Here is a 141,213-nt window from a genome sequence, read left to right as displayed (position 1 = left end):
GTGGCTCAGCTATGAGACACTTCAGGCCTAATCCATTCTGAGGTAAAACCTCGAAAAAACACCCATTTTCTCCTCTTTCTCAGTTTTTTTACCACATTTTTAACCGCAGGGAATGGCTCTGCCACACGAAATCCCTCCCAGAAAGAAAAGGCACAGCGTGAGCAGAAATGGCTCAGCTGTGAGACACTTCAGGCCTAGTCCATTCTGAGGTAAAAACACTAAAACACACCCATGTCCTTCCTTCATGTCTTTACCATGGTTTAATCCCAAGGAATGGCTCTACCAGCCAAAAACCCTCCGAAAAAAACGGCACAGCAGGAGCAGAAGTGGCTCAGTTATGAAGCACTTCAGGCCTAATCCATTCTGAGGTAAAAACTTGAAAAAACACCCATTTTCTCCTCTTTCTCAGTTTTTTTACCACATTTTTAACCGCAAGGAAGGGCTCTGCCACCCAAAATCCATCCCAAGAAGAAAAGGCACAGCATGAGCAGAAGTGGCTCAGTTATGAGACACCTCAGGCCTACTACATTTTGAGGTAAAAACCCTGAAACACACCAGTTATTTTCTCTTGCTCAATGTTTTTATCCCATTTTAACACCCGAGTAATGGCTCTGACACCGGAAATCCCTTCCGAGAAGAAAAGGCACAGCAGGAGCAGAAATGGCTCAGTTGTGAGACACTTCAGGCCTAATCCATTCGAAGGCAAAAACCCTAAACCACACCCATTTTCTGCTCTTTATCATTATTTTTACCACATTTTAACCCCCAGGAATGGCTCTGCCACCCAAAATCCCTCTGAGAAAACGGCACAGCATGAGCAGAAGTGGTTCAGTTATGAGACACTTCGTGTCTGATCCATTCTGAGTTAAAAACTCTAAAAAAACCACCCATTTTCTCTCTTTTTTCAGGTCTTTACCAAGTTTTAACCCCAAGGAATGGCTCTGGCAACCAAAATCCCTCTGGGAAAATGGCACAGCACAAGCAGAAGTGGCTCAGTTATGAGACACTTCAGGCCTAATCCATTCTGAGGTAAAAACTCGAAAAACCACCAATTTTCTGCTCTTTATCATTATTTTTACCATATTTTAACCCCAAGGAATGGCTCTGGCACCCAAAATCCATCCCAAGAAGAAAATGCACAGCAGGAGCAGAAGTGGCTCAGTTATGAGGCACCTCAGGCCTAATCCATTCTGAGCTAAAAACCCTAAAACACACCCGTTTTCTGCTCTTTATCATTATTTTTACCACATTTTAACCCCTAGGAATGGCTCTGCCACCCAAAATCCCTCTGAGAAAACGGCACAGCACGAGCACAAGTGGCTGAGTTAAGAGACACTTTTGGTCTAATCCATTCTGAGCTAAAAATTTTAAAAACATACCCTTTTTCTCCTCTTCCTCAGTATTTTTACCACATTTTAACCCCCAAGGAATGACTCTGCCACCCAAAAACCCTCCCAAAAAGAAAAGGCACAGCAGAAGTGGCTGAGTTAAGACACACTTCAGGCCTAATCCATTCTGAGCTAAAAACCCTAAAACACACCCGTTTTCTGCTCTTTCTCAGTATTTTTACCACATTTTAACCCCCAGGAACGGCTCTGCCACCCAAAATCCATCTGGGAAAACGGCACAGCAGGAGCAGAAATGGCTCAGCTATGAGACACTTTAGGCCTAATCCACGGAGAGATAAAAACTCGAAAGCCCACCCATTTTCTGCTCTTTATCATTATTTTTACCACATTTTAGCTCCAAGGAAGGGCTCTGCCACCCAAAATCCATCCCAAGAAGAAAATGCACAGCACGAGCAGCAGTGGCTCAGTTAAGAGACACTTCAGGCCTAATCCATTCTGAGCTAAAAACCCTAAAACACACCCGTTTTCTGCTCTTTCTCAGTATTTTTACCACATTTTAACCCCCAGGAACGGCTCTGCCACCCAAAATCCCTCTGAGAAAACGGCCCAGCACGAGCACAAGTGGCTGAGCTAAGAGACACTTCAGGCCTAATCCAAGCAGGACTGTTTGCATGGACTAATTAACCGCCTGGCTGTAACGAGGAGCAGGAACGGAGGCTGCCAGAGAGGGAAGAGAGGTTCGGTTTATTTTTATTTCCCTCACAGCTTCCATCAAGGACCTCAGGGCAAGGTCTGGAGGGATCCTGCCACTCCTGACAAGCGGGCCGGAGCCGCGCTCCGCTCCCGCCACGCTGGCCCGATAAATGCGTAATTATCCCAAAAGCCATAATCACTGCCTGCTCTCAGAGACATCCAAGCAGGTCCTGAAAGCTCTGTCTTAGCTCAGGAAGCAAAACAAAACGCACACACACGAAAAAAAAAAAGGACATCGAACAGAAAAACCCTGACAAGACCTTCGCACGCCGCTGGGTTTTTCGAGCCTGCGGTGTTTTCTGAGCTCCCATCCATCAAGTTCACGGCAACGGCAATTCAAAGAACTTTCTTTTTTTTTTTTTTCTTTTTTTTTCTTTTTTTTCAGCAACAAATTATCAGCCAGCTGTAACTGCAAGCACCAGGATGAATTAACATATGCTGGAGTGAAATATTTCCAGCAAGGAAAACGCGCGGCTGGAACGGGAGCCGAGTTGCGACGTCTTTTTTTTTTTTTTAACCACCCCCATTAAAAAATAAATGTTTAGAGGGGGGAAAAAAAAAACAACGAAACAAGGCTAATTTAGGCAAAACAGTGCTTATCTCCTCCTCCCTTATGCTTTTCCCAGCGAGCAGAGCCAAATTACAGTTTGGAAATTACGGCTTCACGTTCCTCCCAGCAGAGAAGCAGCAACACGAGGTCCCAGATTCCCGACGCTGAAATTTAGGGAGACCTGAGCCTGGGATTGGACTCCCCGATGTTTTCAGTGGTTGTGTCGTCTTCGGGATCAGGCAGTTCCCACTGGATATTTTTCCCAAGGAGTTTGGTCGCTCTCAGCCCAACCACGGCCTGCACAAGGAAATTATTCCTTCGGATTTAATTCCCATTTCACCTCGGTGCGCCAGAGAAAAATCAACATTTATCCTTCTTTACTCTTCTCTGTGCCACTCAGGACCTCGTAAATCTCTGTTATATCTCTCTCAAATATCTTTTCCCTGCTTCCACAACATCGTTTTCCTCCCCCCTGGTTTCTAAAGGGAAGAAATGAGCAAGGTTCATGCTGTGAACGAGGCGGCTCCACGACACCATTTCCCAGTTTCCTCTTTATTCCCACCCCTGTAATTCCTCACACTGAGCTGGTTTCTTAACTAATACCAAGCACCAGGGCTCTGTTTCTCGCAGTCACCAACCAAAACTTTAAAATCTTTTTCCCGAGCGGCGTCAGCCGACTCGGAGATCGTTGTTCTGTAGTAAAAACGGGAGAAATTCTCTCTTACAAACAGTGCTTTCTATCTAAACTGATTTTTCTCCTGCCCTTTCACAACAGGTCAAAACAACCCGTCGCAGCCCGGGGACACCCCTAATGACCTCCCTCCGCCGTGTTAATTGATCATTTAATCCATCCCTTAACACCTTTCGGTAATTTCTGCACGCAAAACCTCCACTCTTATTCCCCGCAAAACGCGGAGAAGGCTTTTTAGAAATCCAGGCAGAGTTACAGAGATTTGTCAAAGGCTTCAGAGAAAGCGACAACCCGAATGCGTTGTTGAAAGCATTTCTGGTAGCCAGAGGGCAGGAATTCATCTGCCACGCGACGGGAACGAGCTCTGCGGAAACAAGAACCGCTCTGTACTCGATCTACGTGAGGAAGGAGGCGCTCTGGGCTTTTGGCAGCCGAAGAAAACAAAATCTTGCCCTGATAAATACAGCCGAGGCCCGAGACATCAGCAAAAGGCGTTTGGCAATGTGTCTGGAAGAGGAAAACACACAAAGCGCTTGTAAAACGTCCCACATTCGATTTATCAGGTGAGGAGGGCCGGCGCTGCGCTCCACCGCGAGCCAGGGAGTTTAGATCTCGGATTAAAATGTGAATGTCACTTAAAAAAAACCAAAACAATTCATCTTAGATATGGCAAATCGTATCATGGGAAAGCTGATCACACCAGCTTGGGTTTCCTGCAGCCAGGACAAAGAGATCACGGATGAAACCATGGGGTAGTTTCAGTCAGACGCCCCAAAGCTCCTGTCCTTGCTCCCGGGATGCTCCCACAGATTTCCCATCTCCTTTAATTCCCACTGACAGCACTCGGCAATGACATCCAGAGAAAAGAGGCCACAAAAGTCATCCTGAAGGATGGGACAAAGCCACGAAAGAAAGGAAGGAAAGGTTCAGAGCACCAAAGTTTGAGAGCCTCGTGAAGATCCAGGCCTGCTACAGACGAGGAGGAGATTTCCTCCAGCCAACCTCCAGCTCCTCCCCGATCCATAATCACAAAACTGGGAATTTATGAAGCTTGGAAAAGCCCTTTAAGCGCATCCAGCGCTGCCAAGTCCAGCACCCACCCCTGTCCCAAGCACTTCTGAACCGATTTCTTTTTAAAAGTAATGACCAGCCCCACCAGGCTACCAAACCCACGGCGAACTGGGGAAAAAAAAATATCTCATTTGTGAGGGGTAATAACCCCAACCAGGATGATCTTCCAAACCCTTTTTTCTTAAATTTTTTTTGGCTCGTGATGCAGAAGCAAAAGCTGGGAACAAAGCGATGCCCAGCACAAAGAGAGAAAATTGGAGATGCTTTTGGAGCCCTGGTGTTCGAGAAAGAACCAAATGCGCTTCTCAGGAACGATCTGGGGATTTCGCAGAATCGCACAATCACAGAGAGGTTTGGGTCGGAAGGGACCTCAAAGATCATCCTGCCACGGGCAGCGACACCTTCCACTCGCCCAGGCTGCTCCAAGTCCTGTCCAACCTGGCCTGGAAGACTTTCAGGGATGAGGCAGCCACGGTTTCTGTGGGGAAACGGCGCCAGGGCCTCCCTGCTGTGGGGGAAGAGCAATCCAAGGAGTAATTTCTGTGCAGTAATCCAGGATAAACACTCCCGAGTGTCTCTTTGCTTTAAGCATCTCCTTCCAGGGAGTGAAAAGCGGGAGGTTTGGGCAGCGTTTAGTCAATGTTTCGTTCTGCTCTCGGCTTTGCCAGCTCTTCACCACACTGACCCCAGAGCTCTCTCAGCCTGCACGGCCACAAAAAAACCCCCCAAAACCTGAAAAAAGCCCAGTGGAAAACTTCCATGAGGAGATGCCCAAGATTGGTCCTTGATTTTTCTCATCTTTGCCGTGCAATTACTTCAGGAGCGACTTGAAAGAAAAACCATTCCGCCGCCTGTTGCCGAATCGATACGATCAACCATTAGGTCATAATTATAAAGACAAGTTTCCCAGGGAAGAGTCAATACCGAGATGCAGGCGTGGGCTAACAAAGGATGCAGGAAGCATAAAAAAAAAGAAAAGAAAGAAAGAAAAAAAAAAATTCCTTACATCTAAAATTACAGAAGAAACGACACGACAGCCTCTTTTTATTAAATCCGCCCTGAAATTCGAGTTTTTTTTCTTGCTGCGCTTGACGGGAGAGACGGCGCTGGGTGAGAGTGACACGGGCTCTCAACAAACCCAGCTCCCATTTCAGCTCACTGCGGCCCGAGGAAAGCCGCACATCCTTAGGAACAACCACTTCTGGGCTGTTCCTGAGGAAAAACACCGCAAACTCAACGCCCTACAGGTGCTGCTGCAGGAATAAAGTGCCCAGGCCAGCCCTTGGATTTTTAGTTTCTTTATCCACCTCTCAAACGAGATTGAGCTCGTCCCCATCTGACTCCGCCAGGGAAGACATTTAGCTGGAGGAAGGAAAACAGCTCGATTGCTGCTTTGAGGAAACGAAGGAATTGCATCCATAAAATCATAAAGAGAGCTAATAAAAAGCAGCCATCAGCCAGAAGTGCCAGCGGAGAGCCGCGGTTCAGCTCATCTTGGTCTCTTGCCAAAGCAAGTCCCTCACCTATAAAGCTGCGATAGGATCGCGCTCAGAAAAGTGGAAAATGTGAAAATCCTCGTTTTCCTCACAAAAAAACCGCTCCTGGGTTTGCTGCAGCAGCTCCAGGAACTCCTGGTGCCTCCGCCCCAGCTCCCTGCGCTCCCTCCTGTAGCTCCTCCAAGGTGCCCACGGCTCCTCCTCCACGGCACGGGGTTGGAACGAGAGCCTTAAAACCCCGGCCAAGCCGATTTTATGCCTTCGCTCAACTTTTAATGGGCGTTGAGTCATTGTTTGGAAAATGATTTCAGCATTTAGCTGCTGCAGTCGCTCGAAACCGCATCATCCTCGGGCGCAGCCATCCCTCACAGCTCCAGGGACGATGCGCTGTCCCAAGGAGCAACTTCCCGGGAGGGGCTGAGGTGAAATATTGGCTAAAACCCCCCTCCAACGGCACAGCCTGGATTTTAATCAGCAGTGCACGGGGAGGAGACAGCCAAAGGTGAGCAGCCACCCTGTGCCTTCCCAGAGGTGGGGAAAAGCGGAGATCGAGGGTGTTGGGCTTCTCCTGCCGAGGAACAAGGGACAGGATGAGAGGGAACGGGCTCGAGTTGTGCCAGGGGCGGTTTAGGTCGGGTATTAGGGATAATTTCATCCCTAGAAGGGTTGGAACAAGCTGCCCGGGGCAGTGGTGGAGTCACCATGCCTGGAAGTGCTCAGAAACACGGATGTGGAGCTCGGGGACGCGGTTTAGTGCTGCTGGTTGGTGGCCGGACCTCGATGACCTTAAAGGTCCTTTCTAAACGTAATTACTCCATGATTCCACGATCTGAAAGAGAGAACGGAACCAAACGCCGGAAGACACAGGAGTATCTCCCATAAAGCGCGGATTGGCAGGAGCTCAAGGAGCCAGAAACGGGAGGTGGAGGTGGAAACTCCTCCTGTCCCACCCGGGAGGGAGCCGAGGCTCTTGGGGTGGGATCCTCTCACGGCTCGTGGCTGTCACAGCGGGAGCTGGATCCCTCCCCGCTGATTTCACCCCTGTCAGGGCTCATCAGGCACGCAGGAACAGCTGAGCTGAGCTCTGAGCCCGCCAGCTGAACCCACAGCTCACCCCAGAGCCGCCAGAGGAAAAAAAAAGGGGAGGTTAATTTTACCCAAGGAAGAGATTCCCGCTAATTCCTGAGTTTTCAGAGCGGCGCGCAAACCGTCTCCGGAGACGAGGCGGGCAAAGGTGGCGCCGAGAAGAGTTAAAAAAACGAGGTCGTGGCACAACCCAAGGCCCTGCCAGAGGGTGAGCAAATCCAGGCTGCACAAACAGCCGCCCTCAGCTCTGCATTCCCAGCTTTTGAGCATCCAGCTTCCCGAACTTCTGAGCCATGGGAAGCGCCGGCTCCCGGGGCACCCGTTGCCGCCACGCGTATTTCAAAGCAAACAGCCCCTGCTCTGCCTGGCACAGCGCTCCCCAAACCCCTGCTCGACACCCTCCTGGAGAAGTATGAAAATTAAGCTGCCTTTTTTTTTTTTTTTTCTTTTTTTTTTTTCTTTTTTTTTCCCCCCGTTCCGCGCCGATTGCGCCCACCATGTCACCAGAAAATGAGTTTTCTTTCAAATTAATTTAGCGCCGCTGAAAAGGCGGCGGCTCTGGGTTTACAGCGCCAATGAGGCGAGCAAGAGCGCAGCTGAGGGAACCATAAACCGCATCTCCCTATTTCACCAGCTCATTTTCATCCGGGCTGCAAAGCCATCTCTGCCGAAAGTGAGGGGGGGGGCGGAAAAAAAGGGGAGCGCGGGTCCCCCGTCAGCGCCGCGGGGCACAGGACCATGGGTTTGGATGGCTCCCATCCTTCCGCAGCTCAGGGAAACCGGTGATATCTGAGTTTGTGCCCGCTTGGGAAAGTCAGAACGCAACAGGACGGTGCAAAGGACGAGATTAACCCAAGGATGGTGCGAGCGACGAGGGAATTAAACCAAAAATCTTATCCGTGCACAGCATCCCCACGCTGCTCTCTCTGGGTCACCGGCATAAGTGGAATTAAAACCGTATCATCACCAGGGCCAGGTTCAAACTCACACAGGTGGCCAAGCCCTGGGAAAAAAGCTGAGTTTTCCAGCTGGCCACTCGGATCCCATCCCACCATTAACGTTTTAGCGCGGGTCACTGCAGAAGTTGTTGCGCTCTGCCAAATTACACAGGCGCAGCGGCGGAGCAGCAGAAACGAGCGGAGTATTCCCTCTGGCAGGTGTTCAGCAGTAATTCGCTGCAAACGTGCGGGGGAAAAAAGCAGCGAGATTCATTATTCAGCTCTGACAATGTCACGACCGCTGGAAGGCCGTTCGCACCGGCGCCGGTTAAAACGCGGATTTCACCAGCACCGCTGATTTTGGGGCGGCTCCGCGGACACCTCGGAATCCCTTGGGGAGGGAGAGGGGTTCGGTTCCAGCGTCCCCCTCGGAAAAGCCAAAAAAAATCACGCGGCCAAGAAAGCGCGGGTTTGGGTTCCTGACGCGTTTTCATTCCGAGGCGGAACGTTTCACGCGCAGGAGGAACAGTCATAGAGCAGATAACGGGATAAGCAATCCCATTCCACGGCAGAGGAAGGAGAGAAAATGGAAAAGCTCCCCCGCCACGAGATTAGGATCTGATGAAATGACTTTTCTGCTTAGAGAGCTTCCAAATAACATCGGCTCCAGCAGTTAAAAGTTGGAAAATACAGCAGGAAATGAGCAGCACCCAGGGCAACTGTTGGAGTCCAGGGCATTCCTTTGGTTGCCCTGGTGGGTCAGAGACCTGGGCGGGGGGGTCTGGGACCCCAGCCCAGAGCTCAGAGAGACACTGGCTTTGATTTCAGTCCATGGGAAAAACTTCCTGCACTGAGAGAAGGTTTACAGGCCACAAGAATGTGAAAAAATAGTAGTTTAGCTTATCACGGGGTGAGAAAATAGTGGTTTTGGGTTCCTAGCGTTGAGGTGGATGGGGACAAGATGGAGAATCTGAGGCGTTGTCTCCTTCTTCTCCTCCTTCTCCTTCCCTCACTCCATTGCTGCATTGACGTGGCACAAAGTAGTTAGTGAGGATTAGGTCAGAGTAAAGATGACCTTTTTAGTAATAGTGATAGACATTAGTAAGAAATAGTAAACAATAGTAAACAGGCATTTTTCAAACAGCACGAGAGCAAAACTGAAGGAAAATCCTTTCGTTTTGGTCTCGTGCTGTTTGAAAAATGCCTGATGATTAGCGGAGGCAACAAAGGCCAGACAGCTGTGGGGTAAAATTCCTTAAATCCTCCAAGAGTTATGAAGGCAGATAAGGGAGAAACACTCGGTGACAAATGGGTTTTAATGGCAAATACAGAACGGTTTGGGAAGCTCATCCCATTCCAACCTCAACGTTTCCCACAACCCCAGGCTGCTCCAACCTGGTCTTGGACAATTCCAGGGATGAGGAACCAGAACCTCCCTGGGAAATCTGTGGCCGGCGCCTCGTCACATCCAAAGCCGCAAACAAAGAAAATCTGCCTGTTTTTTCCAGAATTATCAGGAGCCGGGCTCCAAATCTCTGGGAACAAAAGGAAATTTAGGCAGATTTTCTGCTGTAAACGATCTGGCACTCAAACAACAGCCACTTATCTCCTGCCTGGCCCGCTCGGATGTCCGGAGGGATTTGACGGACAAGCTCTGATGGATTCAGCCACGGCAATTTCCAACGCTGCTGCCTCCTGCTATTCCCTTCCTCCTGCCAGGAGCCAGGCACAGGAGGGGACACGGGGCCGGGTGAGTCCCCACATCCCAAAACTGCCGCTGGAATCGGAGCTGGAATCGCAGCCGAACCCGGCAATTTGGAGCTTCAAGAGCCTCCCTGTCACTGCACCCACTCATTAGGGCAGGGCCAGGGGTGGGAGCTGACTGTCAAATCCCGGCAATTTTTAATTTCCCACTCCCCCCCCAACCCCCTTGGGCAGAGAAGGAGCCTCTTAACACCAAAATTCCATGAATTTGCCCCGGGGTTCGGAGCTGCCTGCTCTGGAAGGGGTCACCTGGAGCAGAGGGGGTCAAGGTAGATAAAAGGAGAACAGCATGAATCACTGCAGAGGCAGAGTGAGTCAAAGCCCCTGGCTCGGGTTTGGTTGGGTTTTTTTTTTGTTTTTTTTTTTTTTTTTTTGCTGGAGTCACAATTAGCGACTCGGGAAGCTCAATTAAGAGACATTAGCAGAATTGCAGGGCAGCTTCTTCCCTGCCTGCAGGAGCTGCCAGGTGAAATGGGTTTGCTCTGAGCCCCCGGCCAGGAGGATTTCTTGCTCCGGGGTCAGGGGAATACAGGCACGGGCTCAAAGCGCTCGTTTGCTACCCCACAGATTCCACAGAGTCCTAAAAGCCAAGGAAAAAGGCTGAATTTTGGTTAAAAAATACAGCACCAGCAAGGCCAGAGTTCCCTGCAGGAAGCTGTCTCCCAGAAAAGGTCCAGAAGATTCTATTTGGGTAGTTTAGAGCCTCATAAAGCTCCATTTTTTAAAAGCGGGTTTGTTCCCCAATACTGAGAAAGCGAAGCCAGGCGTTTCTGAGTAGTGAACCTTCAGAGTCACAGAATTCCAGACTGGTTTGGGTGGGAAGAGATCTCAAAGCTCACCCAATTCCAACCCCAATCCCTATCCCAGGTCGCTCCAGCCCGGCCTTGGACACTTCCAGGGATCCAGGGGCAGCCACAAATTCTCTGGGAATTCTGTGCCAGGGCCTCCCCACCCTAACAGCCAAGAATTCCTTCCCAATGTCCCATCCACCCCTGCCCTCTGCCTCCAGCCACCAGGACTTCTTGGAGCAGCTTCCATCAGAAGAATCGCTGGGAGCCGAAATTACCGTGGGAATTTGAGAAGGGCTGGGGTTGGAAGAGGCCTCTGGAGGTGGCACAGGATCACATCCAGGTGGGATTTGAGGATCTCCACGACCTCTCTGTTCCATTCTGATGATCACACAGAGCACATCTGGCACGGCTTGCTCTGATCTGGCCTCTCTGGGATGGATTTCCAGCCGGGATTTTAAAAGGATTCTGGAGCTCCACATCCCAAACCGAGCACCGCAGGAGCTGCCAGGGCTCAGGGTTTGTTTCTGTCCCTCAAAAAGATTAAGAGGTCCTAAAACTCTGAGTATTTACAAAACCTGCGTCTTGTCTTCCAGCAGAGCTCAGATTTGTCCTCTTCCCAAAGGAAAATCGATCCGGCTTTTGGGACACCTGAAGGCAACTTCCCTCCCCGCCAGGATAATTGTGGATAACTGCTGCCTGCTCCCCAGCTCCAGGGAGGACACAGAGAATGCCGGAAACACAAAAGGACTCCTGGCACAGGCGATCGATGTAAATCCAAGGAAAAGGTGGAGTCGGGAGCTCCGCGAGGATTCAGAGGCAGCGGTCGCTCCCCAGAGTTCTGGGATTCCACACGGAAAATGAGCTTTTCGAGGGACTGCCGGCCCAGCTCTGGGTCTGGGAATAATGGGAATCACTGTGCCTGCTCTGCACCGGGCTGCTCTCTCATGAGTATCAGGTGCAGGAGAGAGCTGAACTGCAGAGCATCTCGGGAACTGCCAACTCCTCACTGTGTCACAGGCAGCCCACCACGCCCCCCGAAACAATCAAAAATCGTAAATTATCTCCGTGTCTCTTGAGATGCTGAAATCAAGGAGATCACGAAAACTGTGGAATCGTGTTTTGGGTGGGAAGGGACCTTCAGGAGGATCCAACTCCAGCCACCTGCAGGCAGCTTCCATTAGGTCAGGCTGCTCCAGCCTGGCCTCGGACACTTCCAGGGGCAGCCGCGGCTTCTCTGGGAATTCTGTTCAAGGGGCACAGCCAGGAATTCCTTCCCATTGAGAGGAATGACAAGATTTGTCTTTACAAACAAGCCCTGGGTCTGCTGGTAGATAAAATCAGCACTGAGAGATAAGAGAAACAACGGGAAGGATTCTGCTGATTGATGAATGGAAAAGAAGCAATTGGCCTTTACAATTGTTTGCAAATGAAACTGAGTATCGAAAGATGAAATTAACAATGGGGAAAACTCATAAATCCTGTAAGAATTAAAAATTAAGGGGGGTTATACATGAAAAGGGGCATCTTGGGCATTTCGGGAAGTCTGTTGCTCTCAAGTACCTCAGCCAATGGAAAAGAGAGAGGGAAATGCGGCCGGGAAATTGGAATAAAAAGGAGGCTGCGTCCTCCGAAAATCTGAGAGACCCCAGGGGAAATGCCCCATGGCCTCTCCCTTTATTGGAATAAAGTAAAAGGATTCCTCTGTTTCATTTTTGGACATAAACCTCTGGTGTTCGCAGACTAATTTTCCCATCCCAATATCCCATCCATCCCTGCCCTCTGGCAGTGGGAAGCCATTCCCTGTGTCCTGTCCCTCCAGCCCTTGTCCCCAGTCCCTCTCCAGCTCTCCTGGAGCCCCTTTAGGCTCTGGGCTCTCCCGTGGCTCTTTCCCTTCTCCAGGTGAACATTCCCAGCTCTCCCAGCCCGCCCCAGAGCAGCTGTAGTGCAGTCCCAGGAGCCGCAGGGATGCAGATCCCTGATTTTCCTGCTTTTCCCGAAGCTCTCCCCGGGCCCGGCTCCCTCATTAGGAGTCAGCTCCCGGCGGCTGCGGTGACTCACGGTGGCAGCTCAATAAGCCCAGCACCCCTCATGACTCACGGGTCAGGTGAGAGGAGCAGCAATTCTCATCTGCATGTGCATTTTACACCTTCTCGGGCTCTGATTGTCCTCAGCAAAGAGCAAAAAGCAGCCGCAATCAGCTCTCTCGATGGGAGCGGCTCCAGGGGGGGAAAAAAAAAAAAGATGAGTTTCTCCCAGAGGGAGGAAAAAAAAAAAATTCCAATTCTGCAGCGATTCTTCGGCAAAATTCTTAATAATTGCACAGCTGCTCTGCTAAGGAAGGGAAGCTTATCAACCAAGCCCACAACCCGGCCTGACAGGCACGCAGAAGGGCCCAGAAATTCCTAAGTGCTGCTCTCAGTGAGAAAAATTAAAACTTCTCGGCCTTCTCTCGCGCACAGAAACAAAAATCCCCCCCGGCTCTGCAATTCTTTACCCCGCTCCTCGGCCAACCTATTTCTCAAGCAAACCCCAGCACCTCGAGCCAAGATTTCTGTCTGAAGGCTCTAAAAAAACGTTTATTACCCCAAAAAAAGGGAGGCGCTGCAGAAATATTAAAGCCCAGCGGCGCTTTCTCAGGGAATTCATTTCCCTTCCCTTCCGCTGCGAAAAGTCTCAAAGTTTCCCCGTTTATCTTCGCAAAAATCGCGCTTTCGGTCGACGAGCTGACGCATTTATCTGCAAGGAACCCAAAAGCCAGCTCGGGATTTCGGGTGAAATCCAAGGGGCACCCCAGTTTCTGAGGGATCATGGATTTCTTTACGCGGGTCCGGGTGTGGGGCAGGATTGACCTCCGCGGGCGTGCAGTTCCGCTCGGAACTGCGCGGAGTCGCATCCTTTTTATCAGATTAGCCGGGGCCAGGAGCCTCAGAGGGCCCATCGAGATGAAGCATTACGAGAAGAAAATTGAAAATTACGTTGGGAGGAGGACGGATGCCGGGATTGATGATCCCTCAGCTCAGGTCGGCGCGCGGCCGGCGCCGCGACGGCAGAGCGGAGCACGGGGTTGGGACAAAAAAAAAAAAACAGAATAGGTAAAAAAGGGGGGAAAATTGGGGTTTGGAGCAAGCTGGGAGAGTGGGAGGTGTCCCTGTCCATGGCAGGGGGTGGGATGGGATGAATGAAGGGATTAATGAAGGGATTAATGAAGGGATTAATGAAGGGATTAATGAAGGTCCCTTCCAACTCAAACCACGCCAGGATTCTGTGATTCTCTCCCGGCTGAAGTTCCTTTCCCACGTGAAGGAATCTCGGTACAAAACCTGAACTTAAATCACGATCTGCCCGAGAAATAAAGCACAGAACCCTGCTCAGAGTGAGGGGTGAGAGAGGCAGATCCCAGGGTACTGCTGAGTGCAGGGCCCGCAGCACGGAACAGGGAAAAACGCTCTCAGAGCTCCTCCCAGCCTCTGCTGGAAGCGCTGGAGGAGCTGAATCCTCGCCACAAAGAGAAATAAATCCAACCTCCACCGTTTGTTTCAAGTGTCACCGGCCACCCCAGCCCGCGCTGCAGTGACACAGGGCAACGACCACGCCGCAGAAGCACAAAAAGCAGAAGCTCTGATTCATCCCCGACCCCGTCTTCTCCACCTCTCCGACACGTAGGGAACGCAACTCGAGCAACTCCCACAGAACTCCATTTACCGAGCACCAAGCCTGAGTTTTATGTTTTTTTTTTTTTTTAAAATAATAAATAAACCTTTATTTATCTGCTGAAGAACCCACACGTTGTCAGGGCAGGTTATTTTCTGTCACCCTGCTCGCTCTGCGCTGCTCTGACTCCACCGAGTCACTCTGGGTTTAAAATTGCCGTGGCAGAAATAGTTCCCCTTATTATCTGCAGAGCAAAGGCCAGGCTGCTCGAAAAATTATTTTAGGCCCGGTAAAATCAGCTAAGACACCTGCAGCAGCAGCAGCAAAAAAAAAATAAAATAAAAAATGGACTTCCCACACCGTGAATCACAGCAGTAATTTGAACGGACAATCTGCATCCTTCCCCGAGGAGCTGCGTCCTTCAGAAACTCTCTGCCCAACTTGTTTGCTGTTTTATCTCGATAAAACCCGCTTGGAAAGAGCAGCAGGGCGCCTTTTTGTTCGCTCTTTGAGCGACAAGAGGTGGGGAGAAAGAAAAGAAAAGAATGCAAACAAAAAGGCAAAGGAAAGCAGCCAGAAGCGTTTGGTGCCCTCCAGAGGAAAAACCGAAAGAAGGCGCAGCTCTGAGCCACAAAAAGGGCTCTGAAATCGGCGATTACAGCCCTAAAATCACTGCTGATGGAGATAGAAAGATCGCCTCTCCTGGAGGTGACAGCCCTAAAATCGCTTCTCTTGGAGGCGACGACGTCACAAACATCACGACGACGAGGCAGCAAACCGAACCCACCCAAGCCGCGCTCGCTCATCTAACAACTCCAAAACATCAAACCTCCTTTTTTTTTTTTCTCCCCCACTCCCCGTCCAAAAAAGCACCGAAAATCCGCTGCTCCGTGCCCCTGACTCGGTCAGGCTGAGGTTTGTGAGCCGCTCAGCTGCAGAACGTGACAGCCAGGTGCTGCAGGGGGGAGCGGGTTCGGGGCTGGAAGGGGCCGGGAGCGCTGACGCTCTTCTGCGGGGCTGAGTCATTCCTGACGTCCCAGGCAGGAGCAGCTCCCCCTCCCCAGCTGCAGGGAATAAATAAAGAATAAATATAAAGAATAAAACCCCCGTGGCCCCGGCGCTCGTCACAACCCCAAAATCGAGGTGACGAGGCGCGACAGGAACGCCAAAAAATCGAGGTGGGGGGGGGAAAAAAAAAGTTTGGTTTTTCCTTCCCTTCCAGAGGGGTCTGCTGCTGCTCTGCAGAGCTATGAGCACAAAAACGCGTTTAGATGAACTTTCCCTTCAAAAAAAAAATTTAAAAAAAAAGGAGGTTTTTTTTTTTTTTTTTGCAAAGAATGAAGCAATTCGAAACGACTTCAAGCAATCGCTCACCTGACGGCCTCGGCGACGTTGTTGGAAGTGTGACCCGACAAGGCGTCGTGAAGGTTCCTGATGAAATAATCCCTGTAATCCTCGGGCAAAGCCATGAAGGTTCCGCCCATGATGATAAATTCCACTTTGTCCACGCTGTGGCCCAGCTGCTTCAGCTGAAAGACAATTTAAAAAAAAAAAGGAATTAAAAACGTCGCCTTTCTCGGGAATCGTCGATTTTCTTGCGCCGCGTTTCCTTCTTCGGAAGTTTTATTTTGGGGGGTTTTTTTTGTTTGTTTTTGTTTTTTTTTTTACTGTAAGAACTCAGTGCAGGTGTTGAACCCAGTGTGGAGGATTTTCCTGAAAAATCAGGATTATTTGAGTTACTGGTTCCAGTTTGAAACAACCTAAATTCGGCCAAAAAGGAAAAAAAAAAAAAAAAAATTTTCCTTGAATCTCCTTCAACTCATGCGGAAAAAACCTCTCCTTGAAATCCTGAGGGAGAAAATACTGAATTCACAGAGAATTTTCCAGTGGATTTGGAGATTAAGAGGAACCTGATCAAAGCAGAACAGGACTGAGAAACTTTTCACACCCAACCCTCCGAGAAAACACCCAAATAAAGCAATTCTGGGATTATTATTAAAAATCAGGTATTGCACGGAAAAGATCCTCTGGAGAGGTTCAAAATTCAACATTTGTTCAATAAAAATGAGAGCTGGACAATTGAAAAAGTATAAATTTAATTTTTGCAGCCCGCCGGTTCCAAGAAACTGAAATAAATCTGATTTTTTTTGGCATCCCAACCCCAAGGAAAAATATACCTGCTCCACTCTGTGCCTCGTCTGGAGGTAGGGATCGTACCGAGCCCGGATGGCCCTCATGGACGTTGGCTGAAAAAACACAAAAAAATTCATTTTAGAAACCTTTTCCCCCCAAAGAACGGCGTAAAAGAACAAAATCCAACTTTAACCACGCTGAGAACTTCAAACCCACAAACCGAGACCAAGTGTAAAGTTGTAAAATACCAACTCGGCTCCTCAAATTCTTAAGGAGGCAAATCGTTTTTACACCCTGAGATGGCGACACGACCTAAAACCACCAAAATTATTCTGTTTTTAGCATTCTCCGAGAGCTACTCTGCGGTGAGTCACGGAAGCGTTACCAAAAAAACCCCCACAAAGTGTTTTCAAAAATTACTCAGGAAAAATTACCAGGCTCGGTCTGGGATTCAAATCTTCTCGAAATTAAACTTATTCCTTCAACTGAAATCCCTAAAACTTTGGTTTTTTCCACCCTCAGCCGACAGAAGGCTGTTAATGATATTTCAAATAAGATTTTTCAAACACCTTTTGTATCCTGGATTCACTCGGCATTTCTCATTTTTTTTTCCTATTTCCTTCACGGGACAAGATTTAAACCCCTGAGGTAACAACAGGCAAAATCCCGGTTTTCAAAGGAATTTTCACCGAATTAATCCAGTTGGATTTCACCTCATTTTCCCCACTTCGCATCCCCACCGCAGCTGAGAGCTTTCGGGTCAAAACCGGTCGCAATAATTCGGTCACAAACTGCTGTTAAACTTCCTCCAGAAAACAGGGAGGAAAGTTTGGAAATATAAAATATTAAAAATTTAGGGAGATATCACCGCAGGTAAAAGGGAATTAATGTCATTTCAGAGGCATTAACAGCTGGAGGAATTAGGGGTTTTTTACCAAAATTTGTAATTTTTTAATCCTGTAGGAACTTCTCCACGCTCCAATGTTTGAAGACCCTTCTCAATTATTTAATTTTAACTCTTCATTAATGACTGTAATTAAGAATTTCACTCCTAGACTTGGAGCTGCTTCAGAACCTGAAGTTTGTGGAAAATCAGATTTTTCTCAGTCTGGTTTCTGGATTTGTTTTTGGCTTTGTTCTTGCGACGGGAGGGAGATGCAGAAATAAAGCCCGGCCTAAGCCGAAGCCGGGTTTAAGGAATGCCGGAATTCCCCAAACCCAGGGAAATCAGTACCTCGTATCCAGTGTAGGACTGGGTGGAATATTCAAAATCAGAGTCAGGCCCTCCTGGGCAGTACCTGCAGGGCAAAAAAAACCAAAAACAGAAAAAAATCAGGAATTAAACTCTCCAAATCCCAACGTTTTCTGCCATTCCGCGATCCCCAGGAATGCTGGGCAGGGGAGCTGAAATCCGTGCCGACAAACGCCAAATGGACGGAGCAAAAGAGGAATTTTAATTAATTTTCATGCGAATGGGACGTCCAAAACCAGCTCGGACCCGCAAAATCCAGAAAGCAAAATCCGCGAAAAATATTTCTGGGACGCTGCGTTGTTTTAGGGAGCAGCCATAAAGTTTTGGGACAACACACACAGATATTAATCAAACTTTTAAAATAGCAATTTCGCAATTTGAGCGTTTTCCACGATTCTCTCAAGAGCGTAATTTTATTCGGTGCAGAATATGATTTTCTTTTGGCATGGAGAGATGTAAAATTGGGATATCACCCCGTGCCACCATGGACTTTCCCAGAAATTTAGGGAATTTAAATATTTTGACGGTAAAAAAGCTCAGCTGCATTTTTTCCCCTGAGTTTAGGGATGTTTTTGCTTAATTAAAAAAAAAAAAAAAATATTCCGAGCGCTCAGAGATGGATTCAGATTCCCTCAGCTCGGGCAGGAAAGGTGAGGGAGCATCCAGGGAATTTTCCCCACCTCCACCAAACCTCCCCGGGATAATTGATTTAATTTCCTGGCTGCCAGCTCACGCCGAGTCATCCGCCGTTCGTTTATAAAATTAATTATAAACTCATCATTCAACCACCGTGCCCACGTTAATCCTCCGGGTTTGTGCAGCCCGAGACGTTCCGGAATTACCTGGAACGGCTCCGAGGAGCCAAAACGAAGCCGGAGTGAAAATTCATGGAATTTTCAGGGAACGGCTGGGAATGAATGAAGGGACGGGGGAAAAAAGCAAAAAAGCAGGATCAGGTCTCTGAATGGAATCGAAATACGGGCGAGAGAGTTCAAGGAAAACCACGCTCGTGCTCTTTGACTGGAACAGAGCCGAGGTAACTCCAGGAGATTTTGGCAGCTGGAGGCCTCCGCTCCGTTCCAGACTCATCAGCGACGCAAATCCCGCCGGATCGTTAAGAGGTCAGCAATAAATTAACAATCAGGAAGGTGGGAGCCGAAGACGGAACGGTGGGATTCGGGCCACGAAAGGAGAAGGGTTTCTCCCCTCCAGGAAAAGGTGGGGAAGAAAAAAAAGGAATTTCTGGGCCCCAAAAGGCTGCTCCTGGCGAGGGCCGGAACGCTGCAAAAATCAACTTTTGGGTCGTGGAGTGACGGAGAGGATGGAAAAAACCTCCAAGAGAATCCGTCCCCAACGTGGATCCGCGTCCCCGGCGCCACCTCCACGGGGATTTCCGATCCTTTCAGGGATGGGAATTCCAGGCAGGAACCGCTGCCAAATTCCAGGCCGCTTCCCTTTTCATCCGCTCCCTCGTTCTCCCCCCGCGAGGAGCCGGGCCGGGCTCTGCTCCCGGACAGCACCACAAAAAAACTCCACCCTGGAGCCTCCTTTTCTCCGGGCTGAGCTCCTCTGCCGGCTCCAAACCCTTCCCTGGGCGCTCGGGGCCGCGGCGGGAGGACAGGAACCCGCCCACATCTGGCACATCTGGGCTCCTCCGTACTCACACGCAGATGTTGCCCGTGAAGTTGATGTGGGGGCACCGGTGGGGTTTGCACATCACGGCCACCACGGCGATCTGCCGGAGAAACGCCAGGAGTTACCGCCGGGAACCGCCAAAATTCACGGGCTTCCTGCCTTCCGGGGATGGGGGATTCTCTTTTTTTGGGGGGGGGTTTTTTGGGGATGTCCCCGCGCTGCAAGAGCCACGGGATAATCCCGGAAAAGGGAAAACGAAAGCAGCGAGGAGTAGCAAGGAACCACGAAGTGACGGCGTTAAATATTATTTGAAGGTCTCGGGGAGAACTGGGGGACTCACGAGAAGAATTGGGCGGTTTCGGCGTAAATCGGGGCGGTTTCAGCGTAAATTTGGCTTCTAACAGGAAGAATTGGGTGCTTTTAAGATAAAATGGGGTTTGATATGAAGATTTTAGTGGTTGCAGTGTAAATTGGGGTCTGATATGAACAATTAGGTGGTTTCAGTGTAAATTTGGGTTCTAATACAAAGAATTGAGTGGTTTCAGTGCAAATTGGGGTCTGATATGAAGAATCGGGTGGTTTTAAGATAAACTGGGGTTTAATATGAAGAATTGGGCGGTTTCAGTGTAAATTGGAGTGGTTTCAGTGTAAATTTGGTTTCTAACAGGAAGAATTAGGTGGTTTTAAGATAAACTGGTGTCTGATGTGAAGAATTGGGTGGTTTCAGTGTAAACTTGGGTTTGATAAAAAGAATCGGGTGGTTTTAAGATAAACTGGGGCTTGAGGTGAAGAATTGGGCAGTTTCAGCGTAAACTGGGGCGGCTTCAGCGTAAATTTGGTTTCCAATAGGAAGAATTAGGTGGTTCTAAGATAAATTGGGGTTTGATGTGAAGATTTTAGTGGTTTCAGTGTAAATTGGGGTCGGATATGAAGAATCGGGTGGTTTTAAGATAAACTGGGGTTTAATATGAAGAATTGGGCGGTTTCAGCATAAATCGGGGCGGTTTCAGCGTAAATTTGGTTTCTAATAGGAAGAATTAGGTGGTTTTAAGATACACTGGGGTTTGATGTGAAGATTTCAGTGGTTTCAGTGTAAATTGGGGCGGTTTCAGCGTAAATTTGGTTTCTAATATGAAGAATTAGGTGGTTTTAAGATAAATTGGGGGTTTGATATGAAGATTTCAGTGGTTTCAGTGTAAATTGGGGCGGTCTCAGCGTAAATTTGGTTTCTAATATGAAGAATTACGTGGTTTTAAGATAAATTGGGGCTTGAGGTGAAGAATTGAGTGGTTTCAGCATAAATCGGGGTGGTTTCAGCATAAATTTGGTTTCTAATAGGAAGAATTAGGCGGTTTTAAGATAAACTGGGGTTTGATGTGAAGATTTCACTGGTTTCAGTGTAAATTGGAGCGGTTTCAGTGTAAATTTGGTTTCTAATAGGAAGAATTAGGTGGTTTTAAGATAAACTGGGGTTTGATGTGAAGATTTCAGTGGTTTCGGCGTAAATTGGGGCGGTTTCAGCGTAAATTTGATTTCTAACAGGAAGAATTGGGTGGTTTTAAGATAAACTGGGGGTTGATGTGAAGAATTGGGTGGTTTCAGTGCAAATCGGGGCGGTTTCAGTGTAAATTTGGTTTCTAATATGAAGAATTAGGTGGTTTTAAGATAAACTGGGGTTTGATGTGAAGAATTGGGTGGTTTAGGTGTAAACTCGGGTTTGATACAAAGAATTGGGTGGTTTTAAGATAAACTGGGGCTTGAGGTGAAGAATTGGGCAGTTTCAGGGTAAACTGGGGTGGTTTCAGTGTAAATTTGGTTTCTAATATGAAGAATTAGGTGGTTTTAAGATAAATTGGGGTTTGATGTGAAGATTTTAGTGGTTGCAGTGTAAATTGGGGTCTGATATGAACAATTAGGTGGTTTCAGTGTAAATTTGGGTTCTAATACAAAGAATTGGGTGTTTTCAGTGCAAATTGGGGTCTGATATGAAGAATTGGGTGGTTTCAGTGTAAACTGGGGTTTGATAAAAAGAATTGGGTGGTTTTAAGACAAATTGGGGGTTTGATATGAAGATTTTAGTGGTTTCAGTGTAAATTGGGGTTTGATATGAAGAATTGGGTGGTCTCAGAAAAAATTTGGTTTCTAATACGAAGCATTAGGTAGTTTTAAGATAAATTGGGGTCTGATACGAAGAATTAGGTGGTTTTAAGACAAATTGGGGTTTGATGTGAAGCATTAGGAGGTTTCAAGATAAATTTGGTTTCTAATACGAAGAATTCGTTCGTTTTAACACAAATTAGGGTTTGATATGGAGAATTAGGTGGTTTCAAGATAAATCGGGTTTCTGATATGAAGAATTAGGTGGTTTCAGTGCAAATTGGGGTCTGATGTGAAGAATTGGGTGGTTTCAGTGTAAACTGGGGTTTGATAAAAAGAATCGGGTGGTTTTAAGATAAACTGGGGCTTGAGGTGAAGAATTGGGGCAGTTTCAGCGTATATTTGGTTTCTAATAGGAAGAATTAGGTGGTTTGAAGATAAATTGGGGTTTGATGTGAAGATTTTAGTGGTTGCAGTGTAAATTGGGGTCTGATATGAACAATTAGGTGGTTTCAGTATAAATTTGGGTTCTAATACAAAGAATTGAGTGTTTTCAGTGCAAATTGGGGTCTGATATGAAGAATTGGGTGGTTTCAGTGTAAATTGGGGTCTGATATGAAGAATCGGGTGGTTTTAAGATAAACTGCGGTTTGATGTGAAGAATTGGGCGGTTTCAGCGTAAATTGGAGTGGTTTCAGTGTAAATTTGGTTTCTAATATGAAGAATCAGGTGGTTTTAAGATAAATTGGGGGTTTGATGTGAAGATTTCAGTGGTTTCAGTGTAAATTAGAGTGGTTTCAGTGTAAATTTGGTTTCTAACAGGAAGAATTAGGTGGTTTTAAGATACACTGGGGGTTGATGTGAAGAATTGGGTGGTTTCAGTGTAAATTGGGGTTTGATACAAAGAATTGGGTGGTTTTAAGATAAACTGGGGCTTGAGGTGAAGAATTGGGCAGTTTCAGCGTAAATTGGGGAAGTTTCAGCGTAAATTTGGTTTCTAATAGGAAGAATTAGGTGGTTTGAAGATAAATTGGGGGTTTGATGTGAAGATTTTAGTGGTTGCAGTGTAAATTTGGGTCTGATATGAACAATTAGGTGGTTTTCAGTGTAAATTTGGGTTCTAATACAAAGAATTGAGTGGTTTCAGTATAAATTGGGGTCTGATACGAAGAATCGGGTTGTTTTAAGATAAACTGGGGCTTGAGGTGAAGAATTGGGTGGTTTCAGCGTAAATTGGGGCGGTTTCAGTGTAAATTTGGTTTCTAATATGAAGAATTAGGTGGTTTTAAGATAAATTGGGGGTTTGATATGAAGATTTCAGTGGTTTCACTGTAAATTGGAGTGGTTTCAGTGTAAATTTGGTTTCTAATAGGAAGAATTAGGTGGTTTTAAGATAAACTGGGGTTTGAGGTGAAGAATTGGGCAGTTTCAGCGTAAATCGGGGCAGTTTCAGTGTAAATTTGGTGTCTAATAGGAAGAATTAGGTGGTTTTAAGATAAATTGGGGGTTTGATGTGAAGATTTCAGTGGTTTCAGTGTAAACTCGGGTTTGATACAAAGAATTGGGTGGTTTTAAGATAAACTGGGGCTTGATGTGAAGAATTGGGCAGTTTCAGTGTAAATTGGGGTGGTTTCAGCATAAATCTGGTTTCTAATAGGAAGATTTGGGTGGTTTTAAGATAAATTGGGGTTTGATGTGAAGATTTTAGTGGTTTCAGTGTAAATTGGGGTCTGATATGAAGAATTGGGTGGTTTTAAGATAAACTGGGGTTTAATATGAAGAATTGGGCGGTTTCAGCATAAATCGGGGCGGTTTCAGCGTAAATTTGGTTTCTAATGGGAAGAATTAGATGGTTTTAAGATACACTGGGGTTTGATGTGAAGAATTGGGTGGTTTCAGTGTAAACTCGGGTTTGATACAAAGAATTGGGTGGTTTTAAGATAAACTGGGGCTTGAGGTGAAGAACTGGGCAGTTTCAGCGTAAATTGGGGCAGTTTCAGTGTAAATTTGGCTTCTAACGGGAAGAATTAGGTGGTTTTAAGATAAATTGGGGGTTTGATGTGAAGATTTTAGTGGTTTCAATGTAAACTGGGGTTTGATAAAAAGAATTGGGTGGTTTTAAGATAAATTGGGGGTTTGATGTGAAGATTTTAGTGGTTTCAGTGTAAATTGGGCTCTGATATGAAAAATTGGGTGGTCTCAGAAAAAATTTGGTTTCTAATACGAAGCATTAGGTAGTTTTAAGATAAATTGGGGTCTGATACGAAGAATTGGGTAGTTTCAGTGTAAATTTCTTTTCTGATACGAAGAATTGGGTGGTTTTAAGATAAACTGGGGTTTGATATGAAGAATTAGGTGGTTTCACTGTAAATTGGGGTTTGATATGAAGAAATGGGTGGTTCCAGTATAAATTTGGTTTCTAATATGAAGAATTAGGCGGGTTTAAGATAAATTGGTGTTTGATACGAATAATTAGATGGTTCCAGTGTAAATTTGGGTCTGATATCAAGAATTAGATGCTTTAAGTATAAATTACAGTTTGTTACAGAGAATTTGGTGGTTTCAGTGTAAATTTGGCTTCTAATACAAAGAATTGGGTGGTTTCAGTGTAAATTGGGGTCTGATACGAAGAATTAGGTGGTTTTAAGACAAATTGGGGTTTGATGCGAAGAATTAGGTGCTTTCAAGATAAATTTGGTTTCTAATACGAAGAATTCGTTCGTTTTAACACAAATTAGGGTTTGATATGGAGAATTAGGTGGTTTCAAGATAAATCGGGTTTCTGATATGAAGAATTGGGTGGTTTCAGTGCAAATTTGGTTTCTAATACGAAGAATAAGGTAGTTTTAATATAAGTTGGGGTTTGATATGAAGAATTAGGTGGTTTCAGTGTAAATTTGGTTTCTAACACCAAGAATCAGATGGTTTCATTCAAAATTGAAGACTGACATGAAGAATTACGTGGTTTCAGCATAAATTGGGGTCTGATGTGAAGTTTTGGGTGGTTTCAGTGCAAACTGGGTTTCTGATATGAAGAATTGGGTGGTTCCAGTATAAATTTGGTTTTTAATATGAAGAATTGGGTGGTTTCAAGATAAATTGGGGTTTGATATAAATAATTAGATGGTTCCAGTGTAAATTCGGGTCTGATATCAAGAATTAGATGCTTTCAGTATAAATTACAGTTTGTTACAGAGAATTGGGTGGTTTTCAGTGTAAATTTGGGTTCTAATAGAAAGAATTGAGTGGTTTCAGTGTAAATTGGGGTCTGACACGAAGAATTAGGTGGTTTTAAGACAAATTGGGGTTTGAAGAATTAGGTTGTTTCAAGATAAATTTGGTTTCTAATATGAAGAATTAGGTGGTTTCGGTCAAAATTTGGGTTCTAATATGAAGAATTACTTAGTTTTAATATAAATTGGGGTTTGATATGAAGAACTAGGTGGTTTCAGTGCAAATTTGGTTTCTAATATGAAGAATTAGGTAGTTTTAAGATAAATTGGGGTCTGATATGAAGAATTGGGTGGTTTCAGTGTAAATTTGGTTTCTAACACAAAGAATCAGATGGTTTCATTCAAAATTGAAGACTGACATGAAGAATTAGGTGGTTTCAGCATAAATTGGGGTCTGATGTGAAGTTTTGGGTGGTTTCACTGTAAATTGGGGTTTGATATGAAGAATTGGGTGGTTCCAGTATAAATTTGGTTTCTAATAGGTAGAATTGGGTGGTTTCAAGATAAATTGGGGTTTGATATGAATAATTAGATGTTTCCAGTGTAAATTCGGGTCTGATATCAAGAATTAGATGCTTTAAGTATAAATTACAGTTTGTTACAGAGAATTGGGTGGTTTTCAGTGTAAATTTGGGTTCTAATACAAAGAATTGGGTGGTTTCAGTGTAAATTGGGGTCTGATACGAAGAATTAGGTGGTTTTAAGACAAACTGGGGTTTGATGTGAAGAATTAGGTTGTTTCAAGATAAATTTGGTTTCTAATATGAAGAATTAGGTGGTTTCGGTCTAAATTTGGGTTCTAATATGAAGAATTACTTAGTTTTAATATAAATAGGGGTTTCATATGAAGAATTAGGTGGTTTCAATCTAAATTTGGTTTCTAATACGAAGAATTAGGTAGTTTTAATATAAGTTGGGGTTTGAGATGAAGAATTAGGTGGTTTCAGTGTAAATTTGGTTTCTAACACAAAGAATTAGATGGTTTCATTCAAAATTGAAGACTGACATGAAGAATTAGGTGGTTTCAGCATAAATTGGGGTCTGATACGAAGAATTAGGTGGTTTCAGTGTAAATTGGGTTTCTAATACGAAGCATTATGTAGCTTTAAGATGAACTGGGGTTTGATATGAAGAATTGGGTGGTTTCAGTGTAAATTTGGTTTCTAATACAAAGAATTAGGTGCTTTCACTGTAAATTGGGGTCTGATACGAAGAAAGGTGGTTTTAAGATAAATCAGGGTTTGATATGAAGAATTAAGTTGTTTCAGTGTAAATTTAGTTTCTAATACAAAGAATTATGTATTTTTAAGATAAATTGGGGTTTGATATGAAGAATTGGGTGGTTTCAAATTAAATTTGGGTTTGATATGAAGATTTAAGTTGTTTCAGTGTAAATCACAGTCGGATACGAAGAATTAGGTGGTTTCAGCATAAATTGGGGTCTGATGTGAAGTTTTGGGTGGTTTCAGTGTAAACTGGGTTTCTGATACGAAGAATTGGGTGGTTTCAAGATAAACTGGGGTTCGATATGAAGAATTGGGTGGTTCCAGTATAAATTTGGTTTCTAATATGAAGAATTAGGTGGTTTCAAGATAAATTGGTGTTTGATATGAATAATTAGATGGTTCCAGTGTAAATTTGGGTCTGATATCAAGAATTAGATGCTTTAGGTGTAAATTACAGTTTGTTACAGAGAATTAGGTGGTTTTCAGTGTAAATTTGGGTTCTAATACAAAGAATTGGGTGGTTTCAGTGTAAATTGGGGGTCTGACACGAAGAATTGGGTGGTTTTAAGACAAATTGGGGTTTGATGTGAAGAATTAGGAGGTTTCAAGATAAATTTGGTTTCTAATACGAAGAATTAGGAGGTTTCGGTCTAAATTGGGTTCTAATATGAAGAATTACTTAGTTTTAATATAAATTGGGGTTTGATATGAAGAATTAGGTGGTTTCAGTGTAAATTTGGTTTCTAACACAAAGACTCAGATGGTTTCATTCAAAATTGAAGACTGACATGAAGAATTAGGTGGTTTCAGCATAAATTGGGGTCTGATATGAAGTTTTGGGTGGTTTCAGTGCAAACTGGGTTTCTGATATGAAGAATTGGGTGGTTTCAAGATAAACTGGGGTTTGATAAGAAGAATTAGGTGGTTTCACTGTAAATTGGGGTTTGATATGAAGAATTGGGTGGTTCCAGTATAAATTTGGTTTCTAATATGAAGAATTAGGTGGTTTCAAGATAAATTGGTGTTTGATATGAATAATTAGATGGTTCCAGTGTAAATTTGGGTCTGATATCAAGAATTAGATGCTTTAGGTGTAAATTACAGTTTGTTACAGACAATTAGGTGGTTTTCAGTGTAAATTTGGGTTCTAATACAAAGAATTGGGTGGTTTCAGTGTAAATTGGGGTCTGACACGAAGAATTGGGTGGTTTTAAGACAAATTGGGGTTTGATGTGAAGAATTAGGAGGTTTCAAGATAAATTTGGTTTCTAATACGAAGAATTAGGAGGTTTCGGTCTAAATTTGGGTTCTAATATGAAGAATTACTTAGTTTTAATATAAATTGGGGTTTGATATGAAGAATTAGGTGGTTTCAGTGTAAATTTGGTTTCTAACACAAAGACTCAGATGGTTTCATTCAAAATTGAAGACTGACATGAAGAATTAGGTGGTTTCAGCATAAATTGGGGTCTGATATGAAGTTTTGGGTGGTTTCAGTGCAAACTGGGTTTCTGATATGAAGAATTGGGTGGTTTCAAGATAAACTGGGGTTTGATAAGAAGAATTAGGTGGTTTCACTGTAAATTGGGGTTTGATATGAAGAATTGGGTGGTTCCAGTATAAATTTGGTTTCTAATATGAAGAATTAGGTGGTTTTAAGATAAATTGGGGTTTGATATAAAGAATTAGATGGTTCCAGTGTAAATTTGGGTCTGATATAAAGAATTAGATGCTTTCAGTGTAAATTACAGTTTGTTACAGACAATTAGGTGGTTTCAGTGTAAATTGGGGTCTGATACGAAGAATTAGGTGGCTTTAAGACAAATTGGGGTTTGATATGAAGAACTAGGTGGTTTCAATCTAAATTTGGTTTCTAATACGAAGAATTAGGTAGTTTTAAGATAAATAGGGGTCTGATGTGAAGAATTAGATGGTTTCAGTGTAAATTTGGTTTCTAACACAAAGAATCAGATGGTTTCATTCAAAATTGAAGACTGATATGAATAATTAGGTGGTTTCAGCATAAATTGGGGTCTGATGTGAAGTTTTGGGGGGTTTCAGTACAAACTGGGTTTCTGATAAGAAGAATTGGGTGGTTTCAAGATAAACTGGGGTCTGATGTGAAGAACTGGGTGGTTCCAGTATAAATTTGGTTTCTAATATGAAGAATTAGGCGGGTTTAAGATAAATTGGGGTTTGATATAAATAATTAGGTGGTTTCAGTGTAAATTTGGGTCTGATATCAAGAATTAGATGCTTTAAGTATAAATTACAGTTTGTTACAGACAATTAGGTGGTTTCAGTGTAAATTTGGGTTCTAATAGAAAGAATTGGGTGGTTTCAGTGTAAATTTGGGTTCTAATAGAAAGAATTGGGTGGTTTCAGTGTAAATTGGGGTCTGACACGAAGAATTAGGTGGTTTTAAGACAAATTGGGGTTTGATGTGAAGCATTATGTGGTTTCAAGATAAATTTGGTTTCTAATACGAAAAATTAGTTCATTTTAATATAAATTGGGGTTTGATATGAAGAATTAGGTGCTTTCAAGATAAATTTGGTTTCTAATACGAAGAATTCGTTAGTTTTAACACAAATTGGGGTTTGATATGGAGAATTAGGTGGTTTCAAGATAAATCGGGTTTCTGATTTAGTGTAAATTACAGTGTAAATTACAGTTTGTTACAGAGAATTAGGTGGTTTTCAGTGTAAATTTGGGTTCTAATACAAAGAATTAGATGGTTTCAGTGCAAATTTGGGTCTGATACGAAGAATTAGGTGGCTTTAAGACAAATTGGGGTTTGATATGAAGGACTAGGTGGTTTCAATCTAAATTTGGTTTCTAATACGAAGAATTAGGTAGTTTTAAGATAAATTGGGGTCTGATATGAAGAATTAGATGGTTTCAGCGTAAATTTGGTTCCTAACACAAAGAATCAGATGGTTTCATTCAAAATTGAAGACTGATGGGAAGAATTAGGTGGTTTCAGCATAAATTGGGGTCTGATGTGAAGATTTGGGTGGTTTCAGTGTAAACTGGGTTTCTGATACGAAGAATTGGGTGGTTTCAAGATAAACTGGGGTTTGATGTGAAGAATTGGGTGGTTCCAGTATAAATTTGGTTTCTAATAGGAAGAATTAGGTGGTTTTAAGATAAATTGGGGTTTGATATGAATAATTAGATGGTTCCAGTGTAAATTTGGGTCTGATATCAAGAACTAGATGCTTTAAGTATAAATTACAGTTTGTTACAGACAATTAGGTGGTTTCAGTGTAAATTGGGGTCTGATACGAAGAAAGGTGGTTTTAAGATAAATTGGGGTTTGATATGAAGAATTGGGTGGTTTCAGTGTAAATTTGGTTTCTAACACAAAGAATCAGATGGTTTCATTCAAAATTGAAGACTGACATGAAGAATTAGGTGCTTTCACTGTAAATTGGGGTCTGATACGAAGAAAGGTGGTTTTAAGATAAATCAGGGTTTGATATGAAGAATTAAGTTGTTTCAGTGTAAATTTAGTTTCTAATACAAAGAATTACGTATTTTTAAGATAAATTGGGGTTTGATATGAAGAATTGGGTGGTTTCAAAGTAAATTTGGGTTTGATATGAAGATCTAAGTTGTTTCATTGTAAATTACAGTCGGATATGAAGAATTAGGTGGTTTCAGCATAAATTGGGGTCTGATGTGAAGTTTTGGGTGGTTTCAGTGCAAACTGGGTTTCTGATACGAAGAATTGGGTGGTTTCAAGATAAACTGGGGTTCGATATGAAGAATTTGGTAGTTCCAGTATAAATTTGGTTTCTAATACGAAGAATTGGGTGGTTTTAAGATAAATTGGGGTTTGATATAAATAATTAGATGGTTCCAATGCAAATTTGGGTCTGATATCAAGAATTAGATGCTTTAAGTATAAATTACAGTTTGTTACAGAGAATTAGGTGGTTTTCAGTGTAAATTTGGGTTCTAATACAAAGAATTGGGTGGTTTCAGTGTAAATTGGGGTCTGACACGAAGAATTGGGTGGTTTTAAGACAAATTGGGGTTTGATGTGAAGAATTAGGAGGTTTCAAGATAAATTTGGTTTCTAATACGAAGAATTAGGAGGTTTCGGTCTAAATTTGGGTTCTAATATGAAGAATTACTTAGTTTTAATATAAATTGGGGTTTGATATGAAGAATTGGGTGGTTTCAACGTAAATTTGGGTTTGATATGAAGATTTAAGTTGTTTCAGTGTAAATCACAGTCTGATATGAAGACTTAGGTGGTTTCAGTGTAAATTGGGTTTCTAACACAAAGAATTAGGTAGTTTAAGATAAACTGGGGTTTGATGTGAAGAATTAGGTGGCTTCAAGATAAATCAGGTTTCTAATACGAAGAATTAGATAGCTTCAGTGTAAATTTGGTTTCTAATACGAAGAATTAGGTGGTTTTAAGATAAATTTGGGGTTGATATGAAGAATTAGGTAGTTGTAAGATAAACTGAGGTCCGATGTGAAGAATTAGGTGGTTTTAATGTAAATTTGGGGTTGATCTGAAGATTTAAGAGGTTTCAGTGTAGATTACAGCCTGATACGAAGAATTGGGTGGTTTCAGAGAAAATCTGGTTTCTAATAGGAAGAATTAGGTGGTTTTAAGATAAATTGGGGTTTGATGTGAAGAATTAGATGGTTTCAGCGTAAATTACAGTCTGATACAAAGATCTGGGTGCTTTCAGTGTAAATTGGGGTCTGACACAAAAAATTAGGCGGGTTCACGATAAATCAGGTTTCTGATACGAAGAATTAGGTGGTTTCAATCTAAATTTGGGTTCTAATACGAAGAATTACTTAGTTTTAATATAAATTGGGGTTTGATATGAAGAATTAGGTGGTTTCAAGATAAATCGGGTTTCTGATATGAAGATTTAGGTGGTTTCAGCGCAAATTGGCGTCTGATATGAAGAACTGGGCGGTCTCAGAAAAAATTTGGTTTCTAATACGGAGAATTAGGTAGTTTTAAGCGAAATTGGGGTCTGATATGAAGAATTAGGTGGTTTTAAGACAAATTGGGGTTTGATGCGAAGAATTAGGTGGTTTCAGTGTAAATTGGGCTCTGATATGGAGAATTAGATGGTTTTAAGATAAATTGGGGTCTGATATGAAGAATTAGGTGGTTTCAGTGTAAATTGGGTTTCTAATACAAAGAATTAGGTAGTTTTAAGATAAATTGGGGTTTGATATGAAGAATTGGGTGGTTTCAACGTAAATTTCGGTTTGATATGAAGATTTAAGTTGTTTTTTCAGTGTAAATTACAGTCGGATATGAAGAATTAGGTGGTTTTAAGATAAATTGGGGTCTGATATGAAGAATAAGGTGGTTTCAGTGTAAATTTGGTTTCTAACACAAAGAATTAGGTAGTTTAAGATAAACTGGGGTTTGATGTGAAGAATTAGGTGGTTTCAGTGTAAACTGGGGTCTGATACAAAGAATTAGGTAGTTTAAAGATAAATTTGGGTTTGATGTGAAGAATAGGTGGAGTCAGTGTAAATGGGGTTTCTGATATGAAGAATTAGATGGTTCCTGCGTAAATTACAGTCTGATATAGAGAATTAGCTGGCTTCTGTATAAATCGGGGTCTGATATGAAGAATTGGGTGCTTTCAAGATAAATTTGGTTTCTAATCTGAAGAATTAGGTAGTTTAAAGGTAAATAGGGGTTTGATGCAAAGAATTGGGTGGTTTCAGTGTAAACTGGGGTTTGATGCGAAGAATTGGGTGGTTTCAGTGTAAATTGGGGCCTGACACGAAGAATTAGGTAATTTAAAGATAAATTTGGGTTTGATATGAAGAATTAGATTGTTCCAGCGTAAATTACATTCTGATACAGAGAATTAGCTGGCTTCTGTATAACTCGGGGTCTGATATGAAGAATTAGGTGGTTTCAAGATAAATTTGGGTTCTAATCTGAAGAATTAGGTAGTTTAAAGGTAAATTGGGGTTTGATGCAAAGAATTGGGTGGTTTCAGTGTAAATTGGGGTTTGATGTGAAGAATTGGGTGGTTTCAGTGTAAATTGGGGTTTGATGCGAAGAATTGGGTGGTTTCAGTGTAAATTGGGGTTTGATGCGAAGAATTGGGTGGTTTCAGTGTAAATTGGGGTTTGATGTGAAGAATTGGGTGGTTTCAGTGTAAATTGGGGTTTGATGTGAAGAATTGGGTGGTTTCAGTGTAAATTGGGGTTTGATATGAAGAACTGGGTGTTTCCAGTGTAAACTGGATTACCTGCTCTGCTGAAAATACCCACCGTGACACGGACACGATTCCCCTTTCCCCTCAGGGAAAAACCCCAGGATATTTCAGGTCACCAGGACCCTAAATCCCGTCCCCTTCCAATCCCATCACCTTCAGCTCTCCCAGGCTGCTCCCTGGACACTCCCAAGGACGGAGCAGCCACAGGGAAACCTCCAAGGAAGGAACCTCTCCCCTCCGGACTTTTCCCCGCGGGCGCGGAGAACACAACCGAGGCCGCCAAGCGCTCCCCATCCCGGTTTTGGGCGGGAATTGACCCCAAACTTTGGGCTGGGAGCAAGGAGAAGGAAGGAAGAATCCTTTCTGTCTCACCCCACTGGCCGTCCTGATGGGCTTGGCCTTGAGCTTTGGGAGCAGAACCTTCCGGAACTGCGGCGGGACGGCGGCGATGATGTCGACGAGCCGCGGCTGCGCCGGCAGCCCGTACTTGGCCGAGGTTTTGGTCTTCAGCCTGGAACCGAAAAAAGGGCCCAAATCACCCCCAAAAGCAGCGCCAGGACGCCGGCGGCGCCGCCGCGGGGATCCCGGCAGCTCCCCGGCAAAGGGATCGGAAAGGAGACTGGGGATGGGATTTTTGTTCGCTGCGTGGTTTTTTTCCTTCGAAATTCGAATGATTTCCACCTGAATTATTATTATTATTTTCAATCTAAATCGTCTAAATAAGCTGGATTATTACCACGTTACTGTTAAATTATTAAAATGGTTATCGTTGAGTTCTGCCTTAATTTCCTAGAATTTTCCTAAGTTTCTCCTCCCAAACCTGGGTGGTTCTGTCCTAACTCCGTGCAGGGTGGCGAGGCTCCTGCCTGTCCATTTCCAGGGAAAATTCCCGATGTTTAACGATGGATTCGTCGTTCAGCCCCTGCACACCCTGGCTGCAGCTGAGCTCATCTCAATCCCTGGCAGGCATTTCCAGGAAAAAAAAATTTACAGCTGTGTCAATGAAGCGGGAAAAGTGGGGGAAATTCAGGTTTTCTTGCTCCACGTGAATAAAAAAATCCTATAAATATCAAATTCAGGTTTTCTTACTCCACATAAATAAAAAAGTTTCTGTAAACAACAAATTCAGGTTTCGTTGCTCCACATGAATTAATGAGGAGAAAAATTTCTGTAAACAATAAATTCAAGTTTTCTTACTCCACATAAATAAAATGTTTTTGTAAACATCAAATTCAGGTTTTCTGACTCCACATAAATAAAAAATTCCTGTGAACAATAAATTCAGGTTTTCTTGTTCCACATGAATTAATGAGGAAAAATATTCCTGTAAACAACAAATTCAAGTTTTCTTACTCCACATGAATTAATGAGGAAAAAATTCCTGTAAACAACAAATTCAAGTTTTCCGACTCCACATAAATAAAAAATTCCTGTAAACAATAAATTCAAGTTTTCTGACTCCACATAAATAAAATGTTTTTGTAAACATCAAATTCAGGTTTTCTTGCTCCACACAAATAAAAGAAGAAATTTCCGTAAACAATAAATTCAGATTTTCTTGCTCCACATGAATTAATGAGGAAAAAATTCCTGTAAACAATAAATTCAAGTTTTCTTACTCCACATAAATAAAATGTTTTTGTAAACATCAAATTCAGGTTTTCTTGCTCCACATAAATAAAAGAAGAAATTTCCATAAACAATAAATTCAGATTTTCTTGCTCCACATCAATTAGTGAGGAAGAAATTCCTGTAAACAATAAATTCAAGTTTTCTTACTCCACATAAATAAAAAATTCCTGTAAACAACAAATTCAAGTTTTCTGACTCCACATAAATAAAAAATTCCTGTAAACAACAAATTCAGGTTTTCTTGCTCCACGTGAATAAAAGAAGAAATTTCCATAAACAATAATTTCAGATTTTCTTGTTCCACATGAATTAATGAGGAAAAAATTCCTATAAACAATAAATTCAAGTTTTCTGACTCTACATAAATAAGGAATTTCTGTAAACAACAAATTCAGGTTTTCTGACTCCACATAAATAAAATAAGAAATTTCCATAAACAATAAATCCAGATTTTCTTGCTCCATATGAATTAATGAGGAAGAAATTCCTGTAAAGAACAAATTCAAGTTTTCTGACTCCACATAAAGAATTTCTGTAAACAACAAATTCAGGTTTTCTGACTCCACATAAATAAAAAATTCCTGTAAACAACAAATTCTGATTTACTTGCTCCACATAAATTAAGGAGGAAGAAACTTCTGTAAACAACAAATCCAGGTTTTCTTGTTGCATATGAATTAATGAGGAAAAAAATCCTGTAAACAATAAATTCAAGTTTTCTTACTCCACATAAATAAAAAAGTTTCTGTAAACATCAAATTCAGATTTTCTTGCTCCACATGAATTAATGAGAAAAATATTCCTGTAAACAATACATTCAAGTTTTCTTACTCCACATAAATAAAAAATTCCTGTAAACAACAAATTCAGGTTTCGTTGCTCCATATGAATTAATGAGGAAAAAAATTCCTGTAAGCAATAAATTCAAGTTTTCTGACTCCACATAAATAAAAAATTCCTGTGAACAACAAATTCAGGTTTTCTTGCTCCACATGAATTAATGAGGAAAAAATTCCTGTAAACAACAAATTCAAGTTTTGTGATTCCACATGAATTAAGGAGAAAGAAATTCCTGTAAACATCAAATTCTTGTTCCACATGAATTAATGAGGAAGAGATTCCTGTAAACAACAAATTCAGATTTTCTGACTCCATATAAATAAAAAATTTCTGTAAACATCCAATTCAGGTTTTCCGACTCCACAGAAATTCAGGAGAAAGAAATCCCTGTAAACGACAAATTCAGATTTTCCTGCTCCACGTAAATAAAAAATTCCTGTGAACAACAAATTCAGGTTTTCTGACTCCACATAAATAAAAGAAATTTCCATAAACAATAAATACAGATTTTCTTGCTCCACATGAATTAAGGAGGAAGAAATTTTTGTAAATATCAAATTCAGGTTTTCTTACTCCACATAAATAAAGAAGGAAGAAACTCCTGTAAACAACAAATTCAGATTTTCTTGCTCCACATAAATAAAAAATTCCTGTAAACAACAAATTCAGGTTTTCTTATTCCACATAAATAAAAAAATTCTGTAAACATCCAGTTCAGGTTTTCCGACTCCACATAAATTCAGGAGAAGAAATTCCTGTAAACGACAAATTCAGGTTTTCCTGCTCCACATAAATAAAAAATTCCTGTAAACATCAACTTCAGGTTTTCTGACTCCATATAATTAAGGAGAAAGAAATTCCTGTAAACGACAAATTCAGGTTTTCTTACTCCACATAAATAAAATAAGAAATTTCCATAAATTCAGGTTTTCTTGCTCCACATGAATCAACAAAGAAGAGATTCCTGTAAAGAACAAATTCAAATTTTCTGACTCCACATAAATAAAAAATTCCAGTAAACAACAAATTCAGATTTTCTTGCTCCACATAAATAAAAAATTCCAGTAAACATCAAATTCAGGTTTTCTTGCTCCACATGAATCAACAAAGAAGAGATTCCTGTAAAGAACAAATTCAAATTTTCTGACTCCATATAATTAAAAAAATTCTGTAAACATCCAATTCAGATTTTCTTGCTCCACATGAACGAATGACGAACAAATTCCTGTAAACAACAAATTCAGATTTTCTGACTCCACATAACTTGAATTTGTTGTTTACAGGAACTTCTTCCTTCTTTATTTTTCCTGCTCCACATGAATTAACAAAGAAGAGATTCCTGTAAACAACAAATTCAAATTTTCTGACTCCATATAAATAAAATAATTCTGTAAACATCAAGCTCAGGTTTTCCGACTCCACATAAATTCAGGAGAAAGAAATTCCTGTAAACAACAAATCCAGGTTTTCCTGCTCCACATAAATAAAAAATTCCTGTGAACAGCAAATTCAGATTTTCTTGCGCCACGTAAATAAAAAATTCCTGTAAACATCAACTTCAGGTTTTCTGACTCCATATAAATTAAGGAGAAAGAAATTCCTGTAAACGACAAATTCAGGTTTTCTTACTCCACATAAATAAAATAAGAAATTTCCATAAATTCAGGTTTTCTTGCTCCACATGAATCAACAAAGAAGAGATTCCTGTAAAGAACAAATTCAAATTTTCTGACTCCATATAAATAAAAGAATTCTGTAAACAACAAATTCAGATTTGCTTGCTCCACATAAATAAAAAATTCCAGTAAACATCAAATTCAGATTTTCTTCCTCCACATGAATCAACAAAGAAGAGATTCCTGTAAAGAACAAATTCAAGTTTTCTGACTCCATATAAATAAAAGAATTCTGTAAACATCAAATTCAGATTTTCTTGCTCCACATGAATCAACAAAGAAGAGATTCCTGTAAAGAACAAATTCAAATTTTCTGACTCCATATAAATAAAAAAATTCTGTAAACATCCAATTCAGATTTTCTTGCTCCACATGAACGAATGATGAACAAATTCCTGTAAACAACAAATTCAGATTTTCTGACTCCACATAACTTGAATTTGTTGTTTACAGGAATTCCTTCGTTCTTTATTTTTCCTGCTCCACATGAATTAACAAAGAAGAGATTCCTGTAAACAACAAATTCCAATTTTCTGACTCCATATAAATAAAAGAATTCTGTAAACATCAAGTTCAGGTTTTCCGACTCCACATAAATTCAGGAGAAAGAAATTCCTGTAAACGACAAATTCAGATTTTCCTGCTCCACATCAATAAAAAATTCCTGTGAACAACAATTTCAGATTTTCTTGCTCCACGTAAATAAAAAATTCCTGTAAACATCAACTTCAGGTTTTCTGACTCCATATAAATTAAGGAGAAAGAAATTCCTGTAAATGACAAATTCAGGTTTTCTCACTCCACATAAATAAAATAAGAAATTTCCATAAACAATAGATTCAGGTTTTCTTGCTCCACATGAATTAACAAAGAAGAGATTCCTGTAAAGAACAAATTCAAATTTTCTGACTCCGTATAAATAAAAGAATTCTGTAAACATCAAGCTCAGGTTTTCCGACTCCACGTAAATTCAGGAGAAAGAAATTCCTGTAAACGACAAATCCAGGTTTTCCTGCTCCACATAAATAAAAAATTCCTGTGAACAACAAACTCAGATTTTCTTGCTCCACGTAAATAAAAAATTCCTGTAAACATCAACTTCAGGTTTTCTGACTCCACATAAATTAAGGAGAAAGAAATTCCTGTAAACGACAAATTCAGGTTTTCTTACTCCACATAAATAAAATAAGAAATTTCCATAAATTCAGGTTTTCTTGCTCCACATGAATCAACAAAGAAGAGATTCCTGTAAAGAACAAATCCAAATTTTCTGACTCCATATAAATAAAAAAATTCTGTAAATATCCAATTCAGATTTTCTTGCTCCACATGAACGAATGACGAACAAATTCCTGTAAACAACAAATTCAGATTTTCTGACTCCACATAACTTGAATTTGTTATTTACAGGAATTCCTTCCTTCTTTATTTTTCTTGCTCCACATGAATTAACAAAGAAGAGATTCCTGTAAACAACAAATTCAAATTTTCTGACTCCATATAAATAAAAGAATTCTGTAAACATCAAGCTCAGGTTTTCCGACTCCACATAAATTCAGCAGAAAGAAATTCCTGTAAACGACAAATTCAGGTTTTCCTGCTCCACATAAATAAAATAAGAAATTTCCATAAATTCAGGTTTTCTTGCTCCACATGAATCAACAAAGAATAGATTCCTGTAAAGAACAAATCCAAATTTTCTGACTCCATATAATTAAAAAAATTCTGTAAACATCCAATTCAGATTTTCTTGCTCCACATGAACGAATGACGAACAAATTCCTGTAAACAACAAATTCAGATTTTCTGACTCCACATAACTTGAATTTGTTGTTTACAGGAACTTCTTCCTTCTTTATTTTTCTTGCTCCACATGAATTAACAAAGAAGAGATTCCTGTAAAGAACAAATTCAAATTTTCTGACTCCATATAAATAAAAGAATTCTGTAAATATCCAATTCAGGTTTTCCGACTCCACATAAATTCAGGAGAAAGAAATTCCTGTAAACGACAAATTCAGATTTTCCTGCTCCACATAAATAAAAAATTCCTGTGAACAACAAATTCAGATTTTCTTGCTCCATATAAATAAAAGAATTCTGTAAACAACAAATCCAGGTTTTCCTGCTCCACATACACAAAAAATTCCTGTAAACAACAAATCCAGGTTTTCCTGCTCCACACACACAAAAAATTCCTGTAAACAATAAATCCAGGTTTCATCACTCCACAAATCCGAACAAAAAACCCCCAAGGTTCCGCAGGCGAATTTGGCTGCGCCGCGGCGCCATCAAACCCAGCCTCAACATCATTTCTCCGTGAACGCTTCCTCTCCAGCCCGATTTGGGATTGCACAGCGGCGAGAGGGAAATCAAATCGGCAAAGAGAGGATTTTTCAGCAAGCCCAGACCTCTGAGAGCGCTGGGGCCGGGATTATTTAAGGGCTGCGGCGGCTTTTCCTCCCGAAAATGGAAACGCGAGGATGGAAACTGAGGCTCTCACCTGTTGAGGTCCACGGCTCTGCCCTGCTCGTGAGCCTCCAGCAGCTGCTGGATGATGTCGGCGATGGTCATCACCATCAGCTCGGCCTGGCTGAGCTCCCCTGCGCCGGGAACGCGGCAGAAGCGGGGAGGAAAGAGAATAAAAATTAAAAATTATCAGGGGTTTTGTTCCTGCTCGTCATCGCCCGGGGAATGGGGCAAAAACGGGGAGAAAATAAAATTAAATAAAATTAAATTAAAAAAAAAAAAAAAAAAAAAAATAAAAAAAAAAAAAAGAAGAAGAAAAATTTGGAAGTTTTTTCCTGCTCGTCATGACCCAGGGAACGCGGCAAAAATGGGGAGAAAATAAAACTAAAATTAAAAATATCAGAGGTTTTGTTCCTGCTCGTCACCGCCCAGGGAATGGGGCAAAAATGGGGAGAAAATAAAATAAAAAATAAAAAAATTGGAAGTTTTTTCCTGCTCGTCATGACCCAGGGAACGCAGCAAAAATGGGGAGAAAATAAAACTAAAATTAAAAATATCAGAGGTTTTGTTCCTGCTCGTCACCGCCCAGGGAACGCGGCAAAAATGGGGAGAAAATAAAAATAAAAATAAAAATAAAAAATCAGAGGTTTTGTTCCTGCTCGTCACTGCCCGGGGAATGGGGCAAAACCAGGGAGAAAATAAAAAAAAATAAAAATATTTAAAAATCTGAAGTTTTTTCCTGCCCGTCATGACCCAGGGAACGCGGCAAAAATAGGGAGAAAATAAAATTAAAATTAAAAAGTATCAGCGGTTTTATTCCTGCTCGTCACCACCCAGGGAATGGGGCAAAAATGGGGAGAAAATAAAATGAAAATTAAAAATATCAGAGGTTTTGTTCCTGCTCGTAACTGCCCGGGGAACGCGGCAAAAATGGGGAGAGAAAATAAAATTAAAATTAGAATTAAAATTAAAAATAAAAAAATCAGAGGTTTTGTTCCTGCTCGTCACCGCCCAGGGAACGCGGCAAAAACGGGGAGAGGAAATAAAATTAAAATTCAAATTAAAAATAAAAAATCAGAGATTTCTTTTCCTGCTCGTCACCACCCAGGGAATGGGGCAAAAACAGGGAGAGGAAATAAAATTAAAATTAAAAATAAAAAATCAGAGGTTTTTTTCCCTGCTCATCACAACGCAGGGAATGGAGCAAAAACGGGGAGAAAATAAAATTAAAATTAAAAAATCAGAAGGTTTTTTTTCCTGCTCACCATGACCCAGGGAATGGAGCAAAAACGGGGAGAAAATAAAATTAAAATCAAAAAATCAGAGGTTTTGCTCCTGCTCGTCACCGCCCACGGAACGAGGAGAGGAAATAAAATTAAAAATAAAAAATCTCTAAGGGTTTAAAAGTTATTAAATGTGTGTTTATTACAAAACCTTCTACTCCCAGAAGCGTTGAATACCCAAAACACAAATGCACGTTCACAGCCTCCCATCAGCTCCGGGTGTTAATTAGCAAAAAGTTGATTAATCACGCGTAGTTTGTTTCTTATAATGAGCCGGGGGTCTCTAATGGGGAGGGGTCACCAGAAATGAAGAAGTAAGATGAGTCTTCCTCGCCCTGACCTTTTTTATCTTTTCATGAATTCGGGATAAATGAATCCTTGGGAGAAATGAAGAGTTTCCTGTGTTCGGTGGGGTCTTTAAGCGGGAAATCCGCAGGTTTTTTACGTCTTATTTACGGAATTTTGGTTTTTGTTACAAGCACACAATGCCAGCTTTATGTTTACACAAGCAACGCCACCTTTATGTTTAAATCCGGGATCGTTTATCTAAGATCTGGCTTCTGTTAACTGCGAACAAAGCTCACCTGTCTAATTCAGCAGCTTATTATCTTGACTTTCCTAAAAATCCTTCATCCTTTAACGTTAATTAGTCTCACAACCATCCCCGGCACCGCCAAGGCCACGGCGGGCGCGTGTGCCCCAGCGCCACATGCACAGGGAATTTAAATCCCCTCGGGAATGGGATCGGTGCCAGGGCTGCACAACGCTTTAAGAGAAGAAATCCCTCTTAATATCCGGCCTGAACCTTTCCTGCCACAATCTGAGGCCGTTTCCCCTCACGCTGTCCCCTCCTGTCAGGGAGCTGTGCAGAGCCAGAGGCTCCCGCTGAGCCTCCTTTTCTCCAGCCTGAGCCCCTCCTCAGCTCCCTCAGCTTCATTCCCTCCCCTCAGGTTTTTTGGGGTTTTTCTGGGTTTTTTTACCTTTCCCATTTTTCCTTTTCTGCTTCATCCCGGCGGATCCCGCGGCCTGGCCCGCCGCGCTGCCGTAAAGCAACACCGCCCCGCGCCGTCGCGAAAGCGCCGTAAAGCAACACTGCCCCGCGCCGTCGCGAAAGCGCCGTAGAGCGTGGCGCGGCACATTAGGAGGGTGCAGTTCCGCCGTCCACCACAGGGGGGCGCCGGAGCCGCACCGCCAGGGGACCCGTGCGGGATTTTTGGGGGAAAAACTCGGGTTTTAGGGAGTTCTGGGGGTTCCCGCGGGTTTTAGGGGGTTCTGGGGGCTCCTTTGGGTTTTGGGGAGGGGTTTTGGGGTTCCCCGGTCCCCCTGCCCGTGCCGCCCCCGCTGAGATGCTCGGTTGGATGGTGTTTGTGGAATGTTGGCGGTGTCAGGTGAAGGCAGGGTCAAGGAATCAATCAAGGAATCCATGGAGGAATCGTGGAATCAAGGAATCAGGGAATGGCAGAATCACAGTGTCAGAGGGTCCCAGAATGTGGGAAAGCGCAGAATGATGGAAGTGTGGAATTGTGGAATCACAGGATGTCGGGATCTCAGTCGCAGAGCCACAGAGTCAGAATCACAAAATCGTGGAATCACAGACTCCCAGAATCCCAGAACTGTGGAGTGATGGAATCGTGGAATCCCAGAATCACAGAATGCCAGAATCCCAGAACTGTGGGGTGATGGAGTTGTGGAATCACAGAATCACAGAATCACAGAATCCCAGAACTGTGGAGTGATGGAATTGTGGAATTACAGAATCGCAGACTCCCAGAATCCCAGAACTGTGGAGTGATGGAATCGTGGAATCCCAGAATCACAGAATGCCAAAATCACAGAATCACAGACTCCCAGAATCCCAGAACTGTGGGGTGATGGAATCATGGAATCACAGACTCCCAGAATCCCATAACTGTGGGGTGATGGAGTTGTGGAATCACAGAATCCCAGAACTGCGGGGCGATGGAATCATGGAAACACAGAACCACAGTGCCAGAAAGTCACAGAATCTCAGAGTGATGGAATCACGGAATTACAGAGTCTCAAACTCAATCACGGAATCATGGAATCATAAAGTCACAGATTCACAGACTCCCAGAATCTCAGAATCATAGAGTCACAGGGTCATGGAATCACAGAACATCCGACACACAGAATCGCAGAACCACAGAATCAGCCGCAGACTCGTGGAATCACAGAATCGGAGAATCAGAGAATCACTCCCAGAGTCACAGAATCAGAGACTCATGGAATCACAGAATCATGGAATCATGGAATCACAGAATCATGGAATTACAGATTCATAAAATGACAGAACTACAGAATTAGAGAATCATGGAGTCAGAGAATCGGGGCATTCCAGAACCACGGGCTCACAGAACCACGGGCTCACAGAACCACAGAACCAAGGAATCACACACTCATAAAACGACGAAGTCACAGACTCACACGATCACAGAATCTCAGACTCACACACTCACAGAATCCCAGATTTGCAGATTCTCGGAGCCCCAGGGTGGGTCAGGCTGGAAGGGACCACAGAGGGTCACTGGTGCCACCTCCCTGCTCCAGCAGAGCCATCCCAGAGCACAGGATTATGTCCAGAGGGCTCTGGAATATCCCAGTGAGGAGACTCCACAGCCTCTCTTGTCTCTGTTTAGGGCTGGGCACTGCCCAGGGAAGAATTTCTTCCTCCTGTCCAGGGGGAATTCCTGGGGTCAGTCTGTGCCCGTTCCTCTGGTGCCATTGCTGAGCCTCTGGAGCAGAGCCTGGGCCCTGCTCTGAGCCCTCCCTGCACACAGGGACACCCAGGGACACCCAGGGATGAGGTTCCCTCTCAGGATTTTCTCCCCTGGCTGAACAGCCGCAGCTCCCTCAGCCTTTCCTCCTAAAGGAGATGCTCCAGGCCCTTCCTCATCTTTATTGCTGGGCCTGCTCCAGGAGCTCCACGTCCCTCCTGTCCCAATGATCCCAGACCTGGGCACAGCATTCCCAGGGTATAAAAACATCCTGGTGGCTGCTCTTGATTAAAAGGGGACAATTTCTGAAATTCCCAGTAGTGGCATCATCCTGTTTCCCTGTTTAAAGCCAGTTTTTCCACGGGGTCTTGTTCCCAAATTCCCACCCTGAGGGATCTCACACAGGCCTGAGGAGGCTGCAGCCCCTCAGCACTAGCTGGTAGCAAAGCATCGGCTGGAGAAGGGAAAAACTTTTAATTTCTGATTGAAATTCCCAGTAATGGGAGCATCCTGTTTCCCCGTTAAAATCCAGGGTTTCCAGCGGTCTTGTTCCCAAATTCCCGCTTGTGCTGGGATCCGCCCTGAGGGATCCCACAGGGGCCTGAGGAGGCCGCGGCCCCTCAGCGCTAGATGGTAGCAAAGCATCGGCTCAAGGAGGAAAAAACTATTTCAATTTCTGATTGAAATTCACCATAGTGGGATCATCCTGTTTCCCCGTTAAAATCCGGGTTTTCCCCGGGGAACTGTTCCCAAATTCCCGCTTGTGCTGGGATCTGCCCTGAGGCATCCCACAGGGGCCTGAGGAGGCTGCGGCCCCTCAGCGCTAGATGGTAGCAAAGCATCGGCTGGAGAAGGGAAAAACGATTTTAATTTCTGATTGAAAATCCCCATAATGGGAGCATCCTGTTTCCCCTTTAATATGTGGGGTTTCCCCGTTAAAATCTGGGTTTTCTCCGGGGTCCTGTTCCCAAATTCCCTCTTGTGCTGGGATCCACCCTGAGGGATCCCACAGGGGCCTGAGGACGCCGCGGCCCCTCAGCGCTAGATGGTAGCAAAGCATTGGCTGGAGAAGGGAAAAACGGGCTGAGTTTTCCTGACAAAAGGAGAAAAATCCCTCCTGGAGACCCGCGGGTTCCCGGGGAGTGCACGGAGGGGAGAGATGGGGAATACGGGAGGCAGCAGGGAAGGGAAAAGAGGGAATCTGGAAGCAAACCCAGCACGGCCGAGGGTGAGGCTGGATATCGGGAAAAGGTTTATTGGGAAAAAGTTTATTGGGAAAAGGTTCTTCCCCCAAAGGGTCGGGCACTGAACGGGATCCCCAGGGAACGGTGACATTCCCAAGGCTGCCAGAGCACCAGGACGACGCTCCCAGGGTGGGAATTTTGGGGTCTCTGTGTAGAGCCAGGGGTTGGATTTGTTGATCCTTCCAATGCAGGATTTTCCATGATTCCCAAAGTGTCACGATGTCCCACACACGGAGCAGTTGTGTCCTCTCCTCCTTATGAGGATTTGCAGCCCCAAAAAGCCCTCGGCAGCCGGGGATTATCCCAGATCTGACCCCGCTTGAAGCAAAGGGTTGGACCAGAGTTCTCCTGGGGTCTCTTGCATCCCAAATTCTGCAACAACCCTATAAAATCAGCTCGGGATTCTTCCGTGAATAACCAGTGACTTCCAAAACTCACACGAGCTTCAGCTTCTGGAGACAGGGATTTATTTCCTTGGCTCTTGTTTGGGGAATTGGCAATTGTTTGATTGTTGCTGTTTGCCAGGACCTTGCTGATGCCCACCAGCTCCCAAATCTCATCCCTGGTGGCATTCCCTGGATTTGGGTGGATCACAAACCTGCCTGTGAGTAGAGAGGAAATGCTGCCTGGGTGAAAAAGCAGGACTGTGGAGGAGGAGAGAACAGGCAGCAAGGAAAAAAAAAGAAAAAAAGATGAAAAAGAAAAAGAAAAACCAAACAAAACCAAACCACCCAAACCACACCCCCCCCCCCCCCACCCCCCCCCCCAAAATTACAGATAAAACTTAAGGGATGTGGGAAATCTAGATACCGAGAATTTTGGAATTCTTCAGCAAGAAAGAGTCAGAAACTCCAACACAGGGAGATGCTGGCAACAGCCACGTGACCTGCTCTGGGGATTTGTGGGATGGTCGAAAAGTTCCTTGGAAAAATCTCCAGGTCCAGGGGTTGTTCTGAGGATTTTTGGCACCACTTTCGTGGGCTTGCAGGGAGGGCGAAGGGCAGGAGGAAGGAGCTCTTCCCGTCGGGTGGGATGATTGAAAAGGCAGCCAGAGCCTGCTCCCAGTGCCTGAGGTTGGCACGAGGGCGTTGGGAAGTCAGATCCTGGGTCGGAACAGGACGAAATAGGGTTTAAATGCTGCCTCCTCCAGCATTTAAAATGGATTTCAAACCCATTCCCATGTCCTTGTGCCTGCCCAAAAAACGACTCCTCACACCCTGGAGCTGAGCTGTGCTCCCCGCTCCTTATCAGCTTCATCCACCGGTTACAGCAACTTTTTATCTCGCCTTTATTTCCCCTCGCTGGCTGCTCTCCCTTTGCCACAAGGGCTCCACGCTCTTCCAGAGGAATTTATTAACCCTTTATCCCTCTGCTCTCCTCCCTCTCCCACTTCCCCGGCTCGCATTCCGTCATCTCCCACCTCTTCCCACACGAGAGGTGGAATTTGGGCATTTCCAAAAAAAAATCCTCCCACCCGCTGCCCCCCCCCGGCCACGCAACCCAGGCGTTTTTTCTCTTCCCCCAGATTCCCTCTCCTTTGGCTCAGGATGATCGGGAGAACTTCATTCTGGCTCCCGAGTACCAAACTCTGCCGTTCCCCCAGGAGGCGAGGAACACCGGGGAAGCGCAGGTGGAGTTTTGGGAAAGCAGAGCCGGAGTCGGAGGGAGCCCGGCGTGTTTGGGTTTGTTGCCCACATCTGAGCGGGGCTGTAGCCCAGGGCTGGCGTTCTGATCTCTGCCGCCGGAATTCAGCTGCTGCTGATTCAGTGGCCTCTGGGCTTCCAGAGGTGCCTTTAATCCTGATTCCAGTCGGGCAGGAGCTGGAAAAGCCGAGCGGGGCAGGGAAACGCGCAGTTTGGCAGTTTCTTATCTGGGAACTCCGTCAGAAGTGGGGCAGGGACCATCTGAAGCCCCAGGCAGGCAGGGCAGAGGTGTTTTACCCCCAGGCAGCTGATGGAAATATTTTATTCTCCCTCTCCGTTTCAAATTCCCATTTCGTGACCTCGGGAATGATGCGAAATATGTTTACAGGCAGTGTGCGTGCATCTGATTTTGTTCTGATTAATCGGGTTTCCGTGGGTCTGCCGGTATTCCAAGGATAACTGACTTGGCTCGACACGTTCCTGGATGTTTCTGTTTATTATTTCACAGCATCTTAAATACAAAGAATAAAAAAAGAAATTATAAACCAGAGGAGGTTTAAGCTTTAAAATGTGCAGTGAGCGTTTAAGACGCAGCAAAGGCACAGAGCCTGTCCAAGTGCCACCGCCAAGGCCTCTCAGATCCTGGGAATTGTACAATTCCAGGGAATACTGATGGGAAAAGATAAACCACTGGCGTCATTTCCGTGCTTGGAACGCGGATCTAACCCTCAAGTGCTGCCTAATGGAAACTAAAAAAAAGAAAAAAAGCTCGGATTTAGGAAGCCAAGGAAGCCCCCATGGAGCGATTCGTTTAACTTGGTTTATACACAAAAAAAAAAAGGGCTGGAGAGGAGAGGTTTGGAATTCCAGGGAATGATGCTGGTGAATGTTTCGGGTTTGCTCCACCTCACTTTAAATTCTTGGCATTTCACTTCCTTAATCAAAATCCATCGTTCTCTTCCCCTGCATAATTAACAGATCTGAAGATACGGGAGACAATTCCCGGTCTGTGAGTTCCTCCTGGCCGATTTTTTCGGGAGGCGGCAGCTCGGATTTATCGGATTTTAGGCCTTTGTGTTGGCTGGGATGAGCTCATCCTTCCGAGCACCCAGGAAAACCAGGAAAAAACCCCAAAGTGTGGGAGAGGGAGCCGCACTGAGCTGTCAAACCAATGGTTTGGATGCTCCCACCTGTGCCTGGCGTTGCCAAAAATCCGTGAAACCCGAAAGCGTCCCGGATCAGTCTGCTCACGGAGCAGGGATTCCCTCCCAATCCACACTGAAACGGCCTCGAGGCGCACCAGGGCCGGGATTAGGCTGGATATTGGGAGCGATTCCTTCACGGGAAGAGTGGAATCTCCATTCCACCGAGTGGAGAATCGCCATTCCCGGGAGCGTCGGGGAAACCTGTGGACGCGGTTTAAGGAAAACGGGCGTGGTGCTGGATTCGGTGGCCTGAAAGGTCTTTTCCATCCTTAGTAGTTCCGCGACTCCGTGGTTGAAATTTCCTCTGAAGCCTGGTTTTTGTCCGTAAATGCCGAGGATTCGTGCGCTTGCCGCGATTTTTCCCTATGTGTGGAAAGGTTCGGTTTTGTCCCAGCTCTCTGGGATGGGTTAAAGAATAAAATTTCAATCCCCTCATCCTCAAAAACTGCTCTTCGTCACATTTTCTGGGAATTTCCCAAACTGCAGAAAAGACCAATGAGAGAGAGAGGGGGAGAGAGAGAGAGAGCACGGGATTCCCAGTCTCTTAAATGATCATTTCCAGCTCCTCGTGGATCCACGTGCAAATCTAGAGCGTGGGATTTAATTTCCTTCTCCCTGCCGCAGTGGAAAAGATGGAACTGCTTCAATGTGAGAAAGGAATTCTGCCTCCAGGTTTTCCGTGGGATGTGCCCCAGGATGTCCAAACGATCCGCAGGCAACCTCCCATGAGGTCCAGCAGCTCTGGCAAGGATCTAAGGAAGCACCTCCGCGGTCAAAATCCCGGAAATTCAGAAGGAAAAGGGAATGTAGCACCGGCTACAGGAAAACAGGTTCGGATCCCAAACCCAGCAGGAATTTCCTGTTGTTTCCCCAGTGCCAGGAGGATAAATTTCTGTTCTGCTGGGATGAAGGATACTCTGGATCCTCCCTTATTCCGTGTCTGATCCGTGGTTGGATGAAGGAATGTGCCAGGGCTGAGCCTCAAAGAGAGGAGGTGCTGCATGAGAGAGAAGCGATGAGAATCAGATTAATTTGGAGAATTCAGATTAACTCGGAGAATTCAGCCAATCCTTGGGATTTCTCCGGCATTGAACACCTGGACTGAGCGGGAAGATTATTCCCGCTCGTCATCTCATTACAGGGACAATAATCACCAATCAAAACATTTTCCCTTTTCCCGTCCCTTCCTGACAACCTGCAAACGCGGCCCGGCAAAGCCCAGCTGGGGCAGGATCTAAAACTGGTTCCCAAAATTTGGGAAGAGCCTGGCGGAGCCCACAGAGGTCTGGGAGAGGTCACTGAAGGAATTATGATGGGATTTGTCTCTCTCTGACACGAAAAACCCCAAACCTTGCAAAACTGCCCCATATCCAGGTGCAATCCCAGGATTGCAGGAATCCAGGGATAAATTACCCCAGCAGCGCTGTGGGTATAGATTCTTTCCCTCCTAAACCCCCTTCCTCTTCCACAGTTTTCAATTCTCCTGGATGCAGCCGGGATGGGATTTGGCACCTCCCGGCCTGTCCCAGTATCCTCCACCAGTAAGGCCCTGTGAACAGTCCCTGGGAAATCGCATCCCTGCAGGAATTCCCCGTTCTCCCACATCCTCTCTGACAGCACTGAAATTCTCCTCATGGAGAAGTTCAGAGAGGTTTAACCACCTCCTCCCCATTCCCGGCTTTATCCGGATTCCAGGGCCAGGGGCCCGCTTGTGGGAACCTCGTACGGCTTCAGCACCATGAGGGGAATGGGATTTTTCCAGCCTGATCCTGGTGTTTTTACGGCTGGGATGTGTTTATCTTCTGTGTTTTCCTTAGCCCTCATTCACGGAATGATGGAATTGTTCAGGTTGGAAAAGTTCTCCAGGAGGGCAGAGTCCAGTCATTCCCCCGTCACTGCCACGGCCGCCGTGGACCCGTGTCCCCAAGTGCCACTTCCACATGGATTTTAAATCCCTCCAGGAATGGGGACTCCACCTCTGGGCAGCTGTGCCAGGGCCGGACAACCCTTAAGGTGAAGGAACTTCTCCTAATATCAATTTAAATCCAATCCCTGATCCAACCCAGCCCAAGAATTCCAGGGCTCTCCTGATGCCTCATCCCTCGCGGTTAGATCCTTTCTCTCGTCTCAAGGATTTGGGATCTCTGGTTTGCACTGCGGATCCTCCTCATGGATCCGCTGAAAATGCAAGGCTTGGGAGATCCTGAGGGATCGTGGAGGTCTCCAGGTGCTCCATCATCTCCCGTCTAGGTGGGATCACCAATAATTACCGGATAATCACTGACCTGTAGGATCTCCCATCACTCTACCCTGGTGTCTTTCCTAAAATCCCAGCAGCCTTCCATCCAAAATCCTCTTTTCCTTTGCTCCCTCCGGGTTCTTCACCTTTTTTTTGCACAAAAATCCCCACCAGGGGTCACAGATGGAAACCCTCGTGGTGACAGCCCCGGGGTGAACCACCAGCACTTCCCAAAGACCCCAAAAAGGCTTTTCCAGCTGATTCCTGACCCCAAGCAGCTTCAGGATTCACCGGGAAGAGCTTCCAAAGCCAACCCCGGACTGGAAGGACATCAGATGGTTTGGGATCGTGTTGCTCTGCCTCCTTATCTTTGGAAACCTGGATTCCCACCATCCAGAGTCCTCCACCTCCCGAAGAGGGGCTCCAGGAGAGCTGGAGAGGGACTTGGGATGGGAGATGGAGGGACAGGACACAGGGAATGGCTTCCTGCTGCGAAAGGGGAGATTTGGATGGGATATTGGGAAGAAATTCCTGGCAGGGCGAGTGGGGAGGGGCTGGGCTGGAACTCCCAGAGAAGCTGCGGCTGCCCCTGGATCCCTGGAAGTGTCCAAGGCCAGGCTGGACAGGGCTTGGATCCACCTGGGACAGCAGAAGATGTCCCTGCCCGTGGAAAGGGGTTGGAACCGGACGGGATTAAGGTCCCTTCCCACCCAAACCATTCCAGGATTTTATGATCCCGTGGTTGGGACGCCGCCTCCGGAGCAGCCTGACACTCACACGGGGACCTGGCGTCCGCCCTGGTGACAGCTCCGGGTCCTCCCAGCCGCGGCTTCGGAGCTCGGACGGGTCCCGGGCGGATCCCGGCGTTCCAGCGGGAGCTCCGGGCCAGCGCCTGGGCGGCTGCCTTGGGAGACAGGATCCCGGCGTGCTGAGGCGCGGCCCAGCTGGGACGGAGCCGGGGCTTTGGGACGGGCTCGGGATCTGCAGGAAGGGATAACTGGGAGAAGGTAAAAGATAAGGAGAGGGGAGAGTGTTCCATTGATAGTCTCGAGGGATAGGTATCCAGGAGAGGGACCCTTTACCGTTTTCGTGATCTTTTCGCCCTTCCTTTTTCCCTTTCTCTTTTCTCCTTCTCTTTTCTCCGTTCTCCTTCTCCTTTCTCCTTTCTCCTTTTCTCCTTCGCCTTTCTCCTTTGCTCCTTACCTTTCCCGTTCTCTTTCCTTTTTCTTTCTCTTTTCTCCTTCTTTTTCTCCTTTCTTCTTTCTCTTTTCTCCTTTCTCTTTCTTTTCTTTTCTTTGCTTTTCGTTTCTCTTTTTCTTTCGTTTCTCTTCTCTCTCCGTCTCTTCCTTCTCTTTCCTTCCTCTCTCCTTCTCTCTCCTCCTCCCTCTCCTCCTCCGCTCATCTCCTCTCCCCTCCTCGCCCTCCGCCCCTCCTCTCCCCCTCTCCTCGCCGCTCCGCCCCGCCTCGCCGCTCCTCGCCTCTCCTCTCCTCTCCGCCCTATACGCCGCCCGTAGAGCCTCGAACAGAGAGGCGACATCATCCCAACCATCTTTCGAGGCCCTACAACATTGGAATCCACTGAGAAAGTCTATATATTCTATATTTTTTTTATTCCCAATTTCTGTCTATCCTACCTATTCTATAGAACGATATCAACAAATGTTGATTCCCTAATTTTTATCCCTAAACGACATCCCCCCCTAATGATATTCCTAAAAAGTAGATCCATAATCTGCTTTATTTGAGCTGTGCTCTGGTGCAAATCTACCTTGAGGACAGAAGGACCCAATCAGAAATCGGTGCCAGTAAAGCTAAACCCACATCAATTAAGTAATTCTCCACACCAATTAAGATGTCAATGCCCAGATTCTCCTCTGTGCACATCCCCAGTCTGGCTCAGTGTCCGAAGACTCAAAAGCATAAAGGATGACGTTTATTTTGACTTTTATTTAGTATAAAATTTAAGAAAAGAAAAGAAAAAAAAAAAAGGAAGAAAAAAAAGTCTTAACAACCTAGCTTATTCCTTGAGAAAGATCCCAAAATTTTTTAAAAAACTCCCAGATTCTGGAAAAGAACAGATTGGATTTTTTTTTTTTTTTTTTTTTTTTTTTTTTTTTTTTTTTACTGATCCAAATTATTTGGTAAGAACAGAGAACCGATGTTATTACTTCAAATAAAAAAATTTCAAAGTAAGGTTTATAAAATATAAATATACACTGCACAGGACCATGGGCTGGGAATCCTGGATTTTCCTGTTGGCTATTCCCACCTCCTGGAAATGGGATTTTGAGTCAGAACATCGATTTTCCATCAAAATGTCGTGAAAAAAACCCACACTCCTGCCTTCGGACCCTGCAATCTCATTACCTTAGGGGCAGGGAGGCAGGGACGACCGATCCTGTGAAAAAGATGTTATTTAAGGACTAAAAATGATTTCCAGAGGACTGAAAATAATTTGGGAGCAGCTGTGAGGGTGGGGCCATGTCCGGAGCGGACAAAAGCAGACCCAGCCCCTCGTTGCCGACATTGATCCATCCGGTTCCACCTTCCCCGTAAAATATCTGGGAATTTGCTGACGTGGGAAGAGTCAGGAATCACAGAGCTCCTGGCCAGAGCCCTTGGGGTTTCCTTAAAGCATTTCCCCTGGAAAAAGAGAGGGCAGGAATTCCCTGCTCCCCCGCACAGACACGGGGGTTCCACGCGCGGAACCTAATTAACTCCATCCACCCCAATTTACTATTTATTCTAATTGGGCCAATTGACTTTAATTTATTCCAAACTGAGGGCCAGCCTGGTCACATTTTCCTGCCTTCCATGATTAGCAACGGACTCCAAACCCTCCCAGGTTTTCCCACTCACCACGGGGAAACACGGAGCCAGGGAATCTCCCCTTAATTAGGCGTTTGCTCTTAATTTGGTTGAGCCTCCAGAGCTGGGAGCTCCACCTAATAACTCCTTTTTACATCTTCCTTGTTGGCTGTAATATTCTTTATTCTCACCTACACCCTGCACTCGCATCATCGATCTGTTTTGAGGGTTTTGTTTCAACCTGGCTCGGTGTTTGCTCGCCTTGGGCATTTATTCTTTTCATGCCGGGCTATCCTTCTTCTAAGGATTGTGCTGAAAGGTTTGCAATTAAGCCTCTTTATTTAGACTTGATTAAACAGGAGCTTTTTCAAAGGTCTTTCATTTCAACCGGGTTTCCCAATAAGAAATAAACCCTTAATAAGAAATGGAAATTAACTTTGGATTTTTCCTAGAGAATTATATTTATTTATTATTATTATTTCTTTTAACCTGGTTTAACCTTGGCTTTGCTGTTTGTAGCGCTGTGCTCATTTATGGCTGTCCAGCCCTGAAAGGATTAAAAATCCCTATGGAAGTGACACTCGGGGACATGGATCGGTGGTGGCCTTGGCAGTGCCGGGAAAGGTTGGACTGGATGATCTCAAAGATCCTTTCCAACTTTGACAACTCCGCGATTCTCCGACTTTTTAAAATCACTTTGATGCTTCCTGATTGGGGTTGCAGGCTAATTAACTTCAAAGATCACGTAACTTTCCTAAAATCCGGGGAGAGAAAACCAAATTCGCTGTTGTTTTTTGTGTTTTTTTTAACTCTGAGCCGAGATCCTTCCACTTCTGGCCTGGCAATAAAACAACTCGAAGCTGGGACGTTGTGGTGGGCTGAGAGAGACGCTCTGATCTCCGGAGGGCGTAAACTGTAAGACAGCGGCTGAATAATGATATTTTCTGTTCTCCAGCAGCGCCAGAATCAATTTCCTTGCACACAAGGCAGTATTTGGGTCAGGAGGATGCCTCCCTGTCCGGGAGACAATGCCTCTTTCTTACGCGCCCCAGCTCCCAGGCGTTCCCTGCCTTCCGTGGCTCAGGGAACGCTCCCGGAACCGCGACACACACTGGTGAGCACGGGCGGTTATTTGTGTTTCCCCAATCCGCAAAACCCGTGGAGCTCTCGGGAATGACTTCCGTGGGAGTGGGAGCACGGCCTGTTTGAACGGCCCTGAGCACAAAGAGCCCTCAGTGTGAAACGTTTGGGCTCGGGGCGCGGAGAATGAGCGGACGTCAAACCGCGGCCGTGACGTTTTGGGAAGGGATGCAAGAGTCGTCAAAGAACCATGGCAGTGCTTCGAAAAGGCACGGAAAGGGATTTTTGGGATGGTAAGGAGAGGGAGGAGTGTCGGAAAAACCCTTTTTCTGGCCTGGAGGCGGGGCTTTTATTCCCTTTTCAGTCTCACGAGAAGGGTGAGATGTTACAATCCGCTCCATCACCATCGGAAGCCGAACAATTTCCTGATTACGATGCGTTAGAGGCGTTTTTCGCCTCTCAGCTTTCGCTGCACAATGCTGCTAACACTTCCAACACTCCATTCCTTTACTCTACATGGTCTCACCACAATTAATCTTTTGCAGTTCTGCTTCTCCAGAATATCTGGTTTGTTTGCACGGCCGTCGTTTGCGGCTTGTTTCCACTTCCATTTCTCTCTCTCAAGAGCTCTTTTCCTATCCCGCGGCCTTTCCAAGCCAGCGCATTTTATCTGAGAGTCTGCACACGGATGCGCAGGACCGCGTGAGCCTTCTGTCCGGCTTTGGGAATCCTCTGCAGATCCATTTCCCCTCAGAGGCTTCGTAAAAGGCACGGAAAGGGATTTTTTTGATGGTAAGGAGAGGGAGGAGTGTCGGAAAAACCCTTTTTCTGGCCTAGAGGCGGGGCTCCTGAGAGGTGTTTTATAGGCTTTTACTCCCTTTTCACTCTCACGAGAAGGGTGAGATGTTACAATCCGCTCCATCACCATCGGAAGCCGAACAATTTCCTGATTACGATGCGTTAGAGGCGTTTTTGGCCTCTCAGCTTTCACCACACAATGCTGCTAACACTTCCAACACTCTATTCCTTTACCCTACGTGGTCTTGCCACAATTCATCTTTCGCAGTTCTGCTTCTCCAAAATATCTGGGTTTTTTGCACGGCCGTTGTTTGCAGCTTGTTTCCACTTCCATTTCTCTCTCTCAAGAACGCTTTTCCTATCCTGCATCCTTTTTAAGTCAGCGCATTTTATCTGAGAGTCTGCGCACGGATGTGCAGGACTGCGTGAGCCTTCTGTCCGGCTTTGGGAATCCTCTGCAGATCCATTTCCCCACAGAGGCTTTGTAAAAGGCACGGAAAGGGATTTTTGGGATGGTAAGGAGAGGGAGGAGTATTGGAAAAACCCTTTTTCTGGCCTGGAGGCGGGGCTCCTGAGAGGTGTTTTATCGGCTTTTATTCCCTTTTCACTCTCACGAGAAAGGTGAGCTGTTACAATCCACTCCATCACCATCGGAAGCCGAACAATTTCCTGATTACGATGCGTTAGAGGCATTTTTGGCCTCTCAGCTTTCGCCACACAATGCTGCTAACACTTCCAACACTCCATTCCTTTACCCTACGCGGTCTCGCCACAATTCATCTTTCGCAGTTCTGCTTCTCCAAAATATCTGGTTTGTTTGCGCGGCCATCGTTTGCGGCTTGTTTCCACTTCCATTTCTCTCTCTCAAGAGCGCTTTTCCTATCCCGCGTCCTTTTTAAGTCAGCGCATTTTATCTCAGAGTCTGCGCACGGATGCGCAGGACCGCGTGAGCCTTCTGTCCGGCTTTGGGAATCCTCTGCAGATCCATTTCCCCACAGAGGCTTCGTAAAAGGCATGGAAAGGGATTTTTGGGATGGTAAGGAGAGGGAGGAGTGTTGGAAAAACCCTTTTTCTGGCCTAGAGGCAGGGCTTTTATTCCCTTTTCACTCTCACGAGAAGGGTGAGATGTTACAATCCACTCCATCACCATCGGAAGCCGAACAATTTCCTAATTACGATGGGTTAGAGGCGTTTTTGGCCTCTCAGCTTTCGCCACACAATGCTGCTAACACTTCCAACACTCTATTCCTTTACCCTACGCGGTCTTGCCACAATTCATCTTTCGCAGTTCTGCTTCTCCAAAATATCTGGGTTTTTTGCACGGCCGTTGTTTGCGGCTTGTTTCCAGTTCCATTTCTCTCTCTCAAGAGCGCTTTTCCTATCCCGCGTCCTTTTTAAGTCAGCGCATTTTAACTGAGAGTCTGCGCACGGATGAGCAGGACCGCGTGAGCCTTCTGTCCGGCTTTGGGAATCCTCTGCAGATCCATTTCCCCACAGAGGCTTCGTAAAAGGCACGGAAAGGGATTTTTGGGATAGTAAGGAGAGGGAGGAGTGTTGGAAAAAACCTTTTTCTGGCCTAGAGGCGGGGCTTTTATTCCCTTTTCACTCTCACGAGAAGGGTGAGATGTTACAATCCGCTCCATCACCATCAGAAGCCGAACAATTTCCTAGTTACGATGGGTTAGAGGCGTTTTTGGCCTCTCAGCTTTCGCCGCACAATGCTGCTAACACTTCCAACACCAATCACCTCTTCCTTTACCACCACCACTAGGTGGTCTCACCACAATTCATCTTTCCCAGTTCTGCTTCTCCAAAATATCTGGGTTTTTTGCACGGCCGTCGTTTGTGGCTTGTTTCCACTTCCATTTCTCTCTCTCAAGAGCGCTTTTCCTATCCCGCGTCCTTTTTAAGTCAGCGCATTTTATCTGAGAGTCTGCGCACGGACGCACAGGACCGCGTGAGCCTTCTGTCCAGCTTTGGGAATCCTCTGCAGATCCATTTCCCCACAGAGGCTTCATAAAAGGCACGGAAAGGGATTTTTGGGATGGTAAGGAGAGGGAGGAGTGTCGGAAAAACCCTTTTTCTGGCCTGGAGGCGGGGCTTTTATTCCCTTTTCAGTCTCACGAGAAGGGTGAGATGTTACAATCCGCTCCATCGCAATCAGAAGCCGAACAATTTCCTAATTACGATGGGTTAGAGGCGTTTTTGGCCTCTCAGCTTTCGCCACACAATGCTGCTAACACTTCCAACACTCCATTCCTCTACCCTACGCGGTCTCACCACAATTCATCTTTCGCAGTTCTGCTTCTCCAAAATATCTGGTTTGTTTGCACGGCCGTCGTTTGCGGCTTGTTTCCACTTCCATTTCTCTCTCTCAAGAGCGCTTTTCCTATCCCGCGGCCTTTCCAAGTCAGCGCATTTTATCTCAGAGTCTGCACACGGATGCGCAGGACTGCGTGAGCCTTCTGTCCGGCTTTGGGAATCCTCTGCAGATCCATTTCCCCTCAGAGGCTTCGTAAAAGGCACGGAAAGGGATTTTTGGGATGGTAAGGAGAGGGAGGAGTGTCGGAAAAAACCTTTTTCTGGCCTGGAGGCGGGGCTCCTGAGAGGTGTTTTATCGGCTTTTATTCCCTTTTCACTCTCACGAGAAGGGTGAGCTGTTACAATCCGCTCCATCACCATCGGAAGCCGAACAATTTCCTAATTACGATGCATTAGAGGCGTTTTTGGCCTCTCAATTTTCGCCACACAATGCTGCTAACACTTCCAACACTCTATTCCTTTATCCTACGTGGTCTCACCACAATTCATCTTTCGCAGTTCTGCTTCTCCAAAATATCTGGGTTTTTTGCACAGCCGTTGTTTGCAGCTTGTTTCCACTTCCATTTTTCTCTCTCAAGAACGCTTTTCCTATCCTGCGTCCTTTTTAAGTCAGTGCATTTTATCTCAGAGTCTGCACACGGATGCGCAGGGCCGCGTGAGCCTTCTCTCCGGCTTTGGGAATCCTCTGCAGATCCATTTCCCCACAGAGGCTTCGTAAAAGGCACGGAAAGGGATTTTTGGGATGGTAAGGAGAGGGAGGAGTGTCGGAAAAACCCTTTTTCTGGCCTGGAGGCAGGGCTTTTACTCCCTTTTCACTCTCACGAGAAGGGTGAGATGTTACAATCTGCTCCATCACCATCGGAAGACGAACAATTTCCTGATTACAATGTGTTAGAAGCGTTTTTGGCCTCTCAGTTTTCACCGCACAATGCTGCTAACACTTCCAACACTCCATTCCTCTACCCTACGCGGTCTCGGCACAATTCATCTTTCGCAGTTCTGCTTCTCCAAAATATCTGATCTGTTTGCACGGCCGTCGTTTGCGGCTTGTTTCCACTTCCATTTCTCTCTCTCAAGAGCGCTTTTCCTATCCCGCGTCCTTTTTAAGTCAGCGCATTTTATCTCAGAGTCTGCGCACAGATGCGCAGGGCCGCGTGAGCCTTCTGTCCGGCTTTGGGAATCCTCTGCAGATCCATTTCCCCTCAGAGGAGCAGATAAATAACCGGGTCACTCTCTGCGCCGACAGCGCTGTCCCTTTCCCACCTGTTGCGTTTTATCGTCTTTCCTGCCAGGGCCGGGGTTAAATGCGCAAGGCGGCATTTCCCGTTCGGACTCAGATGTTTATTAATTCTTATTTATTTTAGTCTCACAAGCCGTGAGTTCTGCAGCACTTCTAGCAAATTAAAAATGGAGCCTATCTCGCTCGCTCTAAGGCCTTTTAAGGATAAACACACCAATTAAGAAATGACACCTAATTTTTTTTTACTTTTAACCAGATAATCAACCACTCCTGGCCCGCAGTGTGGATTTTTCCACCCAGTTACAAAATACCACCCAGACCCGTGGAGAGAAAGGTGAAAAAGGACTCATCCTACACCCTAAATCCTCCATCCTGCTTTTTATCTATATCACTGTATTCTAAGCCCTTAAACTCTGAGTTTTGCACCCTGCGATATCACACACTTCTATTCAAACCCCACCCCCATAATCCCAGATCTATCGCTCCGTTTTGGAAGCCTCCTCCAAGGCCTCAGGTCAAATGCGGCGTTTTCTTGGGGACCGGTGCCTGTCGGCACAGGAAGTCTGAAAATCCTCAGCGCCCAGCGTTCCGACACCCACCCGCAGCCACGTCTGGGACGCACCGAGGGGGTTTTGTGCCCTCCTCCTGACCGGCTGTCCTCTCCCCGAGGGAAAACCTCCCCAACATCCCCGGGGGTGCCCCAGGTGCTGGAATCCCACAGCCGGGGTGACACTTGCCAGGGATTTCACCTTCCGGAGCGGAGCGGATCCACGACGAGCCCCTCTCTTCTTCCTCTCGGCCGCCTGCCTGCTCAGGTCCGGGGTGTGCGCTCCTCCCTTCCTCCTGCTGCCGAGCAGAACACGGCAATATCAACAAAAAGCTCCGCGCTTGCCGCCCTGGGGGGGGCGATAAAAATCAAATCCTTTGGGGAATATTGCCACCTGAAAAGACGTGGCTTGAGATAACACGGTTTTATCTCACCCTGAAGGGCACAATCAGCTACCGGGGCTCAGGGGAAGGTGGGAAGTTGGTTTTTAATTTTTATATATATATATATATATATATATATATATTTTTTTTTTTTTTTTTTTTTTTTTTTTTTTGAGATGTGGTAAATTCTGGCACTCAAACGCAAGCTCAGGACTCCGTGATTTAAGCTAAGCCCGCCTAAGATGTTACAGCTCCTTAGGGAAATTCACGGGAAAGAAGCGGAGCTGAATCCATTTGGGAGTTTCCAGCGAAGTCCGTGACCTGAGGTGTAAAAAAAGGCTGGGGGCTGCCCCTCCAACGAGGGGTTTATTCGGTGTTTTTTGTGGCCAAATAATTCTGTGCGTGTATTTGCATTTTTTTTGGCGTTATATGCAGCTGCTATTAAATTCAACACAATTAACTGGCAGAACAGGAATATTCCGGAGTGTGAAAATTAAGTGAATTGCGCTGGAATATGGCCAGCTGCCACATTTTTTCCAATATCAGGAGCAGAATCCAGGCTCTGAGGCAGTATTTCTAAACACTCAGGCAGGCTCGTTATCCGAAGGCGCTCATTCCACATTCAAATTCCGTGATACGGAATCTGGGAGTTTAAAGCAGAAGCTCTGAGAGGTTCTCCCGCCGCCTCTGGGCACCTAAAAAATCACAGTAGGAGCACAAAACCATGGAGACAAAGGGTGGAAATGGACTCTAAAAGCAGCTTTTATCCTGTGAGAAACCGGGATCACGCCACACGACACCGGCACGTGTCCAGTATTCCCTCATCCCAGCCCAGGACCGTAAAATCAAATCCAGCATTATTTCAAATAGGAAGCTGAGGAAAACCAAACACAAACGAGACGAGGGAGAAAATTCAACCCAAAACATTCCATCTGGGGACAAATTGGTCGTTTTGGTGGGCCTGGCTGTGCCCAGGTTATGGTTGGGCTCAGTGATCTTCGAGGCGTTTTCCGTCCTGAGCGATGCCGTGACCTTTGGGTAGAAGGCAGCCTTGTGACAGTAAATATTATTGTAAATTATTATTGTAAATTATTATTGTAAATGATTATTGTAAATGATTATTGTAAATTTAGGTGTCTGGTGCTGTGTTCTGGTGCCCAAATCGCGGCGTCAGCTCGCCCCCACAAGCCCAGCTCCAGGTCAGGAAAACGGAAGGAGCGAAGAGGAGGAAGGAGGACGGCAGGTCTCACTCCCAGCGCCGAACTCGCTGTTTCTCGCCCCGTTTTCCTCCCTTAAGGAGGTTTTTTTTTATTCCCACACGCCCACGGGGAGCTGGGCTGGCTTTTCAGCAGCACAAAGAGGGACAGACGAGCGTGGGGATCCTGGAGGACGGGGCCGCTCCGAGCCCTTCTCACGCGAGCGTTGTCAGAAACGGGGCCTGGGCCGCTGACGGAACAATTCCCGAAAGTAATTATTTTCTCGTTGGGTAAACACTCCGGGACAATACGCAACTGTTTTTTTTTTTTAGAGCCAGCCCACGGCCATAAATTACCCCAAGGCTGGGGAGGGGGGGGAAGGACCTTGGCATTTCGGCCGAGCTGTTGTCGTGAGAAGCAGCAGGGCCCTGTCTTGAGGCACAAGGCCGCGGTCTTGGCGGGGCTCCAGCGCCCGGATGGAATCGGAATTCATTATTCACGATCAAGCGGGAGGCAAATCTTTCTGATTTATTGGCAACCAGCAGCACAAAGGGCAGATGCTGTGAGCAGAAACGCCCTCCTGGGCCTCCGCAGGCGGATCGGAGCCCCCATGGAAAGATTTCTTAACTCGACTCCACGCTTTAGAGAAAAATCTTTCACTTCCCCTCCGCAATATTTCTTTGTGCCCAGAGAGGCAAATCCTTCCTTGCTGATCTCTGCAGGATTTTTTGTTTTGTTTTGTTTTGTTTTGTTTTGTTTTGTTTTGTTTTGTTTTTCTCTGTAAAAAAAAGCTGCTTGGACAACTCGGGCAGGAAACAAACCAGACCTACCAGAAATCATCGCTGTGATAAATTACAACACCGATAGCCACAGCTATAATTCTATTGCGGGGTTTTGATAACCCCTTCCAGGCGATTTGTAATCCAGCCCTGTCTGTATCTCTTCTCTATCACCTCACCACTCCCTTGGCTGCACCTCTGATCGTTCCTGTCCTTAATTTCCCTGCTCAGTCACTGAGAAGCTTTTCCCACACTGTCCCTACTAAACCCAAAAAACTCCCAGGGAATTTACTGGGGGATCTCTGTCCCATCCCCTCCACTCTGCCAGCGGGATTTTCACTGAGCTCCTGGGCAGGGTTTTTAGGGTACAAACTCCTGCCTTTCTGAGCAACCAGCAAAGAAATCCAGCGGAAACAAACAAACAAACAAACAAACCAGATTTCAATGATCATCCAGGTTGCAAATGAACCCCATTTTTTGGCCACTCCCCAGCTGTGGCCCAGTGTTATTGTTCTCCCCAGCGAGTTCTGGCCAGGCCAAACCCACGCTCAGCTGCTGTCTGGGAATGTATCGATCTGTTCTGTCAAAGCTAAAGAGCCAATCACGGTCTCATAGCCTGCAGAATATGTTTTGCATTTCCACTTAGAGGACTCCATTTCCATGGCACTGCCTAATTGAGAATTGACTCTAGCTCGTCCTGCTGCCCATATTTCCTTTTTTTTTTGGCTAAATAAGGACGAGTTCTCTGCCAGGAATTGTTTCGGTGCTGCTGTGGCAGGAAGAAGGCAGCTGGCGACTCAGAAGGCCAACCAAGGAACAGATGAAAACTCTTTGGCATCACAGGTGACAAGATGTGATTTTTTTTTTTCCATGAGCAGTTTTAAACTAAAACAGGAGAGGTTTAGATTAAATATTAGGGGGGAAAAAAAAAATCCTTCCCTGTGAGGGTGGGGAGGCCCCGGGCTGGAATTCCCAGAGAAGCTGTGGCTGCCCCTGGATCCCTGGCAGTGTGCAAGGCCAGGTTGGAAGAGTCTTGGAGCAGCCTGGGATACTGGAAGGTGTCAGGGTTGGGACTGGATGAATTTTAATATCTCTTTCCACCCAAATTATTCTGGAATTCCATGTCAATATTTCACCCCGATGTGACGAGCAGCAGAGTCCTCCCCTCCCTTTGGACCATAAAACAACCGCAGAATGAGGCCGAGCTCCGAGCAGATTTCAACCCAAGGCCCAAGAGTTAGGAAAAACTTCTTTTTGGTTGATTACCTCTTAAATTCTGCAAAATCCGACCTGGAATTAGGGAGATTAACTCAGAGTCAAGGTAGCAGCCAGTGACTCGTCTCTCACACTTTGTTGCTTTGATGGTGGCGTCAGGTATTCCTTTGATGTGATCCTGTTTATTCACAAGGGATTCTCCACAGCTCTGGTTTTCCTCGGCACTCAAATGGGAAAAGAAAGGCTTTGCTGGCTCAGGGATTCCCAGTCAAGGTGCTGGGCCAGGAGAAGTCTTTCCTCTCCACCGTCACTTTGAGTTTCTGCGAGTTCTGCCACATCCTCTCCCACTCCTCCACCTTTTTCCACAAGGAAACCCCTGTTCCTGTCCACGTGCACTCAGACTGCAGCAAAAAACATTTCCTCTCCCAGATTCCCTTTGGCAAACCCCAGGAAATCGCTTCTATTTTTACATTTCACACCGGGTCTCCTTCCTCCTGGCCTCCATTTTACATGAGGAGAGGTTGTTTTGGCCTTGAGCTCCGGGAATCCGGCTCATCTCACGGAGAGCCTGAAATCGCTGGTGGGGGTCGGAGATTTTTATCTGGGGATTCTGTTCTGCCTTCCAAGCTGAGCCCTGGTCAGGCAGGTGGATTCCTGGGAGACTCCAAACCAAGGCTTGGCATCCCAGAGGGACGCCAGGACCACGGTGACGTTCTCCTGCCACCCCCACCAAAACCTGAAGGACACTCAAGGTGGTGTCTCCCCCTGCTCCAGGGATCCAGCTGAATTCCCATTCCCAAAAAGCGGAGAACACAACACAGAGCACCAGTGGGGGGATTTTTGGGAAGGGACAGCAAGGTGTCAGTGGAAAAGAAGCACCAGAGCATCGTCGTGGGAGTGGGAGGCTGGGTCAGCACCTGAAAAGCGGCACCTGAGCTGCTGAATAATCAGCACAGATGAGCCTGAGCGCCAGCAATTACCTGCAGCTTAAGTGATATTAAAGGCAGATCCTTGATAAAGAGGCAAATCTCACGGAATTCCTCCCTCTCCTAGCAGTAATCCTCCGTAATTGCGGATAAATGGCAGATTTGCAGGAACGCTAGGCGTTGAGACATTCTCCACAAATGGGATCTCACTGGCAAGAGGCAGACTGGGAGTGTGTTTATTATTTGCTGTTTCATTATTTCAGGTGAATTGTTTTCACCTGGTTCTCAGCCGCTTCCGCAGCTCAGCGCCGGGACAGGCGACTTTTAAACTCTTCAAACGAGGCTTGTCCTGCTTTTTTCATGGCACAGGAGAATCCCGAGCCTCACAGAAACGGCACAAGAGAATCCTAAACCTCACAGAAACCTCCGGGAGCTGCTACACAAAACCGTCGAGCGGTTGCTGGAAAGCAACATCGTGACTCTCGTTAGCAGCGGGAAGCGTTTGGTGAAAGCATTCAGTTGAAAACCTCAAACGACTCGACCCAAAAGCGGTGTCGGAGTTGGGAAACATCCCACAGAAAGAGGGTGAGGTGGAAACTGGGAAGCTCTCTTTGAAGTAGCGCAACATCCGAGGAGCAGGGGACGCGGATTAAAGCGTGATTCACGCCAGGCTTTTGCTCGGGGAGCTCTGTGGAACACCCCGGAGGAGCGGTGGGTCCGGCGGAGTTAATCGCGTTGGGAAAGAGCTCCGGGAGTGCTTGGCCAAACAATCCCTGGCTGGGGTAATTCCTGGGATGATTGTTCCCGGGCGCAGGGATGATCTTGGCTCTGTTGGATATTTGCTTAAACGCAAGCCCGGGTGCTTCTCGTCGCGGCTCCGTCGGTTCCCAAGGTTTTTGTTGGCACGGTGGAGAGGAATCTCCCGCTCTGGGCACGCTCGGCGCGGCGAGTCCGTGGATTCCCACAGGAGCCAGGGAACGGCCGAAAGGATCTGCTGCCTCTCTGCCAGCCTTGGATTGATGACAGCGTCGCCCTTTCCACGCCAGCGGGGCTGAGGTGACCCCCGGGAAGCGTCAGAGGCGGCGTTTCCAGGGATTCACACCAGGAAAGGGTGAACTCTGCCCACAGGTCACTCCCACCCCTCCCTGGGCTTGTTAAGGCACAGAAAACTGACCCTGGATCTAAGATTTGGAAAATCTCTGACGCCAGAGGTGACAAAGGAAATAATTTGGGGTTTTTTTGGGGGGTGTTTTTTTTGGTATTCCACGGAGAGGCAGGCGAAGGGATCCAGGGACGAAGGCTGGGCGCACGAGAGGGACCAGGAGTTATATTTGGGGTAGCAGGGGAGGAGTTGGGAGCAGGGTCCAGTGGGTGAGGGAGGAAGTGGTGCAGAGGCGGGGTAAGAGACGAGGAGAGCCAGTGGGGAAGCAGGGGCGGAGCAGGGGCGGAGGATTGCACCACACGAGCACCAATGGGGTCTCAAGGAAGGGAGAACATTCTAGGGAAGGGACATATTAGGGAGGAAAGAGGCGGGGAGGCCAACGGGGGAACTGGAGCTGGGGTGAATTTGCGTAACAGTCGAGGAACTCTGGGAGGAGACTTTCTTTTCCTCACCCTGACCTGAAGGACTTGTCTGGTCCATGGGGACGTCTCTCCAAGGCAGCATTCCGTATTTTGTTTTAGGAGGTGCACTGGCCTCCACAGCGTGGCGGTTCTGACGCAGATCCATGTGCAAAACTCTGCTTTGGGAGGGAATTTTTTTTTTTCCTGGGAGCCCAGGAAGTGGTGGATCCAGGCAGTGCAGGCACAAATACCATTCATCACTTCCATGCTCTGACGTCCTCTTGCACCTGCCCTGCAACTCAACCATCCCGGCCTCCTCCCAGCCGGGAGATCCTCCCAGCGATAGAATTACATTTCATCACAATTCATTCATTCTTCCTCTGCCCTGCAAAACCCACACATTCCTCTCGATTTAAAAAACTCCCCAACAAACCCTTGCCCTAATTCCTCCCGTTCCAGCTCTGTAACATCCCCCAGGAGCTCTGGCCTGACCCGTTCGGCAGAAAGGACACAAAGCAGCGGCAGCTTTGGACCAAAACCCATTTAAAAAAAAGAGCCAAAAGAGCAGGAAAGTGCATTTGCAACCAGAACAGGCAGAGCCAGCCTGCAGAGGACGTGAAAAATCTTGTGCCGCGGGGAAAGGAAAAGAGGTGAAAAACTCTTACGCCTGCCTGGCCTGCTCGATGGGGTCGAAGTTGTCCAGGTAGTTGTAGCGGATGGTGTCCGTGGGGTTTCTGTCGGATGAACGCCAAGGAGGGAGCTCTTTTTTCCTCCTGGTTGTCCCCTGTCCCGCCTCGGAAAGTTTCCTCTCCGGGACGTCGCTTTTTACTGGTTGCACATCGATAACGATGAACTCGTCCTTGGCAGGAGTCTAATCGGAGAGATGGGAAGAAGAAAATTAAGTTTTAGCCTCTGATGAAAATCAGATGGGCCTAAATTTAGGGTTATAATAATTGGGGATTAACTCAAAATTGGTCTCATTATGGTCAGGAAGAGGCACCTTTGGCAGTGCCTGTCACCACCCAAGCCCTGTAATCCATGTTAAAATGAGCTGAGCTGCTGCTGAGATGCATCAGCTTCTCTCTATCAGCCACAGAGAGCCTGTGGGAGACTTTGCTTTCAATTAAAGGGCCGAGCTTTGAATTCAGGGCAGGAGGATCCCAAAAAGATCAAGAGGCAGAGGGGCTGGGAGCCAGACCCCCCAGTTTTCCCAGTGGGGACAAAAACCCGTGGAGGAGGCGTAATGCCTGGAGAGGCTGCCTGGACAGCGTTAGAGAAATAAAGTCGGTATTTATTAAAAAGGCTTCAAAGGCTGAGGCTACACCCGAGACGGACAATGAGTTTTCACACTTTTATAAGTTTTGGTCCGTTTACGTATTGGGGTTAATTGTCTAATTACAGCTTCAGTTAATGAAGCCTCATCCTCCCAGACTGCTCTCCTCAATTCGCTGCTGTTTGCGCTTCTTGGGCCTGAAGCTGCAACGGTGACCGGGCTGGAAAAGGATTGTTTTGTCTAACTGAGGTGTGAAGAGAAGTTACTAGCACCTTATATCAGAACTTACTAACACCTTGTATATATATAACTTAAAAAAAAAAAAAAAATTAAAAAATAATTTTAAAAAATTTAAACATTATCTATATAAAAGTTCAGAATTATACACCAATGCAGCATCTGGAAAATGTGACGGCTGAAGGCGAAGGCGGCGGGCGGAGGCGTACCTTGGGCCTGGTGATGCGCAGCTCCCTCACCATCTCGATGTAGTGTTTTTTCCACACGCCCTGCTCGAAGGGCGTGGGGCAGAAGTTGATGAACCACCCGAAACGCAGGCACTTCAGCATCCACAGCTGATCCAGCTCCGACAGGTACTTCCAGTGCCAGCTCACCTGTGAATTCCCGGCCTGTTGAAAACCTCGGGGTTTAAAGCATCCAAGATTTTGGGGATTTCTGTGCTGGGGATGTAATTCCCACATATCCTCAAACTGATTGAATTCCCCTGCACTGTTAATGCTCCATTTAAACCTCGGATTAAAACATTTAGACCTTTCAAAGCCTTCATGATGTGGGGCCCCTCCAGCTCAAGATATTCCGTGATTCTAAGTAATTTTCTAACCTATTGTCTCCCTGCCTGAGCAAGGAAAGTTTGAGTTGCATCCACGTGAAATGCTAGAGAAAGTTACCAAAGCAAGGCTTAGCCAAGCTGAGGTGATTATACATTCTTAAATAAGATAAAATGTTACATTAGCGCATTAATAATGTCACTGGAAACCAAACTTACTAATTCAAAACCGCTTTGGGCAGCGTCTCACAGCATTTTATGGCACGCAAACAGATTTTTGGAGTCTTGATCATTTTGCCCCAAAGCCCATCGGTGATTTTGTGCTTCTCCACATCCAACACTTGACCCTCGGGCATTTTAAAGGATCTGTTTTCTTTAAAGGATCAAGCGTTGCGCTTTGCAAAAGCAGGAGCCAATCTTCCTCAGAATTAAGGGCTCTGCACACCGTGCAAAGGGTTTTAGAAGAATGTGATTTTCAGGAAGTATCAGGCTTCCTTTCTGGGAATAATCAGCCTTGGAAATGCTGCTTTTAAAATGCTTTAGAACCGATCATTTAAAATCACTCTTCACTTCCACGAATCCTGGCCAATCTGGCTCGATTTAGGATCCGAGGAAGGAGCATCGCTAAGCGTTTGGCGCAGGCTGCCAAGTCAGACCTTTTGCCTTCACCAAAAAAACAGTGTTTTCATTTTTATTTTTATTTTTATTTTCTTCTAAACTGCTTTGGCCCGCCTTTCTGAAGCCCAGGCAGGCGTTGGCGGTTTTTCACCTGTGCGCATCGGCAGAGGCTCCGCGGGTCCAGGAAGGAGAAGATGTACAAGGTCAGGACTCGAGGGAGCCTCGTGGTAAAATCGGCGGCCTCGGTGGGGACTCGAGCCTGGAGCTGCTTGGCGCAGAACTTCTGCTGGGACAGGGAGCAGCGTTCCAGCAGGTCCACCAGGATCCTCCTCCTCTGGCCATCTGTCCACTTGTCAAACTGGAAAGGGGGGAAAAAAAAAAAATTAAAAAAATAAAAAGGGAGTTTCAGGTGCAGAGAAACCGGAGATTCGGCTTCTTAAAATAAAACGCAGGAGCAGCAGCTTCTGGTGACTCACTGCGAGCGAGCAGAGAGAACAAGCGGAGAAGCTACATGAAAAGAAACTCTGAAGCCACAGGACGATTTCTAATCCTCACAGGAGCCAGGACGGCCTAGGCCAGGACTCGCTCACGGTGCTGCGCCCGGCCCCGAGCCTTGGCTTCCCTCACGGGAAGGAGGAGACCCAGACGGGATTTTTACAGGAATCATCGCTGATTCCTTCTCCCCCGACCCTTCCATGGCCCCCACCGCTGCCATCTCGCCATTTCCGATGTGTTGTTTCCTCACAATCCCCGCTACCGGGAGCGGAGGGAAACCGAACGAGCCGCCCGCGCCTGGCAAGGAAAAACAAAGATTTTATTATTTTTTTTCCCACAGAGGACGGCAGGTACCTAAAGAGGAGGATTGAATCCCTGTGGGAGGAGCTCGGGGAGCCAGGGATGGCCCTGCAGAGCTGGGAGTGCGTGGTGGGTTGGGTGCCCGCTAGAATTATTTACTCTTCTTCTGCTGTGAGATTGTGAGAAATTAAGCTGTGATTTGTGTCGGATTAAAAACATGTATAATGACGGGATTCTGACGTGGGATCAATACAAAAATGAATTTTGAGAAACCGTCGGGTGAAGCTAAAAGGAGGATTAATGAACAAAAACGTTGTGGTTGCTAAGGGGAATGGTTAAGCGAAGATGTAACGGTATAAAAGCGCAGATTTAACATGATCGGTGAACAGGAACGACGCCTCTCTAATCCCATTGGTGAAACCAGAGGAACAGCAAAACACCAGCCAGAGAAAGATTTTTTTGGGAAGGGATAGTTGTTCTGCCAGGATTGTTTTGAGAAGAGACTCCCCACGTACCCCAGTGCTGCCTTGCCCGCTTTTTGCTGGACACAAAATCAGTAAATCGCTTAATTTGGAAATGGAATGAAGGAGCGCGTCTCCTCGTTTATAACAAGATAGGGTCAGGAGAAAAGCAAAGCGGGCTCAAACTTCAAAGGGCATAAAAAAAGCTTTTATTAACCAAACTACAAGAGGGGGAAAGAGTACTTAATGAGAATCAGAACAAAACTTTTAGAACCTGTTCTAGACTAAAAACCCAGAAAACACCTGCAGCTCACGCCTGAGGCCCGCTGGGGCCCAGGACGGCATTTTCCAGGGATTTTCCCTTCCCAGGGAGCACAAGGGCCCTGTCACAGCAGCCGTCTCCTGGGAGGAGACCGACCTCGTCCCCACAGATGGGCTCCAAAGCTGCGGGGAGGAAAAGCCGCGCGATGGCGGTGGCCGCGGGCAGGAGCAGCGGGAATTCCCGGTGGGAACGGCGGGCAGCAGGGCGGTGATGCCTCAAGCTTTGGCTTTTGCATTTTTTCAGATTCTGTGCTGTGCTGCCATTCTGCTGCAGCTCTGAGCCTCGTGTTAAGTGTTAGTGAGCTCTCTTCACAGAGCAGGCAGACAAAACAAATCCTTTTCCTGATGGAGACCAAGGACAACAGGTACAAGTTTTCAGGCCCAAAAGCACAAACAACGGTGGGCTGAAGAGAGAAAACAAGAAGGATGGGACTTCATAACCTGAGGATGTAATTGGATAATTAACCCCGATATGCAAATGGACCAAAACTTATGAAAGTGTGAGACCTTGTCACCGTTTGTCCATTTTGTGACCATTTTGGGGTCCATCCTGGGTGTAGTCCTGGCCAGGCTCTTGTGCTGCCCAAGGTTTATCTTTAAAGGCCTTTTAATAAATATCTGCTTTATTCTCTCAGCTCTGTCCATCCTCTGTTCCAGGTCAGCCTTCCCAAGGCATCAGTTCATGGCGGGAAAGCGCTCTCCTGAGCGGGAGTGTGGATTTGGCTTCGTCCTGTCCGTCGGAGTGGGCGGCGACAGGACGAGGGGAAGGGTTTTAAACTCAAAGAGGAGAGATTTAGATGGGACATGAGGGAGAAATCCTTCCCTGTGAGGGCGGGGAGGCCCTGGAATGGAATTCCCAGAGAAGCTGCGGCTGCTCCTGGATCCCTGGAATGTCCAAGGCCGGGTTGGAGCAGCCTGGGATCATGGAAGGCGTCCCTGCCATGACAGGGGGTGGGATGGGATGAGCTCTAAAATCCTCCCCCAACCCAATCTCTGGAATTCCATGAAACTCCTCCTCAGCACAGCAAGAGCGGCCTCGACCCAAACTCACGCCCTTTCCAAAGGGAAAACGGAACGGTTTGGGAATTCCGCTTGCCGGGGAATGCTGCTTTTCCCAGTTTTCCCTCCTCAGGGCTGGCCAGCCCCAGCCACGCGCGGCTCCCTGGAGCTGTCCACAGCTCCCAGCTTGCTCTCCGCGCGTCACATCTCTGCACATCTTTGTCTGCATTTAACCGCGGGGACGTTCAGGTCCTTCGTTAGATGGCACCTCCAAAAATCTAAATAATTAAATCTAAATCTAAATCTAAGTCTCGAAATAAAATAGAAAATAGAAAAAAAAAATAGAAAAAAAATTGCAAATAGAAAATAGAAAAATAAAAAAATACAAAATACAAAATATAAAATATAATTATAAATAATAAACATAATATAGATATAGATATAGATATAGATATAGATATAGATATAGATAATTAATATTTTAAAAATAAGAAAAAAGTTCTTACGGCGTTGGGTTTTTGAATTATTATGGGTAAATAATTAGTTTAATGTCCAGTGTCCCTTCTTTCCCCAGTCAGTACGAAACAGATTAGAAATGGAGTTTTATTTGTGGGTTTTTTTGTTGTTTGTTTGTTTGTTTGTGGGGTTTTTTGTGGTTTTTTTTTGTTTGTTTGTTTTTCCCTCTGCTTCCTCCCCACCCCAAATCTGTTCTCAAGCAGAGGACTGGCAGGACAATGGTTTAAAGTGCGCTGTGCAGATGAAGCTAATTGAAAAGATTTTTTTTTTCCTGATAATTTTGAAGAACTCCTTCTTTATTTATCTCTTTTCCCTTGGATGAAAGCCAGTGCTGGAGAATAAACCCCAGGAAGCAAATGGCTCTTCTCCTCCTCACAAACACCTCTACAACAAAGACCTTCAGGAAGGTCAGGATGGAGAAAGCGTGGGATTGGCATTCCCGAGATCCTGGAGAGGCGAAAAGCCGAATGGGAAAAGCTCCCTGTCTTTTCAGACACGGTGAATTAAGGAATATTTTCCAATATCCCTTTCTTAATCCCTGTTTTTCACAGAACTTTCAATTCTAATGATGCTCAGTAAGGTATTAAAGGGAAAACTGAAGTAGAACCTGGGGATTTAGGATTTAGAAATGTTCCCTGGGACTAAAATCAAAGCTGTACCAGAGGGGGACAGAGGAGGTCCTGCCTTGTCCCCTTCTCACCCTCGGCGTGGAATAAAAGGTTTTCCCTGTCACACGGAGGGGCAAAGCCTCTGCTCCCCATCTGTGATCCCAGCCCGTTAAAACTCGTTAAAACAACCCCCGGACACCAATTTGCGCCGATAAATTTCCGCGCCAGCTCCGGAGACCGGGGGAGCAAACTGGCCCTGTCCCTTCCACATCAAGAGGTTTAAGTGAACCAGTCAAAACAAATCCAGCTTCACCTTCCAGCAGACGGAGGAAGAGCTGCTCCTTTTTTAACCCTTCCCACCCTGCCTGCGGGTTTTCCCGCTGGGAGAATTCCTTCCATCGCCCTCCGCCCGCGTTCAAGCTCCATTTAAACCGGCGCGGCCGCACCGGGATCAGCCCAGCGGCAGCAGCCAAGGGGTTAATTCGGCACATTTTTGTCTCTTTTCCAGCCTTAACGTCCCCATCCCACAATTTGGCTGCTTCCTCCGCCGTTCCTCCTCCCCCTTGGATGCGATTCCAGCGGCCCAACCGGTCGGACTGGATTCCCTTCGCTTCTCCTCGCAGCTTGTTCCCCCCCTCGTCGGGGCCTTCCCCAAAACAATGTCACCGCGGGGATCGTGTGACATCAGGCCGTGCTGGATCGGTTTGCAATTAATCCATGAGTGCACAAACACAAAATCACCAAGGCTGGCATCCAGGGAGGGCCCCGGAGGCCCCTCTGCCGCTGGTGTTTCTGGAGAGGGACGCAGCCCTCATCTCCAGCCCAGGCTGGGAATGCCTGCGCTCGGCAAAAGTAGGAATGGGATTCTCCAGAAGACAAAGAAATTTTCCCCCTCTCTCCTCAGCCAGCCTCTCCCAGTCCTGCTGAAAGGATTCGATGGAGACCCAGGAGCTCGGCGGGAGGCACCTGATATATCCGTAAAATACCTGAATCCACCCATCCAAAAATCCCAAATTTCTGTGCTGCCGAGCGGCTCCTTGTCGGCAGTTAGGAGCTCTGCCCTGGGATCTGTTCGGTTTCGCTTTTCCCCCTGTAATCACACAAAGAATCCTGATTTTTTACAGGAGAATCGTGGAAGGACTTGGGTTGGAAGGATCTTGTCGCCAAGCCACCTTCCCTTCCTCAGAGGCTTCCCAGGAACCTCCTCTTGGAAAGGGGGCTTGGAGCAAGCTGGGATGGAGGAAGGTGTCCCTGCCCGTGGCAGGGGGTGGGGTGGGATGAGCTTTGGGCTCCCTTCCAACCCAAATCTTTCTGTGATTCCCCTGTGAAATGTCAGGAAAAAGTGGAGACTGGGCCAGGGACGATCCTGCCACGGGAAGAACGATTATTATCGGCAGATTTAGGGGGTTTGATGTTCTTGTGCTGTACTGTGAGGGGAACAGAGACGGCCCCAGGAACGTGGTCTGTGGCCACCGCCCTGGAGCGTGCCCCACCTGGGAGGGCTCAGTCCCACGCAGAAGATAAAACAAGAGGTTAAATCACACAGCCACAGAATCACTGAGGTTGGGAAAGGCCTCCGAGACCGTCGAGACCAAGCTGTGCCTGATCCCCACCCTGTCGCCAGCCCGGAGCTCTGAGAGCCACATCCTTGGACTCCTCCAGGGATGGGAACTCCAAACCTCCCTGGGAATCCCCTTCCAACGCCTGACAACCCTTTCCATGGAGAAATTCCTCCTGATGTCCAACCTGAGCCTCCCCCGGCACAGCCTGAGGCCGTTCCCTCTTGTCCTGCCCTTTATTCCCCGGAAGCAAAGCCCAAATCCTGCCTGGCTGCAGCCTCCTGTCAGGTGCAGACAAACAGAAATTAAATCCCTTCAGGTCCCCTCATTCCTTGTTCCTCTGCCTGCGTTTCATGGACCACAACGCCCTGGGAGACATCAAAGGTGGCATCAGCAAGGGAGAGGAAATGTAACAAAATAAAAACGTAAATCCCCGGACGCGTGCAAGTAAAATCAGGAAGAATTAAATAACGAGCGTCCCCAGTTTAATCCAATCTTTATTTGGAAAACCAAATAAAGGAAAACCACTGTGGCAAGGCCGCACGAGGCGTTCCCTGTTCTGCCCTTCCAGGAGGTCGGGCGCTCCTTCCGCGGAAGAAGCTGAGGGACGCGGATCTGTTTCAGCTCCCGCCGCGGGGCAGGATCTGCTCTCCCTGAACCGCTCCTGGCAGCGCTTGTGCAGCCCCAGAACTCTCCAGGTTCCACCCCTGATCCCCGGGCAGGCTGCTCCAGCAGGGAATCACCTGCGGCGCTGGATTTGGTCTCCATAACTGCAAGCCCAGGATCTCCTGCCCTCTCCAGAGCGGGCGCGGGCGTCGGGTCATTCCCGTCCTCTTTTTCGACACGTGCCGTGTTTCGTCAGGAGGTGTTTTTACACCTCTTCTCCGTCTTCCCTGCAGCGCAGGGATCTTCTCCGTGTTTTCCGGACCTGTTCTCGCCTCTGGCTTGTTCCCAGCTTTCCCAGAGCGCAGGGGGCAGAACCGGGAATGACTCTGCCTTTGGGATGTTTCCCTTTATTTTAAGACGCCGTCGGCTTTGGTTTGTGAGCCACCCTCATTCCCGGGAATGTTTTTTTCCTGCAGAATGGCTCCGTCCTTGGGTTGTCTCGGGTGTGAAGTTTTGGGGTGTCACTCTTCCATGCAGCGCTTTTCCCTCGCCCTCATCCAGCTGCAGACGTTGCCAGCCTGATCCCTAAACCCCGGAGTTCAGGAAACCCCTCCAAGCCTGGTCTCATCAGCAGACGGAATCAGGGAATCGCCAAGGCTGGAAAAGATCTCTGATCATCGAGTCCGACCATTAAATTTGTTTCTGAGATTTGTTTTCCGTTCCATCATCTGGATACCACTGGAAATGCCTAACGGGAATTAGGACAGGCTTCAGCCTCCCACTTCTTCCAGAATAAATCCTTTAGAGCTGCCCTGAGCGCGATCCCAGCTGTGAAATCCAAGCTCCAGCAGCTCCATTCAGCCCGCGTTTCCCGAGAACGCTTGGAGAAGGTCATGGGAACCGGAGTGGAAAATCCTGCCCGGAGCGCTGAGATTCCTCCACGTGGTTCCTCCCGCACGACCCCGGGCTTCAGAGCAGCTTTTGTGCTTTGTTTCCTGGGAATGCCGGGTGTCAGGAGCACGAGGAGAGTCAGCTCCAGAGCAGCTTTTGTGCTCTCTTTCCTGGGAATGCTGGGTGTCAGGAGCACGAGGAGAGTCAGCTCCAGAGCAGCTTTGTGTTTTCTTTCCTGGGAATGCTGGGTGTCAGGAGCACGAGGAGAGTCAGCTCCAGAGGAGCTTTGTGCTTTCTTTCCTGGGAATGCCGGGTGTCAGGAGCACGAGGAGAGTCAGCTCCAGAGCAGCTTTGTGTTTTCTTTCCTGGGAATGCCGGGTGTCAGGAGCACGAGGAGAGTCAGCTCCAGAGGAGCTTTGTGTTTTCTTTCCTGGGAATGCCGGGTGTCAGGAGCATGAGGAGAGTCAGCTCCGGAGGAGCTTTGTGCTTTCTTTCCTGGGAATGCTGGGTGTCAGGAGCACGAGGAGAGTCAGCTCCAGAGGAGCTTTGTGCTTTCTTTCCTGGGAATGCCGGGTGTCAGGAGCACGAGGAGAGTCAGCTCCAGAGCAGCTTTTGAGTTTTCTTTCCTGGGAATGCCGGGTGTCAGGAGCACGAGGAGAGTCAGCTCCAGAGCAGCTTTGTGTTTTCTTTCCTGGGAATGCCGGGTGTCAGGAGCACGAGGAGAGTCAGCTCCAGAGCAGCTTTTGTGTTTTCTTTCCTGGGAATGCCGGGTGTCAGGAGCACGAGGAGAGTCAGCTCCAGAGGAGCTTTGTGCTTTGTTTCCTGGGAATGCCGGGTGTCAGGAGCATGAGGAGAGTCAGCTCCAGAGGAGCTTTGTGCTTTCTTTCCTGGGAATGCCGGGTGTCAGGAGCACGAGGAGAGTCAGCTCCGGGGGAGCTTTGTGTTTTCTTTCCTGGGAATGCCGGGTGTCAGGAGCACGAGGAGAGTCAGCTCCGGAGCAGCTTTTGTGTTTTCTTTCCTGGGAATGCCGGGTGTCAGGAGCACGAGGAGAGTCAGCTCCGGAGCAGCTTTTGTGTTTTCTTTCCTGGGAATGCTGGGTGTCAGGAGCACGAGGAGAGTCAGCTCCAGAGGAGCTTTTGAGTTTTCTTTCCTGGGAATGCCGGGTGTCAGGAGCACGAGGAGAGTCAGCTCCGGAGGAGCCCTCTGAGAGCTGCTGATCCAATGCCACGGGAATGGTCGGAAGTGTGACCTTCTGGAGAGGATCCAGCGCTTGTGAGAGTGGTTGGGAGGAACGTTCTTCCCAGATTTTGGCGTTTTCGGACATCCAGCAGTTTCCAAGAGACGGGTTTTATGTTTCCCACTAAAAGCTGAGCAATAATCCCTCAATTATTTCATTTCCTTGGCGTCCCTGAAATTCCTTATTATCAAAACGCAGTGAATTATGGAAAGGTTATTTCCTACAAAGACAAATAACCCTTAAAATCAAAATATTTGCCTGTAAAGACCGCCTGAGATGCGAAAAAAAAATTTCATGAGCGACTTATTAAGTGTAAAGAGCGATCAGTTCCAACCCAAACCAATCTCTGCGTGCAGCTGGCAGATAAAATGTTGTTTATTACAGATTTCAAAGGGCCTCCAGCAGGCCATGGCGACATCCCAACATCCAGCATCTCCTTTGAGGACTTCACAGACATTTCCCAGGGATTTTTTTCATCTCGTTTCAGCTCATTCCAATGAAGGAATACGATTTCCCAACTTCAAAACTTATGGAATGAGGGAACTGATGCTTTTACTCTCCTCAGAAAGCAGGGCGCTCGCGCCAGGGAAGTGAATCCCTTTTTTCCAAAGAGGAGAAGTTTTACCTTGCCATGAGATAAACAACTGAGCGCTCCCAGAATCTGCCTGTAGCAAATATTTATTTAAAGAGAAAAGTTTTTACCCATTTTCCCAGCAGGGCTCTTCTTTCTTCAAATATCTGTAAAACACATAGAAAAAAAAAAAAAAAGAAAATTGAGAGTTTAAAGGGGACCCGACACGTGCTGGGAAAAAATCCAGCTTGAAAAACAATCCACAAAATATCAGCGGAAATGGGTGATTTTGGAAAAAAGTTATGGGGAGATCCTGTAATCCAAACTCCCTGACGGGATCAGTTAAAGGAGCAGCTCAGGCGTGTCTGTGAGTTTTGGGTATTTTATTGGATGGAAATTCCAGAACCTCCCTAAACATCGGGTTCTCCAATTCCTTAATCATTCCCGAGCCCCTGTGCTGGATTTATTCCATAAATCCATGCATTTCTTGTACTGAGGAGCCCAGAAATGCAACCAGCATTCCGGACCTTTCCACATCCCTTCTCCTGCCGCCTGCACTCTTCCCTTGATTGTTCCTTGGTGATCCCGTCGGGGATTTATCATCCCTGCACTCCTGAAACCTCCTGGATTCGATGTCACACCCCTGGAAGTGTCCAAGGCCAGGCTGGATGGGGCTTGGAGCAACCTGGGACAGCGGGAGGTGTCGGGGTTGGAACGGGATGAGCTTTGGGGTCCCTTCCAACACAAAATGTCCAGGGATTAGTGTGGGCCTGATATTTCTGGATATTTCTAAGAGATTTTAACCTGCTAGCAGCCGCTAACTTTTAGTATGGAAGCAAATGGGAGCAAGGATGGAGGATTTTGGGTGTTGTCTCCTGCTTCTTCTTTCTTCTTCCCTCACTCCATTTTCTGCAGTGACGGTGGCACAAAGTAGTTTAAGGAGATTGGGTCAGAGTAGGGATGACCTGTTTAGTGTAAGTGAAAGGTGTCGGCAAATAATGATAAATAAAGAATATGTAACAATTTGTATAAAAGATAGCGACAGCCCAGTGCGGGAGGAGTCGCCAGATGCCCGAGCAGCTGCACAGATCTTAGCTGGGCACTGAGAAAATTGTGAGATAAGAAACAATAAACAAAGTGCGCAGCCTTGAAAAATCAGAACCTGAAGACTCGGACTCTTTCTTGCGTCCGGCTCAGGGCTTTACAGGAGGAAAAAAGACTCTAAAACCGCCTGAATCTCGGGAGAAAACCCCGAGACAGAACCGCACCCCTGAAAGCCAAAACTTGAGGCATCGCCGCCCTGCTGCCCGCCATTCCCACCGGGAATTCCCGCTGCTCCTGCCCGCGGCCACCGCCATCGCGCGGCTTTTCCTCCCCGCAGGTTTGGAGCCCATCTGTGGGGACGAGGTCGGTCTCCTCCCAGGAGATGGCTGCTGTGACAGGGCCCTTGTGCTCCCTGGGAAGGGAAAATCCCTGGAAAATGCCGTCCTGGGCCCCAGTGGGCCTCAGGCGTGAGCTGCGGGCGTTTTCTGGGTTTTTAGTCTAGAACAGGTTCTAAAAGTTTTATTCTGATTCTCTTTAATTACTTTTTCCCCTCTTGTAGTTTGGTTAATAAAAGCTTTTTTAATGCCCTTTCAAGTTTGAGCCCGCTTTGCTTTTCTCCTGACCCTATCTTGTTATAAACGAGGAGACGCGCTCCTTCATTCCATTTCCAAATTAAGCGATTTACTGATTTTGTGTCCGGCAAAAAGCGGGCAAGCCAGCGCTGGGGTACGTGGGGAGTCTCTTCTCAAAACAATCCTGGCAGAACAACTATCCCTTCCCAAAAAAATCTTTCTCTGGCCGGTGTTTTGCTGTTCCTCTGGTTTCACCAATGGGATTAGAGAGGCGTCGTTCCTGTTCACCGCTCATGTTAAATCTGTATCGGAACATCTTATAAATAGTAGTAAGAATTAAACAACAAAGCCTTTTTTTTCCTATGCTCTTTGCCTTATGAAATATTTGGAGTCCCTCGTCTTTCTTTCGTGTCCTACAGCGACAGATTAGGAGGTCACAACTTCTCTGGGGAATCTCAGCCAGGGCCTCCCCTCCCTCACAGCCGGGAATTCCTCCCCAAGATCCCATCTACATTTCACTTTTCCCAGTGGGAAGCCATTCCCTGTGTCCTGTCCCTCTGTCCCTTGTCCCCAGTCGCTCTCCAGCTCTCCTGGAGCCCCTTTAGGCTCTGGAAGGGGCTCTGAGCTCTCCCTGGATCCTTCTCTTCTCCAGGTGAACGTTCTCAGCTCTCCCAGCCATGGATCCATGGGAATTCTTCTCTCCTGGACAGGCAGTGACGGGAGGTGCCCCAGGAACTGAGCTTCCCGCCTCCTTACTTCAGAAATCCCATTAATCCTGACTCGGAGGCACTGGGCGCCCGAAATCCCGCACGGATTCAATCCCAACTCGGCCAAACCTTCAGGAGCGGGATAACGGGAGCAGCCTTTGTTCCCCTTGCCGCTTTGCAGCGACAGCTCCCACCGAGGACGATCCCTATCAAATCCAGAGGAGGATTTCCGACCCTGACCTTTATCCGTAGGGAGCTGGACCCCGAAACACCAACACGCGGCTCCCCACCACCGCAAAAAACAAACAAACAAAAAAACCCCCTCCAACAACCCTCGGGATGGTGACCCTGGAAGCGGGGAAACGCTGGAAGCGATTTTTCCAACAGGCGGATCAAAGCCGGGGCAGGAGGAGGGGGAAATAAAAAAAACCCCGCCGCACATAAACCAGCGATTAAAGGGCGAGCGGGAAATCGCGCCGGATCATCGGGAGCTCCGGGCGCGCTCGCGCTCTGACAGCCCCGCGGAGATGGCTCCTGCAGGGAGGGACATTATCGGCGCTGGTGTCTGCTGCCGCAGCTGACGGCTTCAGCTCCGTCTCTCCCAGCGGGAGCGGCTCTGGCGAGCGCTGGGAAGTGACATTTCTTTTATTCTGACCGTTTGTCGTTTGCCGCATTTTGCGTGGGGGACATCGGTAAAACGGAGCGGGGGGGGGGGGGGGGAAAAAAAAACCCACAACGAAACGGAACAAAAAGTACCCAGCAAACCTAACTAGCTGAACTTGGAAGAGGATTTGCCCCAAGGAAGCGATGAATAGTCAGAGATCTGAGTTTTGGGCTGGAGGATTCCGGGCAGGAGGGAGCCGTTTATGGCCTTTGATCAAAGACAGACGCAGATTTGCTTCCGGCGTTCCTGGAGACGCATCTGAGCTGAGGATCTCACAAAGTTCTGCCTCTCCAGGCACTTGGGAGAGTTAATTAGCAACAGAATGGCCCAAATTTGGTGTGATAATGATATATAAAATGATCCAGCCCACGTCCTCTCCTCCAAGGCCTTGGAGCTGCACCTGCGGATGCAGCCGGAGGCCTGGGATGGGTTTGGGATCTGCTGTCTCACATCCGTGGCTCCAGGGGGGTTAAAGATGCTCAAGCGACTGGAAAACCCCTCCATCCTTGGCTGCAAATGCCACTGGAGGCTCTTCTGCCTCATCCTGACCCGAATTCCTGCCCAGCAGAAGGAAAACCCTCTCCCGAATTCCAGCCCCTGCCTTTGGCCCGGCCCCGGTGGCGATCCCGCCTTTGAAGCGGTCGTGGAATCGTGGGATGGTTTTGGGTTGTGACCTCAAAGCTCATCCCGTTCCAACCCCGACACCTCCCGCTATCCCAGGGTGCTCCAAGCCCTGTCCAGGCTGGCCTTGGACACTTCCAGGGATCCAGGCGCATCGAATCCAGGAATGGCTTGGGATGGAGCAGACCCTCAGGATCATCTCTTTCCAACCAAAACCCGAGAAGATGGCAAACGTTAGGAAGAAATTCTTCCCTCTGAGGGTGGCGAGGCCCTGGAATGGAATTCCCAGAGAAGCTGTGGCTGCCCCTGGAAGGGTCCAAGGCCAGGCTGGAGCAGCCTGGGATAGGGGAAGGTGTCTCTGCTCACGGCAGGGGTGGAACGAGATGGGATTTTTGGTTTCTCCCAACCCAAACCGTTCTGGAATTCTGCGATAAGTCTACTCCTACCACCTCGGAAAATCCAGGGAAATCTACAGGAACTACCACTTAGAATGACCCAAAATTCGTCAATTTATGGCACCAGAAACTCCCGGGCCTGCTCCTAACCCTGGGATCTTGACACCGCTGCCTCGGAGCGGCTCTGAATTCCCACCGCTCCTGCCCCTCGTTCCCTGCTCCAACGAGTTCATTTCTCATGCATCTCACCCCGTCCCTCGCATCCATAAATTCCCCTTCCTTCCGTCCACGAATTCCTCGTCACGCTGCCTCCCGGGAGCGCAGAGAGGAGCAGACGCGCGGCTGTGCAAAAACCGGCACCTTCTCCCTCTCCAGCTCCCTATAAATAAATACCTCACGACTCCAAATGTCACAACTGATGTTGCTGCAGCTATTTTTAATTAATTTTTTTTTTTTTTTTAACACCACAGAGCAGTGTAGGGATATTTAAAAAAGAAAGAAAAAAAAGAAAAAAAAAAAAGGAATTTTTTTTTTTGGCCAGGTCGGTGGTTTAAAAGCTGGATCAGAAACGTGAAAATTCCTTTTATTGTGAATTTCTGAAAATCTTCAAGGTTGGGAAAGACTTCCAAGGATGTCAACCCAGCACCACCACATTCCCCATGTGCCAGAGGCATTTCCAGTTCATCCCTGGAAATTTTTCATTCCTGACTATTAATTTCTGGTGTTTTCTGGGATATTCTTGTCTATTCCTCCCAACCTGGAACGTCACCAAGCATTGGATTATCCAACAATCCAGTATTAATCCCTAAAACTTTTGCCGCGGCTCAATCCGACTGCCTAAGGAGCAGAGGAGTTAAAAAAAAAAACTGGGAAAAGGTGGGAAAAAGTGGGAAAAGGTGGGAAAATGCGAGGGTTTTTTTGTTTTTTAAATTTCTGGTTAGGTCATACTTTATTGCACAGCGATGCGTATCTGCAAAAAAATAATGTTGGGAGGGTGTAGGAAACATCAAAATGATTCAAAGGCTGGAGAATTTGCCAGATTGAAAGGACTTCAAAGGGCTCAATCTCTTCAGTTTATCAGAAATAAAAATAAATTCAAGTGTTGGCTTGAAGTGGGGTAAAAGTCCTTCCACAGGGGAAAAAAACCTGCTGGATACAGAGGAGTTTAATTAGGGAGAAAGGGGGAAAAAAAAACCAAATTAATTTTGATGTCAGAGGTATCCAGACAGGAGACAAAGTTTTATCTTTTAATGATATAAAGGATGAATCACGAGGAAATTATCAGGAAAGTGGTGACATTTTCATTTTTTAAAGAATTACAGTCCTCCACTCCTCCCCCACAAAAAAAGCACGATTTTGTGACTTTCAGGGGGAAAAAAAAAATCCACGTTTTTTATTTTTTTAAAGCAAATTATTTCTCAAAATAGCAGTATTTAAATCAAATACTTGTTTGTTTAAAAAGAGTAAATCTAAATTTCCCATCTTTTCATGCTAGTTTTTATAACATGAAGACTTTGTGTGTCTGATGTCTCCATATTGTTATTTGGATGTAAAAAGAAAATTCACTTTTTTTTTTTAAAAAAAAAAAAGCAAATTATTTGTCAGTATTTAAATCAAATACTTAAATGAGTAAATCAGAATTTCCCATCTTTTCATGTTAGATTTTATAACATAAAGACTTTGTGTGTCTGATGTCTCCATATTGATATTTATATGTAAAAAGAAAATCCACTTTTCTTTTAAAAAATCAAATTATTTCTCAAAATAGGAGTATTTAAATCAAATACTTGTTTTTTTAAAAAGAGTAAATCTAAATTTCCCATCTTTTCATGTTAGATTTTATAACATAAAGACTTTGTGTGTCTGATGTCTCCATATTGATATTTATATGTAAAAAGAAAATCCACTTTTCTTTAAAAAAACCAAATTATTTCTCAAAATAGGAGTATTTAAACCAAATACTTGTTTGCTTTAAATGAGTAAATCAGAATTTCCCATCTTTTCATGTTAGATTTTATAACATAAAGACTTTGTGTGTCTGATGTCTCCATATTGATACTTATATGTAAAAAGAAAATCCACTTTTCTTTTAAAAAATCAAATTATTTCTCAAAATAGGAGTATTTAAACCAAATACTTGTTTGCTTTAAATGGGTAAATCAGAATTTCCCATCTTTTCATGCTAGGTTTTATGACGTAAAGACTTTACGTGTCTGATGTCACCATATTGTTATTTGGATGTAAAAAGAAAATTCACTGTTTTTTTTAAAAAAAGCAAATAATTTCTCAAAATAGGAGTATTTAAACCAAATACTTGCTTGTTTTAAATGAGTAAATCAGAATTTCCCATCTTTTCATGCTAGATTTTATAACATAAAGACTTTATGTGTCTGATAGCTCCATATTGTTATTTGGAAGTAAAAAGAAATTCCACTTTTTTTTTAAAATAAAGCAAATTATTTGTCAGTATTTAAATCAAATACTTGTTTGTTTTAAACAGGTAAATCGGAATTTTCCATCTTTTCATGTTAGGTTTTATATATCTTTACATCTCATAAAGACATCTCCATATTTCTAATGGGGAACAAAACCTCCCAAGTTCTTATTCCATTTCCCGTGACCTCCATGGGGAAAATTTAAATTTTTCCTCAGGATTAGGAGTTTGTGAAATTGAGGATTTTGAGACCGTCCCAAACCCGACTGGACACGATCCCGAGGAAATAAATCCTCAAGTTGGCTTTGCCTTGCCGGGTTGGACTGAATGATCACCCCAAGTCCGTTTCCAAGCACAACAATTCCGTGATTCCCCGATTTCCCGCCTTTTTTTTTTTTTGGAACTTGCCTTGTCGTTCATGAGCTGGTGGTTCAGGGGAGTCCACGTGCTCAGCTTGAGCTGGAGCCGGGAGCCATCCGCGTTTTTGGGAGGTGCAAACGCCATGGGGAGGTTGGATCCGCCTGTCACCGCGGATGGCTACGGAACAGAGCAAAGGTGGGCGTTATTCCCGTGCCATTCCTTCGTTTTCATGGAAAAAAATTACAGTTTTAGGGGGGAATCCAATGATTTCATGGAACAAAGGTGGGCGCTATCCCTGTGCCATTCCCCTGTTTTCATGGGAAAAAATTTACAGTTTTAGGAGGGGATCCAATGATTTCATGGAGCAAAGGTGGGCGTTATCCCTGTGCCATTCCCCTGTTTTCATGGGAAAAAATTTACAATTTTAGGGGGGAATCCAAAGATTTCATGGAACAAAGGTGGGCGCTATCCCTGTGCCATTCCCCTGTTTTCATGGGAAAAAATTTACAATTTTAGGGGGGAATCCAATGATTTCATGGAGCAAAGGTGGGCGTTATCCCCGTGCCATTCCCCTGTTTCCCTAGAAAAAAATTTACAATTTTAGGAGGGGATCCAATGATTTCATAGAACAAAGATGGACGATATCCCTGTACCATTCCTTAGTTCCTTAGTTTTCATGGGAAAAAAAAAAAATTTACAATTTTAGGAGGGGATCCAGTGATTTCATGGAACATAGGTGGGCACTATCCCTGTGCCATTCCCTCCTTTTCATGGGAAAAAAAAAAAAAAAAATTAGGGGGAATCCAATGATTTCATGGAACAAAGGTGGGCGCTATCCCTGTGCTGTTCCTCTGTTTTCATGGGAAAAAATTTACAATTTTAGGAGGGGATCCAATAATTTCATGGAATGAAGGTGGGCATTATCTTGTGCCATTCCTCCATTTTCGTGGGAAAACCACAATTTTAAGAGGAAATCTGATGATTTCATGGAACAAAGACGGGCATTTATCCCTGTGCCATTCCTTTGTTTTCATGTAGGGGGGCGGGGAAAAAAAAAAAAAAAAAAAAATATAACAAGGAATCCAATGGTTTCATTGAACAAAGGTGGGTGTTATCTCTGTGCCACTCCTTAGTTTTCATGGAAAAAAATGTACAATTTTAGGAGGGGATCCAATGATTTCATGGAACAAAGGTGGGCACAATCCCTGTGCCGTTCCCCTGTTTTCTTGGAAAAAAATTAACAATTTTAGGAGGGGTCCAACGATTTCACGGAACAAAGGTGGATGCTATCCCTGTGCCATTCCTCTGTTTTCATGGGAAAAAAAAATACAATTTTAGGAGGGGATCCAATGATTTCATAGAACAAAGATGGATGATATCCCTGTATCATTCCTTAGTTCCTTAGTTTTCATGGGAAAAAAAAAAATTACAATTTTAGGAGGGGATCCAATGATTTCATGGAACATAGGTGGGCGCTATCCCTGTGCCGTTCCTCTGTTTTCATGGGAAAAAATTTACAATTTTAGGGGGTAATCCAATGATTTCATGGAGCAAAGGTGGGCGTTATCCCTGTGCCATTCCTCTGTTTCCCTGGAAAAAAATTTACAGTTTTAGGAGGGGATCCAATGATTTCATAGAACAAAGATGGATGATATCCCTGTACCATTCCTTAGTTCCTTAGTTTTCATGGGAAAAAAAAAAATTACAATTTTAGGAGGGGATCCAATGATTTCATGGAACAAAGGTGGGCGTTATCCCTGTGCCGTTCCTCTGTTTTCATGGGAAAAAATTTACAATTTTAGGAGGGGATCCAATGATTTCATGGAGCAAAGGTGGGCATTATCCCTGTGCCGTTCCTCTGTTTTCATGGGAAAAAAATTACAATTTTAGGAGGGGATCCAATGATTTCATGGAACAAAGGTGGGCGCTATCCCTGTGCCGTTCCTCTGTTTTCATGGGAAAAAATTTACAATTTTAGGAGGGGATCCAATGATTTCATGGAATGAAGGTGGGCATTATCTTGTGCCATTCCTCCATTTTCGTGGGAAAACCACAATTTTAAGAGGAAATCTGATGATTTCATGGAACAAAGATGGGCATTTATCCCTGTGCCATTCCTTAGTTTTCATGTAGGGGGGTGGGGGAAAAAAAAAAAAAAAAAAATATATATATATATAACAAGGAATCCAATGGTTTCATTGAACAAAGGTGGGTGTTATCTCTGTGCCACTCCTTAGTTTTCATGGAAAAAAATTTACAATTTTAGGAGGGGATCCAATGATTTCATGGAACAAAGGTGGGCACTATCCCTGTGCCGTTCCCCTGTTTTCTTGGAAAAAAATTAACAATTTTAGGAGGGGTCCAACGATTTCACGGAACAAAGGTGGATGCTATCCCTGTGCCATTCCTCTGTTTTCATGGGAAAAAAAAATATAATTTTAGGAGGGGATCCAATGATTTCATAGAACAAAGATGGACGATATCCCTGTACCATTCCTTAGTTCCTTAGTTTTCATGGGAAAAAAAAAATTACAATTTTAGGAGGGGATCCAATGATTTCATGGAACAAAGGTGGGCGTTATCCCTGTGCCGTTCCTCTGTTTTCATGGGAAAAAATTTACAGTTTTAGGAGGGGATCCAATGATTTCATGGAACATAGGTGGGCGCTATCCCTGTGCCATTCCTTCCTTTTCATGGGAAAAAAAAAAAAAAAAAATTAGGGGGAATCCAACGATTTCACGGAACAAAGGTGGATGCTATCCCTGTGCCGTTCCTCTGTTTTCATGGGAAAAAATTTACAGTTTTAGGAGGGGATCCAATGATTTCATAGAACAAAGATGGATGATATCCCTGTACCATTCCTTAGTTCCTTAGTTTTCATGGGAAAAAAAAAATTACAATTTTAGGAGGGGATCCAATGATTTCATGGAGCAAAGGTGGGCACTATCCCCGTGCCATTCCCCTGTTTCCATGGGAAAAAATTTACAGTTTTAGGAGGGGATCCAATGATTTCATGGAACATAGGTGGGCGCTATCCCTGTGCCATTCCTTCCTTTTCATGGGGAAAAAAAAAAAAAAAAATTAGGGGAATCCAATGATTTCATGGAACAAAGGTGGGAGTTATCCCTGTGCTGTTCCTCTGTTTTCATGGGAAAAAATTTACAATTTTAGGAGGGGATCCAATGATTTCATGGAACAAAGGTGGGCGCTATCCCTGTGCCATTCCTTCGTTTTCATGGAAAAAAAAATTTACAATTTTAGGAGGGGTCCAACGATTTCACGGAACAAAGGTGGATGCTATCCCTGTGCCATTCCTCTGCTTTCATGGGGAAAAAAAATATAATTTTAGGAGGGGATCCAATGATTTCATAGCACTTCATGCAAAACCGTTTCATAGCACATTTTTTCCCGTGGAAATAAAAGAAATTATTTTAACAGGAATTCCAATTGTTTTCATGGAAAAAAAATCTACAATTTTAGGAGGGAATCCAATGATTTCATGGAACAAAGTTGGGCGTTATCCCTGTGCCGTTCCTCTGTTTTCATGGGAAAAAATTTACAGTTTTAGGAGGGGATCCAATGATTTCATGGAACATAGGTGGGCGCTATCCCTGTGCCATTCCTTCCTTTTCATGGGAAAAAAAAAAAAAAAAATTAGGGGGAATCCAACGATTTCACGGAACAAAGGTGGATGCTATCCCTGTGCCGTTCCTCTGTTTTCATGGGAAAAAATTTACAGTTTTAGGAGGGGATCCAATGATTTCATAGAACAAAGATGGATGATATCCCTGTACCATTCCTTAGTTCCTTAGTTTTCATGGGAAAAAAAAAATTACAATTTTAGGAGGGGATCCAATGATTTCATGGAGCAAAGGTGGGCACTATCCCCGTGCCATTCCCCTGTTTCCATGGGAAAAAATTTACAGTTTTAGGAGGGGATCCAATGATTTCATGGAACATAGGTGGGCGCTATCCCTGTGCCATTCCTTCCTTTTCATGGGGAAAAAAAAAAAAAAAAAATTAGGGGAATCCAATGATTTCATGGAACAAAGGTGGGAGTTATCCCTGTGCTGTTCCTCTGTTTTCATGGGAAAAAATTTACAATTTTAGGAGGGGATCCAATGATTTCATGGAACAAAGGTGGGCGCTATCCCTGTGCCATTCCTTCGTTTTCATGGAAAAAAAAATTTACAATTTTAGGAGGGGTCCAACGATTTCACGGAACAAAGGTGGATGCTATCCCTGTGCCATTCCTCTGCTTTCATGGGGAAAAAAAATATAATTTTAGGAGGGGATCCAATGATTTCATAGCACTTCATGCAAAACCGTTTCATAGCACATTTTTTCCCGTGGAAATAAAAGAAATTATTTTAACAGGGATTCCAATTGTTTTCATGGGAAAAAAATCTACAATTTTAGGAGGGAATCCAATGATTTCATGGAACAAAGTTGGGTGCTGTCCCTTTGCCATTTCTTCGTTTTCCTGGGAAAAAAATAATAATTTTAGGGGGGGGATCCAACAATTTCATAGAACAAAGATGGATGATATCCCTGTGCCATTCCTTAGTTTTCATGGGAAAAAAAGAGATATAATTTTAAGAGGGAATCCAATGATTTCATAGCACTTCACGCAAAATGGTTTCATAGCACATTTTTTTTTCCATGGAAATAAAAGGAATTACTTTAACAAGGAATCCAATGATTTCATGGAACAAAGGTGGATGATATCCCTGTGCCATTCCTCCGTCTTCATGGGAAAAAAATTTAAAATTTTAACAAGGAATCCAACGATTTCATGGAATGAAGATGAATATTATCCCTGTGCCATTCCTTCATTTTCGTGTAAAATACACAACAGTTTTAAGAGGGAATTCAATGATTTCATGGAACAAAGATGGGGGTTATCGCTGTGCCATTCCTTCATTTTAATGGAAAAAAAAATTTAAGAGGGAATCCAATGATCTCATAGAATAAAATGGATGACATCCCTTTGCCATTCCTTCGTTCTCATGAAAAAAAAAAAAAAAATTAAGAAGGAATCCAATGATTTCATGGAACAAAGACGAGCATTATCTCTCTGCCATTCTTTCATTTTTGTGGGGGAAAAAAAAATAATCTTAAGTGTGGATCCAATGATTTCGTAGCACATCTTTTTCCATGGAAATAAAAGGAATGATTTTAACAAGGAATCCAGTGATTTCATTGAATGAAGATGGATGTTATCCCTGTGCCATTCCTCCATTTTCATGGAAAAACCTCACCAATTTTAAGAGGGAATCCAATGATTTAATAGCATTTCACACGCAATGGTTTCATAGCACATTTTTTTCCTGCGGAAAAAAGGAATGATTTTAACACAGAATCCAATGATTCCACGGAGCAAAGGTGGGCGTTATCCCAGTGCCATTCCTCCGTTTTCATGGGGAAAAAAAAAAATTAAGAAGGAATCCAATTATTTTAAAGCACAGCAATGACACAAAATGAAAAAATACTTTGAAGTTCAGGTAGAGTGAGGCTTTTTATCTTGTGTAGCCACAACATCCGTGAGATGAAAGTCCTGGAAGTGCCCGAGAGCCGGTGGGAAAGGGTTTGGAGCAACCTGGGATAGTGGAAACGTCCCTGCCCACGGATGGGGGCGGAATGGGATGAGCTCCAAGTTCTTTCCCAACCCAAACCATCCTGGTGTTCCGTGATTTCCCACTGGGACCTCTTTGCACTGATATTTAATAAATAATTAATAATCAATCAATCAATCAATAACAATTAAGCAGGTCTATCTCCATCACAAGCGTTAATGAATATTCCTTTGAACAGGCGGAATCACGATCCCTGGAAGCGTTTCCCCAAAAAAATGTGGACGTGGCACTTTTGGGGACGTGGCTTGGTGGCCACCAGGGTTGATGGTTGGACTTGAGGATCTTAAGGGTTTCTTCCAACCTTAACAACTCCATGATTTTTGCAGGAATTCCCACATCAAGTAGATCAGACGTTTTCCAAAATTTCCCCTTTTTGGGACACCAAATGTCCGAATTCCCTTCAGACAAAGCAATTTCTCCATAAAATTTTGCCCAAACATAGGAAAAGGGATTTTTTTTCCCCCTTTCGTCGTCTCTCCTGCGGTTGGATTCAGCAGGATAACGCCGTTCCTCACCTCTGCTCTCCAATTTCCAGGCTGGAGCCTGAAAACCAAATAATTCCTTCACCACGTTAAAAAACATCTCCGTTCCCTGCACGTATTTATTCTGTGAATATTTTTTTCTGTAAATCCCTCAGATCCTCCTTAAAGCTTCACGGTGGCGGGGTGGATAATGGGATTTTTGGGACAAAAGGAAGGCAGATCCATGAATTAAATCCCATATTGTGTTACCAGCCTGTGCTGAACCCAAACGCATCAAAACCCCAAAAAAGGGGTTTTGTAGCTACTCTCAAACCCCTATTTCTTCCCCGGACAGAATTCCTCACTATTTCAATGGATTAATCCTCAAAAATCACTGCGGGATCTGTCTGGGCACATCAATTTTGTGCTTAATTTTTCCTTCCTTTCTTAAGTTATTATGGAGTCAAATAATTAGATATTTTAAAAAACCCAAACAAACCTGAAAAACATGAAAAAAAAGACAACTCCTCCCCTGAAAAATGTGGGAAAAAAAGAAAAAAACCACACACACACATAAAAAAAAGCCCACAGAAAGCTCCCAAAAACAAACTAAACCCCCCAACAAAACAAACTAAATAAAACAAAACACTAAAAACAAAACACTAAAAATTAAAACAAAACCAAAAAAAAAAACCCAACAAAACCAAATCAAAACAAAGCAAAAAACTCGAAATAAAAAACCCAAAGCAAAACCAACCAACCAACCAAAAAAACCCCCAAAACCCAAGGAAAAATCTGTCGCATTTTTCGCTCCTTGCTCAGAAAATGAATTCCTTATAAAAATCTGAGTTTTTTCTCTTTTTTGATTTTTATTTTGCTTTTTTTTTTTTTTTTTTTTTTTTTTTTGTGTGTGCGTGTTTTGGGGTTTTTTTGTATTTTCTTGTTGATTTTTTGTTTGTTTGTTTGTTTGTTTTTTGGGGCTAAAGATCCTTAAATAACAAAACCTCTCTCCAGTTTTAACCTCCCAGCGAAGGCTGAAGGACTCTCCAAGGTTTCACATCCACCTTCTTGTGCAACCGAGTAGGTGGAATTTTATTTTTTTGGGGAGGTGGATTTGGGATCATTCCCTGCCTGGTTTCTGTTTTGTTTCCCTGCAATTCCAATGCCCAGGGTAGAGAAACTGCCAAAAAAAAAAACTGGTCCAGACACCCGTGTCCTGTTTTTCAGGGACAGCTTTGTCCATTAGTCACAAACTCGGCGTTCCCGCTCCGGTTTCCCTCGCGGATGTGGGATCGCGGGGCTGGAGCAGCCGCATTCCCAAAGCACCTCCGAGGATCGGGGTGTTACCGGGGAGGAGAAAGCCTTTGGGAACCTCTCATGAGCCAAAAACGTGGCTCAGGATCTGGGAAAATTCTGTCTCAAAACTTCGGGATCCGGGAAAAGTCGGTCTGAAATTTCAGGATTTGGGAAAAGCCTGACTAAAATTCCAGGATCTGGGAAAAGCCGGTCTGAAATTTCCTCATGGGACAGGTGGAGGGGCAGGCGTGGATCTCTTCCCTCTCCAGCTGTAGGACCTGTTGGAGATGTCTCAAAGGAGGGTTCGGGGGGATTTTAGGAAAAGGTTCTTCCCCCAAAAGGTGGGTGGGGCGCTGGAACAGGATCCCCAGGGAATGGTGACGTTCCCAAGGCTGCCAGAGCTCCAGGACAACGCTCCCGGGGAATGCGCAGGGCGGGGATTTTGGGGGTGTCTGTGCAGGGCCTGGGGTTGGATTTGGTGATCTGGGTGGGTCACGGGGAGAAATCACATTCCGTAATTCCATAATTCCGTAATCCCATAATTCCATAATCCCATAATTCCATAATCCTGTAATTCCACAATTCCATAAAGCTGCACAAGCCACAGAAGTGCCTGGATTGGAGACTGGACATCGGGGGATTCACTGGGATTCCCCAAAACTGTGCATGCTGGGACTGGGTGCTTATTTGGGAGTTCATTCATGGAATGGTTTGGGTGGAAAGGGACCTTCAAAATCATCTCATTCCAACCTCTCCCGTGGGCAGGGACACCTCCCACTGTCCCAGCCCTGCTCCAAGCCCTGTCCAACCTGGCCTTGGACACTCCCAGGGATCCAGGGGCAGCCACAGCTTCTCTGGGGAATCCTATTCCAGGGCCTTCCCACCCTCACAGCCAGGAATTCCTTCTCAAAATTCCATCTTCTGACAGTAGGAAGCCATTCCCTGTGTCCTGTCCCTCCCTCCCTCATCCCCAGCCCCTCTCCAGCTCTCCTGGAGCCCCTTTAGGCTCTGGAAGGGGCTCTGAGCTCTCCCTGGATCCTTCTCTTCTCCAGGTGAACATTCCCAGCTCTCCCAGCCGGGCTCCAGAGCAGAGGGGCTGCAGCAGCCCCATGGAAAAGCAGCTGGAATGCTGAGCGGGGCTGGGATTGGGAGGCTGCTTGGCCAAGGCCTCGCTTTCCTTCCGCAAGATTCGTTATCTTTGGACTGGCTGCCCAAAATAACATTCCAGAGATTGCTCCAGCTCGTTCTTCCCACATCTTCCCGGGACGGAATTCGTCAGGCTCAGGTGATCCCAAAAATATTCCAGCAGCAAGAGGAGGAGGGGGGGAGGTTGAAAAGGATCAAGCCTTAAATAGACATCAGGAAAATGTTGGTTGGCTGCTCAAAGAGGAAAAGCTATCGACACACAACGCCAAAAAAAACACCCCCAAAATCAATTTTCACTGTAAAAAAAATAAAAAGGAAATGTAGGAGCAGGTGGGAGGTATGGTAAATACCAGTGCAAAAGAGATTTGGGGGAAAAAAAAAAAAAAAAACAAACAAAAAAAACACCCAACAAATTTTGTCAGTTTATGCAGGGTTAAAAAGAGCAAAATTGCCAGAGCTGCTAGGAATTGTTTGCAGTCGGGATGGGAGGATCCAAGAAATTTGGATTATGAAGGAGACACAAAGTTTCACAGGGCTGGAGATGGGAATGGCGCCTTCTAACAGCAGGAAAATTTCACTTGGAAACCGCTGGAAATGCTTCCACTGGTTCCAGCACAAGTTGGAATTCTAAAACGCTTTATAAATTTAAGTGATTCCGTGGAGGAAAGCTTAACAATCCGTAACGATCATATCCCCATTAACCAGGGGCGCTGGAATAATTTCCTTGACCTGGGCTAAACCCTGCTCAGCCATGCTGAAAACAACTCCTGCAGAAGCAGAACTTTATTTCATGACTTTTGACCAGGGTCCCTGCAGAAATTAAACCTTTGTGGGGCACAGAGCCCGCTGCATGCAAAAGTTTAAGGATGTAATTCCCTCAATCCCATCAATCCACGTGGCAACAAGGGAGCGGTAGGAGAGTTCAGCTGGGAAGAAATTCAAAAATTTGGGAATTTATGGGAATCAGGCTCAAGTTAGAGCAGGGGAGTAATTTCCATTGTAAGTTATTACATCAAAATAAACAGCGCGGTGATGGGAGAAAGGATTTAAGCAGCAGCACCGAGCACAGGTACAGGCAGGGCGGAGGGTGGATTGGGAATCAATAACTGATTTCTTATTTCAATAATAATTAATAATCCAGCAAGGCTGGGACTTGTCCATGGATTCCAGCAGGTTTTCCAGGCATCCCCTGAGCTTATTTTGTTGGTGGTGCCTTTAAACCCCCTTCACTGGAGACTTCGTGGAACCACAGAATTGCTCAGGTTGGTGAAAGAGCTCTGAGATCAGAAAACCCAAACACAAACCCGGCGCTGATCCGTGTCCCCAAGTGCCACATCCTCACGGTTTTTGGACGCTTCCAGGGATGAGGATTCCACCACTGCACCCTGAGCCAATGCTTGACCCCCTAAATATCCTACCTAAGCCTCCCCTGGCGCAGCCTGAGGCTGTTCCCTCCACTCCTGTCCCTGTTCCCTGGCTGTCCCCTCCTGTCAGGGAGTTGTGCAGAGCCACAAGGTCCCTCCTGAGCCTCCTTTTCTCCAGGCTGAGCCCCTTTCCAGCTCTCTCAGCCTCTCTGGGGGCTCCAGCCCCTTCCCCAGCTCCGTTCCCTTCCCTGGACACGCTCCAGCCCCTCAATGTCCTTTTTGTCCCAGAGCTGTCCCCAGCGCTGGAGGTGCCCCAGCAGTGCCAGCACAGGGGAAGGGCACTGCCCTGGCCCTGCTGCCACCCTCGAGGTGCCACCGGCCTCTCTGCCCACCTGGGCATCCCCATCCATCCATAGGGATCCGTCCCGCACTGCCGGGATGTAAGCACCGGGAACACCGGCGCTCTGCAGAGCTCCCACCGGCATTTCCCCCACCGCCGCTTCCCACCTCGTCCCCTCCGCGTTCCCGACGGACTTTGTGCCACCTTCCCCGCCGCGTCCCAGCGCATTTGGTGTCCCGGCCCCGCCGTGCCACACTGCGGTTGTCCCCTTGGGACGACGCCCCACACCCGCAGTGTCCCCCGGGACGCGTCCGCTCGCTCCCCACCGCAGCGACGCCCCTTCCCCACGCCCTCCCGGGTGTCCCGTGTCCCCCCGTGTCCTCTCACCTTCCTCCTCTCCCTGCAGACGCCGCCTCCTCCTCTTCCTCCTTTTCCGCCTCCCGCCCCTCCGCATCCCGTCGCTATGGCAACCCCCGAGGGGGCGGTGCCAGCCAATCAGCTCCTTCCTCCTCCCTCCCTTCCGCATCCCGTCTCCATGGCAACCCCGGGGCGGGGGGCGCCAGCCAATGGGAGCCCCCCCAGCGGGGTTCGAGCGGCCGGGGGGTTCCGATCTACCTAGCAACCAGCCCGCAGCGCTCTGATTGGCTGGGCGGAGGGGAGTGGGCGGGGCGAGATGGCGCGGGGAGGGAGGCGTGGCCGCGCGGAGGGGCGTGGCCGGGCGCTGCCGCCGCCGCCACCCGACGGGCGCGCGCGGGAGCGTGAGGGCGGCGGGAGCCGCGCAGGTAACGGGGACACGGCGGGGCCGCGGCGCTGCCCTCAGGGGCTCGCCCTGCCCGCCCCGGGGACGGGCGGCGGCGGGGATCGGCGGCCGGGCGGAGGGGCGGCCGCGCAGAGCCCTGCGGCCGGCAGCGCGGCGCGGGGATCGGGGGATGCCGGTGCTGCGCTCGGCGGGCGGGCGGGCGGAGGACGGGGGATGCCGGCCCTGAGCGCCGGGAACGGGCCGGATCCGCTCTCCGTGAGGGCGGGGGATGCTGGCTCGTGTTCCCTTTACCGGAGTGCGGTACGGCGGCCTCGAGGAAGGGATGCTGGAGCCTCGCCGCCCTCCGCTGAGGGCTCGGGGGATGCTGGTGCTTCACCGCCCTCCGCTGAGGGCTCGGGGGATGCTGGTGCTTCACTGCCCTCCGCTGAGGGCTCGGGGGTGCTGGAGCCTCACCAGAGAGGGCTCGGGGGATGCTGGTGCTTCACTGCCCTCCGCTGAGGGCTCGGGGGTGCTGGAGCCTCACCAGAGAGGGCTCGGGGGATGCTGGTGCTTCACTGCCTTCCGCTGCGGGCTCGGGGGTGCTGGAGCCTCTCCGCCCTCCACTGAGGGCTCGGGGGTGCTGGATCCTCACCGCCTTCGGCTGAGGGCTCGGGGGTGGCTGGATCCTCGCCGCTCTCCGCTGAGGGCTCGGGGGTGGCTGGATCCTCGCCGCTCTCCGCTGAGGGCTCGGGGGATGCTGGTGCTTCACCGCTCTCCACTGAGGGCTCGGGGGTGCTGGATCCTCGCCGCTCTCCGCTGAGGGCTCGGGGGTGCTGGATCCTCTCCGCTCTCCGCTGAGGGCTCGGGGGTGCTGGATCCTCTCCGTTCTCCACTGCGGGCTCGGGGGTGCCGGATCCTCTCCGCTCTCCGCTGAGGGCTCGGCGGATGCCGGCGCTGTCCGTGCGCTCCCCGGATCCCTCCGGGAACGCCGTGCGGATGTTCCGGGCGTGGATCCGCCGCTCTTTTCGCCTCGGCCGTGCGGCAGCGATGCGAGGGGATGCTGTGCACTTGTTCCTTGTGCCTTTCCAAAAGGGATGTTGGCTCAGCCGGCGGCCTGCCCGCTTCCCACGCCAGGGAGCTTGCGGGATTTCCCTCTCCAGGCCCTTCCCATGGAATCGGAACTCGCGGAGAGAGGTGACAGACCTGTCCCTCCGTGTGTGACGAGTGGCATCCCTGCCCATGGTGCGGGGGCTTGGAATTAGATGAGCTCCAAAGTCCCCTCCGACCCAAACCATTCCATGATTCCATGACAATCATGGAAAATCTCGCCAGGCTTGTTTCTGCCTCTCCATCCTCCCTCTTTGCTCCTCATTGAAGCAGGGGATGTGGGGGATTACGGTGTGGCTGCCCCTCAAGACAGAGGAACAGTGCTGGAGTTTCTTTCCCACTGAATAATTAATTTAGAATGGAGTTGGGAGAATCGTTTATCCTCCTTTTGTGCCTTCGTGTGGGGAAATGCAATGGATGAGTTCCTCTCCTTTCTCCAGGGTCAGAACTGGGTGGGGAATGGCTGAGAGGACATTTTCCTCTCCTCCAGGAGTCTGGTTTGTTGTTTTATCTCCCCATTTCTTTGGGACAGATAACTGGGAATGAATTCCATCCTTTCTTTCTAAAGTCAGATGAGCTTTTTTTCTTTTTCCTCATTGCTCCCTTAGGGACTTCGAAATTTAGTTTTTGGAAAAAAAAAGAAATTCATTGTGGGAATCAACCCTTTCTCCTCGTGATTTTCGCTGTTGGTAATAATTGGCCGTGCATGTCTTAATTAATCCCTTCCAGCAAGAATTGGATGGGCTTCCCCTGCTGATAAAGAATGTAAAAATCCACAACCACACGAACAAGCTGCTCCATTTGCCTGCGTTTTATTTCCAGCGCTGGTGGTGGGAGGGGAGGCCTCCCCTCCTGTTTTTTATCCCGGGTGTCATCGAAAGTGTTTTGTTTTTATGTACATACGGAAAATAAACCGCAAAAGGCTTAACAAAGAGTGCACAAACTGGATCTGCGGTGAGGGAGCTCTCCTGACACACTCAGGGCTGCTCATTGCAGCACCCGTCTGTCTGCACCAATTAATGGATCGTCCATAGGCTGCTTTGCAAAACCTGCGGCTCCTTTCGCAATGGAATCCTTCTCTTTTTTGCTTCATTTCACCCGGAATTATTTCGCTTTTCCCAGGGCCAGGCTGTCCATTTTGGTGTGCCTCCCCCCACCTCCTGTAAAGCCATTCTTAATTTTAGTTATGATCCTCTAATTATTATCTTGAACGTGAAATGGAAAAGTCCTGAAGGGGCACGGTGAAATTTTTTCTCTGCTTTTTGCGTAGTTAAAACTTTTTTTTTTTTTTTTTTTTTGTGGCTCACTGAATCTTTGTTTTCGCATGTTTTCTTCAGCTTGAGGCTGTGGGGAAGGCAGAGGAGAGGTGGATGTGTTTGGATCCTGCTGTTCTGTGTGTCATTAACATGATTTCTATGGAATATTCCTGGACTCTTTCCCAAAACTCCCCATCCTGGCCTGGATTTGCCCAATTTTTCTGGTGCAGTCTTTAACTGGTGTGAGCACAGTTCACCTTAGGTTGCTTCTGAACCCTGTTTTTGGGAAGGTTTTTTTTTACAGATCGCTGCAACTGCACCTCAATTACAGTGAGCAAAAAAAAAAAAAGTCCCTCTCTCATCCTCTCTGCAAGGTGACCTCACTCAAATTGGGGAATTTGAAATCCTTTGGAGTTGGTTTGGGTGAAACAAAACAAAACAAAACAAAAAAGTGAATCCAGAGTTCTGGAGATGGAAAAATTTGTGAATCCAGAGTTCTGGAAACTCAAAAAGCTTTTTTTTTTCCCTGAGTTTGAAGAACTGTTTATCAAACTGTTAAACCCAAAGGAACGGATTCCGAGGGGGATCCAGCACCTTGCCCAACATGGGGATCCCAGACTGCTTTGGGTGGGAAGGGATCAATTATTTCCAATCTTTCTGCCAGGGAACTTCACAAAACTAAGGAGGGATTGGTTTTATCTGCCTGTAACTTGTGACCCCCTGCTCGGGAAGGCTCCAGGGCTGGTGATGCTGCCTCACCACGGCGCAGTTCAGCTCCTTGTTTCTTTTCCAGAGTCCAAATTAATTCCAATCATTTCCAAATTTTGAGAAATTACACTTCTTAAATCAGAACCTTTCAAGCTGGCATCATCAGGAAATTGGCCTAAAATCAGGTGTGGTTAGATGGAACACGTGTTAAACACTGTGGTCGATTTGGATCTTTTTTAAACCCACTGTGCTGACTCTTCACAGCAACACTGCCTTCAGAACACCAGCTGAGATCTGAGCTGTGTTGCTTCTACCACTTCAGGTTCTTTTTTCCTTTTCTTTTTTTTTTTTTTTTTTTTTTTTTTTTTTTTTTTCTCTCATGTTTTGTTTTTTCCTGGCTATGGAACCTCTCCTATTTCTATTTTTTCCCCCTTTTTCAGTGCTGCCTCAGCCCCGGCTTCCCCGCCAATCCCCGTGAGAGGGAGAAAAGCAGCCTGTCAAAGCAAAGTTGCCAATAAACTGAATTTAACGTGGTTATCTTTAGCAGCTTGGTGATTTTTCGGTTTTTTTTTTTCTTCCCCCCCCTCCTCTTTGCATGTTTGTTTTTAACCAGCCTGTCTCCAAAAATCTCCAGCCAAACCCTTTCCCCTCTCCTTTCTGGAGAAGCCCAGAATTGTTTAGGTTGGAAGGAACCTCTCGGGATTAATCCAGTCCAACCCACGCACTGCGCCAAGGGTTTAAAACCTTAATTCTTCTGACCATAAGATAGGCCCGTGTAAATAGAAAATGTGCGTAGCAGCACATGTCTGGTAATTAAATTCTTCCTGTCTCTCACTACAGGCAGAAAGGAAAAAACTTTTTCCGAGGAAAAACTCAGTTCTCTCAAGGTCGGGAATCCGCTCAGATTTTGTGGTTGCCCGCTTTTGGGAATATTGATGGGATATTTGGGGTTTCCTAGATTTCTGTTACTTTTTAAAACGATAATTCCCTTTAAAGCAGCTGGTTAGGGACCAGATTTTGCAAATTTATTAAAAATGGGCTTTTTTTGGTACTCTTTGAGGCTCTGTGCACGGAGAGGAGCAGGGATGTGTGCAATTAAAATGGGTTTGGTAACAACAACAACAACAAGAAAAAAAAGCAGATTAAAATGCCACATTTGAGCCCAGGTAGCCAAACCTCCCTGGGCAGGCCGGTGGCGAGCTGGGACTTGCGGGGTTGGTGGTGCTGGTGACTGGTTTTGTGTTTTTGTTTTATAATTATTCCTCAGGAGATGCTATCGGTGTGAGTGAGTCACGGAGAGCCTGGTTTCAGTGCGGCCAAGTGGAAGGTGTGGGGCTTTTCTAAAAATATTCCGTCACAATCAGCATGATCCCCACGTTTTCACCGCTTTTCCTCCATTCAATTCTCCCACCTTCCATCAAATCCCTCCGTTTGATTCTTCCATCAAATTATTCCGTTCAATTTGACCGCTTTCCGTTCATTTCCTCCAGAAATCTAAAAAAAAAAAACAGGATTGAAACTTGCAGAAGGACCTTGTAGCCTCACATAAAACTTGAAGCAGTTTGCCTGCCAGCTTAGGGATGGAGAGGTGAAATATTTTAATATTTTCATGCATCACCAGGGGTTTTTTTTTTCAATGTGTTCTGTCTCTTGTGTCTTGTGCTCCAGGTTTTCCAGGAAAAAACAAGCAGGAAGCCCCTGGAGCGCTGCCCTGTCACCATGGGGTCCGTGGTGTGGGAGTGTGGTTGAAGCCTCGATATTTAATTCATGCCACAGAGGACTGAGAAGGAGGAAGAAAAAAGGGGAAAGTTTCTTGCACACCTCCCTGGATCGAGCTGAGGATGCTGAGCGCAGAAACTCTTCCAGCTGGGAGGAACCTCAAGCGAGGCCCCGAAACATTTTGGTGAAAATTCCGGATCCCTGAGCAGCCGGGGGATCTGCTGGCCCCGTTCCCGGGGGTGGAAGGATGGCTTTGGGCTGGGTGCTGTGTTCCCTGTGGATTTGGGGCGCCTGGGTGGCCCCCACGGGAGGGCACAGCCTCTTCTCCTGCGAGCCCATCATCCTCAGGATGTGCCAGGACCTGCCCTACAACACCACCTTCATGCCCAACCTCCTCAACCACTACGACCAGCAAACAGCGGCTCTGGCAATGGAGGTAAACCTCTTTTATTATTTTTTTTCTCATAAATTTCTATATTTCATTTCGGCCATTAGTTCACCAATAATCAATAAGAGAATCCAAAGGGGAAAAAAAAAAAAAAAAAAAAGAAATCAAGGTATTGAGTAACTCAAATGTAACCCCAAATACCATGTTCTAAATAGTCAACATACTCCAGGACTACAGATTCTGCCGAATTGAATATCACTGAGTGGGAGATGCTCTGGGTCTGCTTGTTGTTTTAAATACCCAAAGTCTGATTTATACAGGGCTTTTTCAGTCTATTTTCCATCCTGCCCAAGGAGTTTCCTCACTTGGTGTTCTGTGAGAAGGCTAAAATGAAGGGAAATTCAGGATATTAATCAATTTCTCTCAACCTGTTCAAAATCCCACGAGGGAATTTTGTGCGGGTTCGGTTTATTTGTATTTTTTTTAAAGCACTCGGGAAGCCTTTGTGGGTGAATGTGTGAGAAATGAAAGGACGATGCTGCCATTCCATCTTGGAATGCTCCTCCTGACAGCACAGAAACCGAATTTCACCGTTCCTGTTAAACAGTACAAGGCTTTGGCTTTGTGTGGTTTGTCTGTTCGGAATTAAATGCGGTGGATTCTTTAAAATTGAGGTCCTTTCCCTTAAATTTGCCGTCTGGAGGAACCGTGGGCTTGGAATGCAGCGGCTCCTTTGGATGGGTCTGCAGATTCTGATGATCCTGAACGTGGAGCAAAAGGGAGTGAATTTTATTGCAAAAAGAGAGAAAAAGGAGATCATTTTGTTGTAGAATTGTTCTGGCAAATCCTGAGGCCCTGGCACAGAATTCCCAGAGATAAGCTGTGGCTGCCCCTGGATCCCTGGGAATGTCCAAGGAAAGGTTGGAACATCCTGGGATAGCGGGATGTCTCGAGGTCGGAATGGGATTTAAAACATCCTGGAATTTAATGATTTTATTTACTTATTTATTCTCTAACCTGTCTCAAACCATTTTCCTGCGCTTTTCCCTCAGTTCCCCTTTTGGACTGTGGTGTAGTTAAACCCTCCTCAGGCTTTGGAAGCCTCAGTTTTTATCTCCCCAGGTTTTTCCTCTCCCAATGGAATCGTTCCAGCTTTCTCCCCGCACTGTCCTTCTCCAAGTGCTGCCTGCAATTTTGCTGCTTCATTCCTGGGATAATTTGAATTCCCTTCCCCTCTCCCTTTTTTTTTTTTTTTTTTCCCTAGCCTTGTCCTTGTCCAGGACACATCACCCGGGGTCTGGGCACCATTTCTGATTAAAATCCCTCTTTTCCCTGATAACGGCCAACATCCTGCTCGTTTTTTTCCAGCCTTTTCGCTGCAGCGCTTTCAGAGAACTGCCAGAAACATCATTTTTACTTAAAATCCATTTGCTGGGAGTGGAGGAATAATTCCCTGGAGCCCCAAGCCTGAGCCAGAACAATCCCGGTGCAATTATCCCGATTTTTGTGGAAGCTTTCTGCCACGGAGAGGGGAACCGAGGAGGGCTGAGCGTGTCTCCTCTGCCCTCTGTGGTGCAAAAACTCCGAGTTGAAAGCAGAAATTGCCTGGCACTGAATGCTGCAATTCACACCAAAGCCGTTCTTGGGGTTTAGCGCTGGTGGGTGTGTTTAACACTCCTTTTTTTTGCCAATAAAATCGGCTTTTAAGGCGGCGATTCCAATCTGGGGGTGGATTAGGGGCCGCTTCTGAGTCAAGGTGAATGCTGTGAGGAGAACAAAGCTTTATCAAGATTAAATTCTCCTGCTTCGGAGTTTTGAAAGGGCAAAAAAAAAAGACTGAAAATCCACAGCTTTTCATCAATAAATTCCCATTCCTTCTATTAACTTAGGCTGCGCTTTAATATATACTTAAGAAGAGGGAATATTTCATTATTATTATTATTATTTGGCTTTTTAGGCATTATTTAATGACTCATTTGTTGTGGAGCTCTCAGATGCTGGGCTGGCTTTGAAGGCTGTTAAATGTTGAATTGTGGCATTTTCTGGGAACACCAAGTCCCCTCCCTGGTGGCTGGGAAGATGAAATAATGTAGGAGCAGAATCAGGGTGATTCATTTTGTGTACTGGAGGGGAGGACTTGCAAACCTCTGGTTTCCAGAACTTCTTTTTCACAGCACTTCCTGATTAAAAAAAAAGAACAACAAAAAACCCAACAACAAAAAACCACCACCAACAAAAAAACACCAAACCCACCAACCAAGCAAGCAAAAAACCGAGAAAAATTCAGCTGGTTTGTACCGAAAGGGAGCAATAAAACAAAGAGTGGAGGTGAAGCAAAAAAAGAATTATTGTCAGCAAAAAAAGAATTATTGTCGCTGTTAAATCAATAAATGCAGTGGACTTCTTTTCCAATACTGCCAATTGCTTAAAAACGTATTTATTATTTCTTGAAAGAATCAGTCAAGTTGCTTTTTAAGACTTTAGGCTGATGTAATTCCTTCATAATTACGTTAAAGTCACATCATCAGGTTGGAGAATTGGCAAAATCAGGGAATCCCAGGATGGTTTGGGATAAAGGAGACATTAAAGCTCATCCAGTTCCAACCTGGACACCTTCCACTATCCCAGCAACCTTGGACACTTCCAGGGATGGGGTGGCCATAAATTCTCTGGGAATTCTCTTCCACAGCCTCTCCCCCTTCCCAGGGAAGGACTTTTTTTCCCAACATCTCCTCCAAATCTCCCTTCTTTCAGCCCTGAACGTGGAATATTCCATCAGGGTCCCTCAGTGCGCTCCGGTCCCTGCTGGAATCGGCTCCTGCTCCTTGATTCCCTCCTGGGAAAGAGAATTCCTTCAGCTTTGTGCTTTAATCTGGGAAGATTGGAGGGAGGGCTGCTGCATCCAGGGGCTTGGAGCATTATTTTATTCCCAAAAATCCCTGAAGGATCTTGGTTCCTTTAGACAGAGGACAAGCCCCCATCCAACCAGGCTGCGGCGGAGACCGAAATGAGAATTATTTTGCCTCCGCTGCAAAATAAATTTTGTCTCTGCTGTTCTAAAAGCAGCAATAAAGGAGTGGTGACTCCCCGGTACTGAGGTGCCGGCATCCAGAACAGGAATTTCCCAGCTCCTGTGGAATTTCTGGGATGAGCTGTCCAGAGCTGGGAGCTGTCCAGGGATTCTTGCTTCCCGACACTCCGGAGGGTCACTCCTCCTTCCCTGCGGTGCTGTCACGCCCAGCGCGCTCTGAGGTGTGTCAGTGACGTTTTCCATAACCTGCTGAGGGGCTGCTTTTGGGCAGTATCCATCAGGAACGGCCGTTTTTAGGAGTGCTGGCAAAACTTCCCTCCCAAATATTCCCGAGGACGCTGCGGCGTCGGGATGGCGCTGCTCCCGCGGCTCCGTGTGTTCCATAAATCCATAAATCCTGGGCTGGTGGAGAAGTCAAATTAACCTTCTCCTCCCCACAGGGACCTGACCTTGTTTACCCATCTCTTTGGGTTATTATTGCTCCAAAGAATTATCCTCTGTCTCTTTTCCCTTTAATAATTCCTTCGGCCTGGAAGGATTTGCTGGCGCGTGGGAGCGGCCAGCAGCGGGGTTCATCTGCCCCGGTGCAGTTTTTGTGGGCAAACATTTTGATGGGAAAACGTGGGATTTGGCGGCCCCTTGGAGCCTGCGGCCGTTCCAAGGGCAGCTTTTGTCACAGATGAAGAAGAGCAGTTTAATTTGACGACTGCCAAGCTTTTTGAATTAAATAAGCTCTCAGCGCTTCCTCTTCCTCGCCCTGATTTTTATGGGACCCCGCAGATGATGGTATGGATCAAAGAGGCTTTAAAGGACGGGAGCCAGACGCGGCCGAGGGCTGAATCTGAGTTTTCTTTTGGGATTAAGCTGGAGGTCAAAGGCTCTGAGAAGGAGCTGATGCAGTCACCATATGGCCAGGGAGATAATGGCTCTTCCTCTGCACTCCATTCCCATTTTCCCTGTGAAAAAAAGAGCAGCAGTTGGGAACCAGGGATGCAGCTGGGTCGGCCAGGAGGTGGAAAAGGGGGGAAATGGAGGAATTGGGTTATGCTGAAGTTGATTTGGGGTTTGGAAGAGCACGGGAACAATGTCCTCTCATGTGCTGATCCCACCAGGGAACCAGAGCATTGATTGAAATAAACCCCCTCAGTCACGGATTTGTGGAATATTTGGAAGTCAATTTGCCACAGAACATCCACGTACGGATGTGAGGACAGCTGATTTTCCATACCCTATTTCAGATTTCGTGGTTTCTCGCCTGTTTTGGTGCTCACAGAGGACAATCCCGCTGAGCTGCAAGGTCTGTGTGCCCTTGCCAGCCCTATTTTTGTCACCTTTGGAGTCTTAGTCCATTTTCTCCACCTTTTTTTTAATTAGAGAAGAGCCAGGGCGTGTTCAAAATGGCATCAACAGAAGGCAAAGCTATATTTACTCCCAGCCCAGTCTCAACATCTGGAGCAAGTGGGAATTTTCCAGCAGAGGTAGGTCAGGTATTAAGTGTCTCATTTAGCGGAGTTTCTTTCATAATAATCACCAAGAGTGAGGAGAACGTAGAGTGGAAAATCCTTAAATTCTCACCCCCCTAATTCCACCTTTATTCCTTTTCTTCTTCTGCCTTCCCTGTCCGCCGCATCCCAAATTTCACACCTCTCTTTGGCTTTCTGCATTGCTCGGTTCTGCCTCCCGGCCTCCTGGAAGCACGGGCACATAAAGCTGATGGAAGAGCGGGTTTTAATCCGCACCCCGATCTCAGGCGCTAATTTGCAGCGAGGATTAATTTTCTCGTTGGCGCGCACCATGGCAATCCCCCTCGGAACAATGGAGCCGTGCGGGATCGCAGGGACGCGAGCGGTGCTGCGGCCGACTAAAGCCTTCCCTTTCGTTAGTTTTATAGTATTCTCTTAACCTGCAGCTGGAATTTTTACCTTGGAGCTTTTAGGTTTGTTTTATTGTTGAAGCAAAGGTGGAATCGCGGAGGTGCGGGCAGAGCCCGAGGAATTCCTGCTCACATCCTTGGGAATTCCTGCTCTAGGAATACCTGGGGCTCTCGTCTGTTTGAAATGCAGGAGCCTCTGGTTCGGTCTCTGGTTCGTGCAAAGGTGAAATCCTTAGTGGGAAAGAACAACCTGGGAAGAAGCAGAGCAGGTTTCGTACAAAAATGAGCGTGATCTGACATTTTTTGTAACATTTGTGAGATAAAAAGCGTTCTGAGGGAGCGGGGCTCATGTTTGAGCCATCATCTGGATCCTTTCCACAGGAAAATCCAGTGGACTCTTGAGATAATCTGAGTGAATCTCGCGAATTCCATGAATGGTGAACAATTCTGATTGTTTGGACAGGAGGGGCGGCCGCAGGGAGGTGATGAATTTGCATTCAGATAAAACACGGGGCTCTGTGCTTGATGGAACTGCTCTGAGGTTGGTGGAGGCTGCAGGAAGGAAGGGAAGAAGCTTTGGCTGGGAATTTTTGGATTAATCCAGACAAAAGTCACCTCCAGGAATAAATTTTGGAATTCTGGGCCGCTGCTGCAGTGATTTGTGTTTGAGGGATGTGGTGATTCCGAAAGTTGACAGGGCACAGGGAATGGGTTCCCACTGACAGAGCACAGGGTTGGATGGGATGCTGGGAAGAAATTCCTCACTGTGAGGGTGGCAAGGCCCTGGAATGGAATTCCCAGAGAATTTGTGGCTGCCCCTGGATCCCTGGAAGCGTCCAAGGCCAGGCTGGAACAACCTGGGATAGTGAGAGGCATCCCTGTCTGGCATTTCCAGGTGGGATGGATCCTTCCTGGATGGAACAATCACATGGAGCAGTCTCTGAACATAAAATAACGTTCCTTCCTCTCCCTGCACTCCAGGAAAGCAGGGAAAGGCTGACGAAAGAACCGGAACCAAAAAGAGACTCCCTTCTAAAACAAACAGAGCACACAAGGGGTCAGACTCCTGCCTGGAGATCACCAGTGCCCAAATATCAAAGCAAAATCGCAGGTGTGAGAAACCCTGGATTTTTTTTTCACCCTGCCTAACACACGTTCCCCAAAGAATTAATTTGAGAAACACTGATTTTCAGTCTTTTATGTTTGTCAATGAGAACAAGGCGCCGCGTGAGCGTTTTTTAAAATGCCAGCTACGGCAGTGAGAGGAAAAAACAAAGAGAATAAAGGTTTTGGGGTTTTGTTAAATTGATAAAACCCATGCTCGCACACTGGAGGTGAACTCTTGCCACCACGCTCGTATTTGCTCGAATCCGAGATTGATTCCGAACGACGATTTGGGCGGAAACGGGAGAAATGAAGTTAAATCTTAAGGGATTTATGCAAACGTAGAGGAAAGAAAAAAAAAAAGAAAAGGGACTTTTATGTAAAGATTCAGTTGAAAGTCAACGCTGCACATCTTAATCAAGATGTATTCACAGGGGGATGTTTTCGGGGTCAGGGAGGCAGATGGCTCTGCCTTGTGCCTCGTTCTGCAGCAGCTGGTGGAGCCTTAAGGAGGAATTACCGGGAAAGGTGGAACACGCACGGATTTATCTGGAATAGTTAAATAACGAAGCGCTGCGCAGTCAGCTGTAGCTTGGCGGATGTAAATTTAGATGCCGGAGAATGTCGTGCTGCTGGAGAATTTTTGGGAATATTTGTTTTGCCTTCTACCCGCCACGAGGTCGTGGATATTCCTTCCCATCTTTGTATGATCTTTGTGCAAAAAAATAGGCAATAAACAATGTTTGGCTGCTTGAAAGCAGGGTGGCTTGGCTGGGATGTGCTTTTTGCATTGGAAATTGGCTTCTCCCGGCTTTTTCTGGTGCGTGATGGTGGTTCCAGTTATAGGATAGAGAGATCCAGAGGGAAAACCACACCAGAGTGAGAAGACAAGGAATAAATCTGGAATAACTTCAGCACCGAGGAGCAGCTGTCAGAAATATTCGTCTTGCTGGCATGGCTGCAGTCTCCTTCTTTGTTTTGGTGAGTTTAGAGGAAGTTCAGATGGTTTTTAGGGATTTGGGACACCTCCCACGATCCCAGGTTGCTCCAACCTTTGCAGGGATCCAATGGCAGCTTCCTGGGGAATTCCAGCCCTTGGAGCATCTCTGTGGCCTCCTCTGGAGCTGTCCCAACAATTCCGTGTCCTCCTTGTTCTGGGAGCACCAGAACCATGCTCAGTACAGGGATATATTGGTGATATTCTGCAGATTTATCCATTTTCTCCCCGAACTCCTGACGTTCGGAAGAACATCCACACAAATCACCAGCAGTGACGTGAGCTGAGCGTGGCGTGAAGAGTTTCCTGTCCTTTCTTTGGTTTGTTTTGGGGTTGTTTTTGTCTTCCATCAACCACCTGCTGCTTTGGCATTCCCTGCTTTCCGTGCTGAAGACACAACAGGTTTTCCTTTCTGTGTCATGAGTGGTTTTACGGGGCTCGTCCTCCGCGCTGCCTCTTTTACGAGGTGCCGTAATCAAGACGTGCCATGTTTATATTTTTATGGAGCAGCTGTTTCTGGTTTCGTGGAGTAGATGCAGCGCTCACAGGCCGATTGATGAAACACCTCCAGAGCCCTTCAGTCAAGGGGATTGTTCAGCACCTTGACAGGAGAACGTTAAATTCTCCCGTCGGATTTCGCTCCTTCCCAGTTTCCTTGTGGTCTCCTCTCAATCAATTTGATGCAATTAACTGGACGCAGAACCAGCACCAAGTTGGATGCTCTGTCCTTCAAGCTTTCTTTCGTTCTGGTTTATTTTTAAGACTTTAGAACGCCCTGGCGCCGTCTTTTCAAGGACACCTTTCCCATTTTCCTCCCATTTCCCTCCCGTCTCGCGGTTTTGGCCGGGATCTCCCCGCAGCTCCTCCCGTGTCCCGCGGGGTTGTTCCTATGGTTACCCCCTCTTTGTGGGGGGACAAAGGTTGGCATCCCGCTCCTCCCGAGCCAAATTCTGCCCTTTGACTCCCTCCCCTTTTCACACCCCTCGCCGAGCTTGGCCTCCTGCTCCATCCCAGGCTTCTCAGCCCGGGGGGTTCCCATGGAAACAGGGAAGGAAATTTGAAAAGAGAAGCACAAAGGGCTGCTTAATTTGAATTTGAACCCGGGGAGGAAGGCTCCTGGCAGCAGTTCGTCATTGTGCGGTGTGGAAACCCCGAAATTTATCTTCCGAAAGTTGCTTTCAATTTGTAAACTTGTTTACATTCCTTGTTTTCTTGGTTTGCGGGACAAAAGTTGTTGTGTCCGTGGCGCTTGAGCGAGGAGAAACATCTTTCTTTATAAATTCAGGGAGAACAGCCCCGGCCAGCCGCTGGTTTTCCTCTCCCCCTTCACAGCTCCCGAAGCATCGCTCGCGTTTTTGACATTTCTCCCTGAAAACTCGCGTGTGTGGCACATTTTCCACTCCGTAAGGGCTCAGTCGTATCGTCCGCTATCTGCATCCTTTTCTTTGTGGGGGAGTGGGTGAATTTCGTGTCCTTGGGAATCAGCAGCGCCAGTGCTGAATCCCTGCTCCTGAGGATTCCATTTCCCTCCTTCATTCTACGTTTTAACCCTCGCCGTGCAGGTGCAACACGCAGAGATGTAACTGCAGAGGATAAGGAGGTTAGGAAGTTTGACCTTGGATTTCGGGTTTGCTGCTTGTTGCCAATAATTAAGAAAAAAAAAAGGCAAGGAAACAAAAATACCGTGGGATGGCGGCATTTTATCTGCGTGTTTTACAAATATGTTACATTATAAGGTTTGATATGAATGCGTTAAAGGACAGGGGAGTCACTTTGCCTCCAGGTTTTTCTCCGTGGCTTTTTGAGTGACAGATGATCCAGTTCTTCCTGGAAAAGCCTTTACCTCTCACCCAAGAAAAGAGGAGTTATTTGGGAATCTGTCCTCCCAAATCTTGTGGCTAAAACACCGACCCTGCAGAGCACGCAGACATTTTCTTTCCTCTTCCTTGGCCAATCGTTCCTCGCAATAACCTTCATTAAGTGGCATCGCAAAAAAAAAAAAAGGCAACGCAGTTCTGCAGATCCACTGGCCGCTTCGTTTTTTATTTCTTCCCTGGTACCACGGGAGGCGGGCTGCTTTTGTCTGGGAATTGCAAACTTCCAGGCTTTTAAAATTTTATCCTTTGCCTCCCCTCCCGCTTTGCAGCGGCTGCCTTGAAGATTCCGGGGTCACGGAGGGGACTCGGGAGAGCCGGAGCCAGGACGGGCAGGGATCTGTGGCTTTGGGATGTCCCGCGGCGGGAGCTGATCCATCAGAAAGGAGCAGTGGGATGGATTAAAGGAGGATTTTTTGATCTGCGGGCTGTCAGCGCTCATCCCCGAGCTGGGAAGCAGTGGGAGCCCGGGAGTGAGGGAAGAGCCGAGCTCATTAAGGGATGCACGGACACTCCTCCCCACTCTGCTGCCCCATCCCGCTGCTTCCAGCTCCTTTGCCTTCCCTGCCCTTCAGCTCTTCCCTCAGCTGCATGCTCCAGCCCTTTGGACACTTTTACAGGCACATAAAAGGGATTTTTTTGCAGTTATTCAGTGGGAAAGCACACTCGCCCCTCTCACCTCTCCCACCCCTCTGGAGGAATTCAATGCAGCCTTTCCTGCTTTCGCAGTCTGATCCCACTGATTCCATTCTGTGTTGATTCCCCCCTTATATTCCATCCACATCCTGGCATTTTTAGGAGTGTCATTTGCTGTTCCAAAAGGTTTTGAAGGGCTTCTTCCACAGCATCCACAGATACTTGCTTTCCCTTTATTCAAAAATTTCGGAATTACCCTCTGCAGAGTAGTTGCACCATCTTTTTGTCTGTCCCCTCTCTTATTAATCTCGTTATTTTTTGGCTTCGTCCTGCTTGTGAGTGTTCCGGACATTTTCCCCAAAATTCCGTCTGTGGTGCAGAAGGGAGCTGGGAACAAACTCCTGGCCTCAACAGGGAGAAAATCACGGACTTTTGAGGGAAAAAAATACTCTTTAATCTATTTTGAGAGCACTAAAAAAACCCCTTTTAGGGTGCCGCAGAAACAAACGAGTGGAGGCGCCCTGGGAATTCCTGTCAAATATTTATCTGGTGAATTATTAACTGAAAAAAATCGAGTCAGGGGCTTGGGTTTGTCCTCAGTTTGATGGCTTTGGTGAGGATTTCGGGACTGGTCGTTCAGAGGTGGGTAACAGCTGTCTGGCCAGTGGAAAAGAGGGATACAATTGCAATTATTTTTAATTCTTTCCCCCTGTCCTCCCCTGTAGCGTTCAGCTGTGACCTCATTAACTTGGCACTGAATGGAAGGGAGAGTGTTGCCTGATGAATCTTAAATTTTAATTTACAGCTGCTGCGTTCACACACGTTTTCCAGAAATGGTTGGTGGTTTAAAAAATGGTTAAAAATTGAAGTCGCCCGCTAATTATCTTAATTCCTCTATTTAGAAGCCTAAATTAATTTTCATTTAATCCGTTGGAGTAAATTGAGGTATTCTCAGTCTTTTCTGCATTATTGTCTGGTGAATAAAGAGGCCTGTTTGTCTGCCCTCTTGTAATTCCTTAATTGGGGAAGAGAAGTTTATATTGGGACGGGCAATTTCTCTGAAAATTTTTTTAAAAAATCCCAATAAATTCAGTCAGTGTTTGTTTGTTCAGAACCTACGGGGTCCCCGTAGAACGGTGATCATGAGAGAAAAGGAAAATCTCTTTCCAAAGACTGCAGTTTTCCCCCAAACCCACCTCATCTCCTCATTGTTCGTGTCCAGCTGTGCAGGCGGCGCGTTGGAAGAATTCCATGACTGATACCAAAATCTGGGAAGTTGTTCCTGAGGTTCAGCTAAAGCTCACCTTTGTATTTCTGCAGTGGCTTTGTTGGCTTGCTCACAGTACAGGATGGTTTTGTGTGGAGCCCCAGTGAGTTCTGCACTCAGACTTTCAGGTGAATTTACAGGTTTTCCCGAGTAAAATCTGGATTATGTCGTAATCCAGCCACATCTTCCCAATTAACGCATGAGAAGAGGGCTGAGTGCTGCAGCCTGAATTTCCTGGTGTTGGAAATGGGCTAAAATAATCTCCAGAGCCTGAGAATCCTCACAGACAAAACAGTCTGGAGTTAAAAATTGTGAAATGCCTTTTTTTGGGGAACGAGGGAGCAGAGGAGCAGTAAGAGCTGTGGTGGAGTAAATATGGAATTAAATGGGAGGTGCAGATTGGGTGGTGGGGCAGCTTGATTTAGATGGATCCTGCTCCAGTAAATGCAGAGAAATGAGGATGAAATTCCTCCCTCTGATGGAGGGGAGGGGCTGGGATGGAATTCCCAGAGAATTCGTGGCTGCTCCATCCCTGGAAGTGTCCAAGGCCAGGTTGGAGCAGCCTGGGGTAGTGGGAGGTGTCGGGCTTGGAACTGAATGAGCTTTAAGGTCCCTCCCAACCCAAACCATTCCGGGATTCTGTGATTCCATGATTTAGGGGACAGCAGGGCTGCAGAGTTTGTGGAGAGCAGACCAGGAAAACCATCCTGAATTATTTATGCACGTGGAGCAACCTGCTGAGTTTTGAATTGCTTCCACCAAAAGACAGCTCCAGTGCAGCCTGCCTGGAAAGCCCAACGTGAGGGGAAAAAGAACATAATATCTTTATTAGAATTATTCTAAACCATGCATTTTAATTATTTCTCTGTGAAATACCCTCAATTTTGAGGCCCAAAGATGCAGATTTTCTCCCCCGTCCCACATGTGTGTGGTTTTGCTGGGATATGGGTTTAACAATTGGTCTGCAGCGTTAGATTGAGACACAGCTGTTAAAATATCAGCATTCACCTTGCAGACGCGTTTTGTTTGCTATCCAGAATAATTTTTGTAACTTTAATCCGACAGATGATGTTCTTCCTTCAGTTTGCATCCTGTTATTTATGGATGTTGTTGTAGTGGGTCAGGGCTGTGCTCTGTTCCTTCCCAAAGGAAGGAGCAAACAATGTATCTCCACCAAAAAACCCTTTTTGGGGACTTTTCCCCGGAGATGCATCATTTTATCCCCTGAGTACTTTTGGGGTTTAATTTGGGCAGTAACTGTGTGGGATAGAAACTTTGTGGATGTTGCAGGATCATTCCTGGAAGGGTTTAGGTGAGATTTCTTTTTGCAGGAGCGGAATTCAGCAAAAATTCCCTCATTTAACCTCTTCCCAAGGAGTTCCTGCTCCTGGTTGTAGCCATGGAAGACAGGAGAGGTGTTGGAGGGTGATTCCTTCTTGGAGAACAGTCTTCAACATCCCCAGCTCAGGCATGAGGGGATTTATTCCGACTGAATCCACGGTTGTTTCCTCATGGTGGGAGAATCCTGAGGGAGAATTCCGGCTGCCGGAAGCAGGCCAAGCTCCCCGAATTCATCCAGCGTGGCTGGTTTGTCACTCGCAGCCTTTCTGCCTGCCAGAACTTCTGCCCCTCCTGGCTGCCAAAATTCCGCTCCAACAGCCTCGTGCCTCTTCCCTGCCATGGCAAGAAGGGTTTGTCTGGCGTGCTGTGGGGCTGAGGCTCTGAAATCCACTTTAATTTACCTTAGACCCAAGGGAGAGTGGCAGAGGAAGGGGATAAATAAACATTTGCCCCTTTGTGGAAGTGTCTCAGGTGGGATTTGCCCTAATTTTGTGACCATTTGATGACAACAAAGTTGACGTTTAAGGCCGTCATAACCCTGCAAGTCCTCCTGGTTGATCTGCCAAGAAGCACTTGGGCTTGAATGTCAGAATTCCGGGAACAGGAGCCTTCTGCCGTCCTCATCCCGTTGGAAAACACGGAGATCCAATAGTCTGGCTTGTAATGTTAAACACCCTTGGACATCCTGCTGCACCAGCTGGGTGAAAAACCGCAGCGGAGTCACACGAGGAGTAGTGGAAGTCGCGGAACCTTTGAGAATTAAAAGTGAATCCTCTGCAGTGGGAGCGTTCAGTGTCCCCTACGTTTGGAAATTCAGCTTGTCTGGTTGTATCCTGCAGGGTTTTAATGCTGTGTTACGTGGCAGACGCTGCCAGCCTGCATTTTTAGAGCTGCAAAAATGAAAAAGGGAGGCGAATACAAATGGTGACTTTGAATTTTGGTCAGTGTCAAATCCTCTAACAAATCCCACCAGACACTTTTCCTCCTTTGCTCAGCAAGAGAAATTTTTGAGCAGTGAATCTCCACACTCCTCTCTCCTGTTGTTTTCCAAGGAGACTTCACTGGAGCTGGTGGGAATTGTGTGACCCTGCCATGTGGAGAAGGAGGAAGAGAAGGAGGAGGAGGAGGAGGAGGAGGAGGAGGAGGAGGAGGAGGAGAAGGAGAAGGAGAAGGAGAAGGAGAAGGAGAAGGAGAAGGAGAAGGAGAAGGAGAAGGAGAAGGAGAAGGAGAAGGAGAAGGAGAAGGAGAAGGAGAAGGAGAAGGAGAAGGAGAAGGAGAAGGAGAAGGAGAAGGAGAAGGAGAAGGAGAAGGAGAAGGAGAAGGAGAAGGAGAAGGAGAAGGAGAAGGAGAAGGAGAAGGCTGTTTTGCTCCACTTCTCACCACGGGTCTCCTTCCTCTCCCCATGGTGACAACAGCACTGGAGCATTTCCCAGCAGGCCTGGGAGCTGTGATCACACTCCCGCTGGGAATGTCATCCTCGCAGGAGATGGGAATGTGTCATTTCTGTGAAAAACGTGATTTTCATGACATTTACAGCTCCTGCCCCAGAGTTTCTTCCTCGCCCAGGCGAAGTGTCTTTATTTAACAGTATCTAAAATACAGTCCAGGGGATGGTGGGTTTATTTGTGGATTTATTTCCCTGGTGACATCCCTCTGGAATTCTCCCAGGCCCACCACAGCAGGCACATGGAGAGGAAGGAGGAAGCCCAAGCCCCCTCAGCTGCCACCAACCCAACGCTCCCTGCGAATGGAGATGGTTACCAGGACCACCCACCTGCCTCCCCCCATTCCCAAAACACTAATCCCGCAGCCAGGGAAAGTGTGGATTGACAGATGGATGCCGTCTTCCAGAGGAACTCTGGAATTTAAAATGCAGCAGGAGACGTCTTTACAGAAGAAGAGCAGATGGCTTTGCTTTTTGGACCTATGGGCAGAGATTAACGTCAGTCGCTGTCTTTTAACCGCTTCCATCTCTATCCTCCTTTTTTTCTTTTTTTTTTTTCCCCTGCAGAAATTAACCTTGGCTGTCTGTCTGCAGACAGAAAGCTTGGGATGGTTTTTCATGATTGCTGCCCTCTCAGAGCCAGGCAGGTAAAATAATTGGCCTTGGGTTTTAAAGTGAATAACAGGGTGAGTGCCTAGTTCAACATATAGCATGGAAAAAAATATAATTTAAACCCACGGTAATTGCTTGTCTCTTTCTTTGGTTGGAGTTTCTTAAATAACTATTTAAATGCAGACATTTATTTTTAGTGCTAAGGTAAAAACAATCTGATTTTTTTTTTTTTTCCCATCCCAGCCCCTAAAGCGGTGCAGTGCGAGTTTAATGCTCGTTGCCATCAGGATTTTTCCAGCTGCCACGAAATGACGAGATGTGGGATATTGGAAAGCTGTGGGGTTCATACAGATCGTTGGGAACAGCTTTATTCCATGCTGAAGGGGAAAAGCTCAACAGGCAGCCGGAGCTGTGCCCCGTTCGGCTTTTCATACGTGTAGCGCTGCGAGAAACCAGAAATAATTCCGAAAATAAAAGCACACCTCAGTTTCCCAACAGGGAAGCAGGAGGTGAGGTAAGCTGGGATGTGCTTTGTGCCAGGAATTCTCGCTGGACGTGTCTTGGCACCGAGCACTCGGAGCAGGCTCGGGCAAAGTCACCTTTTTGCCTTCAGAAAGCAGAATAAAGCGTCTGCAGTGCCAGAGCCACAGTGAGCTGGGCGAATTGGGCTGATTCCAGGAGAAACGATCTCACTCCTGCACACCTGGCTGTGTTCATGGCCCTCGCTGCCACCTTTGATTTCACGGCACGATCCAGCCAAGCTGGGTGGGGAAAAGAAGAAACGGCCCCGATTTTCTGCCGAGTTCGTGCCCCAGATCCCTGCGGTTTGCTCTGTGTGAATATTCCCTGATTTTCTCTAGGAAGCAGCGGCTGGGTTGAGGCAGGACCCTGTTTTATCCCAGCTCTTCGGCTCAGGTGTGAACCTGGGACATTTCCAGGTGCAGTGTGAGCCCTGGGAGCTGCGGGGTCCAGTGAATCCAGAGAGGTTCACAGGAGCCTGGAGAGATGGAAAATAAATTTTCAGAGTCTCGAGGAAACCGAGCAGGAGGCAGAAGGTGCTCAGTGGAAGCGGGAGCTGTCAGCAGAGTTAAATCCAAAACAGATCCAATTCTCCGGGGGAGGCAGCCTGGAAGGCGTTGCCCTTTGAGCTGCAATTCCTGATTTTTTTTTCCCTAATGAACAGCGAGCTCCATCAAAGGCCGGGAGATTCAGGACAAAGAGCTGCTCGTGTGGCTGCTCAGAGCCGGGATGTGCCCCGAGGCAGCTGCTTCCACCCGGGAATTGCAACAGCAATTGAGAGTCATAGCATCACTCTCTTCCCAGGAGCCTGAGGGGAGAAAAGTTCCCTCCTTCCCTCTCTGGGTTTATGAGGATGCTTCCTGTTTAGTTCTCTGATCAAAGAACAGAATGTATAAATAAACAGGATGGGCAAAGATCACCCGAGTAATTTGGTTTAAATCTTGCAAGGCCGCTTCCCAAATAACAGCCAAATGTCTGTGTAAGGTAAAATAATTTGGTTTATTATCTCTCTAGTGCTGCGAGGTCTGAAATTGGAACTCTGTTCCCTGGTGTATTTATAATTTGAGTTACTGCCCTTGCTTTGTAACCAAAAGTGAGGGTTTGTTAAGAAACTGATTTGGAGTGGGGGGAAAATCTACACATTCCGCCTCTCCTTTGGCTTTCATCCCTTGGAGGATGAAAGGAGAGCATCTTCGAGGTCCCTTCACGCGACAGCTGAGTGGCAAAGCGAAGGGCAAGAAGAGTTCCTCTCTTCCTAAGCGTTTATCTCTTCCTTCTCCTGGATTTCCCAGGACTTGGCCTGAACCGCTGAAATCCGTTTGACTGCCACGCTTCCTCTTGCCCTCGTCCTCTTCCTTTTTCCTCCTGGAGCTGTTGGCCGGGCGTTTTTCTGCAGCACATCCCATTGAACAGAGAGCCTTTTGTTCGGCTCGATGTCATAACTTGCGCTGTGCGTCCTTGGGCAAGAGCATGAAAAGAGTCTTTTAATCTCCCTGGGTTTATTTTTAATAGGGAACGACATAATCAGTAGGTGGAGGTGACTTTTCATCTCAGGAGCTGCGAGGGGGGAAGACAATTTGGAGATAATTTTTTGGGGCGCTCACACAGAGGGAGCTGCCCACAGGCACAAATGCTGGCTCAGGGCGAGTGAGTCTCTTTTTCTGTGTTACCAGGAGGTGTTGTAGGGATTTTTCTTCTGTTTTCCAGCTCAGCCTCTTCGTGATTTTAAAATTCCCAGGATCATTTAGGCTGGAAAAGATCTTTGGGGGGTCATCGTGTCCGACCTGTGACCGATCCTCACCAGCCCAGAGCTCTGAGTGTTGTTCCTTGGACACCTCCAGGGATGGGGACTCCAAACCTCCCTGGGCAGCCCCAGCCGATGTTTAACAGCTTTTCCATGAGGAAATTCCCTCGGATGTCCAACCTGAAGCTCCCCTGGCACAGCCTGAGGCCATTCCCTTCACCTGGAGCTGTGTTTGCACACCTCGAGATACTCTGAGGTCTCTTCCTAAACGGTTCGGCCTCTGCAACGCCACCGAAACCAAGCAGATCTTTGAACAGAGGTAAAATAGCAGGGAAAGAGGAACTCTGGGAACATCTTTTCTAAGTGGGAGGTGTATCAGATGGAAGTAGGGGAGGAATTGTCAGGAGAACTTGAAATTTGGGAGCAGGTTTGTGAAAACTTGCAGCGGCAGGAGGCAAAACTTGGGGATTGGGGCAGCCATGAAAACAGCAACTCATTTTCATAAAGTTGTAACTTAATTTTCTCATTTTCAAGGCTTTTTGAAAAGTACGGAAGGCAAACTCTTACCAGAATAAAAGTGGAGTTCATGGTTTTATTTTCCCTTTCCATCAAGTCTAGACTTTAACCTCCAGCTTTGCCAGGCAGGTGTTGCAACTCCCTGAATTTCTTGGATCCGTGTGGTCAAACAATGGCTTTAACTCTGCTGCAGACAATAAATACTCACAAATAAATATATAAACAAAAATCAATCCGAAGTACACGTCCAACCAAACAGGAGGAGTTCCTTGAGTAACGTGAGCCTGAAAATGCAAATATTTCCCAACTGCTGCTGCCTTTCCCCTGGCTGATAACTCTGGAGGCTCATCCTGCTCTTCCTGCAAGTTACTGCTGAATTTCTCGGGGTGTTTGAGAAATTGAGGGAATTTAATCAACTTGGTAAATTATAATGATGTTTTAAAAATGCCGCATTAAAATCACAGCATGGTTGTGTCTTGCGTTCCCCAAATTAACCTTTTGCAGAGGGAAGGAGATTTCTGGGGAGGATTGGAAGAGTAAAGAGGTGATAAGGGAGGAGTGAAACTTCCTTATAATTCCCAGTATTTGCCATTTTCTGGTTGCAGGAAATGACCTACATTAGATCAGTTCTGCTCCGTAGTTTGGGAAAAGAAAATGCTGAATTGGTTTAAAACGCTTCTCAGGAAATTGCTGCTTGAGAATCTTTCTGCAGCTCCACTTCAGCTGCACTTGTAACAGGATTTAGGGTTTATATGTATTTATATATAGCAGGTTCATTTGTGCTTCAGCTATCGCACCGCAAATTCCAAGGATTAGAATTCCTGCTCCTTAATCCTGCTGGGCTGTGGAGAAAACCCTGGTATCCAAATAATGGACTTCTTCTAAAAATCTGTGTAGCACAAAGCTATTGACGAAGCCACTGCCACCTTTTCCCTTGGAGTTGTGATTTGAAATATAAATCAGGAGAAGGAGTGGCTCATGGAGGTATTTTTTCCCAGTCTGGGCTTTGTTTTACTCCAGAATTGGAAGTCCTAATATATTCCGATATTCTCTAATTCCCCTGTCACGGGAATATCACTGCTCTTACATCGATATCCAGAGAGAGGGTGAGGCTTTGGATGGTGGTAGGTGCCACAGAGATTTGGGATAAATAAAACATTGATTAATTCTTGGAGAGTTTTAAGGACAAACCACAAAAACCAAGAGCAGGATGAAGCCACGCTGGAGTGGATTATCACCATGCATCAGCTTCTTTGAAGACATAAATCCCTCTCCTCTTTATTTTTCCTTCTTTATCCTTCAGGAATTCTGCAGGCCAGCTGTGTTTGCCTAACTCTGATGGATTTTCTCTCAGAGCTTCCAAGGAGCGTTGCTCTCATTGATACCCAAACCTGTCACAAAGCCCCAGAGGAGCACGAAGCACCGGTTATTTATTCTGATTTTTTTTATTATTTTTTCATGTTTTGTTTTCACGGTGCTTTCCGTTGCTTAGGCAAGAAGTGACCTCTCAGCTGTGCCTTTGCTGTGATCACAGCCCTGGAAGTTCTGTGGCTGTGCGGGAATTTAAATAACTGGGATAACGTGCGGCCTGGGAATGTTTTCCTTCCACAGATACACCTTCACGAGAGAACTGAAATCCACCCTCAGTGGGGATTTATCCACCTAATTCCCACTGATTTTTGTGCAGATGGAGGACATAAATATCCCTTGGGAATATTTTCATTGTCCCCATGGTCACCCTCCTTCCTAAAACCTCCGAGTTCTGTCCTGACGCTCTTTTCTCCCGACAGCCAGAAGGTCGCGGTTACGGTTGCTATGAGACAGAAGTGAAATAATTCCACAAAAGTGCCGCTTGCAGCCGTTGAATTCTCCTTTTTTTTTTTTTTCACTTTTTTTTTTTTTTTGCCAGCCCTTCCACCCCATGGTGAACCTGGAGTGCTCCCGGGATTTCCGTCCCTTCCTGTGCGCCCTGTACGCCCCGGTGTGCATGGAGTACGGGCGGGTGACGCTGCCCTGCCGCCGCCTCTGCCAGCGCGCCCACAGCGAGTGCTCCAAGCTGATGGAGATGTTCGGGGTCTCCTGGCCCGAGGATATGGAGTGCACCAGGTGAGAAAAATCCCTTTTTTAAAAAATTTCAGGGTAGAATATTACCCCCATCTGGGATGTTTTATGGCCCGTAAAAAAAACGTGTGTTTTAAAGGCGGGCGGCCGTGTTTTCGTTCCCATTCGCCAGCAGCCTTTCCAGAGGAGGGAATTGAGTTCCTGTTTCTGCCCAGGAGATCGGCTGAAAATTGGCTGGGTTTGACGGGGGTGAAATCTCAAAGCTGTTTGCAGAGCGTGTGCCCCTTGCTGAGCTGCAAACAGCCGTGTTCAACTTCACATTGCACAAAGAAGTTTATGGGAAAACGATCCAATGGTGTTCCCAGCTGTTGGAGGCAGAATGTTAGGCATGAAATTAAAAGCAGCATCTTCATGCTTTATTGTTTTTTATAAGCGACTCCAACGGTTAATGAAACTGAGGAGCACTAACAGGGAGGAATAGTTCACAGTTGGACTGGAGACAATGAAAAGCAAAAAATTATTTTAGTTAGATAAGTCAGAGGATGTTTGTAGGTTACTGGGATTGCTCCAGTCTCTCCTTCGAAACTCCAGCCTCCAGTCAGAGCTTTACTTACACAAATACCTCCATCAAAATTCCATTTATTAATGCTGGTGTCAGCTACGCAAATATCTTCATCATAATTCCATTTCTTAAAACTGGTGGCAGTGCTAGTTGGAATTCTGCTGTCACCACCTCACTGCCCTGTCTGATGGCGGCGAGCGCAGTTGCTTAGGAAAGGCTTTAAAATATTTTTAAAATCCTGCTGCCATGGGCTTGAATTCAGATTTCCTGGGGTGGATTTTACATCCTTCCCTTCATTCTTAAAGCCCGAATGGGCTCCTCATCTGTTTTGTTTTTAGACTTATCTTACGGTTTCAGCATTGCGGTGTGGGATGAGTTTGTGACTAAACAGTGCAGAATTTCGTGGATTCCCCTTTTTTTGGATTGCCTGGTTTTGCTCCAGCTGCTTCGCCTGCAGTCACACCTGGGAACGAGGTTCCCAATCCCTGTGAACTGTGAGCACATTTCTCATCAACGCCTCTTTCCAGGTTCCCAGATTGCGACGAGCCCTACCCTCGCCTGGTTGACCTCAACTTGGCCGGCGAGCCCACGGAGGAGGCCCCGATGACCGTCCAGAGGGATTACGGCTTCTGGTGCCCCCGGGAGCTGAAAATCGACCCTGACCTGGGTTACTCCTTCCTCAGGGTGCGGGACTGCTCCCCTCCTTGCCCCAACATGTACTTCCGCCGGGAGGAGCTGTCCTTCGCCCGCTACTTCATCGGCGTCATCTCCATCGTCTGCCTCTCGGCCACCTTGTTCACCTTCCTGACCTTCCTCATCGACGTCACGCGCTTCCGCTACCCGGAGAGGCCCATCATCTTCTACGCCGTCTGCTACATGATGGTGTCCCTCATCTTCTTCATCGGCTTCCTGCTGGAGGACCGCGTGGCCTGCAACGCCTCCAGCCCCTCGCAGTACAAAGCCTCCACGGTGACCCAGGGCTCCCACAACAAGGCCTGCACCATGCTCTTCATGGTGCTCTACTTCTTCACCATGGCCGGCAGCGTCTGGTGGGTCATCCTCACCATCACCTGGTTCCTGGCCGCCGTGCCCAAGTGGGGCAGCGAGGCCATCGAGAAGAAGGCCCTGCTCTTCCACGCCAGCGCCTGGGGCATCCCGGGCACCCTCACCATCATCCTGCTGGCCATGAACAAAATCGAGGGCGACAACATCAGCGGCGTGTGCTTCGTCGGCCTCTACGACGTGGACGCGCTGAGGTACTTCGTGCTGGCGCCTCTCTGCCTGTACGTGGTGGTGGGAGTCTCCCTCCTGCTGGCTGGGATCATCTCCCTCAACCGCGTCCGCATCGAGATCCCGCTGGAGAAGGAGAACCAGGACAAGCTGGTGAAGTTCATGATCCGCATCGGCGTGTTCAGCGTGCTGTACCTGGTGCCCCTGCTGGTGGTGATCGGCTGCTACTTCTACGAGCAGGCGTACCGGGGCGTGTGGGAGACCACGTGGATCCAGGAGCGCTGCCGGGAATACCACATCCCCTGTCCCTACCAGGTGAGCGACGCCGCCTGACCCAGCAGCCGCCCTTTCCTTCCGCCCTTCTCCGTCCGGGGCTTGGCTGTGAGACCTCAAACGTGTCCTGAGAGCAGAGCAAATGTAGGAAATTCGGATTTGTTTTGGGGGGGGAAATGGATTCTTTGTGCACTCACACTCTGGAAGGGACGAAGGTGGTGGAATGGTGGATTGGAATCACTTGGAATTTGAGCCATGGGCTGATTCCAGAGACCTTTTGGGGCTCTCTCCGCCCAAAGGAGCTGCTGAGAGTGGAGTTTTCGCTCCTTGCACTGGGGTTGTGTTTGTCCCAGGCGGCAGCGCTGGTCACCCCGCGGTGTTGTGTCCTTGGAGATGGTGCCCTTCCCTCTGGGAACCTCCCCCACCAGGCTCCCGCGGCCTCGGGAGGGGCCCTGCGAGTCCCACCCCAGCAATGGAAGTCTCCTGCTCAAGCCGTGAAGGTCTGGAGGGAGCAGAAGTTGCAGTGTTGGGTGCAGGGGTGATTTTGAGGAGCCCAGGGCAGGAGGGGGCTGTGGCTGCCCTTTGGTCCTGGTCTGCTTGGGCTGAGCAGCTTGGGAGGGGCTCAGAGAGGGTTTATGGAGTCGGGAAAAGCTTCCTCAAGAATGGGGAGAAATTCCTGCAGGTGGTGTTGGAGCTGAGCCGGGTGGCAGAGGAGAGTTACTCTTCATTCCTCGCTCAAAACTCTGCTGTTCCTATCAAAAAAAGTTGTTGCTGTACTCAAATTTTTGGGATAACGCCTCAGGCCGGGTGCTGTTGGGAAATCAGAAGTTCCCATCAGCTGCTTGGTGATTTCTCCTGGAGTTTCTGGGCTGTGTGGTACCTGCTCAGGATGTAAAGATGTCATTTTAAACCATCCTCGTGGCCAGGGCTTGATGAGTTTATTTTTGGTTTTTGTAGTTCTTGTTCATCTGTAGTTTTGGGGCTTTGCTGGCCTGGGAGGTTTTGTGCTCGTTTTGTGCCAGGAACATCTGTTTAAAATCCGACTCGACGCGTCCTCTGAAGAAAACCAGAGCTTGCAGCTTGTCAGCTTTGGGGTTTTTTTCAAGAAATTGAGACTTATCTGCTGGTTTAATTGAGTTATCACAGGAACAGAAGCCTCTAAGAGCCCTAAGATCAAACTCTCCACTGGGTTATTCAGATGCAGTTGAAAAGAAAGTATTTTAGGGATTGATTGCCGGCTCTTGGGCCAAAGTGGCAGATTGTTTTAGGAATGACATTCCTTAGGTATTTTCTGCAACTTATTTTAAAGGAACTTTATTTCCAGGGGGTTTCACAGCAAACCTCTATTTTACAGCTGCGCGCAGAGGGATATTTAAAAATTAACATTTTGGCTCTGAAGCAGTTAAAACACCAGCTGAGTCATCAAAGCTCACATTTTAATGCAATAAAATATCACTTAAAGCTTTGGCTTAGGCTTGATAATAATCCTTTTATTACCTTTTAACCCTTTTTGGTTTGGTTTTTTGTTTTTTTGGGTTTTTTTTTCCCCTCTGTTAGGTTTTATTAGGGCTGGACTCTTCCCTCCCATCTGATGTGGGAGCGTTTTTATGGCAGGAAATCTCTGGCAGTGGGTGTGTGCAGTTCCATTGGCTTGATTGAGTCTTCACTGCTTGCAGGTTTTAATCTGCACAGACTGGCTGATGCTTTAAAACAAAGAGAAAAAAACCAAAACAAAACGAGGGGACGCGTGGCTTTCTCTTGATTAATTTCCAACACCCACCGTGTGCCAATCTAAACTGAAGGAGGCAAAATTTGATCAAAAAACTTGTTATAAACCTCGAAACTGCGGGCTGGAATAAGGAAAACATGCAGGAAAAGGCTCCTGAAATCCCTGGAGAACCGTTGCCATAATGGCCCAGCGGGAGTCAAAAGAACAATAATGGTTTCATTCACATCAAATTGGGTTGAAGGACCTGCAGACCCCAGGGAGTATTAGAGGGGTTGTTTTGTTTTGGGTTTTTTTTTTTCTTTTAACCCACCATTTATATTTTTTTCCCCTCAAACGAAACACACTTCCCACATTAAACGATCCAGGTTTATAACTGAAGCAGATTCCCAAAGCTGTGGGGGAAAATGATTTTATCCTTAGCTCATGCTTGTGAAATACGTCCTTAATTTAGGGGGAAATGTGGAGTTTTATGGGGGAATATCCCTCGGCAGCGAAACAGCAGCGTATTTTTACGGAGCTTTAATGTTATTTAATTAGCTTCCAACGTTTCTGGGAGCAGACCGTCCTAAATGGAGAGCCGGAGTCGATCCCACAGTGGATAAAAGGTTTTTGTGCGCAGCTTCCCTGGGGTTGTGGCGGTCGGGGGCTTTTTCCCAACGCCAGCAAATCCGAGGTTAAAAATCCGTTGGGGCGTGACATCATCTTTGCCATCAGAGATGATGCCACGGAAACTCCTTCTGGAAAATTCCCTGTGAGGGAGGGCGGATGTGGGAATCTGCAGCTGCTCCTGCGGGAGGAACCGCGGGGTCAAAGCCGTGGATTCTCCTTCCTGCTCCACAGCCAGGCTGGGGTTCAGGTGAAAACCAGAAAATGTGTTTATTTGGCTGCCTCAAATCAGAAATATTCCCCAAATTAGAAAGATTCAGGATGCCTTTATGTGGGAAATCACCCACTGGGATTCCTGGATGCTTGATCTGGGTATGGATTCTCCCGGCTTTTTGGCAGATCTGGGAGGCAGTCGTCGCTTTCCTTGTGAAATAAAAACTTCTTTGCCGCAAGGGCAGGGAATCAGTGTCCCAGTTTTCCCTCTCCTGGTGGACAGGGAAAGAAGGAGTTCGTGGTGCCCTGTCCTGCCCTCCGTGCTCCAAAATCTGGGGGAGAATAAGAAAAGAAATCTCTGCTCACGCTGGCCTAAAACTGTCCTGAGCCATCCTCCTCTCTTTTTACCTGATTGGGATATTTTTGTTTTTTTCTGGAGGGGGAAACAGCACCTTTGGGATCTGCTTTCAGCACAGGAATATTCAAACAAGGAGCTGAATTTTACCTTGGAATCCTACTTTTCACTCATTGCCTTCAAAAAGGAGTTAACCCAACGTCACCTCGCGGTTCCCAGGGCAGAGCCTCAGGACAGAAATTCACCATCCTCGATAAATCCTTGGTGTTGGCTCGGTTTGTTAATCCTGCTCTCAAAGTTTGTCCCTTTCCTCTCTTATTTGCGGTCTCTTCCCCGATGTTGATGGAGTGGGATGTCCTGTGGGAATTAAATCAGATCCAGCGCAGGTGCACAGGGATAAAATCGTGGGCGGTCGCTCTGCAGAAGCACAGAGTGGCTCAGATGGATGGGGAAGGTCAGGTTGGATTTTAGGAAAAGGTTCCAGTTCCAGAATTCCTAAAAGCAGTGATTTCCTTCCCACCTGACCCAAGGAGTAAAGGGAAAAGAAGGGAAAAAGGAAAAAAAAAAAAACCAAACCAAACTCTGAAGCTAATTTATCTGCTGTTCCACATCCCTGTCCTGCACGGTGGTTTATTCCTTACAAGGAGAGTGATGGAGTTTTATTCCTCTTGGAATTACAAAGAAAATCAAAACTGGGCCACAGTGACCTGCCCCAGTCTGTGGAAAAAGGTCTCAAAACTGGGACGAATTTGGTTAAAAAGTGGAACAGAGACTCAGTAAAGTTTGTCCCAAAGCTGCTTCTAGTGTACATTTTTCTTATGAGAAGTCGGAGTTCAAAAGTCAAGAAAAATCTGATTTCCTGCAAAGTAAAGAAAGCTTTAGGATTAATTTATCTCAAATCCAAACCTAGACAGACTCCACAGTTTCCATGAATGCTTCAGGGCCAGACTCAGCACTGAGCTGCTGGGAGAGGCTTCAAATTTAAATACTAAAGAGGAAAAAAAAGGAAAAGAAAGCACTTCAAAGATAATGGGAGTCCTTGGGAAGAGGAACTGAGCAGTAGAAAGTTGTGATCTCCTTCAAGAGGTCACATTGGCTCTTACTGGGTGTTTTTATTTGGAGATTTTTGCTGCAAAATTCTGTTTGGGGACATTTCTGGGGAAAAGCTGTGGGAAAAGTGGGAGGGGATTGCAGTCAGGCCCCTTCAAAAATTGGAATAAACTCATTTAAACTCGCTTTCTCGATCCTGACCAGCCTTGGTTGAGTCTTTGTAATCATTCCAGAAATAAAATGAGGGAAGAGGGGTTTTGCCCATTTGATGAGGACTGGATGTAAATGAGCACCTAAGATGGAAATTCCTGGAATCTGGGAATCACTTTGCTGCTGATAGAGAGGAGGTTTTTCTGCAGAAACTCTTCCAAAAGTAATTTTCACCGAGTTCTTTGAAGCAGTTCCTGTGCTTATCTCTAAATCTTCTCTATTTTCCTTCTGATCTTCTCTTTAAAAAAATTAAAACTGCCTCGGTGTTTTGAAGAACTTAATTATTCCGAGCTGTAGGATGATGTAATAGTGAATATCTTTTTTATCAGCAACAAAAATAGACAATCTCATTTTCCCCTCCTTTTTTTTTTCCCGTCTCCACTCTTTCCGAGTCGAGGCGTTGCTGTGGGATGAAGTTAAATGGGATTTTACTGGAGTTTCACCCACTCACTCCCATCCTGGCTGGCGTGGCACAAAGGGAATAAAAGTAAACACTTTCCCAGTTTATTCCTATTAATACTGAGATTTTAACAGGATTTTTAATGCCTTATCTGACAACATTGGACCCAATGGGTTTTATTATTAGGATTAAAATCCTAAGAGGATTAAAATCACCTGCTGGTAATTTTGCCTCAAGAATTCAGCAGTTTCCTCGTCTCCCATTTTCACAAATGCACTTTTCGAGCTGATAATGGTTAATGTTTTATTTTTCAAGATGTGGCATCGCTGCCCATGGCTTGGATCAACCTGGGATAGTGGGAAGTGCCCGTGGCAGGGGGTGGAATGGCGTGAGCTTCAAGTAATTCCCAAACCAAATAACTCTGCGGTTCTGTGTCCCAAAATTAACACTGTGTGACAAAAAAATCTCTTCATTTCGATCTCTTCTGGCTCACTATCATCCCCAAATTGCTTTGTTTTGCTGCTTTTTTCTAACGGCTGCCCACGCAACAGGGGCAGGGGCAACGTTTCCAGGTTTCATTCCTCCTTGGCGTGGCTTTATCCTTCCCCCTGCTGAACATCCCGCCTCCTCGTGCTTATTTTAAATAAAACTGGGCTGAGACAAAAGAAACACCGAGAAAAGCTGGCAAGAATTAATCCTTGACATGCAGACCCCGTGGCTTTGCAGTGCTGCTCGAGTCGGGATGGAATTTCTCTGGTTTTGTGGAGGAAAAATCAAGTTTTCCCCCATTTTTCTCCCCCATTTTTTCAAATTTTTCCCCCATTTTTTTCCCCCATTTTTTCAAATTTTCCCCCATTTTTCAATTTTCCCCCCATTTTTTCCATTTTTTCCCCCATTTTTTCAATTTTTCCCCCATTTTTTGTCAATTTTTCCCCATTTTTTCCATTTTTCCCCCCATTTTTTCCATTTTTTCCCCCATTTTTTCAAATTTTTCCATTTTTTCCCCCATTTTTTCAAGTTTTTCCATTTTTTCCCCCATTTTTTCCATTTTCCCCCCATTTTTTCCGTTCCCCCCCCCCCGTTTTCTCCTCTCCTCGGGGGTGTTGCCGCTGTGTTTTCTCACCCGGCGTGGCTCAGCTGTTTTGCCATCTGTGGGGCTGTGGGAGCGCTCGGGGCTGGCTGGAGAAAAGAGGCTTTGTCAGGAAATACTCAGCGCCATCCACGTGAAAAGGAATAAATAAATTTAGGGACGTCTGTAAATCCGGGATTTTCCTCCATCTTCTTTCTTCATCTGTTATTGTTTAGGATTCCTCTCAGGAGGGGGAATGGATTTGCTTAAGTCTGCCCTAAGGAGTTGCTTCTTGTTGGATGTAATTATTCCAGTTTAAAGGAAAACAAAACAAAACAAAACAAAACAAAGGTGGGGATAAACCCAGGTTTTCCATATTAATCACAAGAGATGGAGCAAATCTGAATTAGGAGCTGGGTTTCATTCGCCAACAAATGCAGCTCAGAATGTTATTGATCAAAGAACTGCAGTGTTTCCTAGCAATGATACAGGGAATTTCTCCTGGGTTAGGTGCTTAGGGAAAAAAAAATAACATAAAAATAATAATTATATATATATATATATTCAGGGAACAGCCTTGAATTCTGGTTATCAAGGAAGATCTTTTCCCACTGACTCTTTAATTGTGATTAAAGCAGCAACAAAAGCCGAGGGAAGTCGCTTTTTTCCCCCTCAGAACTGAATCCTGCAGCGCCTTGTGACGGGAAATCCAGCACCCAAAACCAGATTTGTCTTTTTGTTTTAATAAACTGAAGGAAATGGCGTAGGGTTTGCATTCGGAAATGTGTTTTCACTTGTGGTTTGCTTATTTATTTTTGTCTTTTTAATAGCGCTCCCAAAGTCGCTATATACAATTATTTTTCTATATTATTTTCTAGATAGAATGACTTTTCTGAATTACTTAAAAAGTATCTGTTATGCTCAAAAATAACATTTCTCTATTTCTCATTTTCACCAGTATGAAACAAAACTGATAAGTATCAAAACCCGATAAGAATAGTCAAAACAGATAAGAAATATCAAAAATTGATGAGCTGTGTCCGAATCGGGGTAATGCTTTGGCCAGCTTGTGTTTTTACTCCTTGTGCTTAAATTTTATGAATTGTCTTATTTTGCATTATTTTACGGGTTTTGCATTATTTTATAAGTTTACCAACCCAACTTTAATGTATCAAAATACTCCAATTTCTCCTCCTGAAGCAGTTTTTCAGAGGGAACTGAGAGGAGTTCTAAGTAGAAATAAGTGATTAATAACTCTTTTGAATATATATCAGTGCAGTATTACAAAATTTTCTCCATTGATGGAATAACCCTGACACCAAATTCTTTTTCAGATGCTTAGGGATGTGTTCTTTAGGCACCCACACAGTTAAAATTCTTGGGGAAAAGGGATTTTAGATTGGTGAAGTGAATCTGGGCTTTCACTTAACTTCTGGGGTGGATAAATTTCCCCCAGAATAGCTGTTCCCCATGAAGATGGCAATTTTATAAACTTTTATTCCAGTGTCTTATTTATTTCTTTTTATCTTGGGTTATCTTTGGAGCTGTCACCACCCCGAGTCTTGCGGAGCAGCCAGAATGATGTCACGGTTCGATAAAAGCAAAGCAAGCAAGATTTTAACAATAATTTACTTTACAGCGACAAATCCCGCTGCGTTTGACCGGAGAACAAATTGCGAGCGTAATCCTGAATCTCGGAGCGGTGACAGTGATGGAGACGCTTTTGAAAGCGAGGCCGCCGGATCCGATTCCCTTTGGTCTTTCCCCATTTTCAACAAAAGGATGGGTTAATTTGAATTTCATTGCTTTTTTATCCTGAGGGAAATATCAAATGATCAGCGTTATTGCCCCAGAGGAGGGGGACAGGTGTTGTGTTTGGGTTTTTTTCCCCACGCACACACCCCCACCCCTCGTGCTCATTAATTTGTGTTTTCGCACGTTTCAGTGGGAAGAGGCCGCCGGGCCCTGTCAGGAAAAAGCAGCCGTGATTGATCATTCGGGGCCGGGAGGGGAAAATATTCAGGAATTGGTTGTATAAGCATTTAAATGAGCAGTGTGCCCGCAGAGCAGCGTCGGTTTTCCCCGGAGGAAGGTGGAAATGGACGTTTTTAACCTCCGTTCTGAGCGCCTGCCCGCCGCGCGTTCCGTGAGGGAAGCGATGCCTCCCGACCCGCGCGTTCGCTGAGGATTCTTGGATTCGCTGAGGGAAAGACTCTTCTCTTGGATGCTCTGCACCAGCCCAGCAGATGGGAGGGGAAAAAATGGGCTTCAGAAATGCCTCTATTTAATTTGTGATCTTTGATTCTGACAGAACTTGCTGGGTGAGGCCTCGGTGCTGGTGGGATGTGTCTGAGCAGCTCCGAGCGTGGCGCAGGGCCCACAGCCCAAATCCTACACCTCCTTGGCTTTCCTGGTCAGCAGGAACGGCTCTGAGAGCCTGGATCCACGGGGAAATGTGGATCCACTCCCCTGGGATGGAATTCCCAGGGAATTTGTGGGTGCCCCGTCCCTAGAAGTGTCCAAGGCTGGGTTGGAGCAGCCTGGGATAGTGGGAGGTGTCGGGCTTGGAGCCGGATGAGCTTTCAGGTCCTTTTCAACCCAAACCGTTTGGAAACTCCATGAAATCACCAAGTTCTCGTGGTCCTGGAGTGCACAAACCCCTCTTACATCCCCGGGAACGCCATCAGGTCTGAAGGAAAACAGAGAATTCCCACCAGAATTCCCTTCCCTCTGGGAAAAGTTCTCATCTCTGAGGACGTGGCCTCCCAGTCCCTGCCTCCCTGACACTCTGCCCTCACGGAAAAGCAGCTCCTGGTGTTCAGAACAAGCAGGGTTTTATCAAAAAAGGAGGACATTCTCCCATTTTCTTAAGGCCCAGAGGAGATCTGTCTCTGGATTTGAGCTCTCCAGCGTGAAGGGGGAATTTCGGAAGCTTTTCCCTGCAGGATTGTGAGGAGAACGTTGAGGTCCAGGGACATTAAGAAGGGTCTGGCCACGGTGCCAGGTGGGAAACAGAAGAAATGACGGAATTGAATTCCTTAGTAGATGCTCCCAGTTATTGTTTCAGCTGGTGACAGGAATGCAGATGCTAAAATTGGACTTAGGAGGGGTTTTTTTTCCCCTCACTGGCTGCATCACCAGTGGAATTCACTCTCTGATACTGAGGGATCACCGTTCCGGTGGCATTCCCACATCCCCATCTCTGACAAAAAAAAGGCGATAATTGTTATTTCATAGCTGGAACGCTGCTCAGGCTCTATCTTTAGATGCACGCTGGGAATTGTATTGGTGTTCCACAGCTCGGAGTTCTTGCAGGACTGAGAGGTGAAGTCAGTGCTGCTGCAGGGCTGAGTTCCGGGGAATTGCTTTGCTGTGCTGTGGGATCTCTGGTTAATGCTCGAGTCCCAGCCTGGGCTGCTGGAGGGTGTTTTAGGATCAAATCCCCTCTCAGACCCCTCCTCTGCAAACAGAGCGTCTAAAACTCCTTTGGTGAGTAAATCACTGGCGGGGGGATGAGGGAATCCCGTATTTCTACAGGATAGCAGAGAGATGCGGCGTTTCCCCTCACAAAAATTAATTGTGGTGCATCAATAAAATGCTGCAGCCCAAAAATGCAGCGGTGCCTTCAGCACACCTTGCTAAAATACCCTTAAATCTTTAATTGTAGCTTCAATACCATGTGTTTATCAGCACAAGCAAGAATGGAGTGATTTTCTTAATAAATTGGAAGGATCACCTCGTTCCAGGGATACCTCAGAGTGCCTGTGCTGCCGAGAAGCTGCTTTTTTTTTACACTGGAGTCATTTCTCCCGGGTGAATTCCAACCTGGAAACTGCCAGCAGAGCTCTCCTTGCATCGTGTTCCAATAAAGGAAGAGGAAATTCTGCACGGAGAGCTCACATCAGTGATTTTTCCCTCCCGTGGAAGGGGGTTGGAATGAGACGAGTTTCAAGGGCCCTCCCAACCCAAACCATTCCCTGAGTGCTGGAAATTCCGCAATTTCTGCTCCTGTCACAGGGCATTTTGTGGGGCTGAGCACGAGGCAGCACCTCTGCGGGGTTTTGTAGAAAAGCGAGAGGTGAAAATACGTTTTAAATTCTCCCGAACTTCATCTCAGCTCCTTTTGCTCCTCGCAGTAGTTCAGCTTTCGGGGAGGTTTCTTAAATAAACCAATAGTTTATTCAGGTATAAACACAAGTAGAGTCTTAAGTTTTGATGATGAACATGAGCAAGTTTTTTTGCCTAATTTTGCTGGTTTTAAGCAAAATTTTCAACTCTTCCTAAATAGCTGGGCAGTAAAAAAGTCTTAAGTTTTGATGATGAACACCAGTGAGGTTTTTTGCCTAATTCTGCTGGTTTTAAAACTGATCTCTGTCCCAGTAGTTTCGGGGTTGGAGGTACCCCAGTGCAAACACCTGGTTTTCAGCCCAATAAAGCCTGGAAGAGTAATTCCAAGTTTCATTTTTCCGGCGCTAATTACGATAAATGTTGCTAATTATTATAAATACCTCGTATCTGCAGATTAATATTGTTTCAAACAGGTGCAGTCACTTAGTATTAATGTGAGTTTAATGGGTGTTACTCCCCGAATTGGCTGCTTTGAGGCTTAATTTGGAGAAAAGTGCGTAATGATGTTTAATAACTCGCTTTGCCAAAGAGCAGGACGTGCTTCCTTTCGCCTGAAAGATTTGTTGAATGTATTTATTTTTAATTTTTTTCGCTTGGAATTATCTGTAGCGCTCAGCACGAACACGCCGAGCCAGGAGTTTTTGCTCTTGAGTGATTTACTGTGGAATACCTCGATGGAATTAATACAGGGAGCAGCTGAGAGCTCTAGCGCTGGGACTGGTGGTTTATTCTTGATGAAAAATCCAAAATTAAATTCCCCTCAGGCCAGAAGTTCTGCTAGGGGAGACCTGGCCCCGTGGACAGTCATGAAATGAAAATATAAATAATTAAAGGTAAAAATGCACCTGAATGTCACCTTCATTAAGAAATTAATTTCACCCCTTATTGTGCCTAGTGCCAAACGAGCTGGTGATGAAATAATAATGTGGATTTTTGAGAGCTTTGTTTCACTGGGTAATTTTTTTATTGGGTAATCGTGAATATTTTTGAATCCTGGGTGGAAGGAATCTCACAGGTTGGCTACAAAACCACCTCAGGGCCGTTCAGTTGAATGGTGTAGGAATATCCCGTGGTGTCCAGGACCCTTCAGCATCCGTGGTTTTCCTGGGGCAGAGGTGGACGGAGAACTCCTAAGGAAAATCTCCTAAATAATTATGCTCCTTACGTTTCTTCACTTTTACTTTCCATCTCCAGTGGCGACAGGACTAAAAACCTGCAATAACACAAAATATCAAACCAGGGATTGCTGGATTAAACCAGTGGAAGCTGTGTTGCCCCTCAGCAGTAATTGGAATGCGCTTGGAATATCCCGGGGCGGGAGCGCGCGTTTCTGGCGAATCCCCCTGACGCAGGGCATGGTTTGACCTTGAATTCTCGATCTGGGGGGAAAATCTGCTGCAGGATGTTTCTCTAGGAGGTTGTACCTGTGTTTCTACATCAGTACAGGTTTGTAGGATCAGAGGGGAGCTCTGATTTTCTCTGTCACAGAGCGGTGACACTCAGACCCGTGCCTGTCCCCACAATTCCTGTTGCAGCCATTCCAAGACCCTGCTCTCCCAAGGACAGGATCCCTTCATGGCTGGTGCAATATCCCTTTCCTGTTGCTTCAATTAAACATTTTTGAGTGTTTTTTCCCCCCACATTTCAGTGTTCAGCCATTCTTTTCCTCCCACCTTTGAATCCCATTCTTTTTCTTGCACCTTTTGTCAGCTTCTTGCAAGGGGGGCTGTGAATTCCCAGAGTATTCCAGCCTCACCTCGCAGAGCACCGGTCCCTGTCTCAAAACAGCTTCTGGGACGTTGGGAAGATTTCACGGGCATCTCCTCACATCTAAACCTTCCTGCCACGCCAACCCTTGAGCCGTCTGCGGGTCTTTCTTACCTCGTTGTGCGCCGAGTTTATTTCTGTTTGTCCTCAGCCCTCGTCTCCTGAGAAACTGAATATTTTCAAGGTGGTAGGAAATGTCAAGGGGCTTGGAAACCTCCCTCAGCTGCGCCAAAAAGCAGGAACCTCCTGTCAAAGGCCAAGTCATTCAGCGGCCAGTGGGTGTTCGAGATCATGGAATCACAGAGGGATTCCCTTTGGGAAAGGGACCAAAGCTCCTCCAGCTCCAACCCTGACACCTCCCACTGTCCCAGGCTGATCCAAGCCCCGTCCGCCCTGGCCTGGGGCACTCACAGGGATCCAGGGGCAGCCACAGTTTCTCTGGGATTCCATCCCAGCCCCTCACCACCCTCCCAGCCAGGAATTTCTTCCCAATATCCCATCCCTCCCTGCCCTCTGGCAGTGGGAAGCCATTCCCTGTGTCCTGTCCCTGTATCCCTTGTCCCCAGTCCCTCTCCAACTCTCCTGGAGCCCCTTTTGGCACTGGAAAAGGCTCTGAGCTCTCCCTGGATCCTTCTCTTCCCCAGATGAGCACCCCCAGCTCTCCCGGCCTTTATCCCAGTTCTCCCAGTTGCTGGAATCGTTGGAATTCCACGGTCACAGCACAAGTGCCGCCATCACACAAATGCTCCCAGAGGACTTCACACCACCACGAGTTTGGTCCTTCCCTCCACGGCCTGGTGGCCTCGTTCAGGCTGGCTCTGGAAGCTCTCTTCTCCTTGAGGGTTCAGTTTTCGAGCCGGGTTCATCACTCCCAGAAATCCCCTGGGCGTTTGTTTTGCAGCTTCCCGGAAAGAAAATCTCTGTCTTCTTTTCCAAACAAACCCTTTGTGTATAAAAACGTTTGGAAAAACAGATCTTGTGGGCGTTTCCAAGTTCAGCTGATCTCCCTGAAGAGAGAGCTGTCGCTGGGTTGATAAAGAACCGGGCACCTGCACCTGGCCAGAGCCTCGAATTCCCGAGGGAGGGAGGCAGGGGAACCCTCCAAGGAATGAAGGATCGGTGCTGACCATCCACGAAGCTTCCGCTGGCATTTTTCCCAAGGAGCAGCCGCAGCACCTGGCCCTATGTAGGTTAATCCCATCAAAGGAACGACTCACTCTGATTTGCAGACTAGAAAACATTTCCCGATTATTCAGGGCACGGACAAAAGGCCAGAAATACAAATAAAGGCCAGGACCTCGCAGCAGTGGGGCCTTTTGTCTGGGCCAGCGCTGGGCCGTGCAGCGCTCTCGGTCATGCTCCGTGGAGCCGGGGAACAAAGGAACCCTGGCCGTGTTTGCTTTGGCTCCGGGCAGGGAGGGATGATTTAAACGTGTTCCTAAAGGAGCGGTGAGCCGGGATGGGGCCGGAGAATTTTCCTTTCCTCTCCGTTTCTCTCTCCAGGTCACCCAGATGAGCCGTCCGGACCTGATTTTGTTCCTCATGAAGTACCTGATGGCCCTGGTGGTTGGGATCCCCTCGGTGTTCTGGGTTGGAAGCAAGAAGACGTGTTTTGAGTGGGCCAGCTTCTTCCACGGGCGCAGGAAAAAAGAGTGAGCGCGGACGTTTCACAGATAAACCCTTCCCTTGCTGTCCTGGGAGAGGGGTTGGGTTGGTTTTTCATGGAGGCAGAGGCAGGAATGGATGGAAAAGTCACTGCTCAGAATGGAGCAAGGAAGGCTGAGACGGGCAGCAACTCAAAAAATTCCTTATTTCTCCCTAATTATTCTTGGTTCCCAGAACCGAATCCACATTTGTCTGTCTTGAAAATGTTTTTAACAAGAATTAAGTGTCAAATAAACACCACTAAGTGTTACTGTTAGGCAACTACTCTGCCTCTTACTCAGAGGTGGAATGGAAACTTTTTATTTATAAATGTGCATCTAGCTGACGGAATCAGAGCTTTAAATTGAAATTAAACACAGGCTCTTCTCCCTGTGGTTGCAGTTGAAAGCATCTGTCTCTGCTCTTAGTCTTCCTTATGCGTCGGTGCCGAAGAGCAGTTTGAAAAAGTGACAACAAGAATTTCTTGCAGCTTCTGTGAGGTTGAAATTAATTTAGATTAAGGTTGGCATCGATTCAGACACAATCTGTGTGATTTCGTGGTAGCCGTGGGTAGGTACTTCCCTAATAAATGTTGTCCTTTAAGATGTTTCAAAGCAGATCCACAAAGACAGAAACCTTTGGGTGGCTCCTCCATGACTTTCAGTCCGTCCTTCAAGGATTCAAATAACCTGATAGGGAGGTGCTTCAAAACCAGGCAAACCAGGGGTCATTATGATGTAAATAACGCTCTTGTTCACTCCCCGTCCTGTTTGTAAAACATTCACGGCGCTGTGATCGCTTTTTATTAACGGTAATTAACGTTAATTGCTCCGACCTCTGCTCAGAGTCGTCAACGAGAGCCGCCAAGTGCTGCAAGAGCCCGACTTCGCGCAGTCCCTGCTGAGGGACCCCAACACCCCCATCATCCGAAAATCCAGGGGCACTTCCACGCAGGGCACCTCCACCCACGCCTCGTCCACACAGCTGGCCGTGATGGATGACCAGAGGAGCAAGGCCGGCAGCGTCCACAGCAAAGTCAGCAGCTACCACGGCAGCCTGCACCGCTCGCGGGACGGACGGTACGGGCGGGCGCCCCAAAAAAACCCTGGAGTCACGGGTGGGTTTGGGTGGGAGTAAAGAGCATCTCCTTCCACCTCCCTGGGACGCCTTCCGCTGTCCTGGGTTGCTCCAAGCCACGTCCAACCTGTCCTCAAATAATTCCAGGTGTGGGGAGTCCCTGGCCATTCTGGATAAATCTTGTGTAGAAGATTGGGGCAGGCCTCTTCCAGCCAGACACGCGGCCATAATTCTGCTAAAACTGCTAATTCTGCTAAACCTGCCAATTCTGCTAAAACTGCCATGGGGATTTTGTGGCGGATCGTGTGGCCATAATTCTGCTAAAACCGCGTGTTTTGGTGCGTCTCCCCTCCCTGTCCGTGTCTGGAATGGAAAGAGGACAAAAATGCCTTGATATTTTCAGAGCCTGAGCTGGTCTTGGTGAATCAATTACGCGGCGGGGCTGTGTCCAGCGCTGGTTTTCCTGCACGGGAGCGATCTGTGCTGCACCCCGTGGGCAAACAGACCTGCCCCAAGGTCAGCTCAGCGCTTCCCTGGCTGCTTTTGTCCGTGCGTCAGTCGGTTTTGCGTCCGTCAAAGTAAACGAGGCCACAAGTTCCCTTCTCTGGGCTGAGTGGAATTAAGGTTTCCAGCGTAATTAATCAACATTTCACTCCCCTAATTACCAACACCAGGCAGCGCCGGCGTAAGAGCCGAGCGAGACGCGTTGTGTGAGGAGCTGAAAACGCTTTGCCCGCGGCGGTGGGCGCTGAGCGCGGGGAATGCCGTTCCTCTCCGGAGCTCTGTTCCCATTTCTCTCAGCGGCGCTAACCTCCCCGGTGTTCCCCTGAACCAGGTACACTCCCTGCAGCTACAGGGGCGTGGAGGAACGACTACCTCACGGCAGCATGTCGCGGCTGACCGACCACTCCAGGCACAGCAGCTCGCACCGCCTCAACGAGCAGTCGCGGCACGGCAGCGTCAGGGACCTCAGCAGCAACCCAATGACACACATCACGCACGGCACCAGCATGAACCGCGTCATCGAGGAGGACGGCACCAGCGCCTGAGGGGCGGGCGGCGCTCTCGGTGCCTTCCTCGGCGAGGCCACGTGCTCGGCGTCGCGCTCAGCCCCTCGTCGAGGCGCTGAATTCGCGCTCGGCTCTCCCTCCGCCGGCGTGGCGGGACTCGCCTCGGAGCTGTCTGGAGCGGCCGAGTAAAAAGCTGGTTGTCTCCTCCCAGCCTCTCTTGTAGGTAATTATTTATTTGGTAACTGTTGCTCGTCGGACGCAACTGCTGAATTTCTTATTCTCCGTGGAAAACAATCTCCCCCTTCCTTCTCCCTCCCTCCCTCCCTCCCGCTGTCCCTCCTTCCGTGGGCTCTGAAATCCCGGTGTGGGAGTTGCTGTGGTGGGACTTGAGGGAAGTCTTGGCGGTTGAAGGAATCCCTCCGTGCACCTCCCTCGAGGGGACGCCTCCAGCTGCCGGAGGAACATCTGTGCGAGCCGGAAACGCCACAGGAATGAGCATTTCGGAGAAGGAAACCCCTCTGAGGATCACCAGCTCGTCCCAGAGCTGTCCAGGCTCAGCTGTCCACAGGGTAGGGGGAAGGGAGAGGCAGGGAAGAGCGATGGGTTTTTTTTAATAACTTGTATTGTCCCTTGCTTTTTTACGAAAGACTAAATTTTCTACTGGTTTACAATTTCTGTAGGAAGAGATGGGTTTTAAAAGCAGTAATCTAGATGATATTCAGCCATTTATTTTTTAGAGTCATGTACAAAAGCTGAGATTGCCTGTTCCTGATCTATTTAAAAAAAAAAAAAAGAAGAAGAAATTATCATGGAAAAGCTGAATTTGTCACCCCAGCAGGAATGTACAGCCCGTTCTTAGAGGCAGAGCTGAGCCTGTTTACAAACCCCAGCGCCTGGGTGAAGAAGGCTGAGGCCAGAAGGACCAGAGGAGTTTGTTCAAGGACGCCCCACCTTCCTCGTGATGCCGTGGCTGCTCTGGGGAGGATTCTCCGTGCTGAATTCGGAGATGGGCGGGAGAAACTGAGGCAGGAGCTGCCCCCAGATGGGGAAGAAGGAGGATGTGGCAGCTGGAAGCGCTCGGAATTCCTTGAGGAGGAGACGGGATCCGCAGTTCAGGGATGGTGGTTACGGACCCACCTCTGCTGTGGTTGTTCTCATCCCCCACTGCAGATTCGTGGCACAGAGTTCCCGGTTTGGGCTTTTTTTGGGTGGAAAGGATCCCTTGGGATGCGCTGGAGGCGGAAGTCGAGGCAGAGGGTGGTGCTGGAGATCTTCCGGAGCATCTTCTCACCCAGCAGGAGGAAGGAAGCGCTGCTGGCATGCAAACCTACCTCAGTAATGACTGCAGATCACTGCTGGGAAATGAATCCTTATTTTTGCGCTGTCCTTCCACGGTTCCCTCCCTGACCTGTTGAGAAGCCTTTGTGCGCCAGCCTCAAGGGCAGGGAGCTCGTGGGGGCCTTGCTCCACAATTAACTCATTTTAATTGCAGCTCATTTTGATTTTGCAACAGCAAAGCTCATAACCTGCGCGCCGTGGGATCAAAGGCTGTCCCGGGAGCCACCGCACTCCCGGACAGATTTATCCCAAATTTTCTTGCTTCCACTGGCTGGGAGGAGAAGAGGAATGGAGGCCAGCGTGGAATAATGAAGCTTTTTGCTGTCTGCCCGCGAGGATGGTGCTACACCCCGGGGCAGAGCGGGCTCTGCTTTGCCTGTTTGCCCATCCCAGGGATAGCCCCGGGCCCGGGATAACTGCCCAGATCCAAAAAAAAATCCTTTGGGCTGACTTAAAATGGAGAAGCTGCGGCTCCCTGGAAGCCCCGAGGGTGGAACTCTGGCTGTTTCCAAATTTTCAGCTCCTCCTGACTCCTGTGCTGCCTCAGAGGGTGATCTGGTGGAGACCTGGATCTGCGGACGGAGCCGGGAAGCTGAGTTTTCCTAAACGCTGGAACCCAGCTGAACAAGATCAAGGGTTTACGTTGATCCTCTTGGCTCGCATTTCCAGTGCTCTGTTTTGTTTTTTTTCTTTTATAAATTGCAACAGTGCTTTGACTTGCTCAGAGACAGGGAGAGGAACGCTGGTGGAGCTTGGAGAAGGATCCTGCTGGAAATGTTGTTAATTTGTGAGGCTCAGTCCCAGTACAGGTTCCGGGTGGGAATATCTAAGCCATTCATTGCTCACGGATCCTAAAGGAACAGGCTCCTGTCACCCCAGAGAGGTGATTGAACCTCAAACTGGAGTTCTGGCTGGGTTTTTTTGTCTCCCTGCCCTCTCCCTTCTACCTTCAACACCCGAGCCAGCACTCTGTGCTCTCCTGTTCCTCGCCCATGGAAGATTTCCCCAGCTGAGGCTCAGCTCCCAGATCCTCATATCCAGGGGCTCTGAAGCGCATCCCAGTTTGAACGTGGCCCCACCAGCATCTCGGGCAGGGGCACCAGGAGATTTTTGGGGTGCTTTCCTACTTGGTGAGAGCTCTGGCCCGGGTGCCAAGCTTTAAATCCCCCCCGAGCTGAAGCCCCCGGCCGGGAGGGCGTTTCTGCAGTCGCTGGAGTGCTCTGGGCTCCCTGGATGTCCCTGCAGCGCTTTGTGCCTCCCCAGCGGCCACCGAAAGCTGGATCCTCTCTCCCAGGAAGCTGGGCAGTGCCTGGCTTCTCCAGCTCATCCCAAACTTCATCCCTCTCCCTCCCAGGCACACGACGGCCGCAGCCCCAAACCTCTGCTCTCTGGAATTGCTCCGTCAAAGCTTCCTGTAAAACGCACGGCTCCTCATTCCCGGTATTCCCAGGGATCTCCAGCTCCTGTTTTACCAACCCCGCTGTGCTGACGACAGATCCTCCCCGAGTCTGCAGTGTTCCTCTTTTCTTAATCCCTACACAGCTCCCGTGAATATCCCGGGTGGGAGCTGCGGTCGCGTTGCACGGAAGAGGCCGCTCCTCTTTTTTAAAGCATTAAGAGCCCCAGCAGCAGCAAGGAGCCACATTTAGGTGTCGGTGTGTTTGTGTTCTGCCTTTTCTGCCAGCTTAGGCCCGGGGTTTGTGCCGGGAGCTTTAATCCACCAGCTCTGGCGGGGTCAGCGGTGAGCACGGGGTGGCAGCGGCTGAAATCCGCTCGCGGCCAAATCCAGCGCTGCTCCCGATGTTCCAGCAAGGAGGGAAGGGAAAATCCCTCAGGAAGAGCACGAGGAGAAGAGCCAGGGCAGCCGATTCTCCAGCCCAGCTCCAGGCCGCTGAGGATCCCAAAAGCAGTAGGGAGCCGGAGCTCCGTCAGCGTGGTGAAACCAGGGCGCGGAGCAGAGCAGCCCCCGCACAGGAGGAGAATCCCCAGCTCCACCCTGAGCAGCAGAATGTCCACTTGAATGTGAAGCTTTACCCCTATCCCCTCGCGCTCCTTTTCTAACGGGATCAGGATTGATTTTTCCCCTCGAGGCGCGGCGTTTTCCCGGGTTTTGCCCCTCGGCTCCGTGCACGGGGAACTCGGTGCGTGCAACGCCTCTCCCAGCCCTTCCCTGGCACTCTGGGTCCGTGTTGGGACAAGGTCCAGCTCCTCAGGAGAGGGGAAGGGGCTCCCATGGGATCTCTGCCTCGTGGGATGTGTGGGGCGGTCCCTGCCCCTGCCTGGACCCCACTTGCACTCGGCTCTTGCTAGACTTGTTTACAGTAGTCCAGTGTTGGTTTTTGTAAAGTTTAATTTTTAGCACTTTAACTGTGAGTGTACAAACTGGTTCCCTTGTAGGTGGTGTACATTTTCATTTTAGGCCTTTGGAAGTTTTTAATAAAACGATGGAAAAACTCTGGCAACAGGTTTTCAATTCTTCTGTGAGCGTAACCCTACCCTTAAAAAACCCTACCCTACCCTTAAAAAACCCAGCAGTTGAGATAATAAAGGTTAAATAATTAAATATCGGGTTTTACTCTGACCAGCAGCTCTCTGGATTTGAAGAAAGACTTTCTAGACTTAATCCCCTCCCAACATCTGCACTCCTGGACGCCGGGCACCCTTCCAGCAAACACAAAGCTCTCCTGCTCCGCCCTTTTACAAGAGCAGCACTCGAACCAGCGGCATTTCACGGGCAGAGAGGAGCAGAGAGCAAACAGGTTTGGGAGCAGCACTGCCAGGGATGTTTGGGGTTTTTTATTGCCAAATCCAACCCGAGGACAGGATGAGTGATTTACCTGCAGGAGCTGTCTGGCGTTTGGGCGGATACGTGGTTGTTTTGGGTTGGAAGCCGTGTGCTGAGTCTTGCACGGCTGGTGATAAAATAACTCACTAATTACTGGTGCTGCTTTAGGTCTCGTTAGATAAATCGTTCAGGGATTAAACTTTAGGAGATGCTGGTCTGCTCCACCTCCCCTGAATTTAAGCTGTTGTGGGTTGTGAGTGGCCAGCTCGAAGTCAAGCAGCCAGAGACGTGATCTCTCGCAGCCCAGGAGGATTCCCACGGCAGCTGAAGCCGTCGGGGATGAGGAGTGGGAGCTCTTGGCGTTTATCTCCCCTCTGTGCTGCATTCCCGGCTCCCAGAGGGGTTAGTGCAGGGCCTGGGGAGGAGATGGGGTCACCTGGAGCTCGTTGGGCCCTGCAGGTGAGGCGGGTGGGAGGAGCATGGAAAAGGAGGAGCTGGAGGCGGAGGATGTGGTCGGAGCAGAGGCCGAGGCCAGTTCAGAGCCCCAGGCTGGGATTAGGGGTGTTTTAGTCACGATCACATTCCTGATGCACCTTAACACCCCCCCGTTGCTGTTTTGGGGCCAGCTTTGTCTCTCAGCTCTGCCAGCTCCTGCCCTTGTTGGGATTTCTTCTCCAGTTTGAAGGGAGAAGAGCCTCAGGCCATGCACTAATCCTAAAGACAACAAAATCATTGAATCCTGCGGTGGTTTGGGTTGGAAGGAACCTTAAATCTCTCTTGTAACTCTGTTCCCCTGCGGTGGGCAGGGACACCTTCCACCATCCCAGGGTGTTCCAAGTCCTGTCCAGCCTGGCTTTGGACACTTCCAGGGATCCAGGGGCAGCCACAGCTTCTCTGGGCACCCTGTGCCAGGGCCTCCCCACCCTCACAGCCAAGAATTCTTTCCTAATATCCAATCTGAACCTACTCCAAGAAATCATTGGTAACAAAAGGCTGAAACAAAATAGGTGGAAATAAAAGGACCTTTTTTTTAAAGTAATTTTTTTTTTAGGAGTTATCTCTAGCTCAGAGCTCCAGCCCAGCGGGATAAAACCACCGGCCCTGGAGCGTGACCGGCTGGGATCCACATTTCCAGCGCCCTTGGCTACCGGTCCGACTGGTTTTTATGATAACACTCCAGACACCTTTGATTGATACTCAGTCTCCAGTTTCAGTGCCTGCACCTGGGTGCCACCTCTTCCCTGCACCCACATCCTGCTGCTGTCACCCTGCATCCCACGGGGACCCCCCGGGCTGGGAAAGGCGCTTTGTCCTCACCCATCTCTGTGAGATTGGCTTTTGTGAGACCCCACCTTCCCCTTTGCCTCCTGCCCCCATTTACTGCTTCCACACGCCCCTCCTGCAGCACTTTGACGCATTTCAAAACCTCTGCACCCCAGGAGCTGGCTTAAAACAGTTCCGGGGTCTTCCACGAGAGTGCTGCTCAGTGGATTGGAGATATCCCGATACCTGAAATGGTGGCAAGGCTGAAGAAGGATGGATCTGCGGTGCCAGATGGTTGCCAGCCTCTTCCCAAGCTGCTGCAATGCAATATTTTAAATATAAATATATTAAAATTCCTGTTTGGTGTAGACACATCCTTTCCTGCTTCCCGTTCAGAGGGTTCCTGCCTTTGGGAGAGCGTGCTGAAAAAATCCCTTGAGGCTCTGAATTGCAACACAATCCAGCTCCAAATCCCACCTGGAATCCGTCAGAAGGGACGAGCCCTGACACTTCCCCCGGCCGATGCCTTCAAAGCCCTCAGATCTGACACCATCAGATAAGGCTTGGCCCCTGCCAAAAGACACACAACATCTGCTCAGAAAGGGGGATTAGGGAAAAGTTAACCTGGTTCCTCAGTTTTAATTTTTGGGAGGCAACCAGCTCCCAAGTTCTCCTTAGCAGGGCGGGTTTGGGGCTTTCCTGGTGGCCTTGGGGACGATGGCGCCGAGGCACAGAGGGAGCAGGGCCATCGATGTGCTGGCTCCTGGAAGAGCGAGAAAAGCTGGGGCTCACCAAGAGTTTGGACTTCTAGTGACGAGATGAGAGGAAACGCCCTCAAGCTGTGCCAGGGGAGGTTCAGGTTGGACCTCAGGAGGAATTTCCTCCCAGAACACACTGGAAGAGGCTGCCCAGGGTGGTGGTGGAGTCCCCGTCCCACTCAGTACAAGGTGGCGATCAGTCAAAACTTGGACTCCACGATCTCAGAGGTCTTTTCCTATCTCAATACTTCTGTGAAAACCAGAAACCATCTTTAGATTTCCAATTAACTTTCTCCGCTTGAAGTGCTTCTCCCTAAAAGCCATCCCGAAGAACCTGCTCCCTTGGGTGACCCGAGCTTGGCAGCAGCGCTGCTGGGGCGGGTGAAGGGTTAACCCTGGTCTTTGGGAGCCTCGAAGTGTGAGCGAAATCCCCCGAATCCTGCCAGAGCTCGTTAGCCCGGGAGCGGCGAGAAGGGGGCACGGCGCTAATTGGAGTGACGGCCTCCAGAGCTGTGAGAAATTAGCAGCGGCACAATGAGGAGGCGCCGAGCTTGGGTTCACAGGTGCCGGGTCAGCCCCGGCCGCCCCCAAAACCCTGACCCGTGTCCCTCCCTGCCGGTGACCCGCTGCTCCCTCCAGCTGCCGGGGAGGGCTGTTCACCCCCGCCCGGAGCAGCTGCTGTCGGAAAAGCTGTGACTGACGGGACTGAAACTTTTTTTTGGTTTGTTTTTCCCTGGAAGCCCAGGAGGGAGGAGCCCCGCGGCC

The 141,213-nt window shown here is 47.0% G+C and overlaps 3 protein-coding genes across 4 annotated transcripts in view; 1 reads left to right on the top strand and 2 right to left on the bottom strand.

Moving 5' to 3' along the window:
• The window catches only part of ELP3 (elongator acetyltransferase complex subunit 3), a 105,280-nt gene extending 64,344 nt beyond the window's left edge, over positions 1 to 40,936 (bottom strand). The window contains exons 1-7 of the mRNA XM_040058186.1: positions 40,824 to 40,936; positions 38,595 to 38,694; positions 32,316 to 32,454; positions 19,190 to 19,260; positions 17,508 to 17,571; positions 16,318 to 16,386; positions 15,515 to 15,669 (exon numbers count right to left, since the gene is read on the bottom strand). Coding sequence (XP_039914120.1) covers positions 15,515 to 15,669; positions 16,318 to 16,386; positions 17,508 to 17,571; positions 19,190 to 19,260; positions 32,316 to 32,454; positions 38,595 to 38,694; positions 40,824 to 40,851 — 626 coding nt within the window. The 5' untranslated portion in view covers positions 40,852 to 40,936. The remainder of the gene's footprint in view (positions 1 to 15,514; positions 15,670 to 16,317; positions 16,387 to 17,507; positions 17,572 to 19,189; positions 19,261 to 32,315; positions 32,455 to 38,594; positions 38,695 to 40,823) is intronic.
• A 4,452-nt stretch (positions 40,937 to 45,388) lies between these two features.
• Positions 45,389 to 92,262, bottom strand: FBXO16 (F-box protein 16). The gene is made up of 9 exons (XM_040060846.1): positions 92,213 to 92,262; positions 81,851 to 81,979; positions 75,137 to 75,172; positions 66,593 to 66,799; positions 65,486 to 65,650; positions 64,432 to 64,637; positions 57,907 to 58,003; positions 49,687 to 49,906; positions 45,389 to 47,667 (listed from the first exon to the last, which is right to left on the bottom strand). Exons 2-9 carry the CDS (start codon positions 81,944 to 81,946, stop codon positions 47,600 to 47,602), a joined length of 1,095 nt encoding a protein of 364 aa, XP_039916780.1. The 5' UTR covers positions 81,947 to 81,979; positions 92,213 to 92,262; the 3' UTR covers positions 45,389 to 47,599.
• Positions 92,263 to 92,768: 506 nt separating this feature from the next.
• On the top strand, positions 92,769 to 138,104 carry FZD3 (frizzled class receptor 3). 2 transcript variants are annotated; one of them, XM_040060056.1, is made up of 8 exons: positions 92,786 to 92,827; positions 97,123 to 97,182; positions 97,524 to 98,010; positions 116,830 to 117,026; positions 118,071 to 119,088; positions 132,077 to 132,225; positions 133,063 to 133,296; positions 134,130 to 138,104. In XM_040060056.1, exons 3-8 carry the CDS (start codon positions 97,822 to 97,824, stop codon positions 134,341 to 134,343), a joined length of 2,001 nt encoding a protein of 666 aa, XP_039915990.1. In that variant the 5' UTR covers positions 92,786 to 92,827; positions 97,123 to 97,182; positions 97,524 to 97,821; the 3' UTR covers positions 134,344 to 138,104. The 2 variants fall into 2 exon arrangements, with proteins under 2 accessions (XP_039915989.1, XP_039915990.1); XM_040060055.2 differs by lacking the exon at positions 97,123 to 97,182 and having other exon boundaries at positions 92,769 to 92,827.
• The last annotated feature ends 3,109 nt before the right edge of the window (positions 138,105 to 141,213 follow it).

Source organism: Hirundo rustica, chromosome 3 (genome assembly GCF_015227805.2).
Source record: "Hirundo rustica isolate bHirRus1 chromosome 3, bHirRus1.pri.v3, whole genome shotgun sequence".
NCBI classification, from domain to species: Eukaryota; Metazoa; Chordata; class Aves; order Passeriformes; family Hirundinidae; genus Hirundo; species Hirundo rustica.
Note: the sequence above shows the minus strand (reverse complement) of the source record. Positions and strands in the feature narration are given on the sequence as shown.

Bases quoted from the DNA above. Each gene is read 5' to 3' on its own strand.
- FBXO16 (XM_040060846.1), bottom strand. From the start codon at position 81,946: ATGGCGTTTGCACCTCCCAAAAACGCGGATGGCTCCCGGCTCCAGCTC. The intron at 58,004-64,431 runs GTAAGAGTTTTT...TCTGCTCGGCAG, and splicing joins ATCGAGCAGGCCAGGCAGGC to CAGGAGGAAGGGAGGAGCGC. The intron at 47,668-49,686 runs GTGAGTGTCAGG...TCTCTCATGCAG, and splicing joins GGCGGACGCCAGGTCCCCGT to CACCTCCTCTCTTTGAGGCT.
- FZD3 (XM_040060055.2), top strand. From the start codon at position 97,822: ATGGCTTTGGGCTGGGTGCTGTGTTCCCTGTGGATTTGGGGCGCCTGG. The intron at 98,011-116,829 runs GTAAACCTCTTT...TTTTTTTGCCAG, and splicing joins CAGCGGCTCTGGCAATGGAG to CCCTTCCACCCCATGGTGAA. The intron at 133,297-134,129 runs GTACGGGCGGGC...CCCCTGAACCAG, and splicing joins CACCGCTCGCGGGACGGACG to GTACACTCCCTGCAGCTACA.